The sequence below is a fragment of the Malurus melanocephalus genome, unplaced genomic scaffold (assembly GCF_030028575.1).
Source record: "Malurus melanocephalus ecotype Western Australia unplaced genomic scaffold, MMel_1.1 scaffold_65, whole genome shotgun sequence".
Classification (NCBI taxonomy): domain Eukaryota; kingdom Metazoa; phylum Chordata; class Aves; order Passeriformes; family Maluridae; genus Malurus; species Malurus melanocephalus.
This window is the reverse complement of record NW_026623297.1, coordinates 1,799,567-1,920,303: the sequence shown is the minus strand read 5'-3', so window position 1 is coordinate 1,920,303 and position 120,737 is coordinate 1,799,567. Positions and strand designations below refer to the sequence as shown.

At 42.2% G+C, this 120,737-nt stretch overlaps 1 protein-coding gene across 3 annotated transcripts; it reads right to left on the bottom strand.

Moving 5' to 3' along the window:
• Window positions 1-50,271: 50,271 nt before the first annotated feature.
• FAM107B (family with sequence similarity 107 member B) lies at window positions 50,272-109,277 on the bottom strand. 3 transcript variants are annotated; one of them, XM_057366435.1, is made up of 5 exons: window positions 109,109-109,174; window positions 107,224-107,340; window positions 59,585-59,768; window positions 55,389-55,542; window positions 50,272-53,383 (listed from the first exon to the last, which is right to left on the bottom strand). In XM_057366435.1, the coding sequence occupies exons 3-5, from the start codon at window positions 59,710-59,712 to the stop codon at window positions 53,267-53,269; spliced, it is 399 nt and encodes a 132-aa protein (XP_057222418.1). In that variant the 5' UTR covers window positions 59,713-59,768; window positions 107,224-107,340; window positions 109,109-109,174; the 3' UTR covers window positions 50,272-53,266. The 3 variants fall into 3 exon arrangements, with proteins under 3 accessions (XP_057222418.1, XP_057222420.1, XP_057222419.1); XM_057366437.1 differs by lacking the exon at window positions 107,224-107,340 and having other exon boundaries at window positions 109,109-109,277; XM_057366436.1 differs by lacking the exons at window positions 107,224-107,340; window positions 109,109-109,174 and adding an exon at window positions 91,518-91,552.
• Window positions 109,278-120,737: the final 11,460 nt, after the last annotated feature.

The window sequence follows — 120,737 nt, the reverse complement described above, 5'->3', positions numbered from 1 at the left end:
GGTGCAGTTGTTCAGTGCAGTTCCAAGATCTCTTTCATAACATCTGTCTGCACAGACCAACCTTGCAACCTCCTAACCATGAGAAATGCACTGAACCATGAGAAATGTTCAGGCTGGTGCAAAGGCCTCTGTGAGTAAATACATCTTGTACCAGCCTCCTGCACAAAAGGTCAGAGCTGTTCCCATCTGCATCCATCTCCTGCACGCTGGAACAGCCCCACACATTCAGCTGGGATGGGCATGTCTTATCCAGGATTTGTCCCCTTCTCTGGGTCTTCTCCACAGGGTTCTATTTTGTGACTAAACATTCTCTCCTGCAAAATCAGGTTCTCTGTCCCTGATAGCTGTGGGAAACAATCATCTTCAGCTACACTCTGTTTTATCATGGTAGCTTTATTTTTAACCRACTTTAATCATCCAATTATTAAGAGTGACACAGCACTTGCACCCTATCATTGCAATCTAATTAATTTCTGATCCCATAAATCATTCTTGTACATCAAGTGTGTGGTATCTATGGGCTGAATCTCTTATTTGCTCCACAGGGACACTCAGCAGCATCAGTTATGTGCAAAATGCAGTGGAAAAGGAGAACAAAGCAATTCCTGAAGAGAACTTAGAGGGACTGCCTTCCTTCCCTCCTGCAAAGCTTAAAACAGATGGGCAGCAAAGGCTCAACTGCCTGATTGCTGCTGAGGGCACTCCAAAACCCTGCMCTTCCCTTAGAGATCTGGGGAAAGCAGGAAGATACCTGGGATTGCTATTCATTGCTATTTATTTCCCCATTTCTCTGCATGCAGAGGACTCAGCAAAGCTGACACAGATTTTGGTGACCTGCAGGATGGGGCTGTGACACATCTCACAGCCAGGGTGTCCCAGGTGCTGGTCCTTATGTCTGAACTAGGGTGGGACCTGGAGTTACACCTTTGGCAAGATACACATTTGACAGGATCCTCAGAAGTAATGTCTTCAAGTAACATTTAGAAATCTTTGAGTAACATCTTAGAAGTCTTTGAGCATCATCTTAGAAGTCCTGCAAAGTCCTACTGCCAGCAGGACTCTTAAATTACAACCTGCACATTATTCTGGGAAGTCTGTTGTAGGAGACATCTTGGGGACACTCTGGGTCCAGTCCCACCTCAAAGGCTCTTCTGACCAGCTCTGATTATCAGAAGTTATTCTTCCTCTTTCTGACCACAGAAGGGCTGTGTACAAGGGATGTTTTTTTCAATTCACATGCAACCAGGAATCTCCTTTAACTTTTATTCAGGTAAAGTAAAAAGAAATATATTTATTTAAACACCTAAAAATTAAAAACAAGCCAACAAACCCAAYTGTAATTATTAATTCTTGTGAAACACATAACTTGAATGTGAAAGAATATACTTGAACAGTCTGGTCATAGGGAGGTTAATTCTGCCAGATCTCTCTGTGTCTCTCTCCCAACTGCACAAACCACCCTGACACATCCTTTGCCAGGGGTCCAGTCTGCACCCCATCCTTCAGAGAACCTGTTCCTGGTAGATGACACTAGATTTTATAGATAATTTCCCTTTTGGAGCCCTCAGGAGTGTTGGGCCACATTTACTCTTTCCTGTTGAAAGGTACTTATTTCTGATGTCTTCAGAAGAAAAAGGCTGATGTGTCTTTAATAACAACAAGAATTTCTCCATTTGTTTGAGATGCCAGCAGAGCCCTGCTAGTGCAGATGTCACATCTTTGACAGTCCTGGACTCAAAGAGGGAAAATTTTCTCTCCCTTCTCTCTGTATGAAGTGTATTCATATCCTGAACTTTATTTTTGTATTCCTCTGCACAATAACAATATTAATCTGCACAACAGCACCAACATTTAAATGCAATGACAAAGGTGACTGGCTAGGGAGTGGAATTGAGGAGGGTGTTTTGACAGCCTGGCAAAGCAAGCAAACATCTGTGGGGTTCCACAGCAGCCGTGTTTCCAACATGGGATGTAACTCCACAAGGACCTGGGCTGTGATCCCGTCCCTGCAGGAAGGGATCACCTGGAGTTTATGCAAGCAGAGCATAAACAGCAGGCAGGAAATCCTCCTGAGGAGCCAGGCTGAAATTCTGCTCTGTGTGACTGAAATGCTGCAGATGTGGGTGCAAGAACATCCATCTGTCCCTGCACTGTAACGCGGCTCAGGGCCTCAGTGACAGCCCCYGGTGGCTCTGCTGCTGCAAACTTGCTCACTCCAGTCACATCCAATGAAATATGATGGTCTCAGAGAAATTTATTTTGCTTCCCTTGACTGGCTGATCAGCGCTCCTAGCAAATCTGACAGCTTCAACCATCATCAATTACCACCTTCACTATGCAGTGACTCTTGCCGTGCCACACTTTTTATTACAGAGGGCTTTGAAATCTACTGTATTTAAAATTGGTAGAACTAAACCAGAAAAGTTCAAAGTAATTCCCCTTTTCAAATCAGTCTCCTACTGAAAATATTGCACCTCAATAATAGGAACCCAACACKAGTCTCATCTGATGAGGGAATTCTTCTTCACAAAGCTGTCAGGCTGCCTGTTGCAGAGCTATTCTCGGGAATGCAAGGCCATTATCCACRTCATTCTGTACTTTATAGCTCTGGGTTCACTGCCAGAGCAGAGTGAGGCCACCAGAGCAAGCTCAGTGCCTGCAGGAGCACCCAAGCCTGGTGGTGCTCATGGAGAATTATTCCTGYGTCCCCTGGGTCCCTCCATGGCAGACCCTGATGCTGCTCGTCACAAGGACAGAGGTTTTGTGAGATGACTCAAGATGATCTCAATAGGCTGCCAGGCAGGATATCTGTGAGAACAGAGCTCCATCCTGCATTCCATAGGGAAGGGCTGGCAGTGATCCATGTCCCCACCGTGCAGAAATACCCACCAGGTAGGGTCACTTTCCCAGGAAGAAGAGCAAAACTCTTCCCAAGAGCATTACACTGAGGTGAGAGAGAGCTGAAGGGCTGATTTCACCCAGGACACGCCTGAGGGACGTGGCCATTTCCCAATTCTCCACATCTCYGTTCCAGGAACAACCACTGCAGTTACATTTAATGGCAAGGCCAGTAAATGTGCCAAGGATGAGGCAAAACAGGAGGCAGGAAAATCACCCTGAGAGGATGCTGTGCTGTCAGACAGCAGCATGGTAGGATTATCTGCCATTGCAATCACAGTGTGGGAAGCAAAAGAGMTTCACTCTTGGGAAATAAACATTTCCTCACTTCAGACAAGCAAACAAAATAATCAATGAAAACATTAAAGGGGAGTATCTATGGAGATCAGGATTCTCAGCTGTCAGGCTGAGCTCATTAGGTTTCAGAAGACCTGAGCTCCATTTCTGGCAGAGCCACTGGTGTCTGAGTGAGCAAGGAACGGGTTGTTTTCCTGCTCTGTGCCTCAATTTCTCCTCCTGTGAAATGGGGCCAGTGACACAGATTTCTTATAGGATCTACTGGTGAAAAATCTGACATAAGAACTGGTACTTGYTATTTTTCCCCACCCAAACACAAGCTGTGATGCTTTTTTCCAAATATTCTTAGCAATAAAGAAAATATCATCTTGTTCCATGGGTTTAGATCTGTATAAAAGCATTTCATGACAGCTTTTCTTCAGAGTGATCCAAAGCACTGGGGTCTTTTTGAGGGATGTGGTTTTCCTCCTTATTAATTTCCTGTTTAAGGATCCTTCACAGCAGAATTATGTTTCCCCATACACAATAATGAGCTACCAGCTATTTCAGTCAGAGGGAACTTTCATTTCTTAGTAGAAAGACCAAAATAAAAGTCAGCAAGGGGTCTCCACCAGGCAGGACAGTGTGTGTCACACCTYTCAGCCACTGAGCAAAACTGGCAGCTGCCTCCCAGCAAAAAAAGGGCAGCCCACAACACCCCTCATGCAAGGCAAAAAAAAGAGTACAGGGACACAAAAAGTTATTTCGTGGTGTCTCATTCAGATTATGAAAGACACAGATGAGAAAACTCTAAAAGATGTAGCACCTGTTGTGGAATTGTCTTTTACAGGCATTATCCACATCTCACACCTAGATCCATACCTGCATTTCAGGGATACTGAATATTGTCATGAAGGATGGGGTTTAGTTTTGTATGTGGGAACATCTTCCAAACATTGCAAACTGAGTAATTGGTCAAATTCAAACTTTGGGATGCTCAAAGACCCAAACCTAAGTTCAAGTTACCACTTTCTGCCATAGAAGTTTACAGGAAAAACACCCAGATGTCTCTTTTGCCTGCTGCATGCGGAGCAGAAATCCCTTCATGCTCCCAGGGCTTCAGCCTGTCCACAAGKCTCCATATAAACTAATCACAGTGCAATATTATTCCTCTTGTCAACAGATCCGGAGGAATTGACAGAACCTGGTTTAACTGTTTAACTCTGCCAGGGGTAATAAGTTCCCTCATGCATTAAATTAAAAATGACACTTGAAAATAAGTACATTATGGACCAAATACAGCACACAAATGGGGGGCAAAGATTTAAACTGCTGCCTGKTGGAGAATTGACAGTGAAGCAATAAGCATCTCATTATCCAGACTTACTGCGAGCACATCCACCAGGAGGGCTCTTTGCATGTAGATGCCTTTGCTGTGGGCAAATGCCTGCTATCAGCCTGGACAAACACAACTGTTTGTTTTCCATTGTAAAAATGTTTGAGCTAAAAAACCTGCCAGGGGGTCCTGATGGTGGGCAAACTCTGGAGAAGGCTGTCCCTGCTCGACCTCAGCCCCATCATTCCTGTCTTGCAGCTCATTGTCCGCTGGCAAAACTCCCCTTCTGCTGCCATCTGACAGCCAGGGGAAAGCACTGACCTGATCAGACACACATACTCAGTAGGATAGGATAGGAGAAGCAAAAACATTAATAAAGACAATTTTTCCTTGTAAGTAAAATTCTTTACATTTCTTTACATCTTTACATACAGTCTTTGGGTTCAATAACCTTTAGTTATGCCATCTTCATCCATTGTCCAGGTTTCTCTTGCAGCAGCTTCCCCTGTGCAATTTTGCACACAGACTCACACCTCTGTTCTCTCCTGGTGCTGGAGCATGTTCCCAATCCATTGTCAGATCTCTGGGGTGCCTCTCAATTAAAAAATGTGAGTTGGTCCCATTGACAGTCAACAGGAAGTTACAGGGATTCAAAAAGAAGAATTCACCCAGTCCTTCTGAATGAAATTAATTAGCCAGCCAATAAATATGTCTTCCAAGCTGACTCGCTCCAGACTTTTCCAGGTTGCCAAACAGTGGTAGGAAGGAAAGCTGCAATAGAAGAGAGTGCTGACAGCCGAGCCAGCTGGCTCAGGGTTAGTCATCATTTTTGCAGACATCTCAAGTTGGGCCAGAGGAATCCCCCACATAAGTTATGATTTTCAGTGAGAAGACACCTCAAAAGGGAAATGTTGGGTGAAGAACGTGTAAAATGCCCAGGGCTATTAAAATGAGCTGAAAAATGAGAGGTAAATGGAGACATGATGTGGTGAAGACTCCAGTTTGCCGAACACTGAGAGCCATGAGCTGGAGTTGGGAGCAAGCAAGGACGAGCTTGCAGAGTGAGGCTGGCAGCTGTGGCAGCTGATTTAGGTATTTTTGTACCTTCCATGGYAGGATATGGATGTGCTGAACTGCCTGGGCACTGTGGGCAGACAAACCCCTGCAGGCAGCTGTGAGAGGGGATCCAAACAGCCCCAGCTAAACGTTGGCTYTGGGCTGTGCCCATCTGCTCCAGGAGGAGAAGAAAATAAACATCAACCAGTTATTCTTGCAATTGCTTCTGGTTTAGAACTCCCCCATAATAGCTTCAAATCTTGTGTGCCCTTTGAGAAATAGTCACAATTGCTAAAAGCCTGTGAATTGATTATACAAATCCTATTGAAAATCTACCCTCTGGGAGAGGATATTGAAAATTTTTTGCTGAAAAAGTGTTCTCTATTAAGTGATGGAGATTTGTAGAATAAAATTGTTATTGATTGGACATTCTTTCAGTTCAATGAGGAATATAAAAAGAATTATCTTAATGAAAGTGATCCTAATTAAAGCGCCCATTACCCTGAAGCTGCGGGGAGATATTGGGACATTTCCCTTGACCAAATGCCCACTGAAAGTAGGAGAGAGACATGAGTGCTTTTGGGGTCAAACCCCACACATAATATTAGAAGTGTGAAGATACCCATTTCTRGAAGAAATAAAGATATTTATTCACAGCCACTTAAGGATAAGATTTTAAAAAATAGAAAAGGGTGTTTAATCAGGGTTCACAGTTGGGAAGTTTCCCTCCTGAGACTTCCTGTAAAAAACCAAACATGACAGAACATGGGAAAGAGGAAAAGAAACAAAAGCAAAGTTCTGATCCACACATAAATGTCAAACCAAACGAGCCCTGCTTGACTCTTGTTTCCATCTCAATCCCCAACTCTGACAAACAGGGCAGTGAATGTTCAAGAGAAAGTAGTGAGTGGTTCCACACATTTTGCCAAAGCACCCTGAAAACTGAGTCCTCTCCCTCTAGAAACCGAGGGGGACACTGCACTGCCCCTCTGACAGCTCTGTCATCATTTTACCTCCTTCTGGCAGAGCATCCCTGGTGATGGATCCTGCAGTTGAGCCAGAGGGACCCACTGGTGGCACTGGGGCTCTGGTGGGACATGGCATAGCAAAAACTCCCCGAGAGGGACCCTCACCTCACCTGGCTGAAGGGGAGAAACCAAAATAATCAAACAAATTTCTTCTCAGCAGCCCCTGTGTGTTGTATCAGCTCACTGACACCGTGCTGAGCTYCCTCCAACAATGCCTCAGGTGCAAACAAAATTCTCAGAAATCCTTTCCTGGATTACTCAGAGACATTCATATTCATAAGGAGTTATCAGCACGCTAGCAAGGCTCACATTAATTAAATACATTCGGCATTTGGGAACTGGGGGGTTCGGTCTTGTTTTGTTTAAGTTTGCTTATTTATTAGAAGTATTAACTTATTCTGACCCAACTTTCTCTGAAATCTTTCCCAGTTACAGGAGTACAGGCTTATAAGCACGATGGTTGAAAATGCATCCACAAAGATGCAGAAAGAGTAGAAGAAATGCTGTAAACAAAAACGCCAATCTCCATTTTTTAAAGCTTCTCTTAAGTCATCAAACGAGAAAAACACAGGGGAAAWTCTTCCCCCTTGACTCTTTCTCAAKAAATCTTYGTTCCAARAATGCTRATTAACTTTGCATCTAAATAAATCGCTTCAACTACCAAAGTAATTTATATAAATATAACTATTTCTATTACTTTAGAAATCTATTCATGGTGGTAACACTGTGATGGATGCACTGGACCCCCTTAAACAAAACAGCAGAAGTTTAACAGCCTCCAAAGGAGGWAAAGGCCTTTGCATTTTCAGGTTTATGTTGTGATTTTTGAGGTGTYGGRCMCAGGGTCAGGAGCTGGATTTGATGATCCYAATGKATCTTTTCCAAGTTCTATGATTCCRTRAGTCATATTCAGGTCAAAAACTCCTCCAGGAAACCCACAAARGGTCAGAGTGACCCAGAGAGCATCAATGGACCTGAGCTTGGAACACTSATCATGCATTTGACACATGAATAGCAGTGATCTTTCCAAGACTCATTTGCCAGGGAATAAATAAAGTTTTGGGTGCAAGGAGTCTCATGGATCCCCTTCCCAGAGTGTGCAATTTGACTGCGAGTCAACCACTTTATCCCATAAATATGAGAGCCTGAGAGAATCTTCTTGGAGATTTCYCTGCCTGGCAGCGTGGCTGTGTGGTGGTGATCTCCTCTTGAGCTGGGACACCCTTCAAAGTTGTTCCTTCAGGCAGAGAGATCTTTTATCTACAACATTACTTTGAATAAGTCCAGTTCAAGTTTTCTCACTTCCAGTTGAACTGAACACTGGTGACTCTCCACTTTAGCTGGGGTTTCTCTCGAAGTTTGAGATTTTTTACCTGAGACTGAGAGCTCCTTCCTTTCCCAAGGAGAGGAGACCCTTTATTCCCAACAGACCCTCAGTAAATTGCTGAGAGCATGCCAAATCAGTGCTAATAAAATCTATGTAGTTCATTCCTTTAGACATAAAACATTGTCCAAGTCCAAGACTGAGATTGGACCTAAGCTCCATCAGGAGTTTAGGAAACAAGGGGGGGGTCACTGTGAGCCTCATGTGGGTCTCCCTTACCCTTTTGTGCCCCCAGCCTCCACAGAAATAATTCTAAATTGATTCTAACTCAGGTTTTTTTTTGTATGTTTTATCTGTGTAGTAACCAATAGCACAGACCTTGCCACTGAACTTCGTTATGGCACGCTTTGATAAATTTATGTAAAAAACATTTTGTCAATACCTTTGGTGGTGATTCTTTRAGCATCACTCATTTGTGGCAAACACACCTGGCAGTTAACAGCATTACAGTCAGGGAAGTGAATCTCCTTACAGATCTGCTATTAAAAAAGTGAATTCCCCTGTTTAAAACCATCATTTTCATGAAGTTTCATTGCCTGCTTTGGGCTTTTTTTTTCTTAAAAAASCATTGCTCTTCTTTGTTGCTTAACACAATACCATTACCTGGATGGCCTGCAGGGTCCCATTTCAGCAATAATCCTGCACTGGCTGCACCTTGGCATTGATTTATGCTTGCATTTTTATGAGAAAGAAAACCTTTATATCTCAACAGTTTCCTTGCTTACTGAAGGGCAGAAAAAAACAGCTAAATGATTTCAAAAGCATGAAGCAATTTGTTAACAGGTGGTATTTTACTGATATGAAACAACTGCTCTAATGAGGAATGAATTGCTAAAATATTAACCGTGGTGCAACTTTCCATCACAAAGAAACCACTGCAGAAATCTTCACAAAGAAACCACTGCAGAAATCTTTTCTGCAGAAAAAGGCTCAAGGTTTCCTCATCGATGAGGCCACATCTCTGTCATTATAATCCCTCACCCCATGCAGCCTGAGCTCCTGGAAGGGCTGAGGATTTGAGACAAAGGTTCAGGTTAAGAGCTAAAGGTGACAAAATGATACAGAAAAAGCTGAGGAGGAGACTTTCATGGAAGATGAAGGGAGATGAGAGGGAAAGAATAAACATGTCTCAGCCCCAAAAGGAAGAGCAGAACATTTGGACCATGGAAAATCACTGCTTTTTCCCTACTCCTTTTTCACTCATACCTATTTCTGCTGCTCCTATCCTGACATCACATGACACTTTCCCCCAAGCCACGAGACTTACAGATGTTTTATACATATATTCATAATGAGGTGGAATTTTTATTAAACTTGTCTGTGGAAGCTATTGTGGAGCCTGAATTTTATTTACTACAGTATAATAAATTTCTGAAGCAGTGGTGACACCATGGTAACAATATTGCTAATGTAATTATTCCTGCCTCTAAAATAGAGTCAAGTCTTTGTCACATGYAGAACTGCTATACAATAATTGAATACAGTTAGATTTCCTTTCTTCCAAGCAGGAGGTGAGGAACTGAAAATACACTTCTCCATGGTAATTTGAATCAGTAATTATTTGCAGAAATCAATGGGAGGAATTACCCATTCACGCCCATATTCTTCTGTTTGGTTGTTTTCCCTAAAATAACTAACACTGAATGGAGAGGTTTTGAATGAGGCATCCTAGCAATTCAGGAGTGACATGGCTTGTTCAGGTGTGTGCACACACTTGGGGAATTGTAGATTCTGTGAATACAAATTTCTGCATGGCTAGTCAAATAAARCCTTCTTTAAAGTTTATATTTTGCCATTGTGGGGCAAATTTCTGGAATATAACAAGACAGGAGGACAGTCTTCTTCATACATTACGATGAAGTGTAATTCCTTAGCTGCACTTTCAAGTTTAACCTTCATATGGAAATACTTAATAAAATTTTATGAACCTTCTTATCAGCACCGAGAGAATTGTGTGGATGAGGAAGATCCATAAAAATCACAAAAAAAATTTAGCTGTAAAATAACAAATACAACACAATATTTAGAAGTTAGTGGTGATTTTTTACTGTCCTCGTTTTATCAGCATAATACATATCTCTGCTTCTGTGATATAAAGAAGGCATGAAAAAATGGGCACATGAGCCCCTCAAGAAACATGAACTTTATAAGCATGTATTTACATATACAGCTACTAAATGAAGACTGGAATATATTTATATTGATGTGGCTCAGCTGAAACTGATTAAACTGAACTACAATCTGCACCATAAGATGCATCTCTCTCATGCATTTTTTTAATAGAAAAGTCTTTCTAAAATTACCCATGCTAAAATTCTGTTTCCTCATTTAGTTAATCCTGTACAGAGAGAAGTTATTTGATGGAGTGGGATGGAAAATCTCATGGAAAAGGGGCTGCCTGTGGATTTCATAATGTTCTATGCACATTCACTGAACTTAGACCTCGGCTTTGGAAACAGTAGGAAAACAAGAATACTTTAAGGGCTGTGATTAAAGGAAAAAGCTCTATTGCATGTGGCAGTGTCTCAGTCCCTTGAGTGTGGCAAAGGAATTGGGTGCATTTTAGAAGGTGTATTCARTGCTCACCTTTGTCCACATCCTTCACAAAAACTACTGAGGATTTGGCAAACCCTTGGAAATACAATTGAGAAACACCTGAAGGGAGGCAACAAAGGGACCTCTATCAGAGACTGTTTTTTCCAAATGTCAATTGCAGCATTACTTGCAAGTTTAATGTTAAACACGTGCTGAAGTTTTTGTCTTAAACACACATTTTGCTGGACAGAGGCCAGACAGATCAATRCTTCACAAAACTGAGCTCTCACCAAAGATTCACCGGGGTCTGGCTGCCCTTCAGCGTTGTCCTCTTGGCCTTATCACACCATGGGTCTCCAGAAACCAAACCCAGACCTGCTCATTTATGCTGGTTCAGAAATGACCCAATCTCTTTGCTGTCATGATCATTGATCCCCTAGAAATTCATACAACAAATGGATGCAAGTAATGTGTTTGTTAAGAGAGTATTAATTTGGAGCTACTTTGGCTTCTAATTCAGTTGTCAGGCACTGCAGAGGCTGCATTGCAGATCCAGGTTTGGGGCACTGCAGTTCCCTCTGCAATGTGTTTGGTGACTTGGGATTCTGTTTCAAAAGGAGGTGGCAACTGGAGCAAAAATCCCTATGGGTCGACAGTGCAAATGGTGAGCATGGAAGTTCTTCCAAGTCTGCCAGCAGAAATCTCAATCTTCAAATCCAGATTAGAACTGTTTCTTGAGCCCAGGAGGTGTCTATTTCTCACAAGAACTCAGCACACACACATTTTTGCTTTTTGAAACACGCTGTGCGATGTTGTCCACCCTCCTGTCCTTCACTCCATGGCCAGCCTGGGCTGTAGGAGGCTTCCAGTAAATGTGTGTGCCAGAGAAAACCCATGTTTATCATGAGATGGCCCCAGAGACAGGGTCAGAGGAACATGTGCTCCATCATCCTGCAGAGTTGTCAGCAAAGGATCCCAGTCCTTGGGGCAGAGAGCAGCACTCGAGGCCAACAAGGAGCAAGCAACACTCAGCACCAGGACATCAACCTGGGGCTGACAGCTCAGGGGTATTCAGGGAGTTTGTTCCATGTGAAACACGTGAAAGGGGCTGAGCACTGACAACCATCCCAGAACTCTCCTTTTTTGGACAGGTATGCTAATTGCCAAGCTGAGTTTTTGTGAACACGCTTTGTTTTTTGTGTCCAAGCAAATAGAGACACTGAATTACTTTCATTCAGATCACAGCTGATGAACTGCAGCAAGGCTGCAGTCGAGGTGATATTGAGTATGATTTCCTGTACCCAGCCTGAAGATAAAATTTCAGRAGTTCAAGTGCAGGTGAAGGGAAATGAATCCCTTACACAACACTTTGCTCTGAGAAAAAAAAGAAGGGTTAAATAAAAGCTTGTTTTCAGTTGAAATGAAAAAAAAGAATGTTACTGTTTCTTACCTTAAAACCCTGTCCTTTAATTTCCAGCCCTATTGCTGGGTGAATCAGACAAGAKCTGTCTAAAGATGATGATCAGAAGAGATGTGATGACTGGTCTGTAGGGTGATATATCCTTTATTGTCAAGCTGRGTGCTGTGTGAAGTCAATAAACCTCATAGCTATTGATCATGCTGGAAAAGGAAATTAATGCAGACATGGCTTGCTTCTGCAATATGATAGGTATGTCAGCACATCATCACCTGACAGCCTCGAGCTGTTTGTGCTCGTCTGAGCTGGATGGGAGGCAGCTTTCCAAAATCTCAATAGATAATAAAAATCGGTGGTGACCCTTGCAAAATTTCAGTCATGATCAAAATGTTGAGAGAGGCAGATGGGAAGTGACTTGCAGGATGGTTTTTGTTTGACACAGCACATTAATCAGATGGAATAAGCACAGTTTGAAGGGCTCCAGCCCTATTGCACACGAGCTCTACTTCAAATATCTCCAGAGACCCAGGTCCACCTTGTTCGCAGGTCTCATCCCCTTCTTCTCAGGTCTCCATGATTTCTTTGGCAGTCAGTAGRACCAAACTGCTCTGTTATGTTCCCTCCATGGCACTCTCAGTAAGCCTGGACTGTCACCCAGGTGGGCACAGCCTCAGGCCTGGCACTGCTCAATAAACAGTGTATGGAAAAGTAGAATAACATCAACTTGCCTGCAAAGAGCTTTTCATTCCCAAGCCTCAGAATTGTTCCTCTGACTGCTGTGAGTCTGCAGGTCCTTCCCTGCAGTCACAAGACATTTAGATGGGGRAAAAAAACTTGGCTTCTATGACCACTTGTATCAACCATACTGTAAGAAACACGATTTTCAAGWGTTGGAAAGATCAGCCCATGTATTTTGATTTCTGTAGGGTCAGCAATCTGGGCTTTCTAGTGTGGCTCTCGAGTGCTGTTGGGAAGAAAATGCTATTGAAATGGGCTGTTTCTAKCTCACAAACCAGGCAGCTCAAAGGAGTTTAAGACTGTCCAAAACTATGCTGCACTGGGGGCCTAAGTAGATGCAGAGCACCCTAAGTTCATTAATTTATATTCATTCTGCTTATAATTACAAATCATAGCAGTAACCCTCTCCTGAGATCAGTGGTTTTATTCACAAGCAGATTTATAGATACCAAAGTCAGCTGGGGGCATAAAGTTTGCAAGGCTCTTACTTATCTTTGCCCRGGGTTATTTTATTTAAAATATTACAGATATTATAATAAAGTTCCTTGCTGTTTTCACACTTTGGTAGATTCCTCCAGTAATCCATCACTAGCTATGTCAGGGAAAAACCCACAAAACTTACTCAGGTGGAAGCAGTTTGTTTTTCAATGGAAGAAATCCTCCTTGAACTACAGTGCATTATGAATTTTCCAGCCCTAGTGGACTGACAGAATGATACTTGAGTCACAGTGAGAAATGGAGTTGCATGGTTGGATGAAAGCAGTAAAAACAATCAGTTCCTTGCTGAGCATGTCGTGCTGCTCCTCTGCTTGCTCCAACTCTCCAGGAATCAGGTTTGCCGCACCAAATAAAGGAAGACACTTTGGAAAATCACTGAGCAGAAACATCCCAACTCTGCACAGAATTCTGGACTTCTTTGGAAGGTATTTTAGGCCAAAAAAATTCTTCTTCCAATCTTTTGGTCTACTAGCTTGCAGTTTCTGGCTGGTATCACACAATCTGTACAGAATCAGCTGRTGCACACCCAGAACAAATAAAAAAATCACATGGCTGTACCAGTGCTTGGTGTTTCTCTTGCTGTCGCTTACAGCTGTGGAGATGGGATTAGTAAAGCCAGCAGTGAGAAAGGACACAGCCACTGCTTTTTGCAATCTCCCTGCTGCCACAAGGCAGGAATCATGATCCCTTTTATCTGCTCTCACAGCCTGACAAGTCTCAGGCCTGCAGTGGCTCTCTGCAGATGTGCACTTGTCCYTCAGCCTGTGCTGCCCTTGGGTGAGCAGGCATTTGTCAGAGATAGGAAACAAAAACCATCAGGATCTGCCCTTCTTGGGGCAGGGAATCTGCTTCCCAGGGCTGCCTGTGGCTTCATGAAGTGCTGCAGACAGGGGAGTTGGGCTGGAGTCATCATGTGCCGATAATTCTCATTTACAGCCTTTGTAACAAGCTTTAATCTTTTCTAAACAGCTCTCTATGGCTCCAAAGGGACACATCTGAATAGCCCTAATAGGTTGTCATCATTTYGCTAATGGGGGTTTATTGCCTGACTTATGGACAGACCTAATTCCACTTCTCATCCCTGCCCTCCACAAATTGAAGGGCTGCTTCATCTTCCCCCTGCCCATGGCCCTTGGCCAACTGGGATCGTTAGGCTGACATTAGGAAGGACTTCAGATGAGGAACTCAATTCCCTTCCACAGCTTAACTAAGCAGAGGACTTTGACCTTCAAAGCTTTTAGTAGAGATGGGTGAGAAGAGAATTAAAGTCTTTCCTTGACCAGATCTGTGCAGAATTTCTATYATTTGCTGCAGCACCACTCCAGAACCATGTGAAAGCCATCTGCAATGTGATGTCCAGTTTCTCATTAGGAGCAGACATGCAATGCCAGGAGGCACAACGAGAGGATAAAGCTCTTTTTTAAAAGCAYTCTGGGTGGCTGCTGTACACAGAGACTCCACAGAGGGAGCGTGGACTGAGGTCTTGAGCCAGTCTCCCTTGAAATTCTCTCTATTCCCTGCAGGTCACCAATAGCCAGAAATCTTTCACTGGCATCATACCTTGCTACTGTTGGGTCTGTGGWTATTTTCTGTATTTTTTTAAGAGCCTTCCATCTTTTAAGAGCTTTGGAAGAGACACCAACATTTTCTGGCTTAGGGAACAGAAATATTTCCAGGCTTTAGCTGCCAAAATCTATACTCAGAGCTGCAGGGCTGCACAACTGCTGCAGGATGCTTCAAGGCTGTGGCCAATGCTGGACCAGAGAAGATACCCTGTAGACCTCTTTGTTCCTACCTCTCCAACTACCTGCAAGAGAGGTTTTATCCCATTTCTCCATAGATGCTCTGAGGAAGGTTTTGGAAGGTTGAGGGTCAGGATTCTAGTTTCTATGGGCAAAGATACAGATGAGACAGGTTGCTCTGCCTGGAATGGGTTAAGAAAGCTCAAAAAATGCTGTATTTTGCAAGGCTGTCAGTGGTGAAYGGAGAGGAGGAATCATGCTGCTTTTGGTGTTGAATTATACTAAAATCAGTGTGACTCATCCACCCCAAAGTTAAACATCCTGATAGTGAGGCAAAGACAAGGCAGATACGGCAAAGTTTCCTTATCTAAAAATGCTGAGCTGACACAGCTGGGCTGGAGAGATATGACTGACAGTCAATCACTTTAAACTATGAAAGTTCAGTCCCAGACCTTCCAACAGCAGGTTCTTCTATCATCCCCTTCTTGGAGTGTGGGGATTCTCCCCTGAGTGGGGACACCCCTCAGGGTTATTCCTCGAGGCTCAGAGAAAGAGATTTGCCCACAGTCTTTGGTAAGGGTGAGTAACATCAATCCCTATTTAAAAATTGGGGTATTTCACTAGCTTTAATATAATTCCTTTGATAGATACACTATACTATAATCACAGTTTTAGCTTCTATATTGTGTAGCAAACAGGCTTTTTAATCTGATATAATATTTATATGTATATATAAACATCATACCTAAAWTATATATTATCTATCATATATRTAACACATTATACATATTTTTATAYATATTATMTATATTATATATTATCATAATAAATCACTCATTTTTTTACAAATCTACCTGGTTTATCATCCTTAATCCTGAGCAAAAAGTTATACCAATTTTCAATCACACATCTATAATCCCTTAGATTTAAACCATTGACAAAGTCTGGGGCTCAGATTGGATCCAGGCACACCCAGAGTTCCCTGAGGGWTTTAAAAAGCAAGGGRACACCTTTCCACACCTSGTGACTCAACRGGAGGGCWTCTCTAATAAACTTTGCCTGAAGCTCCCACTCCACCCACAACAACTGGGTAGGCACAGCAAAACCCAGCTTAATCCCCAAACTGAATTTTTGATTGCTCTTTACTTTAAAGGATGTGACTTACCCCTCAAGCAAAAGCTGGAAGTACATTGCATTTGTAGAAAGGAGAAAATGCGGGGAACTTCAAACATTAGTAAATGGAAGGACTGTGGGTGTTTGTCACTGTTTCAATGGCAGCACACTTCTCTCAGCAGGCACTAATTGACCCAGTTTTTAGCATCATGTGACAGACTAAATTACCCTGAAAAGAGTGCCCCAGCCTCACACCTTCTGCTGGAAGAGAACTCCCACATGAAGCCCACATCCTGGCCCGAGTTCACCGGGGGCTCTCACAAAAGCACAAACACATCAATGTTAAACAATGCTAATGCACGTATGTTAACCCAGCAGCGGGGATCAGCTCTCGCAAAGCGAATCCAGAGCGTGAGCTGTAATTACCAAGTCTTGCCTATGCCTCTGATTATCCCAGCTCAAGTCATTCTCTAGCCTTCCACCTGTAATTTTCCCCCAGCTTTTCCAGCTCTCTTTTGCAGCAAAAATGTGATGGGCTTCTACCCTGTGGTGGAGGCAGGGGAGTTGGCTTGGGGAAGCTGTAGTTACCCTGCATCCATCCTTACGAGCTGAAATTGGTTTTGCTCCCAGTTCCACTAAACCCTATGGTTTTAGCTCACTGATGTCATGTTTTTCTTCTCTATGTGCTGTGGAGTGTTGCCTTCGATTGCTGGAAAAGTGCATCTATTTTCTTTAATACCCCATCCACATAACACATGTATCAGTAAAGAATGCAATTTCACCATAAAATCTATGTGTTTCATTACGTGCTCCCTATGATCTATATATTCCATCATGAAATGTTGCCCTCTGTTTGCTACTTTATGTTACATTTCTCAGGAGGTTATCTTGACTTTCATGTGGCTTCTATACGAGATTTTTTTTTTTAATGTCCACATAACCTTTTAAGATATACATGGTTTTTGTTGCAGGTACAAAAAGAGTTAGGTTCACATATTGCAGCTTTTATTAGTGCTCACAGTGAGGTCTCATTACCCTGAAAAAAACAATAATACCTGCTTTAAGGCGAGACTTTATCTTTTCAATGGCCATGGAGGTTCCTATTGTCTGCAGAGTAATTTTTTTCCCTTTTGGTACTAAAACAGGAAATGTGCAGTGAAAAAAATGGCCTGTTCTTTATTGACCTCACACATCCTTTTTCAAATCATTTCAAGGGAGGTAAGCCATTGCAAAGACAGACTTCACATCGATAGTGGGAGCAGCATGTCAGACAGACAGCATTCCTGAGACTTTCCTGCTGAAAAATCAATTCTGGTCCAYTGGAGTCAAGAGCCAACAATGGTATAAATGAAGGAAGCAACTGACCTATTTTCTTAGCACAACTTTTCTGACATGGCTAATTAATTGGCTGGTGGACACCCTTTGAAATCACAGTCCTTTGTTTTCCTTCACCTTGCCCAGTTTCAGGCTGTTACACCACCACCACCACCAAAGTGACAGCAGCTAAAACAGGAGCAAGGAAGTGCTGGACATTTGACCCCAACTCCACCACCAGTCCAGGCATGGATGTGATGGCCAAGGAGAGGCACAATTTCCTTTCCTGGATGAAGCTGTGACCAAACCTGATCTCTTGAGCAGGCTCTGTGTATCGAGGAACACCAGCACTGGGTAAGGAAAGGCAATTCCCACACACAAAACTGTGATAGTGGACAGACTCTTGTTACAAAGAGCTCCTAAGAGACCTTTCTGTCTGACAGGAGATTCCATGGAGTAAAAACACTCAGACCAGAGTGGGATTGCAACGTGGGAAGCTGGTAAGGTGTTTGAGCCMTGCTGTGTAGACATTGTGTATGTTATTTCCATTGTGTATATTATTCCCATCCTGGTAGTCTTTTGAGTTTTTCTTCTATCTGAGAGCCCCACAATGATCCTAAATCAACCAYTTTGCTCACTCTGTAGTTACCAGAAAGAAAAATGCATCCAGGGGGCAATCCAGGCCTAATGGAAGGTTAATTTCCCCCTGGAACTGTCTCAGCAGGGAGCAGGCCTCAATAGCATTTAGTAAATGTCATTAATCAAGGGAAATTATTCTGATTCACTTTCCTCAAACATGGATCATGGGGTAGAAATAATGACCCAGAGCAGAAGTTTTCAGTCTATGTCTTGTGGAAAAGGGTGGAATCCATGTTATCTAATGCAGGCATCTACATTGCACCTGGATTTTTTTTTTAGGTACAAGTTATGCTGCTCTTCTAATCCACAACTCCCTTGTAYTGAAAATGGGCAGATTCAAGAGGAAGGCAAGGCATGTTTGATTCCCATTTGTCCAAAACATTTATCCTGGGACTTTCAGCAAGCCTTTTTTATACCTTCTGCATCCCAATCCCCTGCTAGTATAGTAGAAATTGTATTTCTCAAACTCAGAGGATTGTTTTTGGATAGAAGCAGCAATATTTGCGAGGTGTTCTGCATTGAGAAGCTCCACAAAGGTTATATGGGAAGGTCCCCATTTTCAGTACAAGGGAATTGTGAATTTTATTTTTAGTTGAGGCATAAATATACTGAATTTCGTACCCTGAATGAAGAAGATGTGAAAAAATTCTAAACTGCTACACTGCACACTGARAGCACATTTTTAAATGAGATAGTGAGAGTGCATATTTAAAAAGGAGCAGAGTTGGGATTAACCAAGTTATCCTCATTTTGCCATTTATTAACTCCTGGGCTCAGGGTTAAGCTTGCCTGCCCTGGTAAGTGGAAGAGTTTTGCCAGGAATGTTAATAAGAAACACCCTTTATTTTTCTTTATTTACATGCAACTTGTACCAATRTTAATTGGATTCAGCGAAACATACAGGAAGGAAATGAAGAAGAGGAAGATGAAGGGGAAAGGGCGAGGACAAGAGAAGAAGRAAGAGAAAGAGGAAGGAATTTTGATATTCAAATCTTAACTTTCAGTMATGGAATTTAAAAACTGAGCTGTATTTGCAGTGTCCTTAGCACAAACAGAGCCTGACACCCCTGATCTTCCCTTGCCTTTCACCTGGAACCCTTCCTGCACAACCATGGAAACATKGTTATTCTCCCAAGATATTTCATGTTCATTTCATAGGAATCACCTACCAGAGAAGATGGATAAATAGAGCAAACCCTTTAGGATTTAGAACAGGATTCACATCTCCAGGATGGTGCTTCCCCCCAGAAAGAGTTCAGCCCTTAAAAACATTCATAACCAAAATGCTGCCAGCAGTTGAAAGTTCATGTTGCTGAAAAYGCCTTTTGTACAAAATTCCTATCATGTATTTGCAAAACCTCTGCCCCTGSTAGATAATAACAGATTACAAATTACAAATGAATGCAGCTGTATTTCATTATTAATTGTTACATGTTCCCAAGCYGTTCAGTCTCATGGTCTGCTGATCATGCCTGACCCACAAATGGAGCTCTGCAGCACAATAAAATTCACACACTCTCCGTGTCCTTTCTAATTAGTGGATGAGTCATGCCCTATATCTGCAGAGCAGAACTGCACTYCCTCTCCTCAGAGCATCTATGGATCACCCTGCAGATGTCAATTCAGGCTGCCCTGCACAGCWCAGTTTCGGGAGGATCAGCAAATTGGGAGCTTGGTTTTGTGCCAAAGCCGCCAGCACCTCCACAAGTCTGGTTTTGGGGGTGAATCCTGCAAAATCGGGTTTGGGATTTGATTTTAACTTGCTGTGTTTGGTACTCTCAGCAGGTTTGGGTGAGCCTGAGCACAGGATGACTCTGTGCTTGTCCTTTTGCCTGTGTGTGTGRCAGTAAAGCATCCTTGAGCTGGAAGGGGTGCAGGGCAGCTGTTTGTGAGGGTGCTGTGCAGGCATCACCCCAAAATTGCTCATGATGTACAAACCCTACCCGAGCTGAAAGACTCTCTGCTGACAGCCAGACTCGCTCTGTAGCTCAAAGGCTCTCTGCCAAACAGTTCCACTTTTCAGGGAAAAGAATGGGCTGGTTTAAATGAGGTCATTAAGTCACTTGGCCAAATTCCTACCCCAGGCATTATCCTATATGTCTCCTCCAATTCCGCAGCACAATTRTTAATTGAAAGCTGGATTTTGCCTGAGTGTAATGCAAATGTCACCCAGCCAAGCTCTCTGAACCACCAGGGAACTTGAAAATCTCAAACCCAATGGAGGCCAAAGTGATCCTTTTCCCATACCCTGGGGAATTGCCTCAATTCTCATGGCAAAGACTTATCTCCCTGGACAGCACAATGCCTAGGAAGTCATGGATTTCACATTAAATTATTCCAGCAAAAGCTAAACTGCCTCCTCTAGCAAAAGCTTCCAGATGGGTTTCACCTGATAACTGGTGAGAAGGGCTGATGTGTGTCTGACCAGCTGGCTGTCCTTCCTTCCTCTGCAGCTGCTGAATCGCCCTCTCATGGCTTGGGACAGTGGCAAGGGCACAGCAGAAAGGGAAATTAACCCCAGGTGATGGATTCACTCCAGCTTTATCTGAATTCCTGGACAACAGAAGCTAAATTTTCCAAGTTTTCACAAGAAAGGGAYGACAGTTCTTCAGACCAACATCAGCTGAATACAAATGCCACCACTCCACTGAGTGACTGAATTTTGCTGTTGGCCACTCCCAAACCCCAAGCTCTGTGAGAGCTCATGAWCCACCTTCTTGTGGGCAGAGATCTGGGACCACCCAACAGCTTCATTTTTTTGGCCAAATGGATGGCATGCCTATTGCAAAACAAAACTTCAAAGAGCTMAGCTGTTTTTGCTCTAAAGTTACTCAATTCTGTTATCCCCAGGTCACCCCAAGGACATAATTATCACAGAAATACACATATTGGTATACTGAGGGTATGTAAAGAGAGATGGAAATTAGGTTGTCTAGGATTTTAATGGCACTAGCATAAATTAAAATGTTATTTTTCCATCAGCCCTTTCTGCATTATTTTTTCTATTAGATCTTTCCTAAAATTACATCTTAATTTAGTTGTGTTTCTCTCAGTTCAGTAAATTTCCCTGGTGGAATTACTGTTCTCATTATTATCAGCAAGTGGAGGCTGAAAGACTGAAAATGAAAGGAAAAAACACAAAATGCATGCATGGGACTGAGCTCTCACTCAAGGTTACCAAGCACTGCCCCCACAATGACGGCCATAAATAGAATCACAGAATGGTTTGGGATGGAAGARACCTTCAAAATCATGTAGTTCCAACCCCCCTGCTGTGGGCAAGGACACCTCCAGGTTGCTCAAAGCCCTGTCCAGCCTGGCCTTGGACACAAATGGAGCACAAAACACAAAGGGTCCTGTAGCCTGTGCAGTTTCTGTGGGTGTTGGCTGGACGGATGGGACAGCAAGGTAGAGGGATCTTGCTGTGGAAGGACAATATCTGGGGGCTCCACTCATCTGAGTCACTGCCTGTCCTTGCTCTTCTCATCTCAGAACTTCCTGAGAATGGTCTGATTCATATCAATATAAATAAATGCCTTAGAAGGTAATTCCTACATGATTTGCTTAGAGCTACAGACAAGGAGTGACCCTCATCACTTCCTTGTGCTGTCTACACCTCCTGCTGGTGAGAGATTCCAGTGGGGATTTTCTTTGTGTCATCAGAGAAAAAAAATAAAGAAAACCCACAAATGTTTTCACATGGCATGGCCTAAARTGCCTAACCAAGACACACACATAGGATGACTAACCATTTTCTCAGCCTTACATAATTACCATTTCCTTGGTGCTATCRCAGGGAAACAGCTGCTTCCCATAATGAAGAGGGACAGGCAGAGCAAAACTAGAGYTAATTACACTGTGGTAGATCTGGGGCTGCAGTGATTCAGGCCTGCCAAATTTAAAAAGGCAGTTCTCAAAATATGTGCTTGAAGAAATCATCCCTTGAAGCTCCTGACAGGTAGAAAAAAACCCAACCAAACCCTGCTGTGCTCATAAATTGGGGGCACCAGGCTGGGCACATAGGAGCTCTGAKGGATGGATAATCCCCCCCAACTAATACCAATAGTAATGTTTTAATATCCCAATAATTCTACAAATACTGGGGAACCGTGCAGAATTTGGTATAAATTTGGAAGATCCATTCATAAATCCCTTAATAAAATAAATTGGAATCCGCTCCCCAAGGCCACAGGACAGAACCAGCAGCCACAGCTGCCTTCTGATAATTGGTAGCAGTTAATGAGGCAAGTCCATTAATAAGTCCATTATTTCCCACTTTGAAATTTTTGTCCAGCATCAAAGGGATGAAAAAGTAATTCAGGTACTTCTCTCTGCCCTGAAGGACCTTCTACTCTCAGTCCTGGTTGAAGGAGTGATTTTGTGCAGGGAAGGCTTGCGTGGAGCCAGTGCTGAAGCTGCAAATCAATCAAACTCCCAACTAAAGGCTAAAGGAGGTGGAAATTAATTTCCCTTTTTTAGAAGAGGTTGACACAAGTCCCTCATTTTTCTAATGAAATAATAACTCTTCCACGTCTCACCAGGAGCTGCAAGGCATAATAGGCATTTAATAGGCATAAAAGGCATTTTAAGGTACAGTTATTCAGGCATCCAGAACCATCTGTATATGAGAAATCAGCACTGGATCACCCCTCCAGAAGGAAAGAGGAGCCTCATTTCACAGGAGCACACACCCACAGGAATTGAAGGATGTGGGTCCCCTGCACTTTGTGGGGTAGCTCCCAAATCAGATCACATTGCTCAGGGCTGTGGACAGCGAGTTTGAAATCTCCAAGAACTTTCTCCCCATCCACCGTGTTACCATGGCCCCTCTGGCCTCGGCTTCCATGCCAGCCCCTCCAAGTGTCAGAAAGCTGCTGTTACACCCTTGCTTTTCTCTTCCAAGTTAACCAAGACCAGCTCCCTTTGCTTCTCTATATCCTAACCACCCCAGTGACCCCCTATTTGACCTTCTCCAGTTTATCAATAAATGCTTTCCTTGGTGTAGACACACAAGATTCCTACACCCAGGCCAGACAGACATCACATTTCAGAGCTGCCATACAATCGTGTGCTTGAACTGCCTAGTTCAAGTTATTTCATCAGCTTCTGAATGTATTAGCCATATATGTGTCTATTTTAATCTTAAGGCATGTAATTTGGACACCTGGTTTTACAGATGGTCAGACAGAAAAAATATAAAAATATTCTCAGTGCATCTGTTTAAACATTTGCAAAATGGCATCTCCTTAAAACTTATAGCCTATGCAGTTAATTGCTAATATCCCAAAGGTGTAATAATTTCCAAAGGCTCCACACAGTCAGGGGTGCTGCTTTCTTTGTGCAGCACTTCCCTGCAGGAGAAAATGGAGTTGTCTCAAAGAGCTCAGCCCAAGGAGTTTGCAAACTGAGCTACACAAATTGCAGGAGAAGACAGAGAAGACATAAATGGAATATGTTGTTCACAGAAATTTTAAGCTGAAGACCCAAAAATAAGACTCACAGATCGCTTTTATAGATGCCTCCCCTTTTCTTTTTGCCCACCCACAAGGGTTAATCTTATAATCTGGAATGGCACTCACAGAAGGCCTCTGAAGTCTTTAGCTTTTGCAATAATTACAAAACATGGAGCAGCCAATTTCTGATTTAATTGATTTTCATTCTCTCCCTCATGGAAGTTTCTGTGGAATCCTRTGGATTCCTTCCCAGGACTGTGTTTGTGCACAGGGACAATGCTGAACACCATAATGCCACCCTAAACTCCTGTATTTTGAAGTAAATGGGGAAAACACATTCCCAGATGAATTTTATACACATGAATAAAGGCAATATTGCTGACCTTCCAAATGATACTTTCCTATTAGCACAGCAGACTGCGAGGCTGAAAGGAATTTCAGAATTCAGCAGTAAATTATTAGCACCAAAAGCCATCAAGAGGATGTTTGGCACTGCTTGTAGGAGCACAGGGCAGAGGCACCTTGACTCACGAGCTGAAGACAGAGCTGCTCTGATGGGCAGTGATGCCACATAAACTCATTCAAAGGTTTGAAATTGTTCTTGTTTTTCCTCTGGTAGCTCTGTATTTGGCAACCAACGTAGGTGGAGAAGAGTGCAGAAGGCAGAGCCCCACATGGGATCACTGTGCAGCTCTCTCCTGTGCCTGTCTGTTTGATAAACCAGTTAAGTGTCCTCTGACACATTCAAGGACCCTGCTATTTATAGCACAGTGGTCCCCCCCATCCCCTCTTCACGTAATCCCTTCATCCCCTGAGGAAGTCTGACATATTTAATCTAAACACCTGCTTTTCCATCCAGAGGAGTGTTCCAATGCAGATGGCTGCTCGGATGTGTATGGTCTGCTGGTGTTTCAAGTGTGTGAGTTAATAATTACCCTCCATCTCCTGACATTCGTTCTCCTCTCACCCTGGTCCCACCCATTGCTGTTGCTGCTGCATCTCTGTGGTGAACCATCCTGTCTCCTTGCTCCAAGAGCCCAGCAGTAATTAGAAAATCAGCTTTAAACAATGGAAGCTCTTAAAAGCAAGTGTCAGGTTGGGAGAGACCTGCCCAGCCTGGTGTATTTTAATAACCCTCTCTCCCACCCATGGCACCTGCTGTTGAAATTCAGCCAATTTAATGGGAGGGCAAACCACAGGCAGAATGAGCAGGATCCAGAGAAACAAATCTCTTTAATATATAAAATAAAGCTTTTGATATTGTGATGCCAAATGGATTATCCAGGAGGATGTGCTGAAAGGAAACAAGCATCTCCCCATTCAATATTTATATATCCCCAGATAACAGCCTTCATTGAGATGGATTTGTCAGTGTTACAGTACTGAGCATCCTTTTATGGTTAGTTTCTCAATTTTATGCCTAACAATAAATGGCAGCAGCACTTTCTATTAGAAATAGAACAACAGCTGGATTTGGCATGAAGTTCAAAACCTGATTCCAAAAATGGCAGCAATTTATGAAGCTTTGACAAAAATACATAAATGCAATAAGAAAATATTGATTCTTCTGACTTCTGCTTTACAGATTTGACACGTGCACTTATGGGCCAATATAAAAGAATAATAACAACAGTAAGAATGATTCATTTCCCTAAGTCCTTTCAGACTTCACCTTTGAAACTCTGCATGGCGTTTTCTCACCTTCATTACTGTTCAAATTCCCTCACATTAATCTTTCTTTTAATACTCTTGGTTATATTGCAACAGAAGTCGCAGCAGCTTAAGGCTTCATGGTGAAAAAATGGGACGAATTTGTTCTGTTGCCAACAGATGCAATCCCAAACTGAAGAGTTAATGACCTAATAACAGGTGAGACAGAAGCAGTCAAACACATACAGCACGAGAACATCTCCTATTGTCTGCTGTGTTCTGCCTGAATCCCTCATTTCTCTCTTTTATTCATCCTTCCATGGATGGGATGTCTTCCCATTTTCTGCATACAAGATCTGTATCAGCTCAGTTCAGATCTTATCTTAAAGATTMCCAAATCTCTTTGGGAAGGTTCTCATTGCCAGCTCACCATAGGAAGGTTTCCTCATGACAGAAGCATCATCTCTGGTGTCTTAAATTTGGATTGACCCTGAGCATCCCCCCAGGCACAGCTCATGAGGGCTGGAATCAATCTTGGCATCACAGCTTCACCTGGATGAGAATCTGTTCGTTCCACAAATAAGATGTGAGATGATAATGATCAGACYTGCTGATAAGAATCCCTGCTTTTTGTACCAACAGGTTGCTTTGAATTAAACTTCAAAGTTACAGGAATTAAATTTCAAAGTTACAAATTAAAATTTCAGAATTACAGTAATTAGTGTTATTTTTCCAGTGAGGTTTAAAACACTTTACCCTGACTGAGAATTTCTGRTGACCTAAAGAAGAGTTTCCACAGTTCTCCAGATCAAAGGAGAAAGTTCAGAAAAGTGAGGTAATGCACAGACACCAAATCCAGTATAAAATCCTTGTTTTCTTATTTAGGATTTTTTTATTTTATCCTCATAATACTTGACGTATTTTTTTTTTTTTTTTTTTTTTTTTTTTTTTTGGTAAGGGCATGGATGCTACACCATGAAAGTTTATATTCCTGGTCTGGAAGTCAAAAGGGCTTTAGAAAAATTGGGATTTTCCATGACTTGTGTTGAGTTGGAGGCTGCACAGAAACAATGGCACATTGGATGTTCTTGATCAATGCTGAAGCTGGAGAAGTCCATAGACATTCCCAGGAGAATTAATTAAAAAGAGGCCAAGGAGCACTTTTCCAACCACAGTCAAAGACTTTAGAATAAAGTCTTTTATTTTTCACTTAGAAATTATACTCTTATAACTTGAATTTATTAACAAGATTTTCAAACACTGGAAAATTGGCATAAAAGAATGAGTAAATTAAATGCCTAAGAGAAGAGAAGATTTTTAAGTTTTTTTTTAACTACCAAAATTCAATATACTGAACACAAATATTGCCACCAGGCTCAGGATTTCTGCCTTATTTTAATGTGTGATTCCATTAATTGTCTTTCACACACCYGGGGGGGAAATTGCTCAGAAAAACCCTTTGATGGAATGACATTATGTCCCTACTTCTTTAATAAATTTATAATATGCATCAGAGATCGCTGAGTCACTCTCCAAAATCAAAGTACTTTCTTAATACATGCAGATGCAAAAAAAAAAAAAAAAAAAAAAAGTAATTTTTTCATGACAAGCAAGACAAAAGTACTTCCAGATTTCTTTATATGCATGTAGAGAAGTGAACTAGAGGGGAAAATCCTGATTGCTTTCTTCCTTTGCGAATTACCTTCAGCTGCTGCAGAATGAGGTGACAACTGCCCCACCTCTTGTCCTCTTTGCTGATGTCAGGGTTTCCTCACTTCTCCCTGTTCCCAGGGAAGAGAGGAGGAAACAGAGCCCAGCTTTGCATGAAATTGCTGGGTGGTTTTGGGTTTGGATTTGTCCTCATCCATTTCAGATCTCGTGCAGTGCCTGGGTTGTGCTTGAGAGTGCTTTGAGCTCCTCCGGCTCAAACTACTTCTGGACTGCATAAAATTACTGCATTGACTTTTGAGGGCAGATGACTGTGAAAATCTGTGTTTTAAACTATGATTTTAGAAAGAGAGAGAGAATGACAAGAGTCTGACAGCTGAGTTAATCAGACAACTTTAAGCAACAGGGTGKTTTTTTTTAATGCATCAGGTCTTTGTGGGTATTTCTGATGGATCTGTCTATTCATTGGTATTCTGGAGGGGCTCTACAGGAATTAATCTCATATTTCTTTCATCAACACATTTTTTTTTTCAGCAACTTCTTAGCATGTCTGACGTATTATGAATGTATTGTGGAACCAAAAATATATCAGGAGTGAGRCATACACTTCTGACACTTGCCATATAAACTGAGGTATTTTACTCTCAGAGGAGTCCCAGCATCTTTTTGAGAAATGTCACTCATAAGAATAGAGGACCCTATACCTTCCCAGGCAAGCCTTTTAAATACCAAATACAGCACTTAAACTTGTAATTAATTGCCTCTGAATGACAGTAGTTGATATGATGCTTCTTCTGATTAGAAAAATGTATTATTTTGTGATAGTAATGATGTTTGCAGTGCTGCAAATACGAACACAATAAAATTTTGTTTATATTCCATCTCCATATCACCACTTTCCACAGAGCTGAACTCCAGAAAGACCATGGACTTTTCCTCTATCAGTTTCTGTGGGGAAATAAAGCATTGAGACCAAATTTGTTCTGTGATTTTCATAGAAATAAAAGGACTTTTTCTTACAATTTAGTGAACTTCCTACTGAAAAAACCTATATTTTCAAAAGAACTGAAAAWTTCCCTCACAGATTAGGGAGCTGTAAGGATGGAAGCTGGAGTTAAATGTGATTGCCTGGGTAAAATCTCTTTGGAGAAATGCTGAATACACTGGCTTTATAATGCAGTAGCATCTTCATAAATCCAAGTTATTTTTAAGACAGGCTTCCTTTGCTATAAAATCTGTTTCAGATCTTGCTGTCTAGTGATTACAGATTTTTGTGCAGCTTGAAGAAATACCTTYGGTTTGCTCTGAGAGAAATTGTTGTCAGTGTTTCAGGCTCAGTTTGAGTAAAATTTCCTTTGTCATGGGATCTTCCCTCCCTGGGTAAGGCTGAGCACTGAGTATTCCAAAGGCGAGATGGATGGAGGAGGCTGCAGAGATGACTTGGCTCAGTAGTTCAGCTTAAACTGAAGGCTTCCATCTTCCACTCAGACCATGTTTACCATTTTCAGGGAGTCAAAAATCAGTGCAGGATGGATGTTTTTTGCCATAGGTCTGTCGTTCTTGTTTTCAAACCCAGTTTCACTTTGGATTCCCTGATAATTTGTTGCGACTGCCACAGTTTTGCTGTGAGAGAATACTTGTTTTGCTTTGAGAGAATACTTGTTTTGCTTTGAGAATACTTGTTTCCATTTGCTCATTTGAGATATTCTTCTCATTCACTTTGAAGGTGCCCCCTGAGCACTGGGCAATAAAATCATAAGGATGGATGCATGAGTGGAGGCCAAAGGAGAGCCCAGGCAGGGACCATGAGTTTTCCATGGAAGTGGACAAGGGCAGGACACTGAGAGGGTTGTAACCACCCCAGCCCCAGAAATCTGCAATTTAAAGATTTCCTGACCCAGACTCTGTGTCTTTGTATTATACAGCTTTTAAGGACTTTTTTTTCTTCCCTCTATTTGTTTAATTTCTCTTTGAATCCTTGCAAATTTTCAAGATCATCCCCTGGCAAGGATGGGATTATCATCCTGTAATTTAAATCTGTGCTGTGTGAAAGACCATCTTAGTTCCTGCAGTGCACCTTTGCTGCTGCTCACCCTTATGCAGTGGTTGTTCATGTGTCCTTCAGATTGTTCTCAAAGCCTGGCACCTGCAGGTGTCTTTTGGTGCAATTCTTGACACCAGAAGATAAAACAGCTGTGCCTCAGGCAATTTCTGCTTTCCACTGAGRCCCCACAGCTTTGCTTGGCCCCCTGACCTCTCAGACACCTAAGAACACTCAGTCATTCTGTACCCTAAACACACCTAAGGAGCTCTGGCACATCTCTGGTGCATGACTTCTCTCCACAAAAGTCATGCCTATTCCATTGATATATCCATATTTGTGTCCACTGATTATTTTATATCACAGCTTTAAATCATTTTCCGGGTGTGGGAGTCAAATACACTCATCAGACACACTAGCAAACAAACATGTTTGCACTGGTATAGCAAAYAGCTATTTCAGTCCAAGTAATAGTTCTCTGGATTCCCTGGAGTCCTTTTTAATGTAGAACTGATTTTTAACAGAATTTCTCTGCTAGTGCAATTGATTGCAGTGATAGGTTACACACYGCTGCAGGTAGTTCAGCAATTTGCTGTTGGAATTCCTTTAAACTGGAACTTCCTTCGGCTCTCTTCCATCCACATACCCTTCAGAAGGACTGAAAACCAAGGATTTGGGACTCACTGAAGAGCACCAGCTCATGCTAATCACAGGATCCYCTCTGGTTCCAAACAGAGTTAGTGGTGGTAGCAGAGCCTGTGTGTCCTCCAAAAGAATCCAACCTGTGCACATCAAACCCAGCATGAAAACCAAACCAAATCCTGCACGGGGGCTGCTGCTGGGGGATTCAGTTCCAAATCTCACCAAGGCTTGGAAGCAGATGACTAATGAAGGTAAAGCTTTAGACTACATGTTTTTAGAAGACRAGTTTCAGCTTACTMAAGCAAAGCTCTGATCCATGCTGGRGTCYCTCCATGCTGCTTTGGTACACATCACCATCTTCAAAATGCCCTCGTGTCTTTTGGGAGCAATGCACATGGCCAGTTTTGATTCTGTTTATGTAAACTGAAATAGGAGTAGCTCAATTTCCAGGGCCCAAAAAGGGCTCTCAGATCTCCATCCATGTGGCTGGAAGTTTAGGGGGTTTCTAAGCTGCCTGTACAAACAGTCCCCAAACTGCTGCTTTTTTTCAACAAGCCATTGCACAAATGGCTTTGCCTTGCTCAGAGCTGTGTGAGTCTGCAGGGTGTCTGTGTGTCCYTGTCTGGAAGCTGCTCCGGGTGTGTGACTGCTCCTTTGTTGGCTGGGAAATGTGATGGTCACTGCCCAGAGAAACAGCTTTGGAAAGGAAGCTGGAGAGACACCCTGTGTCCCTGCCCAGCAGCATAGCCTGCTCAGCAGCTCTGGGAGGAGCCAAAGCCTTCTCACTTTGTTCTTCAGCAGGGCCCGTGTTCCTGTAGCCAGCTGTGCCATCTGGGTGGCCCTGAGCTCCCTGTGCTGTGCGGGGAGAGGAGGCTCAGCCCATGGGGCAGGATGAGCAGGATGATAACCAACCATTGTGGGTGGTAAATGCCAGGAGTTTCCTATTCCTCTCTTCTGACCAGGCAGGAGGCTTGGATTAGTTTTCAGACTCTGGAAACCCAAACAGGAACCTGAATGGAGGCAGGCTTTTTCCAGATCCTTTTTGTCCCTGCAGATGGGGATGTTTATGGACAGACTGAACAGAGCTGCAGTTCCCTCAGGGRGATCCTGGCAAGAGGGACATGTGTGCCACCATCATCATTAAACCCTCCATGCAGGGAACTATGCTGGGGACACAGGGGACACAGCTCTGAAGGGCTGCATTTGTCCCCTTTTGCCACAGGATTAAACCCCTTTTGTACCTTTGCAGTCACTGGTGGCTGCAGCCAGCAAGGCAGGGCACCATGAGCTCCCAACCCAGCTTCATTCATCACTCTGCATGGAAATCACAAACACATAGGAAACAATTAAATCTGCACATGTGAAAAAGGTCAGATTGGGTTATACCCCCAACCCTGCCCTCTCCTAATTTCAAGTGCCCAATTTCTTCCAAATCTCTGTTTGATATGCAGTGTGTGAGAGCCAGGTATTTTACACACCCATCCTTGTGTCTCTCCAATTCAAGAAAATACAGTCTGTGTGTGTCAGACACTGTCTGGGGTCACAAAAATGCCACACACTGACCCCTCCCTTTCCTCATCAGGGCACAAATCCTGACCACCAGCCAAGGACAAAGCAGCTCTGCCTCCTTCAGACCTCACAGCACACCAGTGTCCTCTTCAGAGCCAGACATCGGCAGATGACAAATAGGTGAGGGAAAAGGGGAGCRTAATGAGGGGAGGATGTGTTGGGGGGGTGAAGCAAGCAGCAGTGCTCATTAGAGACACGGGGAAATGATGCCTTTCATACCTGCCTGGCTCCTTTTGCTCCCTCCATCCTTYAGACAAATGAGATACCCACGGCGCACGCAGCGCGCGGGCGTGCTTCCTCAATTATTAATGGGAGATGCTTTGTTTTATTTAATGCCACGGTTTTGATTAGTTTATTCTCCTGGGACATGCTTTTTCTTCCGCCCTCTCTTGTCTTCCCTTTTCCTCCTCCTTTCTTTGATCTGCCTCCAGTCCCTTTTATTTCCTCTCAGGAGCGATGAGCCGACGCTGCTGCTTTTGCCACCAGGTGCTTCTCTCACCCGGGCTCAGGTGAGCCAGGAAGACACAAAAARCCACACACTGGCAGAGCCCCTTTCTTGGGAGAGACTGAGCCTTGCTAGGAAATAATGAGAACTGGCAGGTCTGATGATCCAAAGCYGAGAAACATATGCCCGGGCTGCCTCTTTCATCTCTGTAATTGGGTTTTTCTACTCCTGTCAATTAGGGCCTTTTCCCTGTTCCCCCTGCCCCGGTGAGTCTCCTTTCTCTCAGTGTGAGTGTGTGAATGGCTGATCACAGGGGTGGCCCTGGGGTAACTGGCACCGGGGTGAGGTTTGTACAGGATCACAGGATCCCACTGCAAAATCCTACAGTTGCTTTGACACAAGAGGGAGGACTATTTCTGCCAGAGAAAGGCAGAAACACCTCTGGGCTCTAGGAAGTGCAGGTGTTCTTTCTTCTTACCTCCAGAACAGCCTGGGTGCTGCCAAGACAAGACAAGGGCTTTTTCCTGCTTCCACTTCCAGCAGTGAAGTTTATTCCCAGTGCTGTATTTACAAATTATTACTCTCAGCTACAGCCAAACCTACTGCTCCTGCCCTGATGGTCAGAGAGTGACTTAAAACAGGCAGCATCTCTTCTGGGAGAGCAATGTCTGCAGAGGATGATTCCTCACCCCTAGATTTGACCTTCCACCTCTTCTCAAGCAGACAGTGAGCCAGAGTCAGGGAAGGCTGCTGTAATTCAGGCTGGATAATCTGTCTCCTGGAGGGAAAATGTCCAACTGAACGGCTCAGGAGTTGGTGAAAAAGGTGAGGGCTAAGTTTTAAATTCTGCCAAATAATGGGAATAACTCATCTCCTTGTTGAGCAGGACTCACAGCTTTCATCTCCAGCACAAACAGCAGCTCTTTTCAAAGGGGAATGCAGGGCTGGGAACCTTGGCTGCCAGGCTGGGGACAGTGACTCTGTGTCAGCAGTCACCGCTCTGGTCACCCCTCTGGTCACTCTGCACCCATTGGCACAACTGGAAAACATCGAGAATTGTTTCCATGAGGTGGATTTGAAGATAATTTTGTCCCATGAAAGAAAAAGAGGCACAAGCTATTAGCTTTGAGAAGTATTTTGAATTTCACATTGCTTCAGATGAACTTTTCCCCCCCATTTTTATTGGAAAGGTAATGTGGCGAAAAAATATTATTTTTATTTTTTTTCTTGGCAAAGCAAATTCAAAAAGGGCTACTTAAACATCAGAGKATGCAAAAATCCCAGTTATAAATACAGGCTGCAGAAAGCTGATAAAACCCTTCCTTCCTCTCACTCTCCCCTTGTACCTTTTGATCTGGTGTTCAAAATTCTGTTGAAAGAACTTGATATTTTGTGATTCAGGATAATGTGAGCAGCCAGAGAGCAGCTGCTCCAGGACCCTTTTGGACTCTGCATTTCATACCTGTTTGCAGAATGGATCAAGCAGCATCCAAACCTTCCAGCTGGGAGGATACTGATTTTCCAGAGAACCTCTATTATTATAGATGACTGCAGCTGAAGCTCTCCTCTCTCAACCACACACAGTAGAGTTGCAAATTAGACTTAAAAGATTGCTTTGCATGCCATACAAAAAAAAAATCTGCATGAATTTTACTGCCAGGCCGTGCCCAAAAGGGACACACGGGGTAGAGGTGGCCGTGCACATCTGTGCATGCAGGAACATGAGCCACGTGCTCTTTATCCCACATTTCACCTGAAAAAATTACTGCAGTGACCAAGTACTGCCATATTTCATACAATACTCATCTTTGCACAGCCAAATAGGTTTGTCTGAGTAGCTGTCATCATCAGACATCCAGGGGCAGTTATACATCAGCCTTGCTGTTAAAGAAAAAAAAAAAACCAAAAACACGGTCAGGTTTGGAAAACACTAATTATTTCACAAGCTTCAACACCAATTAAATGTGTATTTCATTTCCATGTGAGGTATTGCAGATGTCTGAAGGGCCTGGGCATGTGATTCCTGGATCTGCTCTGTGGCAGAAGCAGCAGAGGAGCTCAGGTCCCTCCCCAGACCTTTGCTCTGAGCACAGGGACAGAGATGTGAGAGTTTTCCAGGTTCTCACAAGCCCTGTGAAGGGGAATAACCCTTTGGAGGACATGGAAAGGAGCTTCCCAGAGTCAAGCAMTGGAGTAATTAATGTTCCTGAAGAGTGAGCTCCGAGGAGTCTGTGGCTGAGGATGGGGAGGCACTGGTGTGTCTGCTTAATCAGGGCAGAGTAATGAACAGAGCCCGAAATGGATCAAATTCCACTCGGGTGCTGTGAYTGAAATTACACCACACTCTGCTGAATATTGAGGAATTATTCTAATTTAAGAAACAGTGCCCTACCTGCAGGAGACTAACACTCCTCCAAATCCTATGGGAGCAGGTGAAAACAAGAGAAGAAAACTGAATACCACACTTGGAGTTTTCTGATGACACATGACAATAAAGTTACACTGAAATCTTTAAAGCTATATCAAGGTAAATAAGCTGCTGTTCTTGCTGGCCACTCTACCCAACCACCTGGAATACAAAGGGCAAGCCATGAAATCAGGATTTAATCTGGACCTCTATTTCTGTCAGAGGACAGTGGCCTGAGTAAGTTCAGCCTTAAAGYTCTGGCTGGTGTCATCCTGCCAACCCATTCTTCACAAAATGATGATCTGCATAATTGTTTTCTGAAAAATTTGTGACAAAACAGGCTATGTTTAAACTTTAGCCCTGAATTCTCTTTAATAATAAATGAGGGCATAATTTTAAGTRTGGGGCCTTTAAATCATTTACACCTTTTAAAASAAATACAGTATTTGTTTAATGCTTYACATTTGCTGCCCCTCCCAAGCTTTCTCRTTTATTTCCTCTTCTCCCATCATCTCAATTATCATAGAAAGTGGATAAACGCCAGCGAAGACAGACACAGCTTATGCAGTTTATGACATCTCTGAATGCCCAGGAGGAAGGAGGGTCCCTGGAGGGGCAGGAGCCTGAGTTCAATGCAAATTTCAGGCGAAGAACCAGCACCTGGCTCTTTCACACTCGAGAGAATGATCTAATTGCTGGCTATTAGTCCTCTGGATGACTCAAAAACCTGCCTGTGCCTCTTACTAAACCTTAATCCAGGACACAATTGCTGGGAATTGGAATCAGGTGCTGAAATGGTGCAGTAGAACTGGCAATAAGCAGAAAGTCGGGAGGAAATGAGASYCTKTCCTTTATCTGCTACATCGGTTGCYYWCAGGAAGCACAGTGACACAAMTTCAGTTTGTTTGGGCACAGCAGCCTCAGGATTTTCTRTCCCACTTTTCAGGCACATCAGATTCTGCTTTGGCAAGCAGATCTGCTATCCAGAAGAGGCATCTCCAGAAATGCAAACATCATTTTCAGAGTTAGATTCCTGCACTCCAAGGCCATGATGCCCAGGTCACATCCCCTTCTTTTCTAGCCAGACTCGAGCAACTTGCTTAATCTCATTTGTCAGAGGGCTGACCCTAACCAAATTCTGACTCCTAGGAACCAACTTTGGCAAGATGAGGGAGATTAAAATGACAGAAGACAGAGCTTTTGTAGAAATTAAGGGCTTTGCCATCTCCTTCAACCTTCACCAACTCTTGCTGAATAAGATTCAATGTGCTATAGCCAGAAAAAAMCAGCAGAGGTTGATTTCCCACTGTAGCTCTTTGTCTTAATCCTCTTTCCAGCTTGTCTGAAATCCTCTGATCTGCTTCACTACGTCCTGACAGCTCCAGCACGGTGGTGGCAGGAGCAGGAGCCCACTGAGAAGCAGCTGATCCCTCCCTGTGTCCAGCCCTGGCCCTGGCAGGTCCCATCTGTGCTGGGTGGATGTGATGCTGTGCTCGGGAAGGGCAGCAGATGTCTGGGCACAGCCAAGTGCTGAGCCTGGCCTGGGTCACAATCCCATGGCCAGGCTGGCTCCCCTCCTCCTCCTCTCTCTGTGCTCCCTTGGGATGCAGGCTCCTCTTTCCATCCCAAATAAACACAGGAGAATCAAGCTGTGCTGGTGGCAGCAAGTTAAATGGAGCACTGGTGCTCCATAACTGAGAAATGTGTAGTCACAGGAGGCAGCAGGGAAGGAATGGCTTTGAAGTTTAGCTTCAGTGCATCCCTCTGGGGTTTTTTTTTGGCTTTTTTTCTTCCTTACTTTCATTTTTTGCTTTTTAAATATATGTATTTTAAATGGCTATGCAAATAAATGAAGATCTGGGAGAGGATATGCCCTAGCACAGAAAGGAAAGAAGTTTCTGCTCACCAGACAAAGAAATAAAACCTGAGGGGAGGTGGTAGAGCCCCTTCCTTGGCAGCAGGGATTAATAACACCAGGCTGGATGTTCACACCTCTCCATGGTGCACTTCACTGCACCCTCCTGTATTTGCTATTTGCAGCTCATAACTGAAAATTTTCTCTTGCTTAAAAGCCCTGGGGGATGAAACATCAAAAAAAGAAAAACTCTCTGACTTACTACCAATCCCGAGTTCGGGGGGAAACCACCCAAAATCCTTCTAGTCCTTCCCACCAACAGTAGAGTGAAACGTAAAGTGTTCCTACAGGATCTGGAGTCCCACTCATTAATAGACACTCTGCAATAATTTCTGATAAAATAAAAAGAAGCAGGAGAAAAAGCAGTAGAGGGAAAGAAGTTCTTGCTCCATTCCATAAGTTATATTTGTTCCCAAACTGAATTAAAAATCAAAGCAGAATATATTGTCTTCAAATGAAAGTAATTTTTTAAAATTTTCTTTCCAAACTAGTGGGCATTTTAAAAAAATCAAAACAAAGAACACCAAAATGTTAAATTGCTTAAAACAAGCTGAGCAGAGTGTGGCTGAGATCATTCAGTACTGTGAGAGGCACAGCACTTACTCTTTTATGTCTTCTCTTTTCAGACTGGAGACCAGAGAAGGAAAAAAAATACTCATTAGATGAYGAAGAGCAAATCAGAACTGCTTCAACACCGGAGCTCAATGCATTGTGAGAGATTTTAAGGTCATCTTGCTAGACAGAAAAGGAAACGATTACAGGAAATATTACACTTCATGCTTCTGCAGCTGGATTAAGTGTTTTATTACTTACCACKGAGGACACTTCTGTTTGACACAAATATATTTGTTAGAGTATTTTATTAAATTACAGCAAACATCTGAATTCAGAGTGGGGCTATTGAGAAGCTAAATGTAAGAAGAATTGACATTACAGTGTCTCAGCAGCAGTAAAGCTGTAATCAGTGTTGACAGATATTACTCATGTGCTTYAGGCTCAACAAGAAGCTGTTCAGATGCCACCATGGAGAAGCAGAAAAGGATGAATTATCAGGAGCTCCCTGGGAACACAGCACCACAGAGAAAGACTCTCCAGAGACACTTCTCCCTATTTTTCACCAACAGCTCTACAAAACTGAGGGCTGTATGTAAATAACAGTTTAATCCTTTGATATTTAGAAAGATTTGGCRTATTTGTTAATAGTTCTGCCTCCTGACCATACGTGATTGCATAGACAGCTTATCCATCATTTTCAAAGCTTCTGGCCCCTGAAGCTGTAGACAAATTGTAGGCAGAAAATGAAACTATGCMAATGAGTGCTTTTCAAACAAAATTATAAAGCTTGTTTTATGTATTTTTTAATTCCCATTTGATTTTTTTTTAATATTTGGCACCAGTAATTTTAGATCCTTGATTTTGCTGTTTCTGGCAGGAGGATTAAGAAGGGCTGGTCACTGGTGTCTGCTGTACCCCAAGACAGCCTGAAAGAATTCGGCAGGACCGAATTCCAGGCAGATGAAGGGCAGCAACCCATTCCTTCCTCCTCCCTTGAGCAGGGGAGGCAGAAGGAGAGGCACAAAACAGTATCAGCAGTGGGGGATCCCCAGTGGGATCTTCTTATTAAAGTAACTGTTAATTCCGGGCCAGAAGGAAATCCTATTCAGCAACAATTAAGCCAATGTTCTGTAAYGATGTGGGTGCAACATGACCCCGTTTTTCCATTAGCTGTTGCATGAGAACTACTGCACAGGGAACATTTTTTTCACATCTCCAATATGTTTGAGGCATTCTCAATGGGTTAAAGGCCTCTTGCTCATCACAGGACAATGAATTTCCCAGAGGAACATTCTTAGGCTTATCCCTTATTCCTTTCACTCTGCTTTATAGTCCTGGGAGTCATTAGTGCACAGGTATATCTCAAGACATTTTTGCAATACCTCAGGGATTGCACAACTGAGATGATTGCTTCCTCTCTCCAGCATGCAAATYGTCCCAAAAAGGATTTTCCTGGGAAACAATTCCTTACATTCTTTCCCAAGGGTATGTGTTCTTTTATTTGTCGGGGATCAAAATGCTTATGTGGYGATGCATAAGGAGATATTTAAACCCAGAGTACTTTGAGGTGGCAGCAGCTTTTTCATCATTTTTTTCTCACTCTTTTTTCCCATTCATCTGCTGATCCAGAAGCTCAAGGAAAAAAAATCCCAAACTACATTTCAAAGGTTGTTCAATGCCTTATTGTGCTGAAGCAGGCCAGTTTCTCTGCAAAATTCACTCAGGCACACCAGCTGTTTACCTGTAACTTTGTGTTGTGGACAAATTTTTATGCTTTATAGATTCCTTGGATTTTCATTTTCCTTACTCAAAGTTTGCATGCAGTGAAAGGCTCCTCTTTCAGAGATCTCAGTGGTGCAGAATTTCCCTTGATGTCTGCAGCACTGGTGTTGAAGTCTCTTGACCACAACAAGATTTAAGTCCTTTAAGTCTCCAGCCTGTAGGTGCCAGATGTATGAAACAAGGTACTGCACATTTGCTCCTAAGGAAAAATCCTCTTGAAGTATCCAAATCCCTCGGGATTTCCAGGGATCAAACCCAGCTGAGGACCTTCACTCCATTGCATTCTGAATTCAGCCCCAGGTGATCTTTCCCAGAGTTAAATGTCCTGGACGGTGATGTTGGATGCGCGCTCACGTTCCAGGGATTTTGTCAGGAATTAAAAGCCAAGACCCAGGTCACTGATAAATTGCAGTTTGGCCATTCACATCAGGGCTGAGATTTACATAATTAATCAAGAGGCAATAGCTTTGGTGACCAACACAGAGAGCATTTCTAAGTTTCCAATCGTTTATGGGTTCAGACAGAACCCAGCTCTTTGGGCAGGATCCCTGTCTGGCTGCTCCAGAGCGGAGCAAGCTGCTCCATTCACTCACTCCACGGGCAGTCCTTCCTCCACACTTTGATTTGCTGCTTCACAAAAATAAAACAGTTACAGTTTAGGTGGGATTTCTAGTTCCTGGAAGTCTCCCTCAAAATGAGCCTGACTGATAAAATCCTGCGTTGTTTTTTCCTGGTGTTAGCAACCCTGAGACAAAGCCACTGGAAATGACAGCGCCCTGTAGAGAAGTTCAAGGGTCTATTGCAACAAAGGACTCGTGTGTTCTGCTCTTTTTCTCCTTTGCAGGAGAAAAGTCTTATTCTTTTTTAGTTTCCTCTCTGGAGAGAGCTTTATTTAAAATTCTGTTTGTACATCTTTTTTTTTTTTTTTTTTTTTTCTTCTTTAGTGCCTTTGGGCCTTGAGAAGTCTGGAAGCTCAAGAATTCAAACTTCAAGGAGGTTGTTTAGAAAAAAACTTCAGTGTGCTACAGCATTTTGTAAACCCCAGATGCAGGCTGGTGCCTTTGATTATTCATACATGCCATTCAGGCTCTGCCTCTGTCAAGCATTTTTTATTTCCACACTATTGGATGAAAAATTCCCCATCCAGCAGTTGCCTTGTGAAGCAGAAAATGCTAATGTTTGTGTCTGTTGCAATGTACCTCTGGCAGGAAAAACAGAGGCTCTGTGCAGGGAAATCTYGGTGTTGTCAACCCCTCCTTTTCAGGTGGAGTATGCACCTATGTCATATTTTTACATAATCACTGTAGGTTGGTCTCAGTGGAGAACAAAGAGCTTAAATTTATGGCTTGCCTGACTGTGGTTGTCCCCTGCAGCTCATTTGACTATTCATCATGCTCCACACCACCAGCCCTTCACACAGCTGAGGATGTCACCAGCAGAGGATAAACCCTTTGGTCATGTCATAAATTTAACATTATACATTAAATATCTGTATTATTATAATACTGACATGAGATGTTTTATATGTATTAAATCTTTAGAAGTCCTTACAAAGAGACTTCGACTGTCACGTCCTCCTCAGGCTGCAGCTCCAGTAATTACACGATATTCCTCTCATAATGGGCCAGAGTTTCCACTGGTCAAAAAGCCAAAATCAGTGCAACAGCACTGCAGCAGCTCAGCCAATTCCCACCCTGATGGACTGGAGGCACCTTCCATCCCTTCATCCCTTCCCCAGCTCTGCAGGGACTGAGCCCCAGCTCAGCAATGCCTGTGAGCCTCGGGCAGCACAGCTCATCAGGCAGGGAAGGAGTTTGATCCTTTCTGGGTTTGGAAAGTTTGGGAAGCTGGGAGCTCCACTGACAGCAGAGGGGTCTCCACAGGGAATATTTCTCAGCCTGGRCTGCCATGTAATTCCAGCTGTGCCCATCTCTACTCCCCAGGCAGCCCTGGGAAGGGATTTACCTGAGATGACAGCCCCCAGTGACCTTTAAAAAGGGACTGGACATCAGTGCTCAGGCAACTCACATCTGCCAATGCCCTTACCTAGATAAACCAAAAAAAACMAAAAAAAAGAGAGGTACCCAGCTGAAGGGTGAGGAATGTGATGAGGCAATGGAGCAGGCTSATCTGAGAGGCAGTGAAATCTTCTCCATGAAATCTTCTCCTCGRAGACCATGGAATCACAGAATATCCTGTGACAGAATGGACCCACAGGGATAATGGAGTCCACTGAGATAATAAAAACTCAGCTGGACAAGGTCGTGAGTGACCTCCCCTAAGCTGGCCCTGATTTTAGGATGTATCACAGACATCCAGAGGTCCCTTCCAACCTGAATTTAACTACAAACTCATGCTCACAGATGGGATAAGTCAAGCTGAGGCTCACAGGACAGACAAATAAGATTGGGGCTGCCAACAAAAGGTCTTGGTCTTGACCCTCCAAAARGGGAGAGGGATTTGCATCTCAGCCAGTGTCATGTTATGGTTTGATTTTCCAGAGAGAAAACACAGCTTGAGAACAAGTGYATTTATTTGATTTTCATTAGCTAGGCACAAAAATAACCCATGTCAGCTGAGCTCTCCTCGTGCTTTTCAGTTTTACAGATTTTTCTCAGAAAGCTTCCAAAATTTAGAAATATTCCCAGGCAACCTTCCAAAACTCAGAAAGCAGAGAATATTGAACACTATTTTCCTTCTTCTAGACTCTCTCATTAATTTTAATCAGCAGGGAATACATTTTCAAAGTGGCACTTAGAGGCAGACAAATCACGTTAAAAAGTGARGGTATTTCCATCCCTAAATCACCGTGACCAGCTTTAAATCATACCTGAAGGCAGCTCATTATTCTGCTSAGGCAGAGAGCGGGGCAGAGGGAAAGCTGCTGGTGCCAGAACAAGTCTGAGGATTTTTTGCTTGAGGAACCCACATTCTTTGCACAGGTTCAGGAAGGATCCCAGCAGCAGCTGGACCCTGTGTCTCATAGGTGTAACCTGGTTTTTGCTGCCCACTCCCTGGAGCACCCACTCCACATAGCATCAGAGTCTCTGTTTTTGAGCACAGGGTGAAAGAACAGATGTCAAATCCACAGGTCTACAGCAAAATGAACAATACATCAGCCAAAATGGCAYCTCAATCCATATCCTCTCACTGCACAGACAAGATGTCAGGTTAATTGCTGCTCTGGACTTGTGCTCGAATCCTGCATTTTTGTTTTAATTACACCTCATTAATTTTCGCCTTCYAAGCTTACAAATGGCACTGAGAAACCCAGATGCAAATATTCTCATCCCCATTTTTCATGCACATTCATTTCTTTCCATTCTGGACACATGACATGCACGACACACTGACACCAGAACTCTTGGTACCAGAAAATTGAGGCCCAAACACAAAAGCATTTATTCTGTTCACTTCTCACCGAGCTCAGGGGATGCTCAGTCTCATCAGAAGCAAAGAGCTGCAATGTTTGGCTGAATTGGAGCCCAAAGAGGAGTCCAGGACCACACTGTGAGCTAGAAAGTGCTCCAAGAATAAAACCCAGGAGCTTCCTGGCTYTTTGGTCCCCATTCAGGACAGGGGATCAGGCTTCCTCTGTCCACTGATTTCCTGTAAGAGCAATAAGGGGTGACACAGGAGCATCATTTGGGGACAGCCCATGCATCTCTGCATTCACAGTGTCTGATGGTCCAGGCAATGGACACAGAAAATATTTGAGGAGAGGGGTGYAACCAATCTGAGCACACGCAACTGAGAGAAAATAAAACTGCACAAATAAYTATCTTGAAAGCTAAAGTTTAAAATAATTAGATAGATAGGTGATGGTATTGTCTGCTACAGTGATACGTGATTAAATCAATGGACTTGGGGGAATGTGGCATTTGTAGATTTTCAGGAGTACTAACAACTTTGAACAAGCTCTACACCGCGTTTCCTCAGCCCTGCTTACAAAACAGAATGTTAAAACACATAAAAAAGAACRCTTAATTTTCAACAGAAGAAACTGTTAAAGTGGCCCTTCACGACACAAAACCACTCATTAAAGCTTTTTTTTAACACAAAGCAAAAGAACAAACTACACATATGAGAAGACCCAAACAGSTGCTTCTGCTTTTGTTTTGCTTAATGAATTCTCCTGAGGCAGTTTCCCCCTGGCACAGACACAAAACCTCGCACCCYACGAGCTCTGCTTGCCCTGCTGAGGGTTCCATCCACCTTTGAGCACAGTGCAGAGCCCTGGAGCTCCTGGTGAGCACAGCACCCTCTGCAAACATCGCCAGCACCACTCCCAGCAGCTCCTGCAAAACGCTGACATTCAACTGGAATGCAAATATCTCTGAACTTAAATATCAGCTGAGATATTTCYGAACTGCCTCCAGTGCTCTTTGCATGAGATAACCCCTGCCTYAAAAGAGGTGGAACACAATAATCAGTCAGGGAAGGAAGAAGGATCAAGCAAGTCTGCTAGCCCCATCCTTCCCACGTTTGAGATAATCATGGCATTTTGAAGACAGTGAGTGATTTTTTTCAACTTCCTTGGCTGAATACTGGCAGTTTTGAAGACAACTGCTTTGAGGGAGCTGCACATACAAAATGTCTTCACTGAATAGCATCACTACATTAAGCAGGYATTTTCTTAGTTGATTTCCTATTATTTGAAAGCCTAGATATTCCAAATATCTAATTTTATATTAGCTGAAGTTTRGGGATGTCATCATTGCTGCACATTAACTCACTGGTAAAAAAAAATCCAATTACAAACTCAGCCTAGAATCCAAAATGAAATGCAGCAGATAGTGCTAAAATCTTTAGGAATTAGAATAACTGCTGATAAAAAAGCCATTACCTTTTCCTGAATGCTTGATTGCACAAATCCAACCCAAGGTGAGAACAAACAAATTTGGGAGAACTTCTCTGCCACAAACTTGTTGACAGGGGCCTATAAAAACAGGGTTTCAGAAGCTTCACCAGGTCTGAAATCTTGCAGCAAAAGGATGAAAAAGACATCCAAGCTACTGAGCCTTAATTTTCTCTCATGCTCCTCTATTCACAAACCTTAAACCCCTCTATGCATAACCCCATATATCAGGATGACTTAAAAAAAAAGGGCAGCTGAGGGTCTCCACTCATGGGAGCAACCCCTCCTTGGTGAGAGAACCCCTAATATCTACCAGCTGCATTAAAGATACCCTCACTGCTTCCTTGGAGGAAAGCTCAGCACAAAGGGGCACTGTCCCCTATGGTCACAGGAAGAACACATTTCCTCCTGATGGAAGAGTGGCTGTAGCAGCTCAAATTCCTCTTGAGCCTTTTCCCAATTATCAAAACCAGGTTGTGTCAAAAGTCCATGTGCACACTGTGCCAAAAACATTTTGCACCTAAAAGTAATTTCAAAAAAGAAAAGATCAGTAGCTTTGGAATAAGCAAGCTCATGAAACCAGAAATCCAAGATGAACTGAAAGAACAGCTCTTTAATCCAAAGCTCCATATATAAAGAAGTAAATTTATATTGCAGTTGAGGCCACAAAAMCCCCCAAAATTATCAGTAGCAGATATGTAGTTCCAGCTGCAGCCAAGAGTGCAAAAACAGTTCACTGCTAAAAGCAGCAGAAATTGCCATAAGTATTCTARAGAGCTTTTTAATTTGCTGGTTTTGAAGTGATTTCCCTTCAGTTAGTGAGGGTGAGATATAAATAACAAGGGGCTGGAGAATTTAAAAATKCACAGAGGTATTTTTAGGGAACAAACTCCCTGTAGGTCTCTTTGGCCACGTACCTTGTTTATCAAAAAACAGTTTTGGAGGAGAACAGCTCCTCAACCTTGCCTGACCCCTCAGGAGGAAGCTGCACTTGTTTTGAAACCCCAGATTTCCCCTGACCTACAGCCTAGGAATGGAAAATGGAAAATTCTACAGGTAAAGCAACAGCTGGAGCTGTCCTGAGGTGAGAAGATGGCAGAGAATRTGGAATCATTTAGGTTGGGAAGGACCTTTAACATCATTGAACCCAAATGTAAACCCAGCACTGACAAGTCCACCAGTAAACCGTGTCCCCAAATGTCACATCTGCCTACATGTCTGGCTTCTGCCAGCCCAGAAAGGCTTGGAGAAAGGAATTTTAACTGGAGCTCATGATCCAGGGTGGACAAGCTACCACAAATGTCTTCTAGCAGGGGCCTCAAGGAGCTCAGGGCTGCAGGGCTTGTTTTCCCCTGCTCCCTGCAGGACCAGCAAGCTCTGCCCACAGCACCCTACACCCCCTTGTAGTAACAGAGAGGATTCACACAGCATCAGTGGATATTCCCTGGGCTGGACGTGTGCCTTAGCCCACAGGACAGGGACACACAAACACTCTACTTTAGAAATTTTTTTTTCCCCTGCAGCTTTGTCCCAGACATACCTTCCAGCTTTCAGATCGGGATACAATCCTGGACACACCTTCTTCACTGTATTTCAAACAATTCTTCCCATTTTTATTCATAACTTAACCTGCATGGGTTTTTTTTGGGCCAAAAGAGTAGTGTTTTAGCTCAGAGGGTGTGTGGGACAGTCAGTTTAGTCCAGATCATGTGTGTGGACCCAGCTGGGGGGCTGCAAAGTACACACAGAGGGGAAAGGAGGCACATGGGGGGTGCAGGGGGCAGCAGCCCCCCAAAGGGAGCATTTCCCCATTTTGGGCAGATGGCAAAGACTGGAGGAAGGAGCGAGTGTGTTCACACCTAGGGAGATGATTTGGATGCAGGCAGGGAAATGTGGCAGGGTCTGGCCAATTTGGCCGGGCTGCTGCTCGTTGTTATAGCAACAGGAGGAGTCTGCTGCCAGCCGAGAGGAGCGAGCCGAGGATGGGGAAGGGGGGACATTTTTAGAAAGCAAAGGAGAGAGTCTGAATGGGTAAAGAGAGGGAGAAGTAGGTATGGAAACCAGGATGGCAAACACAGGGGGATGAGTGGGATATGTGAGAATGGAGGATTCTCCCCACCTGCATTCGGACGGTGCCATTGCACTCCTTCCCTGGGGCACAGTGAGGGTCTGCCCGGGGTCTCTCTTCTGCCAGGAAGGGCTGCCAGGCTCTCAGGGCACATCAGTGGCCTCTGGGGTGACAGCAGGATGAGCACCCCTGCGGCTGGCATGGGCAGGGGACAGAGAGGGGTAGCACAGGGACACACTGCTGGAATTGCAGCAGGAGGCAAATCCTCTGCAGCGACCCCAGACTGCAACAGTGGTGGCTGTCACCACGGAAGGTGAAGGACCGGCACTGGAGAAGGCTGTTCCAAGCACAACCCTGGCACGTTCGGGCTGATCACATCTCCAAACCTTGGATCTCTGCAGGGAACTGCCCTGGAGACTCCACAAGAGCCAGCACAGAACTCTCCATGGCAAACCAGGGCATTTGAACACAGAGACACCAGAAACCCCTTTGYGAATCCAGCTCCTGAGCTATTGCTGTCTCGAAACACAGTCAGGGGTTTTTAACGATGAATCAGCGACGTGTTAGGGAAAGTGTTAATGATWTCTGCATTTTAAAAAATCACGAAATAATAACGCGTTTCCCCAGGAAAACACCAGTCATTCAGCCTCGACAGCTCAGTGTTTTCAGAGGAAACCTTTGGAGGGGAAGGCACGGCAGCCCCTCGGTGCGCTCCGCTGCGCTTTCCCCGGGAGAGGGCAGCAGCGGCGGGGCTGAGCGCCGGCCCGGSAAATACCTGCACGGCAAATCCTCCCGAGAGGCTTGTTGTGGCTTTAAACAGGACAGTCTGAGTTTGCCCACGCATTGCTTCTATGTATTTCAGGCTTCTCGCTAAYYACAGAATGGTTTGGGTTGGAAGGGAATGCAAAGATCGCCYAGTASCAAACCSCTGCATGGGCAGGGATGCTTTCCTTTCTCMRGGCTCCATCCAACCTGGCCTTGAACAACTTCTCCAAGCAACCTGTTCCAGCGACTCACCACCCTGTGAATAAAGAACATCATCCTAACACCTAATCTAAATCTTTCCTCTTTCAGTTTAAAACCATTCCCCTTYGTCCTGTGACTATCYGSCCACATGAAAAGTTGCTCCCCATCAATTTTGKAAGATCCCTTTAGGTACTGGAAGGYCACAATGAGCTTTCCTCAGAGTCTTCCCTTCTCCTGGCTGGACAACCCCAGCTCTCTCAGCCTGTCTTCACAGGAGCAGCGTTCCAGCTCTCAGATCATCTTTGTGGTCTCCTCTGTGCCCACTCCAACAGCTCCATGTCCTCCTYGTGCTGGGGATCCCAAAGCAGGATGCAGCCTTCCAGCTGGGGTCTCACAAGGTCAGGGGAGGTAGAGAAGGAATCAAGGAACAAATTTTTGCCATCCTCCTTTTCATCCCCATAGGTTTTTCTCATCACAGCCCTTTTAAAGTAAGGTTCTGAGAAAAAAAACATGGAGATGTCTGTATTGATTTCTCTTTCATGCTGTGTCAGATGTCCACTCAGAATTTTTATTCCCACCTGCTCCTGCTCCCTGCATAGCCAGTATTTCTCATCTCCACTCCCCACTTACCAAGGACTTGGGCTGGTTTTCCCTCCAGGATGCAGTAGTCAGCCTCAAACACCCATTTGAGGATCCATCCCAAGGATTCTTTGCTAATTAAATGCCTTTTATTACAAACCAGCCCTGGGAAATAATCCAAAGGCAGGGAGGCCTGAAYAGGCAGGAAGAGCTTGGGGTGAAAGGAAACAATAGGAAAGGAATCAAAACCACAATGAGGCTTCAGGGGAAACAAAAAGGCACACTATGTATTAGATGTGAACACAGATGCAGGCTGTGTGCATCAAACTCAGAGCTGCTCTTTAACCTTGGCTACAAGGTGGAAACCTTCATCAGTCAGGCACTTGCCTTCCCATTGTCTGTTCCTCCTTTTTAGCACCTCCTTCTTCCTCYCCAGGCAGCAATCCCTGCTTTCCRCCATCAGAACTGAGTGGGTCTAACTGCAGAGGGGCTTGTAGGCAGCTCACAGTTCACCTCTGGTCTGGTTATCATAACAATTCCATCATACACAGGGAATAGAGTATAATAGTTGCAGAAGCAACTCCCTTTCAACAAGAAAATGATAAAAAATTGCAAGATCTCTGTTTGAAGAGAATTTACTCCTTGGTACTTAAAAAGTTAATTCAATTTGTATTAGAAATGAAGAAAATTTTTCTTAATAAACCAGAGTTGTCACATGCGAGGCCTACTGTGCTAAAAAATTCCCCAAAGCCAATTTTTTGCTGAGCTCAGCTCATGAAGTGGTTCCCTGGAATTGTGTGGAGCAAAATTCACTGAAAGGATTAGCACCAAAACGAAACTGGATGAAGACAAGTGCTCAAACTGCACATTAGAGAAARTCACCCCCTATGGCCCACAGCCACAGAGATGAAGGACTTTCCAGGTTTGACAGAGTAGATTTAACAGGTCTCTCTTTCTGCTGCTACTCATGAAAGCAAATTCCTGATTAACTTTGCATCAGAGAATCTCTCAGGCTTCATTTACCAAAGGAAGAGTTAAAGACAAATAATCAGTTGGACACAACCCCTCCTTCAGGGACACCATTTCAGACAGGCTGGGTTGCCGTGTCCTGACTCCAGGGCAGGTGGGATTCAGCGTCCCACAGGCAGCTCCTTTTGCTTTTCTATTCCAAGAAATCCATACCTCAAATGAACCCCACTAAGGGGCTTAGGCTTGCTGGGTGCTCTTTAATTTTTAAGCACAATGAAGCATACTTGGCATTTCAATTGCATTATTAAAGATTTGTTTCTGAATAGCTGAAGAGGAGGAAAGAAACATATTTCTCCTTCCCACCTAATCAGGCTGCAGTCTCYATGTGCCAGCCTCAATCTGTGTTACATTGCTCATGCCATCCATCCAACAGATTAGACTTGGGCGCATAATGGAAGTTAATTCCAAAAATGATTACTCAGATAATTAAGTACTATGGCTGTAGCAGTGGGTGATTCTGGCTGCTCAAGGCCCCTCTCAGGTGTTTCACATCCTCCTCCTTCCCTCACACACTGTGGAGATGCCACCTCCCCTCCTGCTGGCCGGATTTGGCCTGGGGCASGTCCCTTCTCCCCAGGTCCCTKCAGAGGCCMAATGTCCCCTGCAAACAGAGGGGCTGACTCTGCACAGCAGAGCAGGGGAGCACAGTGCAGAGATGGGCTCTTGATCACAGTATGAACCACACAGACATGAAGGGCCACATTTACTGAAGGCATCCAGGGTGCCTCATCTATCCTGGGGTGTTAAACTCCATTAAAAAGGGTGGGCGGTTTGGAGGTGGCATTTGAACTGCCCAACTTCAGAATCCTTGCAAGGTAGAGAATGTTCTCTGCGAGTCAGACACTGTGGATTCCTCCACAAAGGGAACTGCACCCCACAGGGCTGATTCTACTCTGGTATGAATGAAAAGGGGATGATTAGCTCAAATGCACACACTTGAGGYTCAGCAAAATCAGYCMCTGGGAACCCAGGGGACAGAAGCMGTCCCTGCYGACCTCAGAGAGGCACTGCAGGCCRTGGGATGGAGCCAGTGCAGCCCTCACCTAGGATGGCAGCAATGCCTAAACAAGGGCTGTGGAACACAAGCACTGAAGTGACAGTCAGGACATCTGTGCTTTAACACCACCACCAAACACTTCCTCTGGCCAGTTTCCGCCACTTCCATCGAGGAGAGCCATCCTTAATACTGACACCACCACAAACCTTTACTCTGACAGATGAAAGATTCCAAACAGAGCACAAACAGTTTAAACTGGCAGGGGGAGGSRGAAAGTAYCTTGTATTCCACTCCTCCAGATCTCATTGTTTGTGATCTTCCTATTGAAATGCCTAGAGAACTCAACTTGCCTTCCTGTTCTTCCCCCTATAGATGTCAGGTCTGCGAAAGCTCTTTGGTCTCCAGTTATTTTCTGAAGTGCAACTGGTCACCACAAGTGCCACCAGGTATTTTAGGCTACAGACACTGTCCACGGACCCTGTAAGAGCAGCTAAGGGAGCTCAACATACTTCTTTCTTCGTAGCTGTAGCACAACACAACCCATCTGCCACCGGGGCACAGGCAAAGCTCCCAGTGGACCAGTGCTTGCAATGCCACATGACAAAACCTATTAGCTCAATCCAAAAAAGCAGACAAATGGAGGATCGTCTTTTACTCTGGACATGCTGCAAAGGCAGATTGCGTGCCCTCGCCATTTTCTTTCTGGAGCTGCAGTGAAATATCAAAGGATAATTCAAAGCACATTTGGCTCYACTGGAGGTAGGAGAGCACAGGGCYGTATCTCCACCAGGCCATAGAAACTCACCCCTTATTAACTCTGTTCTTTCTTACCTCCCCCGCATTCGAGAGCTCCKGGAGCAGGTCCAGCCTCATTGCATCAGCAGCACTGCCAGGACCCATTCCACATGCTGAGCAGTTCCTGAACTGCATTTCCTGACATCTGTTCTGAATTCACTGCTCTCCTCCTCCTCCCCCACTTKGTTTCACCCTGTGCCCCTCTCCAGCTCCCCCTCCATTGCCACCTGCCCGGCTGATCAGGTCTCACCAGTGWGAGCTGAGGATCTTTGTGGAGAACTGATGGCACACACCTCTTCCAGTCCTTTCTCCCTGCCTGCTGTTTTCACAGGATTTTGCTCTTTGGCACTGAGCTGTCTGCCCTAACCCAGCAAATTATTTGTGCCTGCACTTTCTTTCCCATGCCCAAGTTGTTTCTACTAGAACCAGTGTACCAATTTAGCACTGGCTAAATCAAAAGGAGTTTTGTAGGACTTGAATCCAGAATCAGGCTCATTACTCTCTTCTCATACCCACTGGAAACAGTGCCCATGCAATGCTGGCAATTGCAAAGACAGAGAACGATTTCCATAATTATCTGACTCCCCTCAGAACTTCTCCCTCATGCTGTGCCTCATTTTGTGTTACCTGAATGACCACACAGTCCTGTTAAAAACCTTTTGCATCACATACATTCAAAGGATAATTCTGCTAGGAGACACAGCAGACTCTTCCTGCCAGCTAATTTGGCCATACTTTTGCACATACAAATGGGGATGCAGGGTTTTAAGGATTCAAGAGTCATCACAATCTTGGTACTTCCCCCCACACCACATCTGGATACCTCAGTGCAGCCCCCAAGGTTTTGTTTTTGGCAGGATATGACAGACACCACCACATACACCAAGCATGTAGTAGATTTTATTAAGCATAACTTTGGTTCTAAGTATTCCACCCTCATTCTCGTAATACCTTTAGTTAAAAACAATTATACAAGAGCAAATACAAAAAATATTAAATTATGAAAACAAATCCATTAAGGCTCCCTTTTTATATTTATATATATTTATATATGTACACTCAAACAAGTGCAGATATTAACAGAAGGTTAAAGCCACAARAATGCTAAAAAATTTACTACTATACTATCAAAAGCAAGAGTTTTTAAAAAAGTACAAAGTGGTAAGTGAGCAATTTTCAAATCACTGAAGTATTTGCTGGATTGCTTCAAAACCCCCATAGCTGAAGGGCAGAGCAGGAAATGCTTATGCTCACTGCAAAGCAGTTTCTYACTTGAGTAGCCGCACAGGACACTTGTGGTGTGACTAACTGGCCACCCATTGAAGGGTTGCCCAATCCTGACTTCAAAGACAAGCTTTTGCCTGTCAAAATCAACATGAAGGTGGCTGGGGTTCCTAGACTAAAGGATTAGCAGGATTCAAAGATGTTCTAACACACAACGTTGATGTTCTGTTCACACGGAGAGTAAATTCCAATGAAAAACCAAAAAACAACTTCATGCTGTATGTACAAGAAAGTTTTCTGGCCTCCTGTGTTTCAGAAAGAGAAACTCTACCCTGAATCAAAGCTAACCTGGGGAGAAGGCAGAACACCTTCAGCCTTGAGGGCCCAATCCAACACACCCACTCAAGGCAAAAAGGGGGTCCTTGTCCCCCACCGATCCCGCTGCCACACCGATTTCATTTCACTGTGCATTGATCACCAAGGGGAAATGGCTGACAAGAAATGGTCTGCTCAAGCCAGAGWAAGGTTTTCTCATTCACTTTTCCATACTGAGCAGAAGGTTAATGTGGACCTGAAACCAAAAGGMAGGATGTTTAGTAGGCTGGAAACAGCTAAAGCATGAAGTATGGAARGTTCAGACACAGTGCTGTCTCAACAACATGAAACAAAATCAGTGCAAGTGTTGGAATAATATTTTGCCAGAAAAGATCCTCTCCTGCCATGAGAAGGGCAGGAGAGAAAGAAGAACCTGCAGCATTCAGGGTGTTCCTTTGTTGAGATAATACATGGAAGAGTCTTACATTTGGCCTCTGTCTTYTGTATGTCCATAATCTGAACAGTCTGTTAGACCATCTTCACATTTAATCTTCTAGACGTGAGTCACACTGCAAGTCTAAATCAATGGCAATATGCTTATCACAATTCAATTTACTCTCAATCTGATTATGTCCTCATAAAAAATGCCYGTATCTTGACAAATTAAAGTCTGCATCTAGGAAACATTTCTAATTGTGAGTGTTTTGTCCTAAGTGCTAATCTGAAATTGTATTTAAAATGACCAATACTTACAGGAAAGGCAAAGGAACTGGAAAAACCAAACTAACAATCCTCCACCACACCTTTACAATACAAACATGCCACTGTTGATATAATAAAAAGTGTTCTCAAACAGTTATGTCCAATGTAATTACAAAGTAGAAATCATTGTGTTTAGCATCCTAAGGCAAAGGCTAGGGATTAGATCCTCAGCTGATATGGATGAACACAGTTTCAGTGAGAGCTAGGACTGTTCCAAGCAAGGAAGATGAGGATTTATCCCCAGATTGTGAAGATAGATCTGCACCCAATCCCACCAGGTAAGAATCCAATTCTATAATCCTATGTGAGCAACMTGTTCCCCACTCCTCATCCCAGGCTTTCCTGGTTAACTAGTAGTCATAAGCATGAAGGATCAGATCCTGTCATCCCTGTGCAAGCTGAGCAATATTTTATTTAATGGCAAGTCACAGGAGCAGCTTGTGGAAAGGCAGAAGATGACAGAATTGGACCCAAAGTCTCAGTGGTAACACATTGCCCTTTCTTCTTGAGGCTAAATGAAGGACGGGATAAAATGAATTTGAATTTCATTTTATGACTCACTTTAGGGAAAAAAATTCCATTTCAGTGGATTTCAATAATCAGTTTGGTCTGGTTTAAACACTTCTCTACTGCAGAAACTGCAACAAGTATCTACAAGCAAAGAGTAGTAACTGATGGCAGATCAGTTGCAGCAAGTGACTTCAAACACTACCAAGTAATGTGTTAACACTGTACTCTGTTCAGCATGTCCCTGGAGGAGAAAGGCCACAACACCAAAGTAAGCAGGATTTCAAAACATTGAAAGTAGAAGACAGATCATTTTGCTTTGAGAGGTATTTCACACTGCACAGGCCTGTACACAACAGTGTAAGTTTATAGACAGAGATAAATCAGCCTCTGGAATCTCCCTGGTAAAAGGATCATCAGATTTTCACTCTTTCATAGCCCAAATTTTACATGCCAAACAGCAAGAAATGGGCTTTAAGGCTGCTTAACTTTTCACTGCTGGTGAATTTTAAGCATTCTCATCTTTCCCACATTTGCCCTAGGTGGGTGGGCAGCAATAATCAGTATACCTCATATCCTCCTAGATTCAATAAAAATTCCAACTAAACACATTATAGTGGGATATACACAGGCTGTAGGTCTAGATGGTGGAAATCTATCTGCACAGCAAAGCTTCATAAGATACCACAGGAGGATTTTTGTTCTGTTTKAAAGCAAAATATAATCTGTGTATCTCCACTAAACTAGGGTCACAAGAGTTAAAGCAGTGCAACACTGAAGGAGTTTCTCTAGCATCCCTGGTTAAAATCTCTGAGAAAGCACGTCAGCCTGGTCCGTGACACTGAACTGACAAAAACACTCCTTATCCATTGATCTCAGGACTGTATTTGGCAAGTCGATCTGTTTACAATACTGTCTTTTTAATCCACACGTCCCAGGAATTAAAAATCTCATCTTCAGTAAGTGTCAGCTGGATGCTTTTATTTTCCCTCTTGAGGGGCAAATGTGAGACAACTTGCAAAAGCCTCTCTGCAGGAAAGCTGGAAGTCTTAGCAGGCGCTGGCTCTAGGAGTCTGGTGCTTCTGTTGCTTCCTGGACCGTCCTCCTCAAGTTGCCCTTGACTTTGACAAATTCAGGTGCATTTTCCTGCTCTTCCTGTATCTTTTGCTTCTCCAGTTCCAGCTTAAAAGGGAATCACATGGAAAAAAAAAAAAAAAAACCAGTACAGAAAATACATCATTGAAACATAAGACAAAAAATAAAAGGTTTCAATAACTGGCCATGCCAAACTCTTTAAACTGCTTCCTTTCTTTGTCTCATGGAAAAGATAAAATAGTCTTTCTTTGGGAGTATCTGTACTCATAAACAATAAATCTTTTCAAATCCTTGGCTCTGGCTCTGGCTTGTTCCAGATGTCCACCTTTGCCAGACAGACAAAAACTCTGCAAGCCCAGTACAAGAACAAGATGAAGCATTTTAAAAGAAATTCTTGRACATCTTCATTAAAGAAACAACAATAATTGCCTTCTCTGGCTTTTACAACAGAACAAGGAAGAATGTCTCTCGTGGGAGAACATGTGAACAGCTTCTACTGAGCACACTTGCAGRACTGATTTCTGAATGTTTAGGTATGGAGTTCTGTATCTAATTTGAGCCTCTTTAGGAGTATCTGGTTTGTCTATCACAAAAATCAATAAAAAAAGAAAAAATTTTCCTTGGCCCTTAGTCACTCATTTTTGAGAGTCAATTCACTGACTTTTTTTAACCAAGCTAGACATCCTGCCCATGCAGACATTTGAAATTTCCACATGAGGAATGGAAATGCTCATTATGGCAAGGCTATGCAGTGCCCATCCAGGCTCACACATGACACAGAATATAGATCACTTAGTGATCCCCAGGGAAAGCAGATGAGCTATCATAAGAGAAAAAAAAACCCTTTAGAAAACTAACATAAGTGCCTGAAAGGAGTTGGTTTTTGTTTTGTTTTTGTATTTTTTTAATAGACCAAGGTTTCCCTGATTAACGGCGACCACATACAGCTCACCTAAATAATCTCCCTTTTGTCTCTGGTTCAGTGACAAGGGACATGTCTTGTTTCTATAAATCCTGACAATGTCCCTCCATGAGCCATGTTGTCAATTAATACCATTCCTATGATGTTTACAAAGTCACAGCACTGTTTGAAATGGGCAGGCTTTTCCTCTTCTAACAGAAATTTCTAATCTACATAATCTACACTGGATGGCTCAGTTTCAAATCAAATCTTCCCACAAACTGAAYCATTCAAAGCTGGGCCCTTAAGAGCAGATAAGAAAACAACAGGATGATACACTTAAAAATACAATAGCTTTCTCCAAAAATATTTATAAGCCTAATTAATACAAAAAAACAAACCTATAATAAGACCCTAAAACCTAAATAATGATTGGATTACATGTCATTTTTAACAGTAATTATTTTGCTTAATTGATTTATATTGAGAAGCACAGGAGATACTGTTTTAAAGCACATATTTATAGCATTCATTTATTTGAAAATAAATGCACTGCTTGATGCACAATGACTTCTCTGCTAAGCTGTTTTACTGTAGAGATTATTTCCTTGCAGGCACTCAAAGTGCTTCCAGAGGCACAGARACATTTGGCTGGCCCTGTTCCTGGCAAATGCTTCACCACAAGGAACTCCAACTCCACATCATCTTCATTTGCAGGGTCTGAGGACCTTTTCTTTCATTTGAAAAAACCAATGGGCTCACATGCTTTAAAACTCCAAAAAGATCTTTTTAAAGTAATCTAATTTCTTACATAACCCAAGAGAATGAATTGATTTTTAAAAATTCATTAAATGTCATTTTGATGCATTCAAAGTGGATCATAGTCAGACTACAAAAATTGACCAAATCATCAYAGTTTCAGTGGTAATATAATGTCAGTGCTCTGCACACATTCCTGTTGGCTGGTGTAGGATTCATTTGATCAAAGGCAGACCCCATATGCAATTCCTACACAGTAAGTGACAACAAACTGGTAATTAAAGAGTGTGATTTGACTAACCMTAAGAGATATCTGCACTTAATCAGGGGAAATGCCAAAAATTGGCTGCTGCTTCTTTCCTATATACAATGAGAGCCTCAGATGAGTAGTTCAGATGCAGATGTGTAAAGGTGTGTWATTGCCCATCTTACCTGCTCCAGTTTCTGCTGCCGTTTCAGTAGCTCTATTTCCAGGTCTGATTTCTTCTTTTGTGCTTCYTCTTCTTTTTGTTGTTTAATAACTTGATCTCGTTTCCTTTTCTCCATCACCTTCTGCAGCTCTGGTTTATTCTGAGGGGCAAGACCCCTTCAAAATACATAGAGGGGAGAAATAAAGGGATCATTTTCAGTTAGCAGAAATTCACACAGAATTGCAGGCAGGTTTACTAAAATCAAGCAATTGCCTATTTACATCCATAGGGATACAAATAAATAATTAAAAGGGAAAAAACATGCAGACATTTGCCTGGTTGCTAACCAATACCCTAAGCTAGAATTTAAGCCACATAATCACCAAAGATATTCCCCTTTAATAAGCATGCYGGTATTTCTCCTGTATAATTCATTAACTTTCATCTTTAGTCTTCACTGTACTCTTCACTGTATTCCAAAAGAATGGACTGAACAAAACACCACAAATCGAGATACTAGCAGAGCTAGAAACAAATTTTGGACAAGAAGAATTTGCTTGGTGGCTGGTAACTTGCAATGACAGTGTTCAGACAGCTCTGTGCAGGGTATGCTGCCCAGAGAAGTATAGTTTTGACAAAACTAAGAAGTGGTCTGTCACACTGTTCCTGGAAATCATGGGTTCTCTCCTTTCCTTGAAAATGTGACAGCTTTACCCACGCCTGGCTGTGAAGCTATTTCCAGCGAGAGTTCCCAGGCTACACTAAACATCACAAAGAGCCTAAGACAACAAAAATCCAGAATAAAAAAGTTGCCATCACCTTGGAGACCAGACAAAGCCTGGAGGATTCTCCCTCTGACAAGCCTTTAGGTACTACATGAACTGAATGTTTTGATTCTGTTCAGCACAAATTGCTTTTCAAGCCAGCYCCACTGGAATGAGAAAGCTCACTCTTTAGGAAGATGCATGATGTTATTTATACAGGCACACACATGGATACGCACTCCTACTTATTTYTGTGACTTCAGCTATTTCTTTTATTTCTGTAATGCTATGATGGTTTCAAAATTTGTTGTAAGATTCCAAGCTCTCCCTGTTATTCAGGTATTAGTGTCACTTAAGGCAGAGTTGAGAGATCTGAAATTTGTCTTTTTTATTGTTGTYTTTCCTGTGAAGATGATTATGTGAAAGCATCCAGCGTTAAGTTTAACATCAACCATTTTTAATTTCAACTTTAAGAAATCCAATAATCTGAATAAGCTTTCAGAAAGCGTATTTTTCTCTTTCCCTACTTGCTATACATCTGTGGTTGCCTAATTATTCCTTAATATGCATATCCAATGCATATCCAGCATGTCCAATAAAACATTAAAATGCCATTTTATAGTGGCATCTAGGAATGACTCCATATATTATGCAACACWCTATCCCTGTACATACCCTGACAGCAAAATCAAATATTTAGCAACACCAAATGCTGTTCCCTATTCCTCATAATAGATCTCATGGCCTGAGTGCAACAGAAGCTACAAGACTGTGTTCATATTTTATGTTTCATGCTATTTTAATTACATTTTAACACATAAATCTGAAGTCAGGCAAGAAAAGCTGGAGTCATTTTTTACTACTACTACTACTACTACTACTASTACTACTGSATTGGTGAGAGCAGTGTCAGTGGAAGCTTCCACACTGGCAGCCAGCACAAATCAAGACAGTCACAAAACCAGAGAGCAGCTGCTCTGTAACATTACTGTTCCTGCTTTTCTCACTAAGATTGCAGCATAACAAAGCAGAGGCGTAGACTGATTCGGAGGTGCTGCAGCTGTAAAAAAGGGAACCAGCAGAAGGTACCAGTAAATACAATCCCTCAATCCAGACAAGTGCGGGTGGCACATGTGTAATGTCAATCCTGTTTCCACTCTCTTATGTAAAAAGGAAAAGCAACAAACTGGRGGATACTGGATTAACTGGGGTCTTGTATCAGTCACTCCTCATGACTGTACTGGTTAAATTACAAATCCTAAAGCTTTGATATAGAGGAAGCAAAGTGTGTTACAAAACAAATTAGAGCTGATAAGGTTAGAACCTCTGGAGGGGATGGAACCAATACTCTGCAGAGCTGAAGCTGACTCCTAATGAGTAAAAATAATTTAAGTGACCAGTGCCTTGAGGTAGCATCAGCTGAATCTTTTTTCCACCTGCYCAAAACAACTACCATTTCTGCAAGKAAATAACTATGAYAGYTCAGACYCAACAGACACKGTTCACAGTGGGCCTGGAGAATGACTGGACCAATACTAGCAAGTATCTTCCAATATCCATTTCTGGTCGTTCAGAGCTGAGGGGTCCAAAAAGTGAAAATGCTGATGTCTACAGTGAGTCTTCTCACCAAAATAAGCAGCATCTTAAGCAGATTTCTATAAGAGCACTAGAAGTCCTCCATACATATGAGAGTTTGCTGTAACTAAGCAGAATACAGCCTAATATCTAYATTACTGGAAAGCCTCCTATCAGAGCTAGTACAGGGACACAAAGCACAGAAGACTAACCATCCTCTAAAAGATACCMATTTTTCTGCTGGTGAAAATCCTCAAAGTACTTCATTTCTGCACCAATAAATAAGACTCTAAAATTAACAGCTGCAGCTAATCAAAATTACAGTAAGAGAAGAGAGGGTATTGAGGGCTGACCAACTTTTCTGTGTAATAGGATATTTTCTAAGAAGAAAAGAACTCCATACTATTAAAAAGTGCTTTATGCTTTCATAAACTTGAAAGAAAAAAAATAGTATTAATTTATTGCAGTCTCCACATCCTCTAGATTAAGATCATCAGGAAACTTCAACTGTTTTTCTTTCAATGACTATAAACTTCTTGGTGCTAGGAACTGACTTTGATGTTTAATCCCATTAATGAAAAATAGGACAAACACCTATTTAGGCCAGTYTCTTCCAATTCAGTTGGCATTCTGTAAAATATCTCTCCTTCTTCATCACTAAAGAAATGCTATATTGTGTATGCAATTCATTTAGAATTAAGTCCCTAAGCCCAGCATTTGTGWGGATTTTGCTATTACACATAAAAAGACCCCTTCTCCCCTCAAAATACTACAATGCCAAAGGATTAAAAAAAAAAAAAGAAATAACTGCCATACTGTGACTCTTCCTGCCAAAAAGACAAATCCAGYTGTGCTGGAGTAGCCAAAGTCATGGCTTTTTACTCTCTTTGATCAAGGTTCTGGGTCTCAAAAAGTCAGAATGGCTGCTATCACCAGCCTTCTGCTCAAAAGCACTCTGAAACACTGTTCTTCCACTTCTGTTTTATAGATCCCCACAGCCTTGCCTTCGGAAAGTCCATTTTGTGTGTCAATGCATAAAATCACCAACTGATATCACAGTTAGTTTCTGTTGGTATAAAAAAAGGACAATCAACAGGCTTGGTGCCTTTTTCTCCACCAGGTGGTCTGGTGGCTATTTYCTTAATGTGTTTTCTAAATGACTTCTCTGTTGCTGAAGAGATTTAATAACAGAACCTCAGCTATTTCTGGGCCAGGTGCTTGTGTCTCTGAAGTTGATGAAATCAAGTCACGGTTGTTTACATCTCTAAAAGCAATATAAAGAGTAACAGCTGTGCAWCCCATCCCAGGGTGGAGGAGGCAGCATTTGCAAAATATACAAAGAAACACTTGTGCAGCAGCAGAGCAGGCACAACAGCAGGCAAYAGATAGGCAGACTATCACAGTGCATTGTGAGATAGATCAAATAAGTGGAGAACAGTGAAAGAAATCACATGATTTGATTTTAAAGTGGCCTCATAAACTCAGTGTGCTGGGAATGGTAAAAGCCCACAGACTTTATCCCATATTAAGAGCAAAATTTTGTCCAATACTTTGTAATGTTAAGAGCACAAGACAAATTACAGTGCCCAGGTAACCCACATGAAATGTAACAGGGGAGAACTGAACAGTTTTCTCTCAAAATTGACCCTCAGAGTATTCAAAAACAAAATAAACCTTCTAAAGCAAGCTTTTGTACAGCAACTGAAACTTTCATTAGAAATTAATGCCATGGTTAAGAATCAAAGTCTTTCAATTTACAAGATCTGAATCAACAAAAAGAACCTGCTGGCTCTTGGGCACAACGTCATTTTGATGAAACTAAAACTCAAGCTGTGTGTTTGGGGTGGGAAAATGGCACAAGTGATTTTTAGGCTCTTACCTTTTCTGGTTCATAAGCAGCTCTCTATGGAGATCTTGATGATTCCGGGATGACTTCACAGGATTAATTAATTTCTGAGGTCTAATTAATTCAGGATTGTCATCATCTATGTAGTCTGGTTCAGCCATAATCTTTCTTGGAATGAGATATGGATCTTTGGGTTCAGTGTCCTTGTTCACAGTATCTGTAAAATGGGAAAAACTGCAGTGAATCTACACTGAAAGGCCTTTTAAAGATGTCTGAAACCACAAAGGCAGCATATTACATTGGCAACAGTCATCCTTTTCCTGAGCTGGTGTTGTCTGTAGAAAGTAAAGGCTCTCAGAGTAAACATCAGTAACATTTTTTTTTAAATAGGCAGCAATTTCGTAATAATGCATCTCTAACAGCCTTCATCCAGTGACTTGGAGACACAGTTTCTCCCATTATAAGAAGAACTTGACAAATAATGTAGGTTAATGTGTGAAAACCCCTATTTTAATAAACCCCTATTTTAATAAACCCCTATTTTAATAAACCCCTATTCAGATGAATCATTTTTGGATCAGTAGTACTGAGACCCTAAAGATGATTTAAATATTTACTACACAAAATACTGTGAATGTGTATCAAAAGCAGAGTCTCATTTTGTGCTGCAGTGTTATGTCAGCTGAGGGGAAAACACCTCTGTGGATAAGCAAGCCCTGAACTGTATCAAGCAAAAGCCAATAATGTGGAAATTACCAGATCTGCAACTGTTGTGATGGGGGACTGATTTCTGAGTGGAAAAGTAGAGGAGAAAAAGATGACATTGTTTCTTAAAGGCCATTTTTCACCCAGTGAAAATCCCCAGAAATTCACTGACCTGAAGGCAATGAACTGATGATTTATTTGATTTGGAGAAGTGGCATTTTCCCATATCCTGCTATACAAAACTTACCTATACATCAAATCACAACATTTTGAAGCAACAGCTGACAAGTAAACTATGGTTTTCAAATAATTTATATGTGACCATTCATATCCCTTTCCATTAGAAACCACCAATCRTGAGATGATCAGCATCCAAAACAAAGCACATTCAAGAGAAATTCTATCYCTCTTCACTGTTCTGAAAACCTCCACGCAAAATTTGCAGTTGTCAGTTTGATGAAATGTYGGCCCCTCAAACAGATCCCAAAAAATAATCTCACAGCATGTGGTTTTACAAAGATGAATCAATGGGACATGAAAGAAAAGGCAAGAGGCTTCCATTCTCCTGAMTGGCAGAACAGCTGAATGCTGCACACTGTATTCACAGGGCTACGAGACAAATCTGAGAATCACTGGGATTTGCCATCCTTTTTCCAGTAAAAGCTGAATAAGTGCTTTAATTTAGATCCCACTACTGCCAGCCTTTTCCCTCCCTCTCTTACTCCATGGGCTATAAAAATCTGTTCAGTTGCAGCTTAATCCCTGAACTGTTTATCTTAGTAAGAATCTCATTTTGTTGCTCAGGTCTGATCAAAATCCACCTGATATAGTGGAAAGATTTTCACTAAATACTTCACTACATCAAAACTGAACAGTACCACCATTACCCAGCTGCAGCTGCTTACAGGTGAGGAAGCACAACAACATGAATTTTCCAGCAGATGTGAGGATACTCTGGATTTGAATGTGTCCAGTGGACCTGACAGACACTTTCCAGCTTCTTTGTTTGAATGGATGATGAGAACTGTATTTTCGTGGTGCTGTATCTGACACACCAAGTTTGTGTGAAGCAACTTCAATGAGAAACAGCTCAGCAGTTCRAACTGCTCTCAGGGCAGCTCCTTCATGAGCTCCTTAAGGCAAGTTCATATGTAAAATTTTTGAATTATGTCGGGGTGTCAGGTGTCACAGGGACCTCTGAAACTACTATAAAAATGGTCCACAGTTCAAATCTATGGAAGAGCATCACAGCACATGGCAAAAACCTCTTACTRACACCAAGCATGCAGTAAAAATACTTCTCCTATCACCCCTTCAGTCCTCCCTGCTTCAATCAAGCAACCAGCTATTACCACATATGCCCAGATATACACAACCAYTGGAAAACAGGTCAGAAGTGTGGAAGACTTTTAATCAAATCTCCTCCTCAGAGCAGGAAGAGCTATGAGATCATAGCAGGTTGCCCAGGACATTTGCCAGTAAGACCCTGAAGCTCCCAAGGGAACAGCCTCTGTGGATGGCCCCTCTCGCCTGTTTTYACAGTGGTTTTTTCTTACACTCACATAAACCTCCTGTCTCAACTCAAGCCTGTTGCCTCACACTCCAGCCATGCACTGGTGAAGAGTCTRTCTCCATCTCCTTGGAAAACACCTCCCAGGCACAGGGGGCTGCTGTTTGGTCCCTCCAAAACTCTGCTCTAGGCTGAGACAGACCAGGTTCCTCAGTCTCCACCACAGCCCATCTTGGGGGCCCTTGGCTAAATTCACATCTCAAATCCCTCACTGGTTGACAGCATGTCATATAAAAACCAAAATCAACCCTTCAAAACCCCTCAAGATACATCCCACAGCACCATGCTCTTAATAAAACATTTGTAGAGGTCTATTCTCTATTAGCACAGATAGTGAATAAACTAGCTACAGTTATTTCCTTAAATAAGGACGTAACATTTCATACTTCCTTCAGTATTCACATCAGGCTTATCAAAACTAAAACAACTCAAATATTACGTTTCCAACCTCCACCCAAAATAAACCTCCTCTGTAAATATTTATTTTGCTGTACTCCTCTATCAGTTCTGTTGCACTGATGGGCCTGTGAGTCTTCTAGAAGCTATTTATCATCAACAGCTCTCAGTTAAAGTAAATCCAAAAATAACTTGCTGCTTCATCAAGATAACTCTTGTTTGCTTAGGTGAAGATGAAAAASGCAGAATTACTCCGCAACTGCCATAAACAATGTACAATTTTCTTGACTCAAGCCCATGAAAAACAATTTGATTCAATCATTTCTCAAAGTGTGGTGCAGTATTTTTGCAGCACATCRATTTGGTTTGAGCAAGCCCTTAATGTGAAATCTATTTATTCTTCTTTCTTCTGTTCCATCACTATTTTTAAAACATGTATTCAACTCAGAGGTCAGGAATYGTGGTTTCCTACTGTAACATGAACTCTACTAGCAGCAAACATGAATGAATAAAACTCCCTTGGGATGCAAAGAGTCTTTCCATGTGTGATTAAGCTACAAATGATTTCAACTAGGATTTCCAAACAGAGCCAGAGACACAGGGTGCCCAATTCCCATTCTYAATTCTGTGAATTCTTAATTCACAGTCTGAATTCTCTCACACCCTCTGCAAACCTCAGCCTGGCTGCAGGCCACCGACAAAGTCCTGCACAGTCACTGTGTAATATTATATGCAAACAATACGATTAAGATAAGGTGATCCCTACCCACACCCTGTCAAAGCTAACATTTACAAAAGCACAGGCAAGTTTCACATAAAAAGTAAACTGAGGCACCAGGAAAGGATTCACCACACCAAGGGCTGACAGGAATGAGAGCAGCTTATCCCCAGAATTTGACTCTGAGGTTCAGGCTCACACCAATAAACCAGTCAAGCTCGATGACAGAATCCCTTAAAAGTCCTTAAACAAGTTTAATCAATGTTCAAGCAATAACAATTAAAACATTATTAATTCCATGAGTCTCTAGTGCTCATCACCACAAAAGTCACAGCCCATAAAGCTGCTTTCAGATCATCTCTAGGTGCTACAGTGGGACATTAATAATCCAAATAATCACTTAGCAGGAATATGCTGCCTGAAGAGCATCCGAGAGGCTGCTTTTAACCATCTGCTGTTCCATGATCGACTCAGAATGCACAATCCATTGCTGTGTTTCCTCRCTACCTTGCTCCAAATAAAGGAGATTTGGATTCAGGGGATGTTTTAGCTGAGCTTGGCTCAAGTTTAATACACCCACTAATTTGGCAGGTGCTTCCCCAGTGCATTTGCTGAATTAGCTGTTGCTGCACAAGCAGCACAGAAGCATTTATCTACCTTAACTTGTTGTGCCTGAGTAACTCTCACAGTCTTTGTCTACAACTTCTTACGTGTCTGTGGATCAAAATCCACAGACAGAGAAAGAATAAACTGGGGATCCTGCATGGAAGAGGAATTTCAACTCCCCAAACAACTGCAAATCAATTTCAACATCTCACTAGACAGAGAAAATGCCTCTGTAGAAAAATTACTTAAAGTGTCCTCCCAGACAGAAGTTTAATGTTTCCAGACAAAAAGGATGCACTTAGAGCAATCAGAAAGTACCACACAGGTACCCCAGCCTTGAAGAGCCAAGACTAAGCCATTGTCACATAGCTGAAATTCTCTCCCTTAAATTCCTTGGAGCACAAGTAAATTCAGGGAAAACAGGAAAGACCCTTCAAAAGTTGGCCCTACTGAAGAGGCCAAACCAGAGCATGCCAGAAGTGTGTGAGTCACATTGGAGGAAAAGTGTCCAGCAGATACCTTTGCTTCCAATATTATTCATTTTTTATTCTACCAACAGAGGGCTTTTTCCAGCAAAAGTCCCTTAATGGCAGTAACCCTGGAAACACGTGTATAAAAACTACAGACATCCATGTTTTTAACAGATATCTTAACAATGCCAGGTTAAGGTTTCAGCAGCTGCCAGAGCTTTTACTACAACAGGGCTCCCATGGCTTTCACAGGAGAGAGAAGTTTACAAAAAAAATCCCCTAACCCTTTCATGTTTATATGGCATCCAGGGAATTGCATTTATTTTCTATCTGATATTCCTCATACCAGAAATCACCCTCGACATATGGAATCTGAATACAAAAATTTTGGCAAGACACCATATATTTATATTATTACACATATATATGGCATTTTCACCCTTCAATTGATTCCCACAATTGTTTCCAGCTGTGAAAGCAGAGGTAGAGTTGAGGCCCCTTAAAAAGCAGATAAATAAATGCCTAAAAATACCAATGGACATGAAAATAATAGACCATACTAGATCCAAAAGTTACATTAAGACTAAATTCACATGATTTCCTTTTTGCCTTAATAAATTCTTGAACTAATATCTTCCACAGGAGCACTAGCTCAAACACTGAATACCTCCTGAAGATTTTATTCTTGAAAAAGCTTCAACATCTGTTATGAACTGTACTGCAAACCATCAAACACTGTGTTTTAAGACTTACATCTTTAGCTTTTTAAACTACCGCACAGACTTGCAGTGTGCTACAAGTAACCCAAAGGCATTCTTTGGGAAAAAACCTGTTGTTTTACTCTCCCCTTTCCAGTTTCAAGAGGAATTGAAATAAAAATTCTTCAGCATGTCTCTGCTCAGATATTGCACGATCAAGCACCACCTTGCATCAGCTTGGGTAGAAAGCAAAAGAGCTACTTAAATTCCGAGTGTGCTTTGCTGGCACCACCTCAGCACTGTTTGCACATGAAAGCTCACACCGCTATCATCTTTATCTATATGCTCTCRGTGCACTAAGAGGCACTCAACTAGAGAGATTTAGTTGATTAATCCTTGATTATAGATATCATTAATAACTTCCCACAGTTCACCCTTTAATTCAGAGTTCCTGAAAACAGAATATAAAATACTCTTCCCAGCCAAGATGTGGGCTCAAGCCAGACACCAACAAAGGAATTTGACTCTTACTCACACTGTCCTCTGTGTCTGAAAGGGAGGCTGGAGTGTGGGTCATGGCAAGACACAGCCAGGACTGCCTGTGGAGGCAGAGGGGAGAACCAGAAAGGTCCTGGTGGCTGCAATTCCTCCTAATCCTTCATGATTTGCTCAAAAAGGCTGCCACTTCCCAGTGACAAGAGCTTTGCCTCTAGATCCAAAGAGTAAGGTCTTCACCTGCCTCAAAATCAAATACATTCAAGGCAGCATGTACATGGGATTGCCCACTGAGTACTACCTTGTTACCAGGTTATTTACTCCATTATTGTCCCTCAAAATTAACATCATGGGACTTTTAAACCCTTTGGCAGGCATCTGGCTTCCACACATAAAACAGAAGAACATCTTAGAAACTACCCTGTGTTTCTGCAAGGCCAATCTTGCTGCTTCTTGTCATGCACTTGAGAATCTCACATCCCATCCCAAGGCTGACAAAGTTCTGTCCATCCCATGCCAGGACAGTTTAACTCATAGCACTCCCCTCAAACTGGGTATCATGATTTCATTAGTTAATGGCTTCATTAGCTGCATGGCTGCCAAAAGACTGACAAACCACATAGAAATCTCTCAGGAACAAGGGCTCACTTCATCAGGGCAGCCCAAAGCAATCTCAGTGATGTCAAGGATATGGAGAGAAGCAGAGCTTGCTGGCTCCTGRAGCTGTTCCTGTTGTCACTTTAGACAATATTAAAAGGATCTAACCCACTCAAAATCTGAAGGAAATCCAGTTAACACTCATTTTCTTCCCTTAAGCACTGCTGAGAGTAACATCTCAACAAGGCACAGACAAAACATACATTAAATAAGAAATCAGGAGAAAGAGGGTCATTTTAAAGATGTTTGCATTGGCACTGACACCTAAAGGAAGGCAGAGTGCAAGATCTGGGGCAGTGCACCACACTGCCACAATTCTCTCAAAAGCAAAGAGCTGCTCATGGCTCCCATTCAGTTTAAACAGCACAAGGCAGTCTCTGTTCCAGGGCTTTGAAGTTCAGTCAAGTCTTGGGTGTAGAGGGAACAGCCTTGACCCCAGAGAGGCTGAGGCCTGGAGAGCAATGCTGGTAAGGACAGAATGGCTCCTTCCTCTTGGTCTCTAGTTTACTTAGAACAGAGATGTAGGAATACACAAACAGCTTTAAGAATGGCCTCACACCTTCCACTGAAAAACCCAGGAACTTCAATAACAGGAATTTATATTAATCCTAAAGAAATTTCCCTCAGGCAGCAATAATTGCAAGGAAGCTCWCTGCATTGGCTTTGAAACCAGCTGAAAGGATCAGCTCTAAACAGCAGCATTTCTTTCTTCTCTAGCTCAGTTAAAATGCTGAAGAGATGTCCATGCAGCTATCTAATGAGAGGCAGAAGACAGAAAGAAAATGCCTCTCCCCTCTTATTGCAACAGGAGGGCTGCACACAAGGTGCATTAAGAACACTGGGAGAGGAGAAAGGTGGGACCTTTCAACAGATCCCCTTTTTGTCAGACACAGGTGAAATTCAGATACAGCCTTTCACTGCAACAAACTACTTAGCATCTGATTTTTAATACAGGCAGTAGAAAAGACAGAAAGACACAGGATGAAAAGCAGCACACTGTGAATTAGTCCTCATCTTCCCTAAATCCTGGYCTGGGATCCACCTGCTGTAGCACCGCAGCTCCAATCTGGGACTAACAGCAGATAGCACACACTGTGCATCTTATATCGTCTCTCCAAAATTCCCTGCATGTTTATTAAGGACTTTAGATTCCCCCATACTCATTTTGCTCTGGATCCTGTGATTACCTAAATCCCTAGACAAGGATGGGGATGTGGAAAGCCATTCTGATGACAAGGAGCAGACCCTGTGTTTTGGACACTCTCATCAAAAAGGCCCTTATTGTCTATAATGCTTTTCTCCTGCAGAACAACAGCATGTCGTGCACACCCCATCCTCTCACATATGCCTGTCCTTTGACAGGAATAATCATGACTGGCAAAGGCACAGAAGTGAATATACACATAACTTTCACCAAAACATTACATAGGTAATTATCATGCCACAATAACATGATTTTTAGGAGATGATAATTGAAATTATGCCTCTTAAGAAAGGCACTCAGCAGCACAGTTTGCAACTAGATTAATCCCCAGAGGTAACAAGCAATTTATTTATACATGGGTCAACAGTGATTCATATGAAATTCTGGAATGATGCATTTTTAAATGACATTTTAGCAGAAAAGCAAATAAGATCAGTTTATACTCCCTGCAGCTACAGTGCACCATCAGTATTGCAGACCCATCAGTGTGGGCCACTAAATTAAAAATCAGGGCAAGTTTGTTTGAATCAATTTTTTTCTACATTAAAACATGGGATACCACATGAAAACTGAGCCTTGATTCAAAATAAGAAGTCCAATGTGTGAGGGGAGAGTTTCTTCAGGGCTTCACTGATGCAAATGTTAAGAACTATCAAACAGTGGCACCCAGTGGTAAAGGACTTCAAGCAAACAGAACAGAAAAACCTRGGAGGGAGAAGGGGGAAGACTGACCAAAATCCATGCTTATATACAAAAATGCTGAACTAAAAGAGCAAACAGACTATATCCCCCACATTTTTAGTAGAAAGTCTTCCTTTTAAGTCATTCTATTTCTGCAAACATCAGCATCAGAGGATAGTGATTCTTCAAATACAAAACGTTTAACAATAAACAGGTATTTCTGCAGGAGAGGGGAAAATTCAGAGCAACCAAMAGCCCCTTACCAACTGGGAGAGTGCAAACATTTCAAACATCTGACTTGAGATACTCAAAGGGAGACTGGTAAATCTTGGATACTCTTAAAATCTAGTACACAGGACTTTATCAAGATTCTTTCAGGGAAGAGAGAAACATGTTGATAGTGGTCATTTTTCCACTTGTTCTRTGTTTTCTTTGAGTGATTTAGAGAGAAAAAATAGAGAGTGATGTGTGTCCCAGCGAGGCCAAACAATGTCCAGCACCAGAAGGGTGCAGATCATTCTCCTGGTACAGGAATCCTCTTCTGGATGCTGTGATGATAGTGAGGATGATGATGATGGCGTGTCCTAGCAAATATTCAACCAGGCTAAAGTTTGTATCAGATATAAGCCAAAAAGGTTAGCATTACCTTCATATAAAGGAAAAAAATGGAGCAAGAGAAGAGGCAGGTYACTTAGCAACCCTGTAAACATGACGAACAACAGCAAACAAACTGCACAGCAAACAAAGTTTTCTTTGTTTAAAAAAATCAGGAAGTTAAAAATCAAATGGAAGAAGAACATCTGTAAATGGGAGAACATGTCCTACATTGAGGCTGCTCTAACAGCTCTGCTCATTTGATTTTTAATAACTGAAGATTAATATCAGCCTAATAAACGTATAACCAACAAGCCTGACAATGCTTTGAGAAATTTTGATGGCCAGATATTGAGGCTAGAAAACAAATTCCATAAATAAGGAGCACACTTTTAAAGTGAGGGGAATAAAACCATTGATGTAGTAAAAGGTTTGTGTTCAGCTGCACGGAGAGACCAAATTACAGGATCATAATTATCCCTTCTAGTTCTACAAATTTAAAATCCATGAGTGTAATTAATAAGTGTTTGCAAGAGGGTCAGAAGATTAAAATCTCTGCATTWATCAGGTAGTTATGCATTCAATAGCTACAGCAACTAAACTGAGACCAAGSAAGCAAAGTATTTCTCATGCTGCYTCAGTTACTCCAGTGCTGTAAATCSCCAAGTCTTGCCAAAGGARCACAGYGGGGCTGCTGAACCAGATTTTGCTCGGTGCCACGTGCTGTTCCTTGGGGCACAGCAGCATCCTGCCTGGAGTTAGGGCACAGCACGATCTGCTGAGCTGTCACAGCTCCCCTCCCCTCTGGGGCTTTCTGAATGACAACTTAAAAGGAATTCTAACCACCCATAAAAGAAGGCCATTTGCAACAAGTTTAAAAACACTGACATAATGAAAACCACACAGTCCACTGTAGCTTGCCAGCTTCCTAAACAGACTCATAGGTAGTTATGTAAAAGTTAAGTACTTCTTCAGACCGGGCAGATATGTAACAACTACCTGCCAATTCAACAACTCAAGTTCTTTTCATTTTCTAGGAAGAAACCCTTTTCCGAGGAGGAAAAAAAAAATCAGCACTAGCAAAGATTGTTTTTTTCCTTCTCTTTGGTGACAAACGGCTCAGAACAAGCATCCAGCCTGTTTTGATTTCTTAACACAGGGAGATTTCCTAGAAACAGACAAAACGAAACAAAGGGAAATAATTTCCTTAAACCTATTGCTACTCCAAACTAACACACTCCCAGCTTAATCACAGGAAAGAAATAAAACCTTTACCTCAAGGAGTTAGTCTTGGCTCARACAACTACATCCACATTCCAGCCTGCACTGTGTCCACAAAGAGACACCCTTCCTTGCCCAGACCTGTCTTATCCACTCTCAGCTGGCAGCGATACATTTTAGTATGAGGCTCTGCACTGCAACTCAGTGGAAAAAGAAACCACTACAAAGGAAGGAAAACAAGACCGGAAGGAAAAAAAGCAAAAATAAGGACACCAGTAAAACTGATGACCAATCTTCCAAAAGTGAGGTAGAATAAAAAATTAAAGAAAAGGCTGTTCCACACYCTACTCATGACCTTAACCAAAAGCACGATGCTCTAATGGTTTAAAAGGATTGAGTGGGTGTAAGAATGYATGACAGCCAGAACAAGCCTCCTGGAAGCTACAAGTGGGCTTAGGACAGCCAAGCCTGATACACATGATTTTATTAAAATGCAACAGTGATCAACAAGAGTTGTGCAAAGAACACGACATGCCACAGGGCATGTAGTGGAACATCACCTGCTCGCTGTTTGATGGCAAGAATGAGAGGTCTGAAAACCAAGAATTTACAGAAAATAAAAACGGAGAAAAATGGTGACAGTCACATCTGTCAAAGCTGGTGACTTTTCACTGGTGCCCTTGATGAGCAGCTACAATCTRCAGTCTCTACTACAAGCTCATAAATCAGGAAGCTGTGACACCAGAGCAGGGCTGAGTAGCAGCCAGAAGGCTGCACATGAAAGGGCAGCAGAGCCTGCCTCGCTGCTCAGGCGGAAGGGCGTTGTTCTCTGCAGAAACGAGCCTCCATCTGAACACGAYTGATGTGTTACTCACAAAACTGAGYTGCCTTTGGCTTCTCAGCCTCCCTGGAATGAAGAACCCAGGCTTAGCATGAACACAAGGGAGATTTTAGCATATACTCTGGCAGAACCATTTGTTGTGTATGGTGACATGGGACTGTTTCTAGGATGTTTTCTGTCAACTTTTTTTTCTTTTTTGTCTTCTTAAAAAGACTTGAAAAGGTTCAGGAAGAAAGAAACAGATCACCACTCCCTAAACCCTCCAGAAAAGAACTTTTCAACAAATTCCAAGTAGCTAGCAAAGAAAAATAAGAAACCAGAAGGATGATCCCAGTGTCTCCACAAAGGGATTGTTTGTTGAGCTTGTGAACTGGTGGCAGGAAAAGAATTTCCTGCAATTGTTACCTTTCTGCTTGAGACCACCTGGAGGAAAGTGTCAAGCTGTCCTTCCTCAGCAGCACATTCAGAGAGGGTGAGCTGTGCCACATGAGTTTGTAGGACCCCTCACTCTGCTGCTCACATCCTTCTCCAGGGTTTACAGAGGGCGGCTCACTTGCTTTATGTGCTACAGAAGCAGAACTGAACTGGACCTAAACTTGAAAGAACTCTGAAGTATCTAAGTTAAAYAAGCAAAACTCTCAGAAGTCCTAAGAGGCACGACAGGGATCTCCATCAAATTGTTAAAACAAACCACCTGCATCCCAAAAGTCACACACTAGTTCACAGTGGTCTCATAAGGGAAAATTAAATGTGCATAMTCTTGCCTCTTCATGTCAAAAATAAAGGAAAACCTCAAAGAAGCCAAAAACCAAAGGGCTGCAAAAYTTCAGTAGAGCCAAGAAAGGGGCTGAAAGTCTTTATCATAAGATGCCTACAGCTGAGGAACAAAAGCAGTGTGAGGTCACAGCTTGGCTCTTGCTAGTCAAGGTTCACAAAAGCAGCATACAGAGCTTCCAGAAAAGTGAATGCCATTTGTCATTCACACACAGACAGCCCAGCAGCCACATCTCTGAAAGASGCTGCTGCCAGCCCCAAGAGAAGAGGGCTTGAAAAAAGCCTCCTCACAAGCCTTAGAGCACTCTTATTATTTCACAGGTGACTCAGCTTACTTTACGAGAGGCAGGCTGAAAAGCTGTAATCTAGCTGGGTTTTACAGCAGCAGCTTAATTAACAGGACGACTGCCCATTGATAGACAATCATAACCAGCACTGCAGCTGCACCTCTTCATGCCTGAAGGCAGCCCTGCCCTTTGTTCTGCTGCTGAAAACACAACTTGGGGGGCTCTGAGCACCTGCTGGGCCTGCAGCCAAAGAGGGAAACTTTCAGGCCAACAAACTTTCTATGTTGGCTGTAAAATGCATGTTAGGGATGCCTTAAAAATGTCACCATGCAGTGTCCTCAGCAGGATATCATCTCACTATCTCAGATATTCGTAGAAGGAAGGAAGAAATGGCAAGAGGGGTTCTGTCACCCTTTTCATGATCTCCTTCAATAGTTAAATGGGTGTTATTTAAAAAGAGAAAACAAAAACCTAAAAACACAGAAAAATTGTAGTTAAAATTCTAATACGCCCATGTGACCTCCAAGACTTTTAAAAAAGCACACTCCTATTTTGCAAGCAGAAGCACTCCAACAAATGGTCACAGGTGAACAATCTGCACTCCAGTGGACACACTGTGCCGTGTCACATCCCGCAAGCACTGCCCCTCATGCTTCCTATCACTAAATTAATTACTAGTTTTCTCCATGACTGCATAACCTACAAAGATGTTATGGACTTATTAGTAGAAGAAATTTCCTTATGACTGAGGGTGAAAGGTGAATTGATATTTATGTAGGCATCTCATGAATTGCTAATTCCTGAGGTTGCACCTCATTATGGGAAAGGTGGTTTGCAAATGTGAGCACTGTTTCTAATAAAGTAAAAGGAGGTAGAAGCCCCTTTCCTTTACTGTAAATTCTCGACCTGTTACTAGTCCCATAAAYCTGACTAAAACACACCAAACTGTCAACACTTTCAAACATTTGAACCCAAGTTGCTCAAGTTCCTACACACACCACAGCTTGTCTCTCATCTTACAACACAACCACTTTCTCAACTTGCTTTCTTAACAAGCAGTGGAGAATTCTGAACTGCAAAGTAGAACATTAACATCTGCTTCTTTTTTCTTTTAATTAGACAATCATATTTTGCCACGATTCACTGAGGAATTATGTTTTAAAACTGCACTGAATGAGGGGGATTCATCAAAATTTGAAGTAGCACTGTTCATTCTTGACAGACTTGGTCACATCAGAGGCTCACTCAGTCAGTAGGAAAGCTGACCCACAATTACAGTGAGGAACTGAGCCATGACAGGAGAGAGAGGCTCCATTCTCAGCTCTACCAAAAACTGSATTTGTGATCTGAGCAAGTTGCTGAGCCTTAAATTACTCTGGAACAAGCTGTGGTTGTCAGCACAGACAACATGTTGGATACCAAATGTAGAGAGAGCAAGACAGGCTTTTTTGGATAAGCAAATCAATAAGAAACATCATAAATTACAACAACACTATGCTTTGTTCTATTATAGGCAGCATTTTGTCAGACATTTTGGAGCCATTTCATGTTAACCACTCTTTTTTTAGGACTGAACAAATGCTYGCTTCAGAATTGTGGCAAAATCCAAACAGGTGATTTGCTGAAAGAAGTTTCGATAATTCMATCAATTATGTTTAAAATAAGGTACAAAGTTATGGATTAAGAGATACACAGAATAAAATTGCGAAAGATATTAGAGTTAATAATAAAGAGGCTGTGAACTTCTTGGTGCTGCAAAACAAACRCAAGGGATTTAGAAGTCTCATGCCTAAAGGATTGACACTATTTTCACCCCAAGCCTATTTTTATGAATTTCTTCCTTCCCAAGTTATTACCAAAGTCCCCAGTGATTTTTCTTTTTTTTTGTTACTTGTCTGTGGATTTATTATCTCAACAACAAAAAGAGACACATTAAACATATGCTTTTTTAAGCTGCACTAGTAAATATGTTCTCAGAAATGACTCCAAGACAAAAATCCACATTGAAAASCCAGAATGAGAGCTGGGAGCCTGAGGGCTTTCCTATCCCACTGGTGAATAGAGCACGTTCTTTCTGAGCGTGTTCATAATAAGACAGAGACCCATTTGTCAAAATCTGTCCTCTTTAAAACAGYATGTATTCCTCAACTGCTTTGATGCTCAGCAGGGTGTAAGCACTGCACCTTCAGCCACTACCCCAATGGGAGTTTAACACATATATTAGTGTTTAAGATTACAGCAAATGTTTGCAACAATTAAATCCCATTTCCTCTTAGGAATGTTAACATTCATCCTTTAATGTGAACGATAATGTCAGCCATAACCTTTCCTGTATCACTGAGATATGTGATGTCAAACACAGGATTCTGACCTGCWACACTGAACCCAGCAGTCTGCCTGCACAGGATGTTGTTCCACTGATCCCCACAAAAGATCGGAAAAGCTCCACAGAGACACAACAAAGGCAGCAACAGGATCCATTTCCAGTTTAGAAAGGCATTTGGTTATGAAAGCTACCAGGCTGTCAGAAGTAACCCAGGAGCCTTCCCATGCACAATTTGTCATTAATACTTTTTGCTCTCTTGCCTGCACCTTTCCAGCACAGCTGAGAGCAGCAACAGCACAGGGACCAATGGAACCACACTGCAACTGGCAAATGAAGATGGTGAAATGGGCTGAACATGGTGCCTGCTCATCCAGACGAACATCTTAAGGATCTKTCCAGTCTATCTGCATCAGTATCAAGCAAAGTTACTCCAGAGTGGGAATAGCTGTACCAGAAAAACAATCGGCTAGTGCAGAGATTCAGATCACTTCAACCTTACAGAACAACTTGTAGGAGAAGATTAGAATCCCAGTATCTCTGAAATGACAAAAAGTCAATAATGTTGGAGTTTTTTAGAGCCCATGTTACACATTTATTTTTAAAATGGCAATTGGAATAAGAATCAGAGTAATCTCACTGTTCACACACACTAGAGGGAATCACTAGGCTGTGTAAGTCTACACAGATGACTGAATCATTATCCCCACTTTATATCCTCTATCTCCCTGGAAGTCAAACGCCTTTGGGACTTACAAATAGAAGAACTTTCACAAATTTTACTGACTGTGTTCAGCCAACATTGTCTCCCTCCAGAGAGACACAACTGTCATCTCATCTTCCACACGAAGATATCATCCTGCTCACATTTCAGGTAACTTTAGGTTTAGTTCTGATTTTCCACATAAAAAAGATGTTGGTTGYCACCCATACCCAAAGCTGACCTTGCCAGCACTACAAACCTGTTTGCTGCTAACTGGACTGCATGAGATACAGTATTATGTGCCTCTGAGCAGGGTGAGAGCCACCCCCATGAGAGCACATCAACATGGCATCATCTCATAACTACTAAGCTATCAACCCCACAGTTTTGGGTGAAACATCCTCTTTTCAAAAGCCATTTCCCTTTTACCAGCTTAATTACACATACACCTCAGGGCCTGGTGGAACAAACAGCAAGTCTTTGTGSCTGGGCACGGGTGCAGCTTTTTATTCAGGAAGTGTATGTTTGCAAATTAATTTTGATCCGCACCCTACCGTACTCAGTGTTTTCCTATGGCTTCCATTCAACATAAACACTTACTACCAYTGAGAACACAATGCTTCCAGGAAAACAATGTTTAGTTAAATTCACACAGTGGTAAAAGAATTACARTAAGACCATTAAAAGTTTGAAATCAATGGATGAACTTTCCCAGACAGTAAAGTGCATGCCAGCAAATGTGCCTGTTCACCCTCAGTACCACTCTCACAAGTAGGGAGATAACAAATTCATTACTAATATTCTAATAGAGCTAAAATCAATAAGTTTGTTAAGGCTGCAGCACAGACTYTGTAACAGGAAAAGAGGTTTATGCAGATTTCAGAGTTTTTTAYCTCACGCAGGGGGTTTTTCTGTTGCTAGAAAGTGCTGACATCCATTTAGCAGAAAACCTCTGAACATGTCTTTTAAATATCCCTTTCCAAAAATCTCCCATGGGATAGCTTCATTACTTCGGCAAGTGACTYGAGAGGTAGGAGGGGGCAATATGTTAAATGAGTAAGGCAGATGCAGAAGGCCAAGGCAACAAGAATTTCATTCTATTTCTCACACCTCATTCTAYCCTTCTGATGAATCAGCATTGTGCAGCTGTAACTACCGTATCGTAATCTTACCCAATATCTCAGCTGAAAACTAAATACATCAACCACTTGTCCCTCTCTTGCTTAAGACCTTTTATTTATCCCGCTCTAAGCCTTATTTATACCATTATTATTATTATCTAATTATAAACAATGGCTTGATTAAAACATACATATTTATAGAAGCATTCATGTCACYTACCTTTAGGCCTTTAACTGCTGCAGCTAAAATGGGAAAGCAAGCTCCTTATAGCATTAGCATGGTTATCCAGAGGGCAAATCAAAGTAGCTATGGTCAGCACTAAAGTCAAATAGCATCACCCTCAACCAGCTTCCAGACACTCTCACCTTCCTCCACTGAGGTKATGAGGACTCCAGAGAATCTAGACTCCCAAACTGCTTTTTTTAAGCAATGGGCAAGGTCTCTTCAAAAATCAAAATAATTAAAAATTGCAGCTCAAATTTCATAAACTACAGCAATACTGAATAAATCCAACCTGACACTGCTTTTTACATTGTCACCAGCATGCCAGTTACTTCCAGCTTCACATATAGTACGATGTTTAATCATTTCCTGTATTATTCACCCCATTGTGTGTAATACCTTGTGGATTAATTATCCAGATAACAAAATGACTGCAAGTGCCATTAATGCTGTCGGTCTGAAGCAGTGAGCTAAATAATGGCAGCAATGTGCTCTCTGACCTACACCATGAGAGGAGCTGAACTGAAGAACAACCCCCCCTTGCCTGCTACACATGAGTAAAAGAAAAGACCCTTCCTCCTTGTGCAGGAAAATGACTAAACCATTAAGCAACTGTGRAAAGTCCCTCAGATTAGGAAAATCAAAGAGAGAAAGGGCTTTCACACCTGGACGCCAAACTGTTKAAAGGAATAGAGAGATGGGTMAGCAACRAAGAAATGTTTTAAGATKAAGGTGGTGAGACACTRGCACAGACTKCTCATAGAAGTTATGGATGYCCCATCACCARAAGTGTTCCAAGCCAGGTTTGAWGGGGTTTTGAGCAACACAATYGAGTGAAAGATGTCCCTACCCACTGCAGGGGTTGGACTAGATAAACTTTGAATCTTCCAACTCAAATCCTYCCATTACTCAGTGACTGATGACATTTATATGATGAGGATGGGACAAACACATTTTGGGGGTGCTTGGACTGGTGCACAGAAGCAATCCAATGGTGAGAGATGCCGCTCCTCTCCTGGTCCCAGGACACCCATACAAGTGAATCAAGCCCTCRAGCAGAATTACTGCTCTCCCTAACYACATACCTGTAACACAGCTGGAAACATCTCATTTCTGTGTGTCCTGCTTAAGCAAGAGGCACAAATTTCTGTTTGAAGGCAATCTAACTGCACCACTGGAAATACCGGTAGAAATATGTCCGTTATTTCTAGGCCGCCAAACACACGTAGCACTCACTAGTTTACTATTCTGGTTTCCMATTTAAGAAATTACTTTAATGGAAGCACTCTCTTGAACACATACCAAATGCCACTGAACATAAATGTGCCTAAATGGCACCGCCAAGAGAGCTCCGTTTTTAAATTAACTCTGAGAATGCTGTAACCTAAAAAGGGAGGAGAGGAGGGAATTTTAAAAAAAAATGAAGAGGAAGGAAGTCTCCTTTGTGGCATTTTTTTTTCTCTGAACACAGGAAGAAACAGGTGTTGGTACAGGCAGAAAGGAAGACAGATTTACAKCTCACAGATTCAAAACCAAGTGGTATCCGCGAAAATACTAGATTATTGAGGAAGAAAGARGAAGTTGCAAAACTGCTTAAGATTTCAAGAAGAAGAACATTTTGGAGGTTTTTCACTCAGTGTTGTAGCTGGGGAAAACAAACATACACTTTGARCATCATACAGTGGTTTGGGTTAGAAGGGAACTTAAGAGATCACCTAGTTCCAACATCCCTGGAAGGGTAGGGACACCTTCCACTAGGCTAGGTCGCTTAAAACCCTCTTTAGCCTGGCTTTGAACACTTCCAGGGAYGGAACAGCCACCACTTCTCTGGGCAATCTATTCCAGCAGTTCAACACCCTCACAGTAAAGAATTTCTTCCTGATACCTAATCTCAACCTGCCCTGCCTTCAGTCTAAAGCCATTCCACCTTGTCCAGTCTCCCTCTTCAGCTCTCTCGTAGCCCCTTTAGGTACCTTCCCTTCTCCAGGCTCAATTATCTGAGCTGTCTCCACAGCAGAGGTATTCAAACCCTCTGAGCATCTTTGGGTCTCCTCTGGATTCACTCCAACAGGTCCCTGTTCTCACATTGCAGGCCCCAGATCTGGAACAGAGTTGGATTAACAACTCAGTAACAACAGTCAAATAAATGAAATGCTGCATCTGTTGTTACAATTAAATTAACAAAGTACTGATAGAACCATGCATGTTTTCCCCTTGTGTACCATGACCTGGGTAAAGATGCTCTGTAGCGGTACATATTTCCTGTGTTATAAATTAAACACAAGCCAAATTTACCCTTCCTGCAATGCTATTAAAAATCAAGGGAAATTACTCCAGGGATAAATCTGGCCCTGTAATGTTTTTTCAACAAAAATTAGTTTCAGAATAAATTCTACTAAAATAAATCTGTGTGGAAATACTTGAAACATTTTCATTTGCGTTCCCAGAGCACTTGTTTAAAAATAAATTGGAACACAGAGTTCCCCGGTATTAAATAGCTACAAAATGTCAATGCAGTGGTTTAGAACACTCTGTTGTCAGGTGATAGCCTAAGATTCATACTATCTTGTTCTGTGGGGGGTAGTTTTGTTGTGAGTGATSTTTCAATTCTTTTGTTTGTTTTCTAGGGGTTTATTTTGGGGTGAGGAGGGATTTCAGKTTTTTTTTTTTWATTTGTTTGGGGTTTGGGGTTTTTTTTGTGGTTTAATACCTAATTATTTGCAGTCATAAATAAAGGCCACCTTATATGCAGCTCAGGTTGTGTACCATGAATTGAGGAGCTCAGAAATTAGATGTACATGGAAWATCAGACCCACGTATTCAAGATTTTAAATTTTTACAGAGATTGCACAGCCAGACAAAATACAACTACAAACAGCATCAAATTAGATTCTCAGCTGGCACGAGCGGGAGCCATTCTACTAAAATCAATTTATCTTCCTCAGCTTATCTGATTCCTCAGGGAATGTGGGCAATATTAATATTATAGCCCTCCACAAAGTCACATATGCAGAAGTGCTGGTGGGAGCAATGGCCTCAGGAAGCCTCTGCACGCAGCACATGATGCTGCAGACCTGTGCAGATGCACCTGTAACACATCTCCCATGGAAGAATGCATCAACTACGATGGAGACAGCCATAAAACACACAAGTTGCTGAAAGCAATTYATCTACAGCAATTTGCACAGCCAGCAACCACTGTAATCACATTTTTGTAGAAACAKGGAAAATCAGGCTGGAAGGAACTTTAAGAGGCTGCTCGACCCTTCCCTGCCCCAGGGCGAGATGTAGCCCACCTACACACCTCCRACATCTCCTCCTGTCAAAGAGGTTTTTGAGCCAAAATTTTTCATTCTTGATCTTAATCCAAAACAAGATGTGATTTAAACCCAGTTGTTCATCTGATTTTAAGCCCCAGGCGTTGACATTTAATGCTAATGAATACACAGAACGTCAAACTGGCTRGTTCAGTTCCGATGTGAGCACAGAGCTGAGCCTTCGCTAATGAAGCCAGAGGAAGACATAAACAGGTAACAGATTAACTATTTCTTTAGAGCAGGAGTCATACGTAGCAGAAATTTAAAAATCTGTTCACCAGATTTTTTTTTAAAATCTCAGTTGAAGGAGATATTTTTAGCACATCTGGAGGAGACCACAGAGCTCATGAGAAAACCTGCAATGCTCTCGTCAAGGTCATCATCTCCACGACAGGCACACAGAGGCAGCAGGTATTCCCAGTGCCATACAGAGGAGGCCACTCTGTTCCCAGAGAAAGTTCTTCTCTAGTGCCTTGYTCTGACCAAGCCTGGTTTTGATCCCCCCCAGCTTTTACAAGCTKGTCACAAAATCCCCCTGCAATGTACTTCTTTTCCCCTCTGTTTTCCCACCATAAAGTCACAGGCTCAGGAGGGAGCCCCATGGAGCAGAGAGCTCTCCTGGCCCCTCTGCCTCCCAAACCTCCTGAGCCACAAATTCAGAGCTAAGAGTCTATGGAGGGAAGAAAATGAAGGCTGGCAGAGAAAGCCATTCAATATGCCATTTTACAGAAATAATATTTGGATGGCTCTCAGCAGCACAGAAGGATTCAGAACTAACAGCTACTGATGGCACTTCTGTAATAAGGTAAAGTGAGAAGGCTCTGGACATCAGATCCTAGCCTCAAAAAAGTTCTGTATTAAAGAAAGGCCTCAATTCTTGTAACAGAGCACTGCAGCTTATTTAAAGAAAATAATGCACTAATAAGAACATTTATTTCCTTCCACATCTTCCAGGCATGGAATCACTAGAATCTGTTTGGAAGTGTTTCCATTGCGTCTGCCAGTCCTGAAAACAAGCTTGTGCTCRTGAAGAGATGCAACCCACTTTTCTCATTGTGATTCTAAACCAGAATATATATTGCTTCTATTTTTTCCCCTATATATTTTTTTGCATGCAATTATTCAAACAAATAATACTCCCCAATCTCCAGGGACTCYGTTTATTACAATAATCGAGAGGGCTTTTTTCTTCTCAGACATTCTATTTTTCAGGGCAAGATTCCTTTTTGTGTGTACGATCCTTTTTCAATTATGCAAAACCCAAGGCAAATGTGTAATAAAAAATGCAACAACTCTGTTGCTTATTTTTATACTCTGACATTTTTATTTCATGTCATTAATGAGTCTAATCAATCTCTCTTGCATTACACACATATCACATTCCTAACCAGTAGCAATTAGAAATAGATAGCCATTTGCTTTCTCCCAGAATTGTAGAAAATTAATGCCACTTGTCACAAAAAGGGTTCAGACGACAAAGAGCAACACACAAAACACTAAGTATTTTAATTTGACACCATTCTTCATGCAGTTCTCAAATCAAAAGCAACAGTGTTATATTCTATTATTAGTCTCCTGCTTGGATCACCACTTTGAATAAAGGCATTAATGAGATGGAGACCTGAAAAGCATTTTCTTAGAAACCAGAGAATCACTGAATTGAACAATTTGGACGTTAGCATTAAAAATCCTGAATAAATTGAATACTTACCAAGAAAAGGCTCAAGTACTGAACAAGAAGCATCTGTAGCAGCTCTGTCACTTTCTGTACAAGTGACAAGCAGGGTATCTCCCACAAACTCTTTTAGGCTTTGTATGCACTGTGGTCAGGAGCTCTGCTGGCAGATTTCCATCCCAGAGCTCGAATTCTCACAGCTGCCCATGCACAGGACCTTTCCCCTCTCCCCCAACACGCTTCCCCTTGTTTTTGGAAAGGCGACAAGCACAGTTGTCCCAGTTAAGCTGAAGGTGTCCTGCACCAGTTCAGGCCCTCCCAAAGACCCAACTGGTCTCACTTTGGCAGCTGCTATAAAAACAACTGTTCCCCATCTACAAGGAGCAGTTGAGTTGCTGCTCTGTTCAGCCAGTGCTGTCCCAGCTGATGGAAAAGGGAAATGGCAATGTGTCCTCATACTGGATACAGAAGTCTTGCCTTTAATTTCATTTGAGAGCTCATCCCTCTCTATTGGGTTTATTTGGTGYGTCAGCCACTTATTCCTTAAAAAGCTCAAACACAAGGGGAAAAAAGCACGTAGAAGCTGGAGCAACAATGAGCTCTTCCATATCTGTATCTCTAGAAGTGGCTGTAGCACATACAAAGTGTGTTGGTTGACCCCTCAGGGGTCAGAAGGCTGCCCCAGGATCATTCCCATCGCTGCCTGTTGYTCAWCCAYGTGCTGTGAAATGCAGGCTGTGACTATAGCAAAGATGGTCACAGAGCACCAAGWGCTCCAYGATTCAGCCTCAGCTCTCAACCACYTACACAGATGTCACRTCCRTTTCATAAAAACATCTGCCYGTTCTGCATCTGTGTTAATGGGGAGAGAAAAAAGCCGAGTCTCACAGATGTGCAGAGCTCAAACAACAATAAAACAGGTCACTGATCAGAGAAACTCTCCAGGCATACTCACTGTACAAGATGGCACGAATGTTGCTCCCTCATGAGGTAACCAGACACACAGACAGCAATGCCTACTGCAGAACTGTTTCACAAAAAACAAGTGACACCATGTGGGATCCAGGACTTTTGCATATAAACCAAATTAGGCTGAATCCCATACAGTAAAGGAAGGAGTGGGGGTACAAGAACTGCACAGCTATTAGCTGCCACATTATCTGAATCTTGGACAAAATGCCCATGGCCAGCCATGACAGAGATCTCCAGAGCTGTTAGGAAAGTCTAACAACTCAACAGCTGCAACTAAAACCTACGCTCCATGAGATGTTAAAAAATACAGSTGATCTCTTCTTATTAGGTCCCAACTTACCACTGAACAAAGCAACAAGACAAAGATTCAAGGAGTTTCCTTTATTCCAGATATCCCTTAAGGCCAGTCCCTCCAAGAAAGACAGAAAGCTTTCAATAGTGAGCAATTAACCTCACAGTCACCAACAGTCTGAAGTTTCATTTAGCACAGGAAATTTTTGATGCCTTTCTAAATTTTATACACAATCTGTGCAGTAGCAAGCATRGGCTATAKTTTTTTATTTTCATAAAGTAAACTAAATATAAAACCAATAGTAAAGAGTGAAATAAAAAATTGCTGATTTTGAACRCTGATGGTTATGCCTCACCCATATTTGTATTACCTTCCAAGTGCTGAGTAAATCAAAAGCCAGGGAAAAATACATACTGTAGGCCAGATCTTTCAGCAGGTATATGGTCTGAACAACTTTTCATATATAATTATGCTGCCAAATACTTGATGAAAAGAACTGAGTGGATGTCAGCATATGCTTCTTGTAAAACAGACAAGAGGACCTTTGTCAGACAAGRAGTAAATTAAGGTTCACTATAGGAACTGTATCATGCAGTTTAAAAGAAAACCACAAACACATGTGCAGGCCTGAAAATGGGGGTGAAATGCTTGAGRAGAAATGTCAGCTGAGGTCTGTTCYTTGCACAGAAGGGGACTGAACAGYGAGGGATACTATTATCCATTGCATCCAGAGAACTGGCAGGCTTGCTGCTCAAAAGCAGCTGCTTGAATATTTATCTTGAAAGGAGGACTATTCCTTGCATTTTCTCTGGTGTGGCTTTCAGCCAAATGGCATTGTGCTTCCTATGGGACTGGAGTGCCTTTGGGCTGGGTACAAACTGCACATGGTTTATAGGGCAYCCTGAAGGGGAGACCACAGCTCTGCACTGATGCCAGAGAGGCCTGGAAGCTGTCGCAGAATTTCTGAGGACTGATGGCTCAATATGTTCACATCAGCAGGATGGTTGCTGATCCATTCTCAGTGCAGGCTATTTTGTCACAGAGAAAGACAAAGAAGGAAGGAAGAAGGCAGTGAGAGACAGCAAARGACTCCTACACTGAGAGATGCACACAAGATTAGTCCGTGCTAGTCAGAGCTGGGTATGACAGATAATAACTCCAACAGCCTGCACTAAACAGATACCAGGTTCACAGCCTACACATCTGCCAGTTTTCTTGCTAGGTACTGAAGAGCAGCACCCATCTAATCACTCACAGCAGTAATTCCCTTTCCTGCTTCAATCTTCTGTTACAAGCTGTCATCTGGTCGCAGAGACTTGAAATATAGGAATAAACAATATCTGACTTTTGTGCTGGAACAGTGGAACAAATAACTGATAAATTGAAACTTTAAGAAAAAGGGCAACAAATTTAAGTTCGCCTATTGAAAATGATTTGCAAAGCAGTAATTTGGCTTAGTGTGCAAATTTACACACATGCAGAGACACAGGTTTTCCACATATTAAAATAATGTTACTAATTAAATGCTGCTAATGAACAAAAGATGTGCTCAGCTCTCCTTTGAAAAGCCTATCACGCAAGTAGACACCTAAAAAATAGAGAGACAACTGTAGTCAGACACAATATGGCAATTTCATTCTAACACAGATCTTCCTGGCAGGGAGGCTGAAGTCACACATTTGCAAGGAAAGCTTCCAGACTTTCCCTGATGTGAATATTTAATGTTTTGAGGGAAGCAAGAGGATTTTGTATTTAGAAGTTACTCCAACAGAAGCATGCACTGTTATCTTTAATATTTTGCTTTAAATTATGAATACTCAATTTGTACGCTTGCTCACAACATCTCTAATCCCTGAAGAAGTAGAACAAGAACTCAATCAGAAAAGTTGTGGGCAAACAAGATTACCAGTCTCACTTACAAGTGAGAATTGACTGTTAAAAAAGGGCAGAATCATATTTTCAAGCGGAAAATGTTAGTTATTGTAACATTTCAAATTTTTTCYCTCTATTTTATTTCCAGTAAACACACACTCATCTTTGCTTGTTCCATTAGATAACAACAGGTAGCAGAACCAGTCATGTGCTTGCTCAAAACCCCCTGGGATTTGAGCCCTCCTTCCCAGGTTCCCCCAGAGGGGAGTAGCAGTGCCAGGACCACAAGGAAATAGGGAAGCACATGCCAGGGGAGAGGAATAGGAAATAACTGCATGTGGCTGTCAGAGCCATCTTCAGCACAGGCCTCAAAATATCCACAAAGTAACTGAAATTCCCACACAAATCTGAAAGTGAGAGGAGCRAGGGAAAGGCTCAAGTATGAGGATGTGGGAAGGGGGTGGGGAGCATAACAATCAAGCAAAGAAAATCCATGTCATGTCACCTAGATGGCAAGAGAGGAGCATTTATTCTACTGCCACACTGAGATATTCTATATTCACAGTCATCACCACAGTGTTGAATGATGTGCAGGGAAGTGYTGCTGCCTCATCCTTGTTCCATTCTCTGTTACTGCACCCTCTGCCATCCAAATTCCCACTTCTTCTCACACCTTTACAAAATGTCAGTGCAGAGACTTTCTAGGAATTTGGGCCAAGTTCAAGAATCCCCATCTGCTCCTGTTGGAGAGGGATGAGATCAGACTGTAAATGAGTGTCAGACKCCTAGCAAGGAGACACGTGAATACAATCTGGACACATATGAAAGTCAGTCCCAGCTTTCTTCATTTAAATTAAAAACTTTAGACTCTCCTCTGTCTYTCTGTTATGAAACATTCATATAATCAGTTATTCATCCATTTGGGTTAAGTGCATGTATAGGCAAGTACTCTCAAGACATTTCATTAATCTACATTTATCTTTAAGCTGTTTAGAATTGCAGACTTGCATGCACAAGATGAGTTCTTCAAGACATAAAAGCAAATAGGTCTTGAGAAAAGTGGCTTTGGTAGCACACGCTCTCAGTTATTTAAATAAATTCAAATCAAATATATGTTTAAATCAGCACAAGRCTTCTCATTAGGAATCAGTTTTTTCAAGTTTCCAGAGCTTTTYTGCATTGCTTTGCATCATGTATGTAGGAGCATGCGCCTGTGCTGGTAGTCAGCTTGCAGGAGGGCTCCCCTTGCAAGCCTACAAACACAAAACATGGGTTCAAAAACTGAATTTATAACACTTTCTTCTTATAGCTGGTAGCAATATGGAAATATATATACAAAAGGTGTCACTTTCTGGAAGTGTTTCTCCCCACCTGACTGGTTATCACAGTAGCCCAGGGCAAAAGTCAGGAGCAGAAGCACCGTGTTCGTCCACTAATGCGTCCCAATTTACTTACATGGCACTCTGGAGACATGAGATCAGGCTTCCTTATTTTGAAAGAAGGTGACCATTAAAAAAAGAAAAAAAATCTAAACCAGAAATCAACTTACTCGAGGAACTCAGTAGAATGAGAAACTCAAGGTGGACCATGTAAATCCCAAGTGAGCCCTGTAAAATAAGCCCTTCTGCATTTAACCAACTCTTACACTGCTAGATGGGCAGTAATTTCAAATCCTGCCTATTTAAAACTGCAACAGAAGACTCATGAATTTTACATCATTGGAAAAAGATGACCCAAACTCTAGCGAAGAGTGTTAGAATTCCTTATAATCCCAACTGTCAACCTTGCTTACAACTATTTGTTTTCCTTTTAAGTCCACAAATGGACTTAAAAGGCRAATAAACAGACCATTTCTTGGCCACAAATGTGGCCAAGAAAACACAAAGTGATTACATTCTGTATGTGGCTAAGGCCTGCTTGTTAAAACATACACATAAACACACAGATACATATGAACATACAATAGTCACATGTACAGCCTTTGTTAATAATCAGAACAGATCTTGATGAATCACCTCTATTGGAAATTTTTACAGTGTTTCTTGTAAAAAACATTCCTCAAATGTGCAAACTATTAAGAAAATACGTGAAAAACAAAGTCTGATTGGCAGACTAAAGTTGGAGGCTGAGTAACACATTAGCCTGTTTAGCATTAATGCCAGAAATCCCTTCTCGAAAAATCTGACATATCATTTGCTTTATTAGTTCTAAATCAAGTATTCATTTAATTTACATTAAAAATACAAAATTAGAAATTAATACAGATGATTTAGATCGGAAGTCATGCAAAGACAGCACTTCTTTTTTAATAGACTTTCATTTTGGAAGTGAATATTACTTTGCTGCTGCTGAATTCCTACAACAGTCCACAAGGCCAGCACTGGAAGTCTGTCGATACAACCATTAAGATTTAATTTACTAAGAGCTGATTAACTCAAGTCTTCCTTTTCCACTAATTAATACCACAAACTGCCTCCAACTATTGTGTGTTTAGATCTGAGTATACGAGCAAAGAATGACCATCTTACACACCATGTAGAATTACAATTTCACAGATCTAGGACATGAAACTTTTCAAATAGAGACAAGAAAAAGAAAGGCAAGATAGTGCTTTACCCTAGTCAAAAGGTCACTCAACGCAGATTAACTCAGAATTCATGAAACTCTAGTCCAGAAAGTAAAAATGAAAGTCTGACCCTTAAAAAGGTCAGATGTCCCACTAATTTCCTCTTACATTTTTCTCAAGTACATGGTTCASAGTCACAGAAAAGTTTATTACGAGTCAAAAATATGCCACCAGTAGAGATCCAAAAGTTTCTCTTCCAAGTTAGAGACAATTCCCAACAAAACAGAAGACTCTATCCCAGCATCTGGAAATATGCCATCAAGGAAAATACTGTGAGCCAGAGGTCATCAGCAATCCCATCTAATGGAAAYGACAATGCAGAGAAACAGCTCTGCAGGCAGATCCTGTGGCTGAACAGTTCCTGGGGCTYGGGGGTGATGAAGCCCAGCAGAGCAGCATTACAGTCACTCCAGCCCCTACTCTCTGCAGGAGCCTTGTTARCATTTGTGTTTATTACTCCAGGTCAATGCCAGCAACTTCACAGTCCTCACCAAATGAGAAGTGCTATCCTGCTCTACCTTTAACCCCCTCCACATTCCCACACTACTAAGGACATACCTCTTATTCCAAGCATTTCGAACTCCATCTAAGACCATTTTAATCACACATTGAGACTTTCTTCCCTTTCAATATTTTTACTGAACATAACTTCAGAAGGGGTTGAAAATTTTCTGTTTCCTAATCTTTCCTTTCCCTCTATGTTCTCTGTAACTGGGCTGCTGCACAGCACTAYAGCTGGAAATTAGGGGCTTATAATGGAAATGCTGAGGTAACCTTAGAGACAGCATCAAGCTGCATGAAAACCTGTCATGGTACTGGAAATAAAGTGCATTTAAAGCCTAAGAGGCTCTGTCATCACCATAAAATGCACACACTGCTGCTGCATGCTCTCAAACTTTATTAAATGGCATAGCAGCAATGAAGCACAGCCTCCACTGACTTTTTACAGTACTCACTGCCACCACCAGCTGTGACCACCTCCATGCTAACAAGGAAGGAGAAGAGAAAAATCTGCACTAAATTAGAATCTAGTTTTGTGATCATGAAATGAATAAGGGAACAAAATTGGTCCAATTAGAAGGCAGTGCAGGAGGGTTACTCTCACTACCTGGCCATTATTTGCTTTGCTGTTCTTTGCCCAGCATTAACACCTACCCATTTSTCCAGCCCAGTGACTCTCGTTATCATCCTCATTCCTCTGTTATTACCAAGCCAGCCTTCCTCTGGGGAAGGTCTATCAGCTGCAATGAACACTGGCCACTGTATTTAGCATAAAATTTGGAACTTCTGAAATTAAGACAGTAAATCACTTCTATCCTCTGCACGTAAAGAGACAAGTAACAAAGACATAATGATGCTATTTGATTAAAACACTAAAAGAAAACTGAGAAGTGAATGAGACTTGGCCTTAGTGAATATCTGAAAGTTAATAACTCTACATTAATAACCCTGATGAGGACAGCTATTAGAAAGACAAAAATCTCCAGGAATTTAACACAGTGTAAGTTTTATTAAAACTATACTTCCATCTTAAGTACTTTGGATTATTYAAGATTTATCTGAGTGAGAGCAAGGAGACCTCATCTAATCAGGAAAATGCTGTAATAGCCTCTGATTCAGAAACCATCAATTTACTTTGTGTTCACAGACTATGTAAGATACCATAAAATGAAATAATAAAAAGAAGTAAAATGAAAGAGATGATATAGCAAAAGACCCCAGGTAGCAGCAAGGGGGAGAAAAAGAAATTATGTTTTAAAGATAAATTACCTGCATGCACAGTTCTGAAATTGTAACTCCCAGCATCCCTATCACATTACTGYGTGCTCTGCAGATGAAACAAAGCAATGGAGAATAACAGGGCCACATTGCCTCTTTTGAAAAGAAAACGTCATCATTATGGAAAGCTAATAGAATAAAAGCAACAGGCAAGATTAAGAAGGCAGAGAATGAAAAGTAATAGTATTGATTTAAGTGATTCATTTTTTATTCATGGATATTTCTTCCAATAGATATCACAGAAGCATTTTATGTTTAATAGGTCCCACCACTGTGCAAATGTTTTCTAAGCAAAAAGCCCCCATTCTTTACCGAGACAATAAATGGCTTCATAGAAGACAGCCTATGAACAAATCAAGAACCAAAATGAAGTATGGACTGTAGAAAACATAAGAAAACTTATCCTCAGTGAAAGCGCTTTGATGTTGAAACAATTTAATAGAAGCTGGGTGCTACAGATGATACGTTTTCATTTGGTAGCCCTGGTTGAGTTGTCTGTCAGAGATCCTTGACTTTTCACAAGAGAAGGTGTGTGTRTTACTGACTGAAAAAAAACAACAAAACCAAAACAAAAGCCTCCAATGAATACACAGATCTTCGTCTCAGAGCCTTACAGATACTTGCTTCCTCCTTCTACCCCTTCCTTTTCCCCTTACCACTTCCGGTTGAAATTCTTGCAATACTTATGTTTTGAATATTTATCCCAAATGTAGTCTATTTCACAGATTTTAACTATAAAACTCTGTTTCAGCTAAGAAATTAAATCCCGCTATTTAAAATACAAATTTTAATCTATAATTAATATGTAAAAAAAAGTCTCCATTTATTTTGYATAAACTGTTCTCCTTCCCTAGTGTCCATGAGAGAGAATGCTGTTTGCCAATTTTTTACTTCATAATCTCATTAGCAGTCTCTTCTTCCCTCTCCCATCAGTCAGGTTTTGTATTCAGATAGAAATGTCTTCAAGTACTGTCTGGCAGTATCCTGGAAGCAATCACATCCAGCTGAAATTGAAAATGCTATTTAGTCTACTGTGATTTTGTTGATATCAAATATTCAGTTTAGCAGTAAAGATCGTGGTGGTAGGGAAAGTGTAACAGCTTTGGAAAGATGCACTGTACTTGGTACCCATTTTCTTCATTTACTGAGCAAACATGCTGCCCCTGGGCAAATGAGTATCAGATGGCTAATAGTCTCTGTGCCGAAGGGAGCCAGGAAGCAGACTGTTAATGAAGCCCACAGGGTACTGGAAAGAGGCACTGGGATAGAACTGGCAACCTTCTTTCAGGACCCAGAGCCTCACTGGTGCAGCTGACCTACATTCTCCAACTCGGCATTGAAGGCCCAGACAAAACACACATAAATAAAATAATGGCTCCATTTCAGCCAGATCTTCAGGTATCTCACGGGGGTAAGAACAAGACCTCTGCTCCTGTGTACTACTCCAGCACAAGCCACAGATGCTAAATACGATCCCAAACCACTCAGTTTTAAACTGCAAAAGGCCCTTTACAGAGCAGATCATGCTTTGCCAGAACTTCATGTTAGATTGCTATTTGCTGACTCTGGTGGTGGTGAGAAATCCAAGGCTTCAAACAATGAGCATAACCCTCACCTTTGAAATCTAATTCAAACCAGGTTTATTACTTCCTYCTTATGAGTAATTCTCTTTATCCAGGCATCTATTCCATTTAAGAAAGAAATCATAGCAAGCTTCAATTTTCAAACTCATTTTTACTCAGTGTAATCTTTCCCTAGAAGACCACAAATTTTCTTCATGATCTGCACATCTAAATATCTTTTTGCACAGCCAGGGGCAACGTCTGTGTATCGAAAGCTTGCAGTCTGTGGGTTTCACTGTTTTACATCAAAAGCAAAGCACATGCAGGCTCAAAAGAATGCCTCCATGTTTCACTTCAACTAGAAAGCATTCCACAAGACGTATCAGAGGAGAATGCACTGGTGTTGATTTGTATTCTAGAAGTGAACAGATGCTAAAAAATGAAAATTATTTAAGGAGAAATCTTGATTGTTATTCTCTGCAGTAGGATTGCTGTAACATGAGCCTTTTGTTTCCTGAAGAGGCAGATAAACAGCACAACTAATTAGTTACATATAACACACACTTACCCAAATTCTTTATTGCACACAGAAAATTACTCAGTTCTAATGTTCTAAATGAACACACTTTCAACAGATATTCCTATCAACGTTGCATTAAGAGAGGTAAGTGAAAGCAGAGTAGGTCCACAAAACCATCAAAGCAAAACTGATTTTATTTACTTAGATAAAACCCCCTGAAGCAGGCTAGGCACAAAGTGGAACAGACATCTTGTTTATAGATAAAATTTATGAAAGTAATTATTATTTCAAGTTCACAAATTGATTATTTTTKGTCTTGATTCCAGATTTGAGAACTACTAGAGCTGTTTTTTTCTGTCTTAATCACATTCCTGATTTTCATTACTTTCTTAGCTTTGGAATAACTATTTATTGAATTGAAATAGCTAGTTACTGAATTCGTTGAATGTAATAAAAATCAAGAACATACCTCTGTATTTGAAAGATTACTGAGACATTTTGCATGTTTCTAAGAAAACCCCAACCTGATTCTGACCTCTTAACCAGTAAATTTCAACAGGTCATAAAGGGGGAAGCTGCTAGGGGGTGGGGGTAGGAAGGTTGTTAGATTGCATTATTTCACTATGGCTAAACTAGRTATTTATTTAACACTACTTTACAAATAGTATTTTTCACCATTATTTTTATGTATTTCTAGTTCAGTTAAAATTAATGTTTTGACCTGCACAATCCTAAAGACCTACCCCCATTTATACATTCAACAAAATACTTAGAACTTGCAATGTTGGACAAACCAAGCCATTCCACCCTATAACATGTTTTTGCCAATCCTGAATTTACAGTGAGCGTTTAAGCCTTATTGCCCCAGCTGAGAGTCTAAAGAACCCTCCCCTGAACTCATTCCTGTACCACAACAACGGCAGAATTCCTGTATGGAGACAAAGGCACAAATGTAGTGGATGCTCCCATACACCTCCTGGAGCCACCAGCTCAGCAGCAGAGCAGAGAAGACCACAGTGGTACAGCTTTACCACTCACCAGRTACCCAGAGTAGGATCACTCACCTCAGCCTTATGCCTTGAAGAAAGCCTTCTTCAAGAAAGCCTTCTTTTTTCTTCTCTGGAGAAGCAGAAAAAATATTTAAGGCACAAGGCCCAAAGAGCTAAAGTCTTCCTCTTTTTCTTGCTACATCCACCGGGGCAAGGGATGCAGGTATAGGGTGGCCCCTCTTTCCTGCCTTTTATCCCACCCAACTGGCAACTACAGAAACCACCTGGCTCCCTGTATCAGATAGCAGAAGCYGTCCTAATCACACTGCAGCAGCTGCCACCCACTCTCCCACTGCCCTCTCTCTTCCATCTCCCTGCACCAGCCCTGCCCTGTCCCCAGGGCATRAGTGACACAGCTCTCTCTTGGGAGGCTGCAAAGGCTGGAGCAGTCCTGCACAGAGAGGTGGAACCACCTCGTAATCTCAGCCTGTGTAGGCTCAAAAATACCAAGCAAATATCGGATTGTGCTCTTTAGTGTACACATCTGGATACAAGGAGGCAAAGATGGCCAATAGAGCTGCCTAAGTGACTGCAGAGCTTTTGGCACAAATGCAGGTGTGCCAGGGAGACACAGCAGAGGCTTGTCTGGTGTGCCAGGGAAGCACAGCAGATGGACAGCCAAGACAGACTTGTTATAATGAGAGCAAGGATTAGWGCATTGTAACAGAGAAACCTGAACTGCTTTAACTGGGTCCTTCTCCTTATAAAATAGTTATAAAAAGAAACGTGAGATTACAGGACCAGCTGAAAYGGCTGTGCTAATAAAACACAGGAAACCATTGATCTTAATGATGTTTGCTGAATGCTTACAGAGAAACAAGTCTGCAGGGCTAAAGTGTCTTACCAATTCTCATTAAATGTTTTTAGACATGCACAGATCCTTGTGAAAGTCAAACACAGCAAGTGGAGAGAATCCATACCCAAACGATTCTGTAGTGATAGTGGGTTTGCTGAAATTCTGAATGCAGAAGTTAGCAAAGGTTTTCCTGCACAAATGCAAGACTGATAATTTAAAAAAGCTGTCCACACACTGCCGTAATAACATCACCCATCTCAAAAAGACAAGAATAACATAAGCAATTCAGAGACAAACCTCAGACTTAAAYACAWTTTTTTTWTCTTCACATGAATGACTGTGCAACTGAGATACCTTTAAACTTATGCATCACTAACAGATTAGCCAATAGCACAGAAAGCAAAACTAGAACACGAAAGATGAAATTTACTTAGCAAGGTCTACAAGAGATGCTGGCACATCTCTSCCTCAGGAAAAAAAWTTTAAAAATGGAAAAGACACTTACCACAGAGTTTTGCAAATACGGGTTGATGCTCACGCAACACCACTGAGAGTAATAAGCAAAAATTCACCCTTGACTCATGAGCTCAGATGCACAACATACACCCAAAGTCATACACTCAGGGCAGCTTTTGCCAGAACCAGTCAGAAGTTTTCCTTTTTGTCCATAGCTGATAAAATACTATTGCATATGCACCTACCCTATCACGCCCAAATACTCCCGGCTTTTGAAATGCTCCATACTTCCTACTTRGAGCTTGAGGTAGAATGGATGGCTAACTCATTTCACAAAGAGTTTGGTTATACATCTCCCTTGATGAAAAATTTAAATTGTKCAGCTAAGAAGCAGTGTCTTTTTAYCCCAAGATGCTACTCCAGCAGGAGTTCAGTAAATAATGTGAAACAAAACCAGGGAAAGGAATCAAAGTGTTTTGTAACTAGCACAGAAAGGGTTTGGGGTTTGTTTTCACAAAGTTCAAACAGAARAAGTTTTATGACTTAACTAAAAGGAGTGCCAGAGGGTTTGGAGAAGGAAGGTTTCCATTAAACAGATCTGAACTGGTTCAACAGTAATTTGAGCTCTGTATGAGCTCACTTTTTGTTGTGCCACTGTCAGCAGTGAAGCAAAAACTTCACAAAACACAGGAGGGAGCTGATGACAGATGAGAGGGCAAGAAGCAATGCAAGGCCAGCTCTGAAATAAGTTACTTGCACTGTATTACAGCCTGCCATGGCAGAGCCTTTCSCACATTTTTAAAGCTGCAAATGTAAACATTGCTTAAAAGGAAATTTATGCGAATGGTGAACCAGGGAATGAAAAAAATGGGCTGGAAGAAAACTATGAGTTTTCCTGCGCCCCAAGGAGGAACCCAGGGAAGTCCAGGGCTCTCCATTCACAGGAAGTGGGATTCCAGGATGGTGTTTCCTTTCTCCCGCACCCTTTGCAGGCTGTCAGGAGAGGCTGCTATCAGCTGTRTCAAACCCTGCTCTGGGATATGGTCATGATGAAAGCAGCTCAGGACAGCTCATGGGCAGAAAGATCATCTGCTTTTGGGGTCTGGTAGAGATACCCCGGCTTAGGGAGTCATTCTTCACCTGCATTTAAGTCAGCTCTGATTCATGCCAGAATAATAAGTTTGATGGAGAAAAGCAGCTACTAAAAATGCCTTCTTGAAACAATACTGCCAAGGAAAGAGCTGGGAGATCCTCTGACAGCAYCTGCAATTTATGGGAAATGGGCAATCAAGGAGCCTTTGTGGGGAGGCTCAATGGTGGGTAACACTGCCTGGAATTCATCCCTGTCTGCCAGCACCCACACTACACAAGGGCATCCTGAGCACACTGCCACCGGATCGTGCAGCAGGGGATGAAGGTGACGCTTGGGAAAGAGGGCTCCACAATCCCACAGCACCCACAAGAGGGTGACTGGGGGAGARTCACAACAAACCTGCAGCTGACAGGAGTCCCAGCTCCTGCCTGATGCCAGGGCTGCACTTATGGTGATGCAGATGCTCCCCCTGCATTTTCCCCTTGTGTGGTACACACAGGATGGCACCCAGGGACCACTGGGCTCTGGAAGGACACAAGTGACGTGGTTTGTCTGATGGGGATCTAACAAGACACTGCTTCATCTTGGGCAACACAGCAAGTGTCCCTTCAGACAGCTTAATGCTTGACCCACAGATCTGCACGTAATCAGCTCAGTGTTAGGATCTGCAGTTAAACCCCATTTATTGTCTGAGCCTGAAGATTAGACAAAAACAKAAGATTCAGGAATAAAAAGTAAAGCAAGGCAGTCAGAGATGTYTCCCTCCTCATTATGTATGACTGCAAATGCAGCCAAAGGACATCAACTGATACGGGTTCAATCCCTTCTGGACAAGTGGGCAAGTCGTTACTGGTCTCCAGCAGAAAAAGTTAAGAATTAGCAAAAACCTCACAGAAGTTTGGAGCAGGGAGGTTCATTCCTCCTGAGAAAGGCAAGATGAGTTGCCATCTGCAGTGGCAGCCCAGCTTCCCAATTCCTACCCAGACAGTTTAAATCCCRACTGAGTGGTGAACAGCACTTGCAGCAAGACATGGCATCAAGAGAAAACARGTTAATGGTACAGGAGAAGGCAAGGCACAGGCTTTGTTCAACAGGATCTCTCCTCTCCCAGGAGCTCTGCAGATGGCATCCTCCATACTGCAGTAAATCCAGATGATGTGGAGGCATTCACAGCCAGACTGGATGGGGATTGAGCARCTTGGWCTAGTGGGAGGTGTCCCAGCCCATRGTAGCTGGCTGCAACTACATATCTTTAAGGTTYTTTCCAGCCCAAACYATTCTGTGATGCTACAGACCCTGRGCAGACCYGACAAGAATGTCAACAGGAATCCTGCTATGGGACTCATACTTTGCATATATTAAGGCAATTTTAAATATGGATTGGCTTGATAAAGGTGATTCCTCAATACACCAGTGCAAATATGCAAATGTAGGGAAATACGTAAGTGGAATAATCAAGATTTCTTAGCATATCGAGACTTGCCAGCCAATTCTTCTTCAGGCTTCTGTGTAAATGGAAACATAAGTATTTTTTATAACCAGTAATAATGTTTTAGGAAAGTCTCTCTAGTTTTTATGTATTACATGGGCAAGAAGCCAGACAGAGCATATAGTTAATTAAAGTTTTATTGATAATAGTAAGTGGTACATTTCGACATCCTTCTTTTTTCCTCCCCTGTAGAATGTGACCCTCACCTTCCTTGATGTACAAAGAAAAGAAAATAACAAACAATAACTATGTCACTTACTGCAAGATCCAAGTAAAAAAGCTACCACAAAAATAAATAAAWAACAAACAAGGTCATCATTCAACATAGCCATACCCATAGAAAGACTAATTTGCAGATAAAAGGGGAAAAATCCTTGCCTAGGCTGCTAAAGAGAAATGCTGTATTAGACAGATACATTTCAAATAAAAAAACAAAGGCAGGAAGTWGGAAAAAATAATGAGATCCTTATACTGTGCAAGTTGGCCAAATGTATCAACCCTTGTWATATTTGGTTTTCATGTGTTATTCACTAGGCATGTTCATGCACTGGGAAGAAAACCAGATAAAACATGTGGTTATTGGACCACAGAGATATCACAGCTAGAATGCAAGCTCAGGTCTGCAGTAGCTTTCGTTAATAATATTCYCTATTTAAGCAAAGATTGATCCTACATGATGTGACAGGCCACTGATACAAATAAATTGCTTTACGATATGATCTGTGAGCAGCCAATGCACATTCACCATGGGCTTACTGAGTTCCACACTAGCATGTCTAAGTTTCCACTTCATGTAAAATCAACTTTTATCTCTCTGTGATACAACCCAACAATATGTTGAAATCAATGTTTAGTCTTTCAACTCAAAGGCCTGCAGCCAGTTTACAACTACATAATTTGAAATAACAGGAGTTTCCGATCTGTTCCMATTTTCAGGCCTTTGTGATACACGTGTCATTGAATTACAGGAATAGTTCATGCAGTTACAGAAAACTTCTAAAAGGAAGTGATAAATGAGCATTACCCTTTACAGCTATAACCAAATAACAGGACTGAAAAACACTGGGTTTTTTCCCCGCCTCCAGCTTTACAAAATTTCATGTGGTTCATTGGTCAGAAAGTCAGCAAGAGCAAAAGCATTATCTGCTGTTCCCACTCGCTACCCACGAACTGCCAGTTAAATAACTGAAGGAAATCGGTGCGGCTTGCTTGCACAACAGACTTTCTAAAGAGGTAACAACGATGTAGAAAAGCATTTACACACGAGTAGGACAACTCTAGGATGCCATTCTSATACCCACATCTTAATGAAATCATTATGGCTCTAGCAAAACCAGAGCCACCACAGGGAGTTCCCTGGGTACAAAGTTAAGCAGCAAAAACATATCCAGGGAGAGCATTCCATAACCAAGAAGGAAATATAGGGAGGGCCAGGTCAGGAATTTAAGTTAAACAACATTCTTAGATTTCTTGTATGATAACACAAAAGTGCACACATAACCCTCCTCATAACTTTTGTCCAGTTTCAGCCAGATTTTTAAGGGGTTTGAAGCCTCCATGAAACTTCCCTAAACTTCATGTACACTCGTGGCTGAGCAATGAAACGTGCCAAGAGTCCAGGCTCTGGTRGGCTTCAGTTCAGTGCTGCCAAAAGAACAGTTGCAAGTAACAACSTTTGGAAGAATGTTAAAAACAACAACAAACAAAGAATTTGAATGATGAATTGCCAGGAAATGAATTGTCAGAGTAACAAAACCAAGGTCTATGGAAGGCAAAACTGGAGGATCCCCACACTGAGCACATGTGACCTGTATGATAATAGTTACACAATACAGAAGAGGTCAAGTTTGTGATGATGAAATAAAAGATTCATGCAAGCTTATCTCATGCAGCTCAGATAGAAAGTGTACAGCTTCAGGCTGTAGCAGAAATACATATGGTACAAAGAGATACACCTTTTTTTTTTGTTATCTCATATTTCACTTTTTTTACGGTCTAATATTACAATCTGACCCATTTTCTTTCAAGATTTATCAAACATGATGATGACGAAAGGATCAACTCTAATGTATCTGCCTGCCTCATTCTTTCTGAAAGTATGTGTCCTGTAAGACAGTTCTGGCTTCTGGGACACATTTAAGGAAAAAAAACCCAAAACCAACACCAAACACACACACAAAATCCCACAAAACAAAACGCTCCTAAAAACCAAAGAAAACCCAACACAAAACAAACAAAAAACCCCACTACAAACAAAAAAAAAAAGCCTCAGAGGCCAAAATTATTCCCATTTAAATTACAATACCTCTTCTATTAGCAAAAACACACCATCAATGTGATGAACATGATTAAAATTTCAGATTCTTTCAAGAACCGCTTCCAGTCATTTCACAATTTTCCTGTTACTTACRGAATTGGCAACTTACAGAACTGGTTACTTACAGACTCTACAATCTCAAGCATCTTTCACTTTAAGGAAAAAAAAACAATGCTACTAATCAATAAAAAAATTGCCCTATATGAAAAGAAACTGTAACTCTCTGCTTGGAGTTAAACCCTCCAAACTCTAGATTAAACTCTAAACCCCAGGCAAAGGTAAAGAAAGCCCTTCTCAGAATGCTCTTCTAGTTCCTTCTAAAAACTTCAAACTAGTAACCCTTAAATCTCATCTAGACTTTCAATGTCCCAAACTTGGATGATTCAAGCTTTTCAACTTCCATTCAACCACTCTTCATTCAACAGTTTGTTTACAGAAAGATATTTAAATTGTTCTAAAGAGCACCACGGCTCACTGTAGAACCTTTTGATTCTCTAGCAGGCATTATCACTTATTTACTTTAGGTTTTCCATTATTCAAGTGCTGGCTAGTGCTCATTCAAATGAATCACAAACACCAGAGCAAACAAGACAGTTCAGGCAAAGAAATGCAACTCAAACAACATCCAGTACAGAATACATTTAGAAGCCCAGAAAACTAGAAAATGTTTGCCCTGCTCTTAACATGTTTAGAAACAAAAAAAATACAACAGTAATGCCACTAAAAGCTCCSCCTCTCTCAATTTTCACAAGTGACACAAAGGTATTGACCAAAACCACTAGATATTGCAATGAATTCTTTCCAAAATTCCTTCCAAATTAATAACCAGAAGACAAGGAGAGAAATCCCAAACCCTGTTACAGGACTATACTGTTCTTCCAAAATGCACAAACAYTGGAGTGGTGCAGGCACCATGTGTGTGCTACCACCCTAAGAGCAYGCAATTTGGAGAAGTAAGAATTGTGCTTGGAGATACACCGTCCTTTCCATTAAAAGAATAATGGAATTGTGCTTGGAGATCCACCATCCTTTCCATTAAAAAAATAATGATCATGGGTGGCCCTTGTGATCTACGAAACTTCCTAAACACATTAAAAAAATATTATGCTATGCTCAGCCAAAATTGCAATGAAAATTAACATTTGACCAAGACAGAAGGAAAACTGGCATTAATGAAGCTGCAGCCCATAAAATAATGCCAATCACTTGTCATTGAGTCAGCTCCATTCCCACATTTAGCACAAGTGCCCCAGCTGACTCACACCAATCATCTACCTGGGAGATTAATAAATGAAATTTCTGGCAGGATTTTGCTGCAGCTCTTTATGATGAAGTGTAAATTTGCCTGGTTCTCTTTTTGAAATAAAATTATTTGAAAATTAAATTTTAATTCCAATTTGCCTTTAGGAATTTTCTCAGAAGCAACAAGCTTAATGGGGATTATGCTGGATGCACAAAATTGGCAAGTGAAGAAATGATCTGGTCTAAACAGATTCTGTTTTCAGTAAAAAACATCTTTTTAGGCTGCTTACTTGCCTAAAGGCATTTATGGGAAGATGATTTCTATATTGGGGTAGTGAGTTTATRCTTGAAATATAAAGTTTATATTATCTTTTCATTATGCTTCCATTTGCAGTGTTTCATTTTGTTTGCTGTTCTCTTAGTTCAAAGTCCCAAGTTCACATTCGATCCTTGCATTAATTAGTTATATCTTTAGGCAAGTCAATTCAGCCTTTGTTTCTTAATCTGTAAAAGAAGGACAATAATAAATATTTATGTACTTTAAATAGATATTGGAAGGATGTGTTTACTCTGACACAGTTAGTTTTTCAAATATACCACTATAAAATTCTGCAAATGCAGACTGAAAAAATTACCCAGTTTGCCCACATCAACTGGAATTACTGTAATTTTTGTAAATGGCTTGTTGAACTCCCTATCCTTTCCTTCCTCAAAGAGACAATATCTTACAGTACAATTCATAAGCTTCCCATGCAGCAAACCATGCTACCCAGAGCTAAGTTCATGGCATCCTAACTATGACAGTTTTAAAAAGAGTGCATTGATTACAGAGTCATTTAATCTTAGGAATCTGAATGACTGTGTATTAGAGTACYGAATTTTTTTCCACTCCCTTTCCTGGGGGAAAATACTCAGAGGAGTAGGAGCTCCTTATGTCATAGCTTTTACAGCAATAAGTTTTCTGTGATATTGACTGTTTTGTTGACTGGTGTCTATAATCTGGTGCTTTCTAAATACAACCTTTGCCCAACTTCCTTGCATGCAAAACATCTGCACTTAACGAAGTAAATTAACTACATCTGTACCCATTTTACCAGTCAATTAATCAGCTTCCTTTTAGGGCGAAAAGTACCCTAAACCAAAGTGAGATTCTGGAGATAAAAAAAAGATGAACCTCAAGCCTTGASAAGCATCAAACCCGAACAGGAAATCAGCTGAGGCTTCTTCATCATTAGAGAGAAAACAGGAATAAATGAACTCAYCACTGGCTGAAACTTAAATTCTTGATTCTACTAGTGCTGATCTTATTTGCAATAGATTAGGATTTAATACTAAAATGGGAGAAGTGGTTGAAACAATCCCTTTCAGCAGTCATTTAACAAAGCACTGCTTTATCAATGCATGCCATGCCCGATTTGATTCATTAATTCAATTTCAGTGTTGGAAGGAAGAAACTCTTTGAAAGAACACACTCCTCTACTTTAAAGTTCATTCTAAATTCTTGTCTTTCAAGACACAGAACACACATTACATATGCAGCATTCCCTCTGTATGCTACCAGATGCTGGCAGTCAAAAGAATTAAGCATTAAAAAAAAAGTTCTGTCAATACAAAAAAAAAATCCACAGGAAAGCAGAACAGGTGACACCACTTGTTCTTCAGCAACTAGTCTCCCTTTTCTTCCATAATTCTGCAGTGGGGAATGAAAATGAAAATGCTTCAGAAACAACTTTTCTGAAAGCTAACATGAGGATGCTTCAGCAACTGAGAATTCTGTACAGCAGACACCAAGACCTTAATTAACACAGCAACATAAACGCGGCCATCCTTCTGGAGCAAAGCAGTTGTACATCCCACTGAGCCCACTACAAACAACCTCAGCACCACAGAAACAGGAGCCTCTCCCTGGCAGATACTGCGTGCAGTCACCCCGTGCGAGCAACACAGGGACAGATTTGGTGGAAGGAAGAACTACTTAGCCACAGGAAATCACGCCAGTGGACTACTAAGAGACTAGACAGACACAGGAATTACAATTTGAATAAAAAATTTAGCTACTCAGGTACCCACTGCCACAGCATGTAAGAAATCCCTTAGGACTTAAATACTTCCTCATGTTGAAGTTCTTCTCCCAGTTCCTWTAAAAAGGTATCTCAGTATCACTGACCTAACTGACCTCTGACTGCATTTTGAGCTGGCCACCAGTTTTAGAGCCATCTGCTCTAAAATTGCACAACTAAAGTGACACCAGTTCCAGAAATTTTCTAGGAAAAAAGCACGGGTCTAACTTTTATTAAGCCCCACTTTCTTTGAAAATTAGATTTACTATGCAGACCAATGTTTCCCCTCCCTGCAATATTTTTGGCTGAAGCTGGGAAATGGATTACATTTAACTAAAGTAACACGTTGTCTTGGATCTGTTAATCCTATTAGTTACCTGGAAATAGATATAAAGGTTGAGGGGATGCTTTTTTAGTGCTTCCAAAGAGGAAAAAGTAGGCTCTAACTAGCTGGAAATTATATAGAACCCTTTGGGGCAGCTTACAGTGCTAAAATTTCTTCCTGTAGTGCAATCAACATGAGCAATGAAGCAGCTTAAACAGATACATAATGCTATACTGGAAGTTTAAGTAAAAAYCTGTCTCTCCCTCAAAGCAGCTGCATTCAGTGCAAGGAAAAATTTTCTTCTTCTACCCTCAGACCAACCTGCTTCATCTTTTTGTGTCTGTAATATCCATTCACACACTCTTCCTTACTTAAACTGTAAGTTCTTCAGGGCAGAGACTGTTTCTTTACAACAGTGATAAGCAGGCAGGGCCCTCAGGCCACTGGAAAACAAAACAATAGTTGGTACACTTTTTTCTAAYTTCATGTGCTAACTTGTCCTCAAATCCTCAAGCAAGGAAATTTATTTTACTTTGCTTACATATTACATAAAAAAAAACCCCACAAAAAAAAATCAAAAAAACAAAGCAAAACCCAACCAGTAACTGCACATTCAGTAAATCTGACTTAYAGAGGAAGCTTTGAAGGTACAGCATTTTTGCACAATTAGGAAAAGGATGTAGCATGTTTGTAACATGGCCAGGTGATGCTCTAACCTCTCCCTCTTTATGCCCAGTTTTATCAGTCATTAACTGCAGACAAAGCAAGAMAGGTCCAAGAACTCAGATTGGAGCTTCCCCAAAAGAGTTTTGTACAATGACGTCTGTAACATGTGCTTTGGCCTTTTAAACGAAATCCTCCACTAATACTTACAGGCACAGACACTCACAAACTTCAGTTTTCATGACCAGCTTTAAGGCTGGCTTTCTAGCTGCTATACTTCAGAAAAATGTATTTTTTTTAATCTTTTCAACATGATTTAGTTTCACACCAAGAGATAAATGCTTTCTGATCTTCAGATTCATTAATTTTCTTGAATTCTAAAGCTTGCTTTCAAGGTGTTTTCTGACAAAGGAAGAAGATGTTTGCTCATACTTTGTGAAAGAAGTTTATGACTTGTTTAGCCTGCTTTTACTTGAAAGAACAAACAGATAAATGAMGAGTAATGGGTACACTAACATTGCCTTTGGAGAGCCACCCCGCTCCCACATTTGCCATCTGTGGTAACAAACAGCACTCACGGGGCAACCCTTGAACAGCCAGGGCTCCCTTCCAGAACACACCAGACTCTCTGTGCCTGAGCACTTCTGATCAGGTCCTGTGTTACTGCACTGCTCACTATGACAAAAGACACAGCAGAATGGTGGGGTACTGCCAAGGCAAGCTGWGCTCACCTTCCAAAGGTCACCTCTTTATCTGGCAAAGCCCACTGCCCACACACCCAACATGCTGGGTACAACCCCCAGCACTTGTTTGCTTCTGTATATTGGACAGGACTGGCCTCAAATGTACTTAAGGCTTGGAAGAAAAGATTGRTTTACTTTTAKAAATACCAAACAACCACCTCTCARCCARAGAAAATCCCAAAACTACCATGACTCTTTACCTATCCTTTCCTTCATTCKCACCCAAACCTGCACATGAATTTCTGACAGACTGTTTTCAGTGAGCAGCAGTGATGTGCCAGGTATTATGAGAGTGAAACAAGCGTATTACAGCTTGTGTTATATGTCATAGCTCTCCTTCAAGGACAAGTAACCTCAAAAAGCTCTRGGATGAAACAAAAAACCACCCAAGCACAGAACCATAAAAGAAATCATAACCCAATCAAACTCCTCCTCCCTACTCTCTCCAAAAATAAACCCCACAAATCCCAGTGGATTCAGATGAAAATTAGCTTTCTTGTTCTACCAGCAGCCAAGCCCCAAACTGCAGCTCTGGGTGAGGCCAGGCACCCACTCTTCCTTGAAGGGCACGAAGGAGCTCAACCATTGTAGCAAGTCTGAAGGACATGGCAGCAATGCAAAGTGACACTCAGCAAATCATCTTTATCCACAGTGAAACTTCAGAGGAAACTGAGGTAGCAGAGACATATTTCAGTGAAAGAGCAGAGCAGTATCCATGTTTTAAGGGCTGCTCAGCAAGTCATCCTGCCAGAAAGAAGAAAGTTTACTTTAACTAAAACTCGTCACTCTTCAGAGGTATTAAACAGTGAAGCTGTATTTCTGTGGTCCTCCTAACATGCAAAGCTACTCCAAACCATTCATTTTGATCCCTGTCCTTAAGTGCTCCACTCAGCTAGAGGTGCACTTCACCCAGCTGACAGCATAAACTCCAGCTTCCCTGAAATCTTTTCAGCTTGTTTAGAAGCATCCAGCAYAGGCGCTGGCCTAGATTAGGAATGCAGTTATGCACACACGAATGGTCTTGACCCACTTCTCGTCACATCGTCCTGGCTACTCGGAGCTGTGAACTCTATTTATTATTAGCATCAGAACAAAAAAAAAAAGCCTGTGTATGTACATGAGGCCTGACAAATGCCCATTCACTGTACCGGMGAGGAATGAAAAGAATTGTTCTATTATTTGCCATCATCATCCTCCTCTCGCCAACCCACTGCATGCCATGACTATTGAACTACCTTTGATGGGCAGTGTTTGCCTCCYCTTCAGACACTGCTGACTTGGTGAATTAGCACCAGCGGGCACAAGCATGAAGAACTGGACACCCTTCAAGGGGCACAGGATCAATATCCTGATATTCAAGTAAGGGAAAGCAGCTCAAACTGAGTTCCCCTCTACCCAGTAATACTTTCAAGACTTAAGTTTCCCCTGCCTAATATATACTGTACTACGAAGCAGAGGGACTGCTTCAAATGAAGTCAAACATGAGGGCAGTTTCTCCTTCAGCAGCATTTGTGGGTTTCAGCTCYACAGCTTACAAGAAAGGAAGTGAGACCTATCCCACTCCAACAAGCAGCAAGGCTGCTTTCCAGGATATTAAAATACCCCTCATAGCAGCAGCACTTTTCATGCATTGTCATCACAAGCTCTCAATAGGACTCTAATGCAGCTCACACAGAGAGGCAGTAAATGTAAAAGGCTGAGATTTCCTCAAGGACAGCACAAAGGTTTTACAGTTCATCCTGAAGGCACATAGGTTGCCAAAATTGCAGTATAAATGTAAAAATAAAGAAACTGAGCTCATCTAAATGRAAGGGATTTGTCCCACTGTTCCTAAGTGACTGTACAATTCCTTTCTTCGAAGAGGAGCATGTATGTGCACAAAAGGTAACCTTCTCCCTTCATGTCGTCAAAGACATTTTGAAAATGTAAGCAAATCCAAGAGTTTTGCTTCTAGGATAAATAAAGCTAAACAAGGCAAAGGTTATTGCATTTTTGTTCCCTGCTGACATCATAAAACTAGAATCCTTGTCCCACCTAAGCAAGCTGCTAAAGTCTCAATAAAGTCCATCACAGAGCAGATCTATGCTACAAGCATAAATAGCACCAAGTCACTGCAAAACCTACCCCTTCAGCTACAGGCCCAGGCAAAACCAGCAGAGTAAATACTGATTTCAAAAGTTATTTTAAAATGTGATACAGACCAGCAGACAGCACAAATGCTCCAAAGTCTTTGTGGCTTATTCTTTTATAGACAAAGCTTGGAAACACTGTTCTCCCACCTGTGGGTGTCCTACCCTTCACTGCACAAACACACAGCACTGGCTTAAGCCTAAGAAGTAGGCTGCGAGCACGAAACACATTTTGAAACCAAAGTTACAAATAGGACTGACTTTGCAATTACAACCGTCAAGCACCAAACAGAGCACTGTAAGGAAAAACATTACTTCAGTTTTCCCAAAGGGACAGAACACAGAGGTAGCAGGTAACCTTCAGTGCTTTGAGYTGCACAGAAAAGAGAAGAAAAGACCACATCCTTCCTTTTTTTGCAGGCACCAGTGCTCCCCACTCATATAACCCCTAAAAGATTTCTGCCACAGAACTACCACAGGCTGCTCCCTGCTGTCACACAACACGCAAAGCCCTTCACACCAACGCCCCAAAGCARAGCAGTCAGGTGAGAAGAGCAGCTACGTGAGTGTCAGTGCATAGCACAAYGAAGAGCAGCCACCCCTTTAGAAACCACTTAAAAGGAAAAAATAGCATGAGCCTGGTTTCCCAGGGTGGGGATCTGCCCTCAAACCACCCCACCCAGTTGCTGGGGTCACAGAAAGGCAGTTCTGATCTTGCCATGACCCACTTGGCTCTGCAAAGCCTTCTCTGCCCTTCTGCTGGCACCTGCTCACACACAACTGTACAGCAGGACAGATGACAGACCTTCCCAAAGATCCAGCCAGAGACCTGTGTGTAAAAACAGCACCCACTATTTGAATGTACATATAAAAATGAGAAGAAAAGCATCCCTTTCTTTTAATTCTTCTCTCCTGCGTATTTTGAGTGTCTTTAAGTACTTATCACTACAAAACCCTTCAGTTTTTCACTGTCTTAACRAAGACCAACATGTACAGTGGTGATGGATGAGCAGTGAACCACTGAGTGCATCRCAGCCAGGTAACCCAACCGATTTTCATACTGTGCCTTTTGGACCATGTCTTCTCCTCCCATTCCTTCTGGCAGGGGCAGTCCTTTCGAACTAGCCAACAGCTCAGGACACACGAGTTCAAGTTTTTGCACCACTACACAGTTCCTGTGTGWTCACAGGCAACTCATTTTTTGTGCTTATACTTTTATTCCCCATCTGCAAAGGGAAGGTATCTTTCCCACAATGGAAATACAGGRTATTCCACTTCAGCATGGTTTTAGAAGGATTAATATAAATGAACCAGAGATAAGCCTGGCAAGACCATGCAAGATGTGGAAAGTGGAAGTATCAMTGACAAATGTAGTTCTAAACAGATAATTTATCTTTCTCCTAAAAAAAATGCTTTTTCTATCAAATTTGCAGCTTTACKTTCAGGTTAGCATGTGAACAGTTCTCTTTCCACAGCTGAATCTTTCCCCTGTCTTATGTCAAAACAAAACATCAAAACCCTGACTTACATGCTTTTTAAGTAAACACAGAAGAGTTGCAGGTTCTTTACAATATTATGTTAGGCTGCAAACTATACTTCACTGATAGTCAAAACCACATCAAGTCTGGCCAAACCAGAACAAACTTTAGACTAATAACTGACTTGAAGAAGCATTAAGCACTTCCCCTTCACTGTGAGACCGTGCATGTATCTGGCTCTTTGATGCTGTGTCAGAACAGTATCAGCAGTGAGCTGTGTCAGACATGCTCTTTTTGTGTTCTTATGAGATGCAAATAGATCCAAAGTTGTACAGCGCAGATGTGTCAGATACAAAACGGCTCAGCAGAAGCTGAGCATTGAAACTGGCTCTGTTTACGACTACCACAGTCCCACAGAACAGATTAAGAGTTGGCCACATGAATTTAATACTGTTAACCGTGTACAAAGATAACATAGCTTTAKTCAATAAAATATTTTCTTTGAAACTTTGATAGAGCCAAAATTCTGTTGGAGYCAATTTCTGGTTAAACAATTCCACTCTTCTTCCCACAGCGAGAAAACATTTAATTTCCTTCTCTCTTTCCCCATTTCTCCTTCCCTTCTGCTCCAAATTTTAGGTAATTTCCCTGTCCTTACCGAAGTCATGAAGGAGAGTTCTCAAAACCAGTTGTTTCTMAACGTCCTGAGTCCTGAGAAACTGGCAGTATGTAAAAACTGAGTGAATCCCCCACCCCCAGCCCGGTCTGTCAGTCTTTCTCTAGCCAGGCTGTTCCACTTCGTGACTCTGACAAACAATCTGCCAYTTCAGCAAACACACTGACCAGAGCCACTAAACAAATCAGATTGTGAAGGAGAGTCTGTGTAAGAAAGATCTCCCAACTGCAGCTGCCATACAGCTCCTTACTTACCCAGTCGTGCAGGGATGGTGCAGGGCTCAACACAGTCTCAAAACCTTTAAATACYTGAGGCTGAAGTGGAGCTCAGAGAAACTTCTTAGTTTTGAAGAGAGAAAAAAGATGCTAAGACTGAAAAAGAAGGAAGAGAATAAATGAAGGGATATGAGATCTGAAGCAGAAAGCAAGYGGGAAAGTCTTGTGAGGAGTTGAGGTAATTCTTCCACTTCTAACTTTTGGGAAGCATCAGCATGCCATTTTAATGAACAATACTCAAGTGCTGATGACAGTATGGCGACACTACTCTTGAGCATTATGGACACAGAAGTGACATTTCACCTGCCAAAATCATCCCTGGCAAAACTCCACCATCATCAGTAGAACTACACCAAGCATGAAATTGGCCCACAATTGCATTAAGACAATAAAGGCTTTGTTTCAGGAGATAAGAGGCATTTTCTAGTTCTTTATAATAAAGCTCAGCAAACAATTGTTTTTTGTTCCTGAGCAAATATCGCTGACACCAAACAAGCAGCYATCACAGTCACAGCACACACTGTCTGTCCATATATTGCTAGGAAAACATCTATCAATAAAGCAACAGATTCCCAATGTCCTGTTCATATCACAAGGAAATTGAAGACAGTTTAAATGCCTCCAAACTGCTTTCCAKATCCACAAGCAACCATTCTCATTTTCAGCAATGTCCTTCCACACTCCTACTTCTCTGTCAAGTCAATGAAAGTTAAATGTCCCGACTGGTGCTGCAGGATTCAGTGCATACACAGATGTACCACAACACTGAGGAGTTCTGCTGCCAGAGTTCTTCAACAATATTCTCACCACAAACTATACACAGCGACCACATTATGCTCACACAGAAGCATCTTTTTCCTTCTTTTGTTGCATTTTTGTTTGACCATGGAGATTCTCAACGAAATCCCACAAGTTCACATGTTTCTGCTGCTCTCTCGAGTTTGCCACAAGCATGCCCAGGACTTACAGGGCCAGACTCCAACGCCAGCCACGGCCGTACACCGCATTTGCACARTATCGATTTATGCCAGAACTCATCAGGCTACAAAAAATTTCAATGGCCAAAGCAAACAAGAAGTTCAGGCACACAGAGCTCCTGTACTGCACTCCTTCCCCTTGTGCATCCCCAAAACGCGTTTTTCCAAGCAGTTTCCCTGGCCAGCTGCGCAGCCYTTCAAGCTAATGCACAGGAAAACCTGGACATTTGGGTTCTTGAGGAAAACTTWGCCAGACCCAGGTGGGAGCGGTGGAGCACAGGAGAAGCAGCTCCTCGGGGCTTGTCCCGCTCCCAGCTTCTACTTGCTTTAAAGACCTGTAAGRAGGCATCCACTGCCCACACCAGAAGTTCAGCTGCTCTGAATCCTCATTTTATAGAACACCACATATAGGAAATAAAATATTTGTCATTTTTATTTGCTTTTCCAACTCCTCTTCCCATCCACCACCACCCATTCCCCCAGTCCTGCCAGCCTGCACCCACGGACCCCGCGGGACTATGGGGGTGCTCCCACGTCTGTAAGAGTCACCAAAGGATCAAAGCTGTCCCCATGGACGAACCGAACACCCACCGGTCCCACGGCCCCGGCGAGCTGGGGACAYCCGCGGGGGGCRGAGGGATGGGCAGCGCCKCCGGAGCCCCGGGCACCCCCGGGCACCCTTCTGCTTGCTCCCCCTTTAATTTATGAAGAGCCACGACGAACTCCCCGTGTTTCCACTCACGAAGGAAGGCGCGGGTGCCCCCCCAGCCGGGACCCRCCGCTCCCCCCTCTCCTCCCGGGAGCCGCCGTCGCTCAGCGCCCCCGGGCTGGGATATCCCGTCCCTTCGCGCCAGCGCCTTTGTGTGCGGAGCACACACACAACTCACCTCGGCGGGGCGGCTCTGCCCGCCCGGCAGCACGGGGAACGAGGGCAGGGGGAGCCGAGGAGGGACGGAGACGAACAGCCGCTGCCCGCTCTGCCGCCCGGTGCCCCGGAGTGTCCGCCCGGCCCCGCCACACGCGCGGAGCCGGCCCGGCCGCGCCTGAGGGGAGCGGCGGGGCGGGCCGGGGGCGGGCCCGGCGCTGAGTCACCAACGCGGCCGYCCCGCCGCCTCCTTTGTTGTCAGGCGTGGAAAAATCCGGGGTGGCGGGGATGGCTGGGGCGAAATCCCGAGGGAAACGGGGGCAAAGTGGGGGCTGTGTGGCCGCTCCAGGGGCTCGCCGCCTCCCCGCCCCGGGAGGGACAATGCTCGTGGAAAAGCCACGGGCGGTTCGGGAACTGCGGGGGCCGTGGGTCCGCTGAGCGGCCCCGCTCACCTGCGGCAACCCCTTCTCTGTCCATGGAAGAGAATCTCCCAGCTCTGCCCGCCTTTAACTTTCCCCGAGTGGTTCCTTCCCGTGTCCCGGAGCCCTGTTCCTGTGGATGTTCTCACCATTCATTCTTGTAGGAATTGAGGTCCCCATCTAAGTAAGAGGCCAAGAGGACACGGCCAGCCAGGCAAAATGTGTACAGTGTATCTAAAATCTATCTCCGAGTGAGCACTACACGATGGGAACATGAGAAAGAGTGTGGGACACGGCATGGCGTGCACAGACTTTGGGAACGAACCCAAACAAAGAAAGACATTTGGGGATGAAATATGTGTTTACACGCTGGGGTACACACTGGGATTAAATAGATTTCTTTTGTATATTTATCACTAGGATTATTTTGCGTTTTTTCTTCAAAGCAGATGACTTGAATCACAACACACGACTGGAGTCATCCCAGGGATGGAAAGCTCCAGCCTGACCTGGGAAGCTCAGKAATTTGAGAAGCTGAGCACTCAGCATCCCTTGGGCTGCGGACAGACCCTTCTCCTACAAAACCCCAGCACCAGAATTCCCAGCAGGAAGAGTGTTGGGTGCTCAGTAGATGGTGCTATTTCCACCGAATTTACCCTAAATAATCCACTGCCCCAGCATGGGCAGGGCAGCGAGTGAGTTGGGAGAAAGGTTTTCTGTGAAGCAGGGCTGAGAACMGGAGTGCTGCTTTGTACTRCAAGACTGTCAGGTCTTTGCAGYAGTTCTTCCACTAGGAATAAACAGYAGCCGGGGTGAAACCTAGGAAGTAGATGAAATCCAGGGCACCGGTGGCCATTGTCACATCTGGTTCAATTCAAGCCTGCTGCCAAGCACCAACATACACAATCAGAGCTRTCCTGTGAACAGAAGAAATGTTTAAAAATACTAAATGCTCCTCCACAAGTCCTTTGTGACCTGCCAAGTTGGACAGGCATTTGTGTTGTCGGTGTTCACAGTGTCAACCCCGGCAATGGGCAGCCTCATTCCCCAGCACTCTTTCCAGGAGTATTGTGAGATACAGTTGTTCTATGTGTGGTGCTCATAGACACGGTATGCAGAAAAACCTCATAAAAATTGATGTTTTTTTTTTTAAATAAATGTGCTAAAATGATGTGCTTGGATGAATGAGGCGGTATAAATATTGATTAGTTTCCTGCTCTGTGAGCAGCCCTCCGTCTGAAGCATGGGAGGGGGAAATAGTTTATGGCCAGAAAATCGCAAACAGGAACGAAATAAAATTAACTGCAAGGCCAGCAGAACACTGGATTTCCCTATCTTTTGYATTCTTGACCTTACAGACCTCTCCATATCATTTCTGTATGCAATCATTAACCATTTGTGTTCTAAAGACACTTTGTGGTAGCCCTGATCAAGTTTTTATCRCTATGTTGCCTCAGACACTGCACAGGCAGTTGTCCCTGCTCTGAAATCTGACACTTTACATCAGTGTTTCCCAACCCTTCCTCGGCTCAGACAGCTATTTTGTTGTGATATGTATGGTCTTCCCAACAGATCCTGCACATCCACACCTTTGAGTGGAATGTAACACTTTTCTGAAGCAAAATTACAAAAAATCTGTTGGTCTCTTGCTATGTCTTGTCAAAGGAGCACAGGCATTTTTCACGGTGTTTTGTTCCAATTACGTTCAGTTTAAGTGTGTATCRTTGGCAGGTGCAGATTTAGCAAAGTCCACACACACGATTCTCCAGTGCTTTGTGAAATTACTGTAATGCAATGCAATGCCTAAACTACCATGGTTGTATCCAGAACTGAAAATATTGCTGGACATAAGCAAGAAGGGGGAAGATTTGTGGGGGATGGAAAGTTGAAAGGACTCACCACAGACACACCTGAAGACCAGCAGTGGCTGACATCAACCTGTTATCCTGTTGTCTTAATTCCTCATTCAGTGCCTCATAAAAGACAGTGGTCAAATGATAGCTCTGAGTCAAACCTCTCACGAGCAATTTMAGGGRTAATTTGAGTCATCACATTGCCTGGTTTTGGTGCAAGAACTGCCTGGTACTTCAGACCCCTGGCAGGGGAATGAGTCAGTCCAGCTCAGCTGCAGCCCCTAAGAGAGGAACTCATGAGTGGTCAGCATTGTCTCCCATCTGTGAGCCACTGAAATTCCTGGAATTCCTGTTCTTTCTTTAAAGCACATTGTATGTGCCTCTTGCCTTTTGACCACATGAAAATTACAGTCTGTGGTTCACGTGATGAAAAAGTTTGGCCAACTGCATTTTACTCMTGACAAGCCTTCTCCCCCAGCACTGTGGGTACTGAAACTCTAGAAAGCACTTGAAAAAGTCTCAGGGATCTTTCTAGATGAAAAGAAATATATAAATGTAAAACATTGCCATTTCATTTAAATGAAAAGCAGTGTATTGGAATAAAAAAAATTAATAAACTGGCTGCACTTTAGACAGAATGATTCACTGGAAATACTTAACATGAAAAAATTCCCTTGTTATTAATATTATTRCCAAAAGTGCATAGACATTCTATCATACGATTGTCACGGGACACATATGGTATGTACTTTGGCATTCTGGTATCTCATGAATCAAGTATTATGTATTTTAATTGCCTGTTGCTGCTTGTATTTCTTTTTAGTGAAACTGCAGAATTAAAAGCAAAATCATGCTTTAATTTAAATCTCTCTTTGTGAGGCAAGGAATTGTATTTTAGACCGTGCCTGCACCATACCTGGCCTTTGAGTGTTACCACATTATAACCTTAAATAATARTAATAACAATTTTATAGTAGCAGAAACAAAGTGGAGTATTTTACAGTGGCAGACACAAGTGGAGCCAGCTGCTGTGGGATTCCCCTTGCTTGATTTTAGCTGTCTGCAAGCAGACGTCTTGTCTGAGGAGGTCATGAAGTCTGGGGAAGAGGTAGGTACCCTCTGAGCAAGATTTGTGCCTCCTACCTTAAGTGTCTGTATTAGTACTGGATTAATTGCTTTGGAAGTGTTTCTGCTGATAGTGCAAGGCWGTTCCTGGCCAGCTTCAGCTAGATGCCTTCCTCAGAATTTCTTCTATTTTGTATAATTCCTTCACCCAGAGTGRCAAAATGCCTCCCTGTTGCCTGCCTGTTGCCTGCCTGTTTGCAAACAGGAGTTGAGCGCTGCCTGTACACCAGGATTTTTATTCCACATAATGTGGAGAAGCACTGACATGAATCATGGGAGACTGTGGTTTTCCTTATTCCCCTGTAGCCACTTTAACTGTAATTTTTTTTCTAGATTTTTAATTTAATAGAAGTAAATCAACTGGAATGAAGGTTGCTATGAATGTTTTTCCATGCCATAATTCTGCAGAAACATCAGTTAAGTATTTGAAGAAACATCTGCTATGCACATAGATGTATGAATGTATATATAGGAGCTGAACAATATGACTTTGGAGMTTGCAGGGTTTTCTTTACACAAAGCCAGGGGCATAAAAGGGATTTCCTCCAAGTTTTCCTGTATATTAATAATGAAGATCAGGATGCTACCTTTGTTTCCTCCCCTTCTGAGCATACAGTGAAAGGAAATGGTTCTGGATCGAATCACAAAGAGCAGTGGAAAAATACAGACTGCACTCTACTCTGGCATTCAGAAGTTTAATTATCCAGCATGCTGCATCTTTATGGAAGAAGTAGACAGATAAATCCCATATGTAATAGTTGGCCCTCTRTGGCTGACCTTTGGCTCAAATATTCCATATTGTGATTAATGTCACACAGTTGGATCCAAAACATGCCCATTCCCCAGGCTTCAGAAAAAAAAATRGATTTAATTTACCTTCCAACAGCAGAGTTTCATTTGATCACTCTTTTCAAGACTGATTTTATCCTGCCTGTAGTCTGGCCTCTGGAGAGCTTTCTGCACTCCCTCTGCTAGGACTTAAGACCCAGCTTCTCATATTGCCTCCACTACTTACTGCTGGGCCACCTGAAATAAGTCATTTTTGCCTCAGATTTTGGGCTAGTAGAATGAGAAAATAAGTGTGACTGCCTTGCTGTCACAGTTTGAAATCCGTAGATAGAGGACATGAGGCAAGGTTCATCTTCAGACAAAATTAGATATTGACCTCTAGAACCTGAAGGTCTCACAAGATTTGGTCAGAAAATTATAGATATGCTTGGTGTGTGGTTTTCTGGCCACTGTCTCCACTAATCTTGCCATTTTTGTGGGTCATTGTTTGCCTCTCATGTCATCGTAGTGATCTTAGATCATTCTAGTGACACAAACTGTACCCCTGGCACTGGCACAGGCAAGCAGGCACCAAGATCTCTGATCCTACATGTCAGTTTGATCCTGAAGGACACAGGATCTGTGGAAAGGATACACATCCCATATGTTATAAATACACAGTTTCTAGCATTCCACGGCACTTTTCTGGGGAAATCAGATCCTCAAACATGCAAGTATAGGTGAGCTCAGGGTTGTAATGCAGAATATTTTAACAGATCCAATGTGTCACTGGCACACTCTGTAGGGTCAAAACCTTGAGGTGCTGCAAGTAATGACACCAGAATTCCTCCTCATTTGACTTCKCAAGAGTCAGTTCTGACACAGAAAGTCTCACACAGGTAATTAGGGCATTGTTAAAATTGTCTCAGCCTTCAAGTTAGTTTTGACTGAGCCGGCATTTCTGCTTGCCTCTTAGRTGAGAGGAAGCAACAAAACCYGATGAAGACTGGAAAACTGCCCCTRTTCCTGTGRAGATCAYRAGGAATTTTGCTTTGACTGGGCCTCTAAAGACAAGCCCAGCTGTCTTCCCAGGGATGACATGGGAAAGTCTGTGAAAATACAGATGTAACAGCTGGAGACCCAGAAAACCATGAGGCGAAGCCTCTGAGGAGGTCTCTCCCTACCTCCAGTCAGGGCACGTCTGGACTGTTGTTCAGGCTGGGCAAATTTTTCCATTCCCAAGCTGGTTTATTTACTCAGGATGACAGGCTGTTAGCAGACTGTACTCGGGATGGTCCTGCAGCAATTGGAGCAGACAAGCTCATATCATTTGCCACTACAAGAAATAACCAAGTGCTCTTTCCTCCATGAAAGGAAAGATGGACAGATATTCTCAGTGCTTTAAATCATAAAGTACATGCAAATTGCAAGGGACAAGTAGCTTTGTTTCTGTCTTTTGTGCAGTAAGGATTGCACTCTGGAGACTTTCCATGGGCYATGTACACACTTGCAGGGGATCATGCATATGGATCAAGACTCTACAGCATCTTCCATACAGGATCCTGAAGTRCTGGTTAAACCTAATAACTTGTCCTGCTTTTGGCTGGGATAGAGTTGATTTTCTCCCTAGTAGCTGGTACTGTAAGATAYCAATAACCATGGTGTTTGCAGCATGCCCATCACCAGAATATAAAAGCATGTCTAATTTAGAGATGAAAAACTAGATTTTCAACTGCCAACCCTAGTTGATGTTAATGGGAGAGTTAAAGATCACCATGCCTAAAAATAAAGTGAAAAAAAGAAAAAATTTCTACCTGCTGACCTTTGATATCTAAAAGCAGAAAGTTTAATCTCTAGGTGTTGAGTTCCCTGTATTTCTATGTGTGAGTTCCTATGCAGTGCCAAGCAGAGAGTCTTGAGTAAGCTCAGCATTTCAGCCCTTCTGTGCAAGCTCTGCAGAACTGRTGCGTCCATGCCCAAACAGTTTTGAATGTATGAAAATCCCTTTGCATGGGCAGGTTAGCCCAGTTTATCGTACCACAGCAGTAACTGAGAACCTAGAAATCCTTAATATAGCCAAGCTGCTCTGGTTTCCAARTTGTCTAGAAACACAGAAAAAGCTACAGGATGGTGGATCATTTAGAGAAGTGGGAGTGTTGACAGAGACCTCCAAGCAAACACACTGGGCTAGTAGCGGTTCTGGGAACAGGAGTCAGAACTCTGGGTTTTCACTGTCCCAGTAACAGGCAGGTTTCACCCTGGAGTCTGTGTCCACCCCAGAACTGGGTATGTGATCACCACATGGCATCTCTGACTGGCTCAGGCCGACCTTAGGCAGTCACACTGTGAAATTCTGCCTGGATAATCTCTGGTCCTGTGTGCAGTTGGGATTTCTGGGGTCATTCTTCCTGGGGAAGTTATGCTAAAATAAGTTCAAAGTCTCTCTGATTCTTTCTCAGTGAGTCATTCATCATGGGAGTCTTGGTCCTCTAGACACATTGGGAGAACTGTGGGAAGAAGCTGAAGAGACAAAGTAAAGGATAGAATCCTGAGGGAAGCAGAGCTGTAGCCTGCATTTCCAACCACAGCTGAGAAGCTGGGTTGTGCGTGAGTGTATTGTGTAAAATCTAGAAAAAAAAATATGGGGAGCACTGTATCAGAGCTTTAAGCAGTGGGTTGTGAAGGCACAGTGTAGCACACTAAGTCCATTTCAGCTCAATCAGTTCACAATTTCAGCTAGGTCTCTTGTCACTAATTYTGCTACAAATAATAATGAAGTAATGACAGCAACACAAGCAATTAACTGAAATAGGTTTCAAACTTTTTTCCTGGTTTCCCACTTGAAATAAATCATTATTCTGTCCCTATTTTATTGTCTGCCCCCTGTGGTTTAGTAACCAGCTGGTATTCCTCAGGAAGAAGTCAGCAGGTTGATTGACACTGTGGCTACCMTGAAGTCCTCTGAGGCTTTCTTATTGACTGACCATATCTTAGATAAGGTTGCCAGTAAATTATAGCTCTGYTTAAGAGCATCTGCCTCAGGGCTGCTCTCCCCTCATTATACATCCTGCTCTAATCCTGCACATCTCCTCAGTTATTGGAGAGTACAATTCAAGAAGTGGCTTCCCCAGTGAACATGAAATGAGATAAACCATTCCTACAGAAGGTAAACATGACTGCTTAAGAGTGAAACTTAAGAGTGAGCATTTTCAGGCCAGTTTCCTTATGCTTTTCATGTGGTTTCCAAAGGACAAACATATCACCACTCCTGTTAATGTTGGCTGTTATTTCACCACAATCAGTTCTAAAAAATCAGTTTGAAAGTTCTACCTGTCAGTAGAGCTACTTGTATTTCTGTCTGCAAGAACCACATGTATGAMAATTCAGGTGACAACCTTAGGTATTGGGTAAGTCACTTTTGACTCCCCAGTCTGCCACAGAAACACTACGAGATGCTTCATGGCCATGCCAAGATCCAGGAAARACATTTAATTTATGAGATCAATAAATGTGAGAGAGCAAATGGAAGAAGGACAAGCTTATCTTAACTTTTTTTTTTTTTGTGTTAGGCAGATAAATTACATTGTGGATTGTTGGATGAGTTCAATACATCAGTGCTGATGGAGATGAGTTAGCCCATCATATAACTCTGTGAATGAATRTATCTCCTTTGTCTTCCACACACATCTCAGCACTCAAGTCCAGCTTTGCAGGTCCTGCCTGAGGTCTGCGTGATCTTGAACCTTGCCTTTTGAGAGCCCCTTTCTCTGGAGAAAGCATTATGTTGCATGTTGACTTTAGACAAATTTAAAAACTGTTTGAGCACTATTAGAATGCTGACTTTTATTTGCAGGTTTGTATTTTAACAAAGAAGGGTTTACTTCATTTGGGGGAAATGTGCATCTAGCAATTAAATTAATGGAATCTGTTAACCCATACTAAGGTTATGTGGCAGCTTGACTCAATGTAACATTAATGACTTATTGTAATTATGCATTAAAGTTCCAGATTACATTTATTCCACAGCATTTATTTCTAAGAGAAGTTTATTGTTCACCCATCTCCAAGTACAGAGTGAATTGTGACATCTCTGGTGGGGAATCAACAGTCTGTCTCATTGCTGCTGTCASCTATGTGAGCTGTCAATTTATGTCRAGCTAGATTGGGATGTCAGAKGATAAAARGAAGAGCACTCAGCTGAGGGCATGGTGAGACTACACACAAATCATCCTTCCTCAGCCTCAGCCTGCAWTGCCAGCCCAAAGAGGCACTGCCTGTCCATGGACAGGCCTCACAGGATCCTCTTGGAACCTTTCTTGCACTTCCTCTGGTGATCAATCACAATATTAAGACATTGAAAGGCTGTAAGAACAGCGGCAGTGTTCAGGTTAAAGATYTGTCTGGACCCATTTACAAAAGTAGATTGCCAAGGAATACTACACCAAAAGGGCAAACATCCATGATACTCCAATCACAGTCTCTAGACATCCMCAGCCTCCTGAAGTGACTGCAGATTTCTACTAATTTCTACAAATAGAGTAAGGTTTTTAGATATAGCCCTCCATTGATCTTTTTTGCCTTGGACCTTTCCAGCCTTCTCTTAAATTGATGTGAGACTCTGGCAGTACCTTTGGGCAAGAAATTGCAAAGCTCAATAATCTTCTCATTCTACACTGGTTAGTAAATATTTTTGTAAGTGTTAATCACTATTAAGTGATTATCACTAAGTGTTATTATCACTTACTACAATTCTTCTTATATGTAGATTTTCATTATATATTCATATTTTATATTATATGAATCATATATATATGAAACATTATCCTATGATTAGTGGAGGCAAACTTCCATCAGCCTCTCTGGTATTGGATCTCAGCAATATTTGTTTAACCCAAGCCCCCTCAAAATCAGCAAGAGATTCTTAATTTTATTTAGGTCCACAGTTCCTGGCTGCACAGGAAAAATAATCCAAATTACAATTTAGTCAAAGTGAGGTTTCACTTCTCCCTGAGTACCCAGTAGCCTTTATTTCATTCTGCATTTGTAGTCCTGCTTTAATTTCTATCAGGATTCATCAAAACATTAATTTAACTTCAAAAAAACCTACAGAGTGTAAGGAAAGATGAAAGGATGAATGGTGAGATTACAAACAATTACTGAAACAAATAGGTCCAATAAAAAGCTCTGCTTTCATTTACATAGCTACAGGACTCATCTAGCTGAATTGTGGGCCCTTTTATCAAAAGATTTGAATCTGAATGATCTCCTTGTAATTCCCTCAAATTTATCCCATTTGCATTCTGGTTTTGATCAGCTGTTTTTTCTATGCTATTAACTGAGGCAGAGGCACCCTGTAAATACAGCATACTTCAGTGGACTCCCTTATTTATGTACTTACAGATAACTTCAATATTTCCCCAAACAAGATGTGCCACTGTGACCCATAGAGTCAATACATATTGCATTTGCATTCTTTTATAATGCAAGGCAGTTGTAGAATTACGTACAAATAGACCTCTGGGGGCCTGACCTCCCAGCTGTATTAAATAAATCCCCTTAGCASAAAGGAGGAAGAAAAGGAAACAAAGAGCTTCCTGCTGGCTTTTCCTGGAAGCATGGTAGTGAAATAATTCACTTCAGTGTCCTGTGGAAATAAAGGGTGGTTAGAAAACATCAGAAATTAATCTTTACAAAAATACAGCCCTAGAAGTGAGAGAGTGAACAGCTTGGCTGTAAAGTTGAGTTTTCTCAGTGTATTTGCTCACCATCATGGCCCTGCAGAAAGCATTTAATTTTCATTCAAAATAAATGTCCTTGAGCTGTGGAAATCATAAGGGGAAAGTGCACCACTTGGATGGATGTAGTTACAGAGTGGGTTTTGGTAGGAGTTTATATAAACTCCTCTGAGAGGAGTTTTACTGAGTTGCAAATTTGTCTTTGTTGGTACACATGCAATGCTCAAGCTGACCTGATCTGATAAAAAGAGCTCAGACATAATTTCTGGTTTTCTTGCAAAATATTGAAACAAAACCTTGAAAACAATTCTGTTTCAGTTTAAAATCAAACATTTTTTGGAGGTTTGCTCATGCATTAGCCAAAATTCACATACCTTCCTAAAACTATTAACAAATATTTCCATTTAGTCCAAAACCCTGTTTTGAAAAAAAAAAAAAAACAAACAAACAAACCTTCTTTTGGAAATACCAATTCTCCTAGAAAAACTGATAGACTTTTGGTGATCCTGGGCAGACCCTGTTGTGTGGGTGATTCTGTTTGTTCTTCCTTATAGGAGCTTCCTATGTGTTAAAGTCTGCAAAAATGTCATTTCCATTGCCTTTAACACCAAGTCCTCCCCTGTGTGTGTCTCTCATTGTCTGTATTCCCCGGACTGAATGGCAGTGGAGGGATATTTCATTCATCTCCTATGATGAGTGGTGTTTTTCCATATGTTCGTTCCCAGAAAGAGACAGAGTGGAAAATCAATGGATTTTTTACTAACTTATGTGTGTGTTAGCAGAATGAATTTTGGAGAGGGAGTCTCAGTTAGTGCTTACTCATGGCCCCTTGGTTTTGTCCACTGATGCCATTGTCCTGGTCTCACAGCAGCCAGAGTGGAAACACATTTTGTTGGCAATTAAGTGAATGAGAAAAGGCTGGCAAAGGTGTTCCCTGTGGCACATTTCATTTCAGAGACYGCTGAGATCAAGGGATCAGAGGGAGCAAGCTGGAGCTTAGCACGTGTCCCCAGCCCTCCTAGGACCTGCCACATCTTGCATACAAACATGATTTTACCAGGCACTGAACCTGCAGCCCTGTTTGCACATAACAGCATGTGCCAGATTTTTGTTTGCAAAATCCAAAGTGGGAATGACTGGGACACAATGAAAAATCCCTGATGGGTAAGTATTAGACAAATGGTTCTGGTTCTGGTTTCAATCCATCTCCTTTGTTAATCTCATTATTCAGGGACTACTTAGAGCCATCTCATGCTCATTTAAACTAAATACATAACCCAATTAAAACAATCCTGAGCTATTTAGATCTGTAGAATTAGACTAAATTTCAGTGCTTCTGACATTTYAGATCATTCACAGCTCTAGAGTACAAATTTCTGTATCATAAATTTATCTTCTTCCATCTCAACCATCATTAATAAATTGTACACATGGGTTAGGAGATTGTCATAATTCATATATGACACAACAGTTCCAGCCAATTTCCGTAGTAAACCAGTACCTAAATTACTGGATACTGTAATCCCCTGGTACAGCTCTTGTGTCTCACTACAGGATACAGGACTTGGGTCTGCAAATCCACTTGGGTGCCTGGGATCATGGGAATGTGCTGAAGCGATGGCAAGAAAGGACAGAGGAAAAGGGTGGAGCTGGAAGCATTCTGTCCATCAGCACAACAGCTTTTCCTAGCAGAGCTGGAGTCCTACCAAAGGCCTGATGGCTTTTTTTTTTTTTTTTTTTTTTTTTTTTTT